The sequence below is a fragment of the Dasypus novemcinctus genome, chromosome 4 (genome assembly GCF_030445035.2).
Source record: "Dasypus novemcinctus isolate mDasNov1 chromosome 4, mDasNov1.1.hap2, whole genome shotgun sequence".
NCBI classification, from domain to species: domain Eukaryota; kingdom Metazoa; phylum Chordata; class Mammalia; order Cingulata; family Dasypodidae; genus Dasypus; species Dasypus novemcinctus.
Window position 1 is genome coordinate 25,907,712 of NC_080676.1, and position 136,257 is coordinate 26,043,968.

At 38.4% G+C, this 136,257-nt stretch overlaps 2 protein-coding genes and 2 pseudogenes across 5 annotated transcripts; 1 reads left to right on the forward strand and 3 right to left on the reverse strand.

The window, feature by feature from the left end:
- Positions 1–488: 488 nt before the first annotated feature.
- Positions 489–90,117, forward strand: GMPS (guanine monophosphate synthase). 4 transcript variants are annotated; one of them, XM_058295188.1, is made up of 16 exons: positions 489–623; positions 37,553–37,734; positions 42,226–42,340; positions 49,416–49,513; positions 52,447–52,550; positions 55,444–55,637; positions 55,897–56,062; positions 58,915–59,066; positions 59,524–59,697; positions 60,790–60,895; positions 62,625–62,740; positions 66,168–66,293; positions 69,118–69,233; positions 82,183–82,313; positions 86,661–86,833; positions 87,946–90,117. In XM_058295188.1, the coding sequence occupies exons 1-16, from the start codon at positions 579–581 to the stop codon at positions 88,045–88,047; spliced, it is 2,100 nt and encodes a 699-aa protein (XP_058151171.1). In that variant the 5' UTR covers positions 489–578; the 3' UTR covers positions 88,048–90,117. The 4 variants fall into 4 exon arrangements, with proteins under 4 accessions (XP_058151171.1, XP_071070678.1, XP_004454500.1 ...); XM_071214577.1 differs by having other exon boundaries at positions 551–623; positions 66,168–66,281; XM_004454443.5 differs by lacking the exon at positions 489–623 and adding an exon at positions 2,091–2,434.
- Positions 717–1,178, reverse strand: LOC101440522 (small ribosomal subunit protein uS10-like). Its single transcript, XM_058295189.2, has one exon. The coding sequence runs from the start codon at positions 1,089–1,091 to the stop codon at positions 732–734; it is 360 nt and encodes a 119-aa protein (XP_058151172.1). The 5' UTR covers positions 1,092–1,178; the 3' UTR covers positions 717–731.
- Positions 90,118–96,129: 6,012 nt separating the features above from the next.
- Positions 96,130–97,360, reverse strand: LOC101445421 (zinc finger protein 384 pseudogene; annotated as a pseudogene).
- Positions 97,361–99,272: 1,912 nt separating this feature from the next.
- Positions 99,273–102,105, reverse strand: LOC101439670 (pyruvate dehydrogenase protein X component, mitochondrial pseudogene; annotated as a pseudogene).
- Between the last annotated feature and the right edge of the window lie 34,152 nt (positions 102,106–136,257).

Consider the following 136,257-nt stretch of genomic DNA (forward strand, 5'->3'; position numbering starts at 1 on the left):
GAAATCAGTTCATCAGAATAACCTGAGGGTACTTGTTAGAAATACATATTCTAGCTCTACCATAGGCCTACTTTATCAAAAGCATGGAAACCTGTAACTTTTTTAAAAAGCGAGGGAGTGGATGTAACTCAAGTGGTTGAGCAGCTGCTTCTCATGTATGAGATTCTGCGTCCAATCTCTAGTACCTCTTCAAAAAAACCGTCCTAAGAAAACACAGGCAGAGTGTGGAGTGTGAGATGAGAGAGGGTTGGGAATGGAAATACTGAAGAAACCAGCACTTAATCCTCCTTCAAAAGGATAGATACTGAAATAAGGAGTAGAGCAAGAGCAAATAGCTGAAAAGACACCTCTTATAGTACATTATCAAAGTAGCCAAGTTAATCATTATTTAATAATAAAGACTTCTAGAACATATTTAAAGTAGGCATTATCTAATACAGATGGGACTTAGCCAATCCTAAATGTCGACACATTCCATACCATTCCAGCTGGATGCTGAGGCAAGTTGAGGCTCTCCTATTGGTTATTACTATATTCTCTGGATTGTTCATACGGACTACCAAGAGAACCCAGTATCCATGGCTTTGGAGAGTTCAAGTATCAATTTTTCAGCTCAAAAAAAGGTGAGATACATTCTTTAAATCTTACTCCCATTAAGGCCTTGGGGCTTTTGTTCCTGTAACTTTTTTTTTTTTTTTTAGCAACTTACAATATTTATTAAAATAATTGACTTAAGCATCTGCAATGGTGACTTCAATCTCTACTCCTGGCTCAATACTGATGGAAGTAATCTGCTTGACAATCTCAGACGGACTGTGCAGGTCAATGAGTCGCTTGTGGATCCTCATCTGGAAACGATCCCAAGTCTTTGAACCTTCACCACAAGGAGTTTTCCTTGTAGTGATTCTTAGAGTCTTGGTAGGCATCCGAACCGGTCCCTTCACTTTGAGGTTCTTTTCCTTAGCGCCTCTAATCAAGTCAGCACACACCTTCTCCAGAGACTTCACGTTGCGGCTGGTCAGGGTGATTCTAGTACGGTGAATAGCCACCTCTGCTTCCACGGGGGTCTTTTCAGTGTCCTTAAAAGCCATGGCTGCGGCGTGGCTTCCTGACCGACTTGTTCCTCGGCGAGAGTGAACAGCGGCGAGTCAGGAGGACCGGGGAGCCGAAAGGCGACTGCTACAGAGACCGCATTTTCCTCGAAAAGCTGTAACTATTTTATTAATAAGCTATTTATCCTTTCTCAGATTTGGTACCTCTTTGGTATCTCCTGTATCATGGGGACACATCTCACTGAATCTCAATTTCCTCGTTTGTAAAAAAGAGGCTAAAAGACATCAGTACTACCTCACTACTTTCGCGGGATGGTTAGAATGAGTTTTTTGAAGGCAGGCTTCTCACTCTGACTCCTTAATATCTTGTCCAAAGCTTGATGCATACAACACGAGTGCAGCAAATGGTAGCATCCATAACTAAGTATTTGTTGACAGGTTTATTAACTGAAAGCCGTTTTAAGTGCTATTTACAAACACAATTTCCACTTTCCTTTCCCAACCCCGATTGAGACCCCTAGGGAGCCAAATTTAAAGTTAGCACTTCTTGGCCGGGTGCTATGCCGTGGCTGGGGGATTGCAGCCCTTTCCCACATACAACCTAAGTAAAAACGTTGCTGCGCAAACAGCTTCATGACCACTCCCCTGGCTCAGCTTCCTACCAAACTGCCGCTCCTAAACCTACTATTTTTGGAAATTCTGAAGGAGCTGTAGGACTTTCGAGAGACCTAAGAAATCAAATCCCCCGCTGACTTCCCTTGAGATGGGCCCACCAAACTCTTAAAAGTTGCCTTGGCCTTCCCCGTGCGGAACCTATGGTGAGACTGAGCCGCCAGCTAACAGTTCTCTCGGGACTCGGCTCTCTGCAGAGCTCCTCTGCACTGCCAGCGAAGGAAGCAACCGGCTGGGTCACCGCTAACTGGCTCCGGCCTCTGCTCCAGACGCCGACGAGGCGGCGGCGCCGCGGGGCAGGGCAGTTTCTCGGCCGGGGGCGGGGCCTCGGCGGCGGGGGCGGGCCTGGTGGGCGGGACCGGCCTAGGGCGGGCGGGATCCGCGGCGGTGGCGGTGGGCTGTCCGCCGCTCCGCCGCGAAGCCGAGCGGACTCGGGCTCCTCCCAGTGGCCGGCCGGGGCGGAAGCAGGAGGTGGGGGCAGCGCGCGCTGCTGGTTTCTCCCGCGGCGCTGGGGCCCGCGTTCCGCCGCCGCTGCTCGACTCGGCTCTTCGCAGGCGGCCGGCTCTCTTCCGCGCCCGCTGGCTCCTCGACCAGGCCTGCCTCCCAGCCCGCGGCCCCGACTGCGCCGGCCCACTCCCGCCCCGTCTCATACTCTCGCCGCCACCGCCGCGGCCCCGGCCCCGATGGCTCTGTGCAACGGAGACTCCAAGGTCAGTCTCCGGTTGGGGGGTACCTGTCTCGCCGCCTCCGGGCGGGGGCCAGGCTCCAGGACGGGAAGCCACAGCGCGGGGCCCTCTCGACCCCTTCCCCCAGCCCGTCAGTGCAGCCCTGCGGCTCGGGCAGCGGCGCGTCGGAGAGTCCCCGGTTGGGGCCTGTGGCATGTTTTCTTCCCGGGGGTGGGTGCTTTGTTGATTTTGTCTGCGTGTCGGGGTTCTTGCGCCCGCCGAACTCCGGGCGTCGGGGAGGGCGCCCTGTCCCCGCGGCCGCGGCGCGGGCCCCCGCCACCCCCGCGCCTCAGTCGGACGCAGAGCCGGCGGTGCGTGGCGGGAGGATGGGGGTAGGGAGGCGAACGGGTTTGTCCCTGGGTGAGGGGGATTTCCCCGTCGCTCCTGGAAGCGGGGGCCTTTTGTGGAGACCGCGTAGCCGGGGGCAGGGTCGTGGGCCTCGCGTGGGGCGCTCCAGCGGTGCCCGGCTCTCGCCTTCCCGCCACCTTGTTTCCCGCCTGCCCTCAAGGAGGCCCGCTCGGTTCTCCCTTGCGCCGGCCTTGGGGGCGGCGGACGCAGGGCCGGCCCACCGCGGAGGGCGGCCTGGCTCGGCCCACCCCCGGACCAAGCCTCCAGCCAGGACTTGTGTCCCGAGGGTCCTCATTCCGGGGCCCCCTGGCTGTCCTGTGTCTGAGCCGAAGGCTTAAGTAAAAGTGTATCCAGGCCCGCCCCCTTCCAGCTTGCTCCCTGTTTCCTGTCTGGGACCCTCTCCGGGACGCGCGCCGCTGCCACCTCGCCCGCAGGCTTGGAAGTCGGGAGTCCCAGGGTGCTGGAAAAGTTGCTAACTTCCTGTGCACACCCGGGAGAGCATATTTGGGCCACTGCTGCAGTTTTTGTCGCCTCCAACTTACTTTTTGTCTCTAGACCCTTCTCCTTTCCTCGTCCGGCTTCTAAATTAAACTCCTTCGCTTTCACTTCTATGTTAAAAATTTCTTTGGACTGGTGTGCCTTCAGCCCCTCATAAGGACAGTGTCAGCGGGAATCTGCACAGTTTTGAATTGTGATTTACTAGAGCAAGGTGTATTTCTTCCAGTATGCTGCTTATGGCCTGGCTTTAGGACATCACTTCATTAAATTTAATTCGGGTGTGTGGAGTTTAAATTTCCGGTGGGAATTGATGTTATGAGTTAGGTAGTGCTTCATTCAGGCAGATTTTAATATTCTTTTGCAAAGGTGGTGTAACATCTAATGGGTCCTCTCTGCGAACGATTGCTTAGTACGTGGTAAACATTCAAAACAGTTTGTTGAACAAATGAGGAAAGTTTATAAAAAAGCTCTTTTAAACCCAGTAAATTGTTGCTTAGACCAGTTGGAGCTCATTCTTAGTATGAAGATAATCAAACCTTTAACTGCTGACCTCAGAAACTAATATACACCTCAGTGTTCAGTCCATCTTTTTCCTGTACATTACTTGACTTGCAAAGCATTTTTCTTGTCCCTCATCTTGATGCTTTCCAGGTAGCCTTAGAGGTGCTTTCCAGGTACCCTTAGAGGAAACTATGATATTAGAAGCACTCAAATCTAATTTTCAGACTTTGAAAAATGAGTAATGTATTTGAGATATTTCCATAAATTTAAATGACAGCAGAAAATTCACGATTCAATTTCCAAACTACTTTGTCTCAGGATTATATAACGTGTAATTTTTTCCCTAACTGGGTGTTTCTTTGGAAATTTTAAAGGGAATTTTGATCAATTTGATATATTTGAGCCTAAGGTGGATTGCAATTGATTTCTTTTTCTTTCAAGGTCCTTTATGTTTTGTAGAATAATTAGGCATAGATGTGGATCAAATCAAGCATTTTCCAGAGAAACAATCCAGGAAATAAACATTTCATATCTGTGATTTTATGTACCAATGAGGTTAAAAAAAATCCTTGACAATTAAACCCTGACATGCTGTCGATCATAAGGAATGTTTCAAGTAAAGAGATGTTTAAATATGGGGAAATGTATTAAAATACATGAAATAAGATATTTTGAAGAAATCCACCTGGAAATTTGAGTGTCTATTTTCCATAGTCCCAGGAGTAAAATACAAGTACTTTACCCAAACTTGTACTTTACCTTTGAATAAAATACAAGTACTTTATTCAAACTTATATTTACATTGATTGTGCCTTGACAGTTGTGTGTAAATTCTCATTCATAAATTAAAGTGAAAAAAGAGCTGGTTTTGATTACTATTTCTGGTGCATTTCAGTTTGACAGGATTTTCTGAAGCATCATTTTTGCATGATAAAAATTAGAGAGATCTAAAAGATTTAAAAGCATTCAGGCTATTTTCATTAGTTTTATACACAGAATAACATTTTAGACTTGGAAAGTAATTTTTTTGTGTTCTAGCTTCCTAAACTAAAAAAAATGTAGCTGGGATTAGAACCTACCTTTTCTTTTTCTTCCAGATTACTTTGGTCATGGATTCAAGGCAGAGATTTGTTTCCTTAAGGAACTCATTTAAGGTTTTTTAGATAAAGGTCTTATTTAATATAAAACCCAGAGCACAGATGAATAGCTTGTCTTTAAAAATGTCTTAAAACCTATGTCAAAGTTGTATTTGAGGGGAGCAGATGCAGATCAAGTGGTTGAGTGCTTCCTTCCCATATATGAGATTCTGAGTTTGATCCCTGGTTCCTCCTGAAACAAACAAACAAAAAACAGCTTTCATTGGGGAGTAGATATAGCTCTGCTGCATGAGTGGATGAATGCCTGCTTCCCATCTAGGACTTCCTGGGTTCAATCCCCTGTACCTTCTAAAAAAATGTTGTATTTGACATAGTAACTTTTTTTGATTTAATTAAGGCAGCATTATCAGAGAGGTGTTCTTTAGGTGATTTGTCATGGTTCCCACTGTTTGCTCCTATCAAAGCCTCAGACATAAAAAAAATTATTATTGTTATTATTTTTAATTTTCAGCCACAGTATCTTTGAGCCCAGAGCACTTAACTTTTAAAAACGACGTGATACTGTCTCCAAAGAAAGCAAGTTAGAATGACAAGGTGTTTTTTCTTAAAAATTTTTTTTCTTTATTAGAGAAGTAAGCATATTAAACAAGCATGCATTATGTGCAGAATTCCCATACACCGCTCCTCCATGACCACCTTTGTTGTGGAACATTTGTTACAGATTATGAAAGAACATGATCAGACTAAGACCGCTGCTAACTGTGGTCCATAGCATGCACTTGGTATATTTTTTCCATATACTATTATTAACACTATGTATTAGTATTGTACATTTGTGAGAACACAGTCATGTTTGTTCTGTTAACTACAGTCCATCTTCCACCACATGGTTCACTCTGTTATACAGTCCCATGCCTTGTACATTCTATCCAAAGGGTATAGTCTGGCCCTCAGTTCCATCACAGAATTGTGCTGTCATCATCCCCGTAAATGTTTAAATGTTTTCTTAGACCAAGAGAAAAAAAATCCCATACCCCCTTTTATTGACCCTTAAGTCGATGTATAATACGTTCTTTGACATTGATGCAAGAATTTTCAGTATTGCTGTTATCTATAGTCCATAAGTTACATAAATTGTATTTTTCCCATGTATCACTATAGTCTTTTTTTTTTAGATTTTTATTTTATTTATTTATCTCCCCTCCCTCCTTCCCCTGTTGTCTGCTCTCTGTGTCCATTTGCTGTATCACTATATTCTTACCACCTTGTAATAGTGTCTTATATTTGTTCTAGTTCATAGAAGAATATTCTTATATTTGTATTAACCACAATCCTTATCCACTTTCGGGTTATTCTCTAGATTTCTTTCAGTTGACATTTACATCCCTAGACTACTCCTTTCAGCCACAATCCCATTTATAAACCAGCCGTGTTCTACTTGTTAAAGTATATTACCATCAACTCTATCCATTTCTACACTTCTACAGTCAAGCTAACTGAAAATTCTACACACATTAACTATCAGTACCCCTTCTCAGTCCTAATCCCATCTCCTAGTAATTTATATTCTACGTTTCAACTCCATGTGTTTATTCTTTGTATTTAGTTTATAGTAGTGAGACCATATCATATTTGTCTTTTTGTGTCTGGCTTATTTCACTTAGCATAATGCCCTCAAGGTTCATCTATGTTGTCCTAATTTCGTTTCTTCTTACTGCAGTGTACTATTCCATCATTTGTATATACTACACTTTGTTTATCCATTCATTGGTTGATGAACATTTGGGTTGTTTCCATCTTTGGTATTGGGAATAATGCTTCTATGAACATCGGTGTGCAAACGTATGGTCGTGTCACTGTTTTCAATTCGTCTGGATGTATTCCTAGTAGAGGGATTGCTGGATCATATGGCAGTTCTATGTTTATCTTCCCGAAGAACTGCCAAACTGTCTTCTGTACTATTCTGCATTCCCACCATCAGTGAAGGAGTGTTTGTATTTCTCCACATCCTCTCAGCTTGTTTTCTGTGGTTTTTTTTTTTTTTTTTTTTTTTTTTTTAGTAATCGCCATTCTGTGAGGTGTGAGAGGACATCTCACTGTCGTTTTGGTTTGCCTTTCCCTAATAGCTTGTGATATTTAACATTTTTTTCATGTGCTCTTTTGCCATTTGTATTTCCTCTTGGGAGGAATGTCTTATTTAAGTCCTTTGCCCATTTTTAAATTGTATTCCTTGCTCTTTTATGGTTGAGTTGTATGATTTCTTTATAAAGCATTGAAACCAAACCCTTAACCAGATAATGTGGTTTCCAAATATTTTCTCCCATTGAGTGGGTTGCCTTTTCACCTTCTTAACAAAGTCCTTTGAAGCACAAAAGTATTTAAGTTTGAGGAGATTCCATTTATCCATTTTTCCTTTTGTTGCTTGTGTTTTTGGTGTAAGACTTAAGAAACCACCCCCTACCGCCAGGTCTCCAAGATGTTTCTCTACATTTGTTTTAGTTTTATGGTTCTTGTTTTTTATATTTAGGTCGTTGATCCATTTTGAGTTAATTTTATTTTTTTTAAAGATTTATTATATTTCTCCCCCCTTCCCCCTCCCCCGCCCCGGTTGTCTGTTCTCTGTGTCCATTTGCTGCGTGTTCTGTCTGCTTCTGTTGTTGTCAGCGGCACGGGAATCTGTGTCTCTTTTTTTGTTGTTGTTGCATCATCTTGTTGTGTCAGCTCTCCGTGCATGCGGCACCATTCCTGGGCAGGCTGAACTTTCTTTTGCACTGGGTGGCTCTCCTTACGGGGTGCAGTCCTTGCACGTGGGGCTCCTCTGAAGGGGGCACCCCTGTGTGGGGTGGCACTCTGCGCGTATCAGCACTGCGCATGGGCCAGCTCCACACGGGTCAAGGAGGCCCAGGCTTTGAACCGTGGACCTCCCATGTGGTAGAGGGACGCTCTATCCACTGGGCCAAGTCCACTTCCTTGAGTTAATTTTTGTTTAAGGTATGAGGAGGGGTCCTCTTTCTTTCTTTTGGATATGGATATCCAGTTCTCCCAGCCATTTGTTGAATAGACTGTTCTGTCTCAGGTGGGTGGGTTTGACAGCGTTGTCAAAAATTACTTGACAATAGTTGTCAGGGCTTGTTTCTGAACCATCAGTTAGGTTCCATTGGTTTACATGTCTAGCTTTATGCTAGTACCATGCTGTTTTTACCACTGTAGCTATGTAATATGATTTAAAGTCATATTAAAGTCAGAGTCCTCCACCTTTGTTCTTCTTTTTTAAGATGTTTCTGACAAAATGATGATGATGGACAACCCCAGTTCTAAAAACAGTATCTATTACTGCAAGCAAAACACTTCCTTCTATCTGCCCCATAAGATCTAAGTTCCCTCACAGTCCGAGGCAGAGCAGACATCACCTTCCCAAAATCCTCAGGGTTGAGGAATGAGCAAACATTAGGGAGGAAATACAACCATGGACAAAGTAGACTTACTAATATTGTACTAATGGAAGAACATGTAACATTGTTATAAAGATAATGGTTGCCAGAGGTTCTGAGGGGAAGGGGAGGGAATAATAGGTGGAACATCGGATATTGGAATTAACTGTAAACCACATTGTAAACTATAGACCTTGGTTAGTAGCAGTGCTTATTGATGATATTTATTCATCAATTGTAACAAATATACCACACTACTGTAAGGTGTTATTAATAGGGAAATATGTGGGAGGAGGTGGGGGATACATGGAAATCCCTAATACTTTTGATGTAACTTATGTAATCTAAAACCTCTTTAAAAATAAAATTTATTGTACATACACACATATATAAAGATGTTTCTGGCTATTCGGGGCCCCTTACCCTTACAAATAAATTTGATAATTGAGTTTTCCATTTTTTTAAAAAAAAGTCTGTTGGAATTATTATTGGGATTGAATTGAATCTGTATATGAATTTGGGTAGAATTGACATCTTAACAATATTTAGTTTTCTCATCCATGAACATGTAAAGTTCTTCCATTTATTTAGGTCTTATTTGATTTCTTTTAGCAATGCATTTTAATTTTTGGAATCTAATCTTTATGTCCTTGTTTAAGTTTATCCCTAAATATTTGATTTTTTTTGTCGTTATTATAAATGGAATTTTTTTCCTGTCCTCCTCCTCAGATTGCTCATTGCTAGTATGCAGAAACATTACTGATTTTTGTGTATTATTGTATCTTGCCACTCTCCTGAATTTGTATGTTAGCTCTTGTAGCTTTGTTTTAGATACTTTGGAATTTTTTAGGTATAAGATAATATCATCTGTGAACAGCAAGAGTGTTACTTCTTCCTTTCCAATTTGGATGCCTTTTATTTCTTTTTCTTGCCTGATTGCTCTAGCTAGAACCTCTAGCACTGTATTGAACAGTGGTGGTGACGGTGGGCATATTTGTCTTATTCGCATTCTCAGCGAGAAATCTTTCATTCTTTCACCACTGAGTACAGTGTTACCTGTGGGTTTTTCATATATGCCCTTTATCATGTTGAGAAAGTTTCCTTTGATGCCTATCTTTTGGATTGTTTTTATCAAGAAAGAATGTTGGATTTTGTCAAGTGCCTTTTCTGCATCAATTGAGATGTTTATGTGATTTTTCTTCTTTGATTTATTAACGTGGTATATTGCACTGATTGATTTCCTTGTGTTGAACCACCCTTGCATGGCTGGGATAAAACCTACTTGATCATGATGAATAAATCTTTTAATGTGCTTTTGTATTCAGTTAGCGAGTATTTTGGTGAGGATCTTCTATCTGTATTCATTAGGGAAATGTATTCTTTTTCATAATATCTTTATCTGGCTTTGGTGTTAGGGTGATATTGGCTTCATAGAATGAGCTTAGTAGCATTCCTTCCTGTTCAATTTTTTTGGAAGAGTTTGAGTATTGGTATTAAATCTCATTTGAATGCTTGGTAGAATTCACCTGTGAAGCCAGCTGGTCCTGGACTTTTTCATTTTGAGGAGCTGTTTAATGACTATTTCAATCTCTGCTTGTAATTTGGTTTGATGAGGTCTTCTCTTCTAGGGTCAGGGTAGGTTTTGTTCGTATTTTCTAGGAATTTTTCCATTTTTAGGAATTTTTCCATTTCATTTATACTGTCTACTTTGTTGGTGTACAGTTGTTCTTAGTATTCTCTTTTGATCTCTTTTATTCCTGTGAGATCTGTTGTTATGTCCCTGTTTTTGTTTCTGATTTTATTTGCATCTTCTCTCTCTTTCTTTTTTTTGTCAGTCTAGCTAAGGGTTTGTCAATTTCGTTGATCTTGAAGAAATAACTTTTTGTTTTAATTTCCTTTGCTTTTTTTGTTGTTGTTCTCATTTTAATTTATTTCTGTTTTGATCTTTCTTTTTGCTTGCTTTGGGCTTGTTTGCTGTTCTTTTTCTAGTTCCTCTAGGTGTGCAGTTAGTTTCTTGATTTTAGCTCTTCTTTTTTTTAGGGTTGGCAAGGGAATATAGTGTTTATTGAGAAATGAGAGAAAAGAAAAAAGGTACACACCTCAGACACAGGAGTGGACTTGCTACAGGGTGAGATGTGTGTGGGGCCACAGGTTAGGCCTTTTTAAGACCTTTTCTCTTTCCCTTTTCTAATGTTGGGGAGGGGCCCTATCTGTTTGTTATTTGATTGAAGGCAACCAGTCATTATTCTTTAATGTAAGCAGTGAGGGCTATAAATGTTCCTTTTAGCACTGCTTTCACTGCATCCCATAGGTTTTGATCTATTATGTTCTCATTTTCATTCATCATTCTTATTGATTTATCTTGCAATTTCTTCTTTGATCCGATTATATAAAGTGTGTTGTTTAATTTCCTTGTATTTGTGAATTTTCCCTTTTTCTGCCTGTTGTTGATTTCCAGCTTTATTCTGTTACGATCAGAGAAAGTGCTTTGTATAATTTTTTTTAAAAGATTTATTTTTATTTCTTTCCCCTCCCCCCCACCCAGTTTTCTGCTCTCTGTGTACTCTTCTGTGTCCTCTTGTATTCTTATCAGCAGCACGGGGAATCTGTGTCTCTTTTTGTTGCGTCATCTTGTTGCGTCAGCTCTTCGTTTGTGCAGTGCCACTCCTGGGCAGGCTGGACTTCCTTTTGCGTGGGGTGGCTATCCTTACAGGGTGCGCTTCTTGCGCGTGGGGCTCCCTTATGCGGGGGACACCTCTGCGTAGCACTGCACTCCTTGTGCGCATCAGCACTGCGCGTGGGCCAGCTCACCACATGGGTCAGGAGGCCCTGGGTTTGAACCCTGGACCTCCCATGTGGTAGGTGGATGCTCTCTCCGTTGAGCCAAGTCTGTTTCCTACTTTGTATAATTTTGATCTTTTAAAATTTTTAGGATCTGCTTTGTGACCCAACATATGGTCTATCCTAGAGAAAGATCCATAAGCACTTGAGAAGAATGTGTACCCTGCTATTTGGGGTGCACTGTTCTGTATGTTTATTAAGCTTAGTACATTTATTATATTTTTCAAGCTGTTTCTTTATTGATCGTCTGCCCACTTGATCTGACCAGTGATGAGAGTGGTGTATTGAAGCCTCCAACTATTATTATATAGATCTGTTTCTCTCCTCAGTTTTTAAAAATGGTTTTATTGAGATATCTTCATATACCATACAATATATCCAAAGCATACAATCAGTGGCTTTTAGTATAATCACAGTGTTGTGCATTTATCTCCACAAGAGATATCTTCATATACCATACAATATATCCAAAGCGTACAATCAGTGGCTTATAGTATAATCACAGTGTTGTGCATTTATCTCCACAAAAAATTCTAGAACAATTTTATTCCCTAAAAAGAAAACCTCCATATCCCTTGGTCATCACCTCTCAATCCCTCTATCCTTTTCCAGCCCTACATAATCACTAATCTAATTCCATTTTTATAAGTTGATTTACACTTACATTTTATGTAAATGGAATCATATGATATGCAGTACTTTGTGTCTGGTTTCTTTCACTTAACATAATGGCTTTTCTTTTTCTTGCCTGATATTAATGTCTTGTAACATTAACATGTATTTGTTCAGTTTCAAAGAAAAACAGTCTTGTATATACAATATTACCCATATATTTTACATGAGGTTTTACTATGCTATACAGTCTTATGTTATATTTTTTAGCTTTCCTTTTAGTAAAGGACTTTCCCTTTTAATCACTGTTATACCCATGTAATAGCAGTGCTAGTTACAGACACTATGTTGTGATTTCACCTTTTCTATTCATTTCCAAATATTAACACACAGCTTTTTTACCAACTCTACACAAGTCAACTCTAAGTTTTCCATTCTTTAACCATATTCTCTTTTCTGGTGACCCATATTCAAATTGTATTATTCAAGCTCTCTGTTCCTTTATTGATCCTTTGCCCAGATGGTCCATCTTATGATGAGAGTGGTATATTGAAGTCTCCAACTATTACTATAGATCTGTTCCTACTTTAGTTTTGCCAGTGTTTGTCTTGTGTAGTTCTTATATAATTTGGGGCATCCTGGTTAGGTGTATATATGCTTTTTTTTTTTTTTAATTTATAATATTTTAGGAGGTACTGGTGGTTGAACCTGGGATCTTGTACATGGGAAGCCAGAGCTCAGCCACTGATCTACACCCATTGCTCTGGTGCATAAACATTTATGATTGTTTTTTCTTTCTGGTGAATTGCCCTTTTTATTAATATATAATGTCCTTTCTTGTCTTTAATAACAGTTTGATTTTAAAGACTACTTCATCTGATTTAAGTAAAGCTACTCCAGCTTTCTTTTGGTTACCACATGCATGGAATATCTTTTTCTAGCCTTTTACTTTCATTCTGTTTGTATCCTTGGGTCTGAGGTGAGTGTCTTGTAGACAGCATATGGATGGCTTATATATTCTTATCCATTCTACCAGTCTGTCTTTTGATTAATCCATTAACCTTCAATATTATTACTGTAAAGACATTTCTTACTTTACCCCTTTTTATCTTTGGGTTTTATATGTCATATCTTGTTTCCACTACTCTTTTACATTTTTAGTTGTAATTATATCACTTTTAGTGATATTATTTTCATTTCTAGACTCTCTCCAAGCCTCTCTCTCCTGTCTTTTCAGACTGTAGCACTCCCTTTAGTGTTTCCTGCAAAGCTGGTCCCTCTCTTACAAACTCCCTCAGTTTCCGTTTATCTGTGAATATTCTAAACTTGCCCTCATTTTTGAAAGACAGTCTTGCCAGATGTAAGATTCTTGGCTGGCAGTTTTTCTCTTTCAGTATCTTGACTATATCATGTTGCTGCCTTCCATGGTTTCTGATGAGAAATCTGCACTTAGTCTTATTGAGTATCCCTTGTATGTGACAAATCTCTTTTCTCTTGCTGCTCTCAGGATTCTCTCTTTATCTTTGGCATTTGACATTCTGATTAGTATGTCTCAGAGTAGATCTGTTTAGATTTATTCAAGTGGTAATATGTTGTGCTTCTTGGACACAGATATCTATGTCCTTTAAAAGATTTGGGAAATTTTCTACCATTATTTCCTCAGATATTCCTTTTGCTCTTTTTCCCTTCTCTTCTCCTTTTGGGACATCCATAACACATAGGTTTGCTTGTCTCTGGCTGTCATTTATTTCCCTGAGTCCCTTTTCAATTTTTTCCTTTCTTTATCTGTTCTTTTGTATGTTTGTTTTAGAGGTCCTGCCATCAAACTCACTGATCTTTTCTTCTTTCTCTTCAAATCTGCTGGTATATGTTTCTGGTGAATTTTAAAAAATTTTTTACATTTGAAAATTTTTCATTTTCTAATTTTTCTTTATCTTTCCAGTGTTTTTAATTTCATTTACTGTACCTTTCATTCCCATAAGATCTGCTATTCATCTGTGTATGTCTTCAAATTCTTATTTGTATGCACTCAATGACTTCTTGATGTCCTTAATCTCTTTAGCCACCTCATTGAATTTATTATGGAGGTTTGTTTGAACTTCTGTAATTAGTTGTCTCGACTTCTTTATGTTACCTGGAAGCTTAGTTTATTCCTTTGACTGGGCCATATCTTCTGGTTTCTTGATATGGATTGTGATTTTTTTTGTTGATGTCTTGGCATCTGATTTACTAGATTTATTTATTCTTGGCCCCTTTCCTGTTTTTAATCTAGAGCTTTCTATTTGATTGGCTCTGTGTTACAGCCCCTCTTCTTCTGGTCTTTTTCATCTGTTTCTTGCCCTTTCTTCCTTGCTGGTTATAGAATATGAGCCAAGGATGTGCTTGGTACTGTAAGCCATGGAGACTGAAGCTGCCCATATTGTCCCAGGAACCAGTGAAGCTTCTCCCACCTTTTTCTCCTGTCAGGGGTAGGGATGGCGCTGCAGCTGTGTGCAGTAATCCAAGCTGTGCAGGCCAAGACCTTTTGTAGTTGCCTGTAGAAACTGATAAAGTTCCATGCTCCTTCCTTCCCTGCCTGGGACAGGGATGGAGCTGCAGCTGTGAGCAGCACATTAATCCATGTAAGTCAAAACCTACTGCAGTTGTCCAGATAGACTGATGAAGCAGTGGCCCTCCTCTTCCCTTCTCAGGTGTGCCCAGCAGTCTAGTCCGTGTATGCGAAAGCGACTGGGGTTGCCCAGAGAGGTTGAGGGAGCATTGTTCCTCCTCCTGCTCTGTCAGGGATGGGGATACACTATAGATGTATCTAATAATCTAGTTAGTGCCAACTGAAAGTGGCTGCACTTGCCCTGGGAGGCTGACTGAGGGCACACTATACCTCCTCCTATCCTGTCAGGAGCGGGGATGGAGCCACAAGAGTGCCCAATACTCTAGTCCAAGGAGGCTGAAAATGCTTGCAGTTGCCTGGGGAGGTTGAGGAAACACTGCCCCTTCCTATGGGGAGTACAGGTGTATTCACGGGTTTGCCCACCAAACTAGTGGGTGCAGGCCTGTAACAGTTTGGCATTGTTCATGAATTCCAAAAATAGATATTAGATTATGTTTGTAAACTGGTCTGTATCTGGGCATGATTAAATTATGATTAGGGCTTTGATTCTATGTTAGTAGGGCATTGAGTCCCTCCTGGGTGGGAACTCACAGGTAAAAGACATGGCAAAGTACAGAATTGGAGTTTTGAGCTGAGCCCAGGAAGTAAGCACACAGAGAAGCAGAGCAGCTGAGTCCAGACAGAACCAAGCCACAGGGAGAGAGACAGAGATGGTCACCTGATGGTGTACAGCTGGCCTTGTGGAGAGAGGCAAAGCCTAGATAGCCTCATAATCTATGGCTGACCTTGTGGAAAAAACAGAGGAGCTGAGCCAGGAGAGAAATGAGCCCTGGGAAGAGAGGAGCCCAAGAACCCTGAACCCTTTTGCAGATGCCAGCAGCCATCTTGCTCCAACATGTGGCAATAGACTTTGATGAGGAAAGTAACTTATGCTTTATAGTATAACTGGTAACTGTAAGCTTCTACCCCAAATAAATACCATTATAAAAACCAACCAATTCCTGGTATTTTGCTTCACCACCCTTTGACTGATTAATACAAGGCCCAACTAGTTTCCTCCCTGCTGGAGGTGGGCTGGAGCCTAGGCTATTGCTACAGTCCAACCTAAGTGGAAAGAAGCCGGTCTCTACTGTCACTGTAATATTCAGTCAGCCCTGTTTCCATCATGCTGGGGGCAGAGTTAAAATGGCTGCTGCTGACCTCTTTCCAGCTTGGGCAAGTTAAAACTTTAGCTGTTTTTTTTTTTTTTTTAAAGATTTATTTTTATTTATTCCCCCCAGCTGTCCACTGTCTGCGTCCGTTTGCTGTGTGCTCCTCTGTGACCGTTTTCATCCTTATCAGGGCACTGGGAATCTGTGCTTCCCCTTGTTGCGTCAGCTCTCCACGTGAGCAGTGCCATTCCCAGGCAGTCCGCACCTTCCCTTGCGCTGGGCGGCTCTCCCTATAGGGCGCACCCCATGTGCATGGGGCTCCCCCATGTGGGGGACACCCCTGCGTGGCAGGGCACTCCCCATGTGCATCAGCACCGTGCATGGGCCAGCCCCACACGGGTCAAGGAGACCCTGGGCTTGAACCGCGGACCTCCCATGTGGCAGGCAGACGCCCTATCCATTGGGCCAAGTCGACTTCCCTTTAGCTGTTCTTAATGTTGGACTGTAGCCAGCTGAATTTACTAATCAGTTGCTGAAATCAGTGCCTCACTCTCTCTTCCTCCCTGTTTTTGGGAATTAAAATTTACAACTCCAGCCAGGGATTAACTCCTAGGTGGCTTGCACCACCAGGGAGGGATGGGTACCATCCTCCAATGTGTGAAGTCCTATACTCCCAGATCTTCACTGCAGATGGACAGTCTCCTTTTCTTCCAAGGTTGTTGTAGGATATTCTTCCTCGTCTCCTGGGCCTCCCAAACAGTTGATTTAGATAGTTCTGGCTGATGACTCCTTACTCTGCCACCATCTTACCCTTCTTCTCCAGCAAGGCATCTCTTAAATTAATCTTCTGGAAATTATCCCAAATATTAGGGAAGAAAAGCAGTAAGTTTGTAGTAGGTTGAATTATGTATCCCAACAAATACGTATTCTTAATTTTAATCTGCCGATTTTTTTTTCCCTTTAATTTTTATTATAACATATACATTTTTCCATTTTAGCCACTTACATGCGTACAGTTCAGTGGTGATTATATTATATTTATGATGTCACGACTATTTTCATTACCCCAGACAGAAACTCCACACCCACTAAACACGAATTTTACTTTCTATCTCTATGAATTTGCCTGTTCTAGTTATTTCATATCACTGAAATTATATAGAATCTGTTGTTCTGTTTTGGCTTGTTTCGTAAAACATGTCTTCAGGTTTCATCCATATTGTAGCATGTATCAGAACTTCATTCTTTTTTACTGCTAAATATTCCATTGTATGTATATACCACATTTTATTAATTCAGTTGGTGATGGACACTTGAGTTGCTTCTACCTACTGTCTATTGTGAATAATGCTGCTATGAACCATGTGCAAATATCTGTTCTAGTCTCTGCTTTCAGTTCTTTTGGGTATATACTTAGAAGTGAGATTGCTGAGTCATATGGTAATTTTTCTAAGGAACTGCTCAACTATTTTACACAGTAACTGCACCATTTTACATTCTTACCAACAATGTATACAGTTCCTATGTCTCTGAATCCTTGCAAACAAAAGTTAACTTTCCATTGTTTTAATAAGGGCCATTCTGGTTGGTGTGAAGTGGTATCCATTGTGGTTTTGATATGCATGTCCCTCATGGCTAATGATGTTGAGTATCTTTTCATGCATTTTTTGGCTATTGATCTTCTTTGGAGAAGGTCTTTTACCCATTTTATTTATTTATTTATTTTTTTAATTTTTTTTATTTTTTTTTTATTGACTTTGTAATAATATTACATTAAAAATATATATGTGAGGTCCCATTCAACCCCACCCCCCCACCCCCCCTCTTCCCCCCCCAACAACACTCGTTCCCATCATCATGACACATCCATTGGATTTGGTAAGTACATCTTTGGGCACCTCTGCACCTCATAGACAATGGTTCACATCATGGCCCATACTCTCCTCCATTCTATCCAGTGGGCCCTGTGAGGATTTACAATGTCCGGTGATTACCTCTGAAGCACCATCCAGGGCAGCTCCATGTCCCAAAGACGTCTCCACCTCTCATCTCTTCCTGCCTTTCCCCATACCCATCGTCCACCATGTCCACTTTTCCCAATCCAATGCCACCTCTTCTATGTGGACATTGGATTGGTTGTGTCCATTGCACCTCTATGTCAAGAGGAGGCTCAGATTCCACATGGATGCTGGATGCAATCCTCCCATTTTCAGTTGTAATCACTCTAGGCTCCATGGTGTGGTGGTTGTCCTTCTTCAACTCCATCTTAGCTGAGTGTGGTAAGTCCAATAGATCAGATTGTAGGTGCTGGAGTCTGTTGAGGCTCAGGACCTGGCTATCACATTATCAGTCCAGAGATTCAAATCCCCTAAATATATCTTAAACCCCAACATTAACTGCACCTCCAGCACATTAGCATGAAAGTCTTATGAAGGGAGATCCCATTTGAGTCCAGATTCATCACACATAAACACCATTTCCAAAGAGGGGCCATCTGCCCTGGTAGTTAACCCCATCGGCCATGACCATAACTCCCATGGGTCTCTTTAGCCCTCAAAGGAACCAATATCTGGGGGTTGTATCTGCTTTATCTGTCTCTCTGACTCTGCTCAGTTGTGCATGAGGGCAATCCTTCTGCCAGCCTCCAGACTCTTTTTTAGAAACTCGTAGCCATATAAACTCATTTCTCCTTTCCATTTCCCCCTTACTTTAGGTCAAACAGCATTTTAAAGTCATGGTATTTTATGTAGACATGGATATTCTGCTGATCCGCATTGAACCTTCCGTATAAGGTCATTTTCCAGTTGCATCATCTGTTGGTAGTTGATAGTGGTCCCTCGTTGCCAGGGAGGCTCATCCCCGGGTGTCATGTCCCACGCTGGGGGGAAGGCATTGCATTTACATGCTGAGTTTGGCTTCGAGACTGGCCACATTTGAGTAACATGAAGGCTGACAGGAGGAAATTCTTTTTTACCCATTTTAAAAATTAGGTAGTTGTTTTTTTGATCTTGAATTGTAGGAATTCTTTATATATTGCAGAGACAAGTCTCTTATCAGATATATGAATTGCAAATACTTTCCCCATTTTGTGGATTTTCTTTCACTTTCTTAGTGGTGTTCTGTGAAGTAAAAAGGCTTTTAATTTTAATGAAGTACAATTTATCTATTTTTTTTTTTTGTCATTTGTGCTTTTGGTTTTGTATCTAAGAAGTCATTGTTTAATCCAAGGTCACGAAGTTTTGCATAATTGCCTAAGGTTACATCTAAGAATTTTATAATTTTAGCTCTTTTATTTAGGTGTCTGATCCATTTTGAGTTCATTTTTGTATATGGTGTGAGGTAGGGATCTGACTTAATTCTTTTTCCATGTGACTGTCTACTTGTCCCAGTAGTACTTATTGAAAAGACCATTCTTTACCCATTTAATGGTCTCGGCATCCTCATTGAAAATCATTTGAGGATAAATTTGAGTGTTTACTTATGTACTGGCAGTTACATTGGTCTATATGTCTATCCTTATGTTATTACATAGTCCTCACTATTATAGCTTTGTAGCTTGTCCTCCAACTCTGTTTTTCAAAGATTATTTTGTCTGTCCTTTTACCAGAATATGCTTATCAATTTCTGCAAAGCATCCGGTGGAATTTTTTTTTTTTAGGTACCAGGGACCAGGGATTGAATCCAGGACCTCATATATGGGGAGCTGATGCCCAGCCTCTGAGCCATATCAGCTCCTGAGTTGGTTTTTTCATTTGTTTTGCTTGTTGTTGTTGTTGTTGTTGTTTTACAGATTTTTAATTTATTTCTGTCCCTTCCTCCCTCCCCTCCCCACCATTGTCTGCATACTGCGTGTGTTCTTCTGTGTCCGCTTGGATTCTTGTCAGTGGCACTGGGAATCTGTGTTTCTTTTTGTTGTGTTATCTTGCTGCGTCAGCTCTCCGTGCATGCAGTGCCCCTTCTGGGCTTGCTGTGCTTTTTTCACGTGGGGTGCCTCTCCTTATGGGGTGCACTCCTTGCCCATGGGGCTCTCCACACAGGGGACATCAGCACTGTGTGTACCTCAGCACTGTGCGTGGACCTTGCATGCATCAGCACTATGCGTGGGCCAGCTCACCACATGGGTCAGGAGGCCCTGGGTTTGAACCCTGGACCCGCCATGTGGTAGGCGGACGCTCTATTGGTTGAGCCAAATCCACTTCCCTTTTTTTTTTTTTTAGGAGGCACTGGGAACCAAACCCAGGATATCTCATGTGGAAGCAAGCACTCAACCACTTGAGCCACATCCACTCCCCAGGTGGAATAATGATAGTAGGGAAGTAGTGTCATCTTAACCATATTAAACATGGGAAGTCTTTTCATTTAAGTCTTTAATTTCTTTCAACAGTGTTACCTAGCTTTTCAAGTATGTTTTATACTTACACAAATCCCAAAATATTTATTTTAAAGATGACTTTTAAAATATACCTATCACAATTCTATTATAATGTCTTAAATTTTATTATATCTTAAAAATGAGTAATTCCATAATATCATTAAATATCTAACCAGTGTTCAGTTTTTCCCAATTTTTATAAAATATTTTTACAATTGACTTGTTCAAGTCAGGGACCAACCAATGTTTACCCATTATATTTGGTTTATATTCGAGTCTCTCTTAACTTTGGATTTCCTACCTTTTCTCCCCTGTTTCTTTGTTGAGGAAATCTAATAATTTGCCCTATAAACATTTCCAAAGTCTACATTTTTCTGATTTCTTTCCCATGGTGTCATTTAACACATTCTTCTGACCTCTATTTCCTATAAACTGGAAGTTTAGATGGAGGCTTGATCAGATTTTTTTTTTGGTCAAAAATAATTTGTAGGTCGTTGTTTACTAAGTGCATCACATTAAAGTTACATATGCTGGAGTCTCTATCTTTGCATGTGAAGATTGACCCTTTAATTCTGGTGTTGCCAATTTATATATTTCTTTTCATGTTTCTCATCAGCCTTTCACCTGATGGTTTTAACAGCCAGTGCCTAGTTCAGTTCTTCTCAAACCTCTATAATGAAGAACCAATCTTGTGTTTTAAAAAATTTTCTAATACATCAGGAACTATTACTTTTGTAAAATATGATAAATTACTGGACAAATGAGATTAGAAAAATCAAAGACGTACGAAATGCAAATCCCAAATTTTTATCGTAGATTCAACAGAAATAAAATGACTCTGTCAATTTGTTATACAAATTTAAAATGTTTACTTAAAATTTATGTACTTTTTCTTATCCTGCCTGGTAACAGTTTGCAGACTAGCGCTGTGTTTCTTTTGTGGATCGTAGTAACTTAGATCCATTATTTCATTAGGAATTTGCACTATAGTGATATTCTACTTTTACTCTTCATTCTGAAATTCTTTTTTAAGGAACTTCCTCTCATCAACTGTATGATTATCTTGAGGTGGAATTCATATTGAAAGGGCAGAATAAATTATTCCTTTGCATTGTTTTTAAAAACAATTTTTTTTATAGTTTTTTATTTCAGTTCAATAATTATTTCCTACAAAGTGTAGTTCAAGTAGTGGACTACTATAGAAAGGGCCACATGTAAAAAGGACCCTGGGTTTGCGAAGTATAATAGCATCCTAAAAAATAAACCATACACTAAATACCTATGAAATTGTGACATTCTGCCTAAATTTTACATTTTTAAAGGAAAAAAGTGTATAGATCCCTTCTAAGCTAAAATTGTTTTACAAGTATTTAGAAATAGTGATATGAGGGCGCAAAATCAATACTGTTCACAAAATCATTATGTTAAGGAAGAGATAGATAGTCCTTTTGATTATCTTTCATCTCTACATGAAAATTGTCTTGTCATCGTGAGATCATCTTGAGTACACTAGTAGTATGGGGAGGTGAACTTAAGAGAGGAGTGAAAATGTGTGTATAAATCTGTATTGTTTCCATATTCATAGTATTTTGATAATTTGCTTCTCTGCAAAGCACATTTTGTCCTTGTTCATGTGACCAGGCTACCCACATGGGCGCACTCTTGAAATCACTTTAAAAGAACTTTTTTGTTTGTTTGTTAATACTAAAACTCAATGCAAAGTCTGTCAGGACAATTAAAAGTCAATATAAAAAAGCTGAGGAGTTTAATTGAACAGAACTTACCAGACAGAAAAGAGTTCAGAACTTTTCTTTGTGGTTTATTTTTTTAATCCATTTTATTTATGCATATTAATAAAGCAATCATCTGAAGTGTACAGTCTGGTATTTTGTGTAATCACATGGTTGCACAGTCATCACTTCAATCACTGTTAGAGGATTTTCATTATTTCAATAATAATAATAGATACATTGCTGTGGTCTAGGACTCCTGTGAAGAAAAGCTGAATAATTGGGGGGGGGGGGGGGGGGGGGAAAAGAAAAAAAGAAAAAAATAGGATGTGGAATTTTTTCAAGTCAACATTCTTTATCTAAGTTCTTTATCTAACTTTATCCAAGTTCTTTATCTATCCTTTAAACTCATCGCTATATGCCATTCCCTAGTAAGGGACCATGACATTATATTGGGCTTCAAATTTCGGGGAGTTCTGGATCACAGAGTGTTTCAACAATGGCAATGGAGGGATACTGGTATGGGATACCAATGACAGGTGATATATGACTGACAGGGAGCTGTACAGAACATATGTCCAGGGTGCATGGTAATGTTTGGATATACTCATAGTGGCAACAATTAAAAACCACAGTAGGGGGGGTACTGGGTTCCTGGCCAGTGGTGCTCTGTCGTGGTCCCTAGGGGAGCAGCGACAGTCTCCCAGGTACAGTGGTGGGGACCGGGAGGGAGTGAGGGTTCAACAGTGAGCCCCTGATACTAATGACTATGCTTGTGAGCTGATAAACCCAAAATAATAACAAGGCCTAGAGCAACTTTGTGCCTGGGAATTTCCTTCTGTCTGCCTTCATGTTACTCAAATGTGGCCAGTCTCGAAGCCAAACTCAGCATGTAAATGCAATGCCTTCCCCCCAGCGTGGGACATGACACCCGGGGATGAGCCTCCCTGGCAACGAGGGACCACTATCAACTACCAACTGATGATGCAACTGGAAAATGACCTTATACGGAAGGTTCAATGCGGATCAGCAGAATATCCATGTCTACATAAAATACCATGACTTTAAAATGCTGTTTGACCTAAAGTAAGGGGGAAATGGAAAGGAGAAATGAGTTTATATGGCTACGAGTTTCTAAAAAAGAGTCTGGAGGCTGGCAGAAGGTTTGCCCTCATGCACAACTGAGCAGAGTCAGAGAGACAGATAAAGCAGATACAACCCCCAGATATTGGTTCCTTTGAGGGCTAAAGAGACCCATGGGAGTTATGGTCATGGCCGATGGGGTTAACTACCAGGGCAGATGGCCCCTCTTTGGAAATGGTGTTTATGTGTGATGAATCTGGACTCAGATGGGATCTCCCTTCATAAGACTTTCATGCTAATGTGCTGGAGGTGCAGTTAATGTTGGGGTTTAAGATATATTTAGGGGATTTGAATCTCTGGACTGACAATGTGATAGCCAGATCCTGAGCCTCAACAGACTCCAGCACCTACAATCTGATTTATTGGACTTACCACACTCAGCTAAGATGGAGGTGAAGAAGGACAACCACCACACCATGGAGCCTAGAGTGATTACAACTGAAAATGGGAGGATTGCATCCAGCATCCAGGTGGAATCTGACCCTCCTCTTGACATAGAGGTGCAATGGACACAACCAATCCAGTGTCCACATAGAAGAGGTGGCATTGGATTGGGAAAAGTGGACATAATGGACAAAGGGTATGGGGAAAGGCAGGAAGAGATGAGAGGAGGAGGCGTCTTCGGGACATGGAGCTGCCCTGGATGGTGCTTCAGAGGTAATCACCGGACATTGTAAATCCTCACAGGGCCTACATGATGGAATAGAGGAGAGTATGGGCCATGATGTGAACCAATGTATATGAGGTGCAGAGGTGCCCAAAGATGTACTTACCAAATCCAATGGATGTGTCATGATGATGGGAACGAGTGTTGTTGTGGGGGGGGGAGAGGGGGGGTGGGGGGTGGGGTTGAATGGGACCTCACATATATATTTTTAATGTAATATTATTACAAAGTTAATAAAAAATAAAAAAATTTAAAAAAAAAATAATAATAATAGTAAAGAACAAAATTCTTCACCTCTCAATATTTTAATAGTATGTTAAGAGTTGTTACTGAATGTTCAGTCTTTGTATGTGCATACGCTGCCAACTTTTAAAACAAGCAGGTCAATTTGGGCTGATTGATATTGGTTTAAATTTATTCAGAGATACCTTGTTTCTCACTTGGTTAATGGTTATCATATAATGGAAAAACTAGTTATGATAAAGCTTTTAGGGATTTAAAAATCATAAGGTAAAAGAACATTGTACTTTGTTTTTAGGTAACAGTGCCAAATATTCTTAGTTTTTTAAATTTAGAACTGGCTACATAAGTAATAGGTCATTGTGTTGTCCAAATAAAATTGCCTTAACTTTCTGGAAAGACCTGTCTAAGGATAATTGAAACCCAAGGGGAAAATAGGTTATTGGTTTAAATAGGCTTAAAATTTGGTGTTAGATATTGTAACCCTGGGCTAAATTTGATTTGCCTTTAAGTCAAGAGAAAGATTGTATTTAATTTAAATGTGTGGTTTTAAAATCTTACCCAGAGTTCTTGATGTATAGATTTAACTGCATTTAGTTTACCTGAGAAGATGAACTCACTCCTCAACCAATTTTATGTTAGGGTTTGTGTGGAGAGAATGTGATTCTCTCTCTCTCTCTTTTTTTTTTCCCATTCTGTCAGCCTGTGTCTTTTGATTGGGGAGTTTAATCCATTCACATTCAATGATATTACTGTAAAGGCACTATCTACTTCATTTTATTCTTTGGTTTTCATGTCATATCTTATTTTTGTCTCTCTTTTTACTCTCTTGGTTATCCTTTCTGCTATTCTTCTATGCTCTGCTCCAATCCTGTCTCCTGTTTTTCTTTCAGCTTCTAAGGCTTCTTTAAATATTTCCTGCAAAGGTGGATTCTTTTTTGCAAACTCTTTTAGTTTCTGTTTGTGAATATTTTATACTCACCTTCATATTTGAAGGACAGTTTTGCTGAATAAAGAATTTTCTGCTGGCAGTTTTTCTCTTCCAGTATCCTAATTGTATCATACCACTGTCACTTCGTGGTTTCTGAAAAGAAATCTGCAATAAGTCTTACTGGACATCCCTTGTACATGATGGTTTGCTTCTCCCTTGCTGCTCTGAGAATTTTCTCTTTATCTTTGAAATTTGACATTCTGAGTAGTATGTATCTTGGAGTAGGTCTATTTGGATTTATTCTGATTAGGGTACAGTGTGCTTCTTGGACTTGTAAGTTAATTTCTTTTGTGAGAGTTGGGAAATTTTCGGCTCTGATTTCCTCAAATACTCTTTCTGCCCCTTTTCCCATCTCTTCTCCTTCTGGAACTCCCATGACATGTATGTTGTTGTGTTTTGTGTTGTCATTCAGCTCTCTGAGCCCCTGCTCAATTTTTTTCCATTCTTTTCTCTCTTTAATTTTAGCTCTTCTGTCTTTGGCATCATTCTTCCTTCTGTAATTTTGAGCCTGCTGTTATATGCCTCAAATGTGTGTTTTTTAAAAAAATTTCTGTATTTATTTTTTTAATGTTACATTAAAAAAATATGAGGTCCCATTCCTCCCATAACAACAACTCAAATGTGTTTTTGATCTCATCTCTTGTGTTTTTCATTCCCATGAGCTTTGTTACTTTTCTGTTCAGGATTTCTTTTTTTTTAAAGATTTATTTATTTATTTCTCTCCCCTTCCCCCCACCCCAGTTTTCTGTTCTCTGCATGTATTTGCTGCGTCGTCTTTGTCCGCTTCTGTTGTCGTCAGCGGCACGAGAATCTGTTTCTTTTTGCTGCCTCATCTTGTTGTGTCATTTTTCCGTGTGGGCGGCACCATTCTTAGGCAGGCTGCACTTTCTTTTGTGCTGGGCGGCTCTCCTTACGGGGCGCACTCCTTGTGCATGGGGCTCCCCTACGTGGTGACACCCCTGCATGGCAGGGCACTCCTTGCGTGCATCAGCACTGTGCATGGGCCAGCTCCACACGGGTCAAGGAGGCCCGGGGTTTGAACTGCGGACCTCCCATGTGGTAGACGGACACTCTAACCTCTGGGCCAAGTCCGTTTCCCTGTTCAGGATTTCAAATTCTTCTTTGCACTGTCTTTTTGATGTCATTTATCTCTTTGACCATATTGCCTTTCATCTCATTAATTTGAATTTGGAAATTTGTGCACACCTTGCTGATTAATTCTTTCAAATTCTGCATCTCTTCTGGGGCTTTGATATATTCCTTCTCTTGGGTTATGTCTGTATTTTCTTAGTATGCCCCATAATTTTTTGTGATATCTAGGCATCTGATTAGGATGTAGTTTACTCGGATGCTCAATTTCTTTCTCTTCTGTAGGGATTTAGTGGCAGGAGGCTGTTGTGTTACCACTACTCTTTGATTCTTGGTTTGAACTGGATTGTTAGGATTGTCCTGCTGATTGTTAAAAACTGGCACTGGTCCCAGTAATTGATTGTAGAGTCACTTCCAAGGGCCTTGGGGAAGGAAGCTATAGAGGCTGGAAAATGCCTCTCCTGCTTATTTTTAATTTTCTTGTATGCACTTCCTTGGTCTGCTAGCAGATGGCACTGTCTGGCAGCTCTCAGGTCATTGGCTGGTTGGAGTGTATTTGTTGTAACCCAGACTGGATCAATGTGATAGAGCTTCCTGTCTGGATGCTATGAGCCGTGTAATTCACTTTCCCTGAGACAGTTCTCCATCTTTCTCTGGCAGTCCTCTGCCTTTTCCCCTCTGAGTCCTCAACAATCAGTCCCTGTTAGCAGAGGAGGAATTGGGAGGGTTGTATATCTTTAGTCCCTTGCTGGCTCCAAGGCAGACAATGGCGCAGCCCCACCTGGCCTGGAAGGGCTCCTGGAACACAGCAGCCCAAAATTGAGAGTCAAAAGCTGATTCAGCTGTAGACTGTGTCCCTCTCTATCCCCTTTCCTGGGGCTCCCTCCACAATTAGTCCCAGCTAGAAGAGAGGGAGGTTGCGAGGGTCAGACTTCTCCAGTCCTTCCAGGCTCCCAGGGCAAACCAATGTATGGTCCCACCTGGCCTGGAAGATCAGAAGCTGAGTCAGCCTTAGGCTGTGCCTCTCTCTCCCCTTTCCTGGGGTAGTAGATCCCTGGAGCCCCTTTGTCTGTAGTCACAGACCAGAGACAGGAGAATTCAAAGTGTCTTTAGTGTGGGGGAGGGTGCTGGCAGCAGCAGCCGCTGGTTTCAACTCACAGTTCTGTGGGTGCAATTCCCCTCCTTTGTCCCTCTCTCCTCTGGGCTGTGTCCAGCCTTTGCCTGGTGTGCCAAACCCTAGAAGATCTTTTTCTATGCTGTTTCAGCCTGTCCTCTAGCTATTTTTCTGGAAAAGAGAGCCCCATGTCGTTCTGGTCTGCCACCCTGTTCTGTTCTTTTTAAATGATACATTTTTTTTAGAGAGAAGTTGTAGGTTTACAGAAAATCATTGAGGAAATACAGAGATTCCATATATCCCACCTCCCATTATTAATATCTTAATAGTGTGGCATATTAGTTTTAATTGATAAAAAATTAATTATTATAATTGTACTATTACTGTAGCCCCATGGTTTTCGTTAGGGTTCAGTGTGTTGTACAGTCCTATGTTTTTTTTTAATTTAAGTTTTTATTCTAGAAATATATATACAACCTAAAATTTCCTTTTTTAACCACATTCAGATATATGGTTCTGGTTCTCTGTAAGTGTATGCTAGAAGTAGTATTCAAGTCCTGAGTCCACACTAAATTGCTTTTTAATTTATTGCTTTATATAGTACATTAAGACTGTTCATTATGATTAGGAATTGTGCTCATATGAACTTGAAAGGAGTTGTTGGCACCTTGTAGATAGGATAGAACAGGGTTTAGGTTAGCTTGAAGAACTAAGAGACATGGTTGATTAGTCAAAAGAAGATGAAGCTCTCATCAGAAGTACAAATTGGGCAGTTAAAGAGGAAAAATTATTGCATTGGTTAACAATATGGAGATTGCTGGATTCATCCCACGTAACATTAGAAACTAAGGAGGAGTCTTTAATAAATGTTTGCTAGCTTGTAATCTCATTAGGGGAAAGAGTTTTCTCAGTGTACAAAGTCATTAACAAAACAAGAACAGTTAAAGGCTAAGACAACGCTCTATATTACTAGGAAATTATCTTTCCAAAACCTTTGGAACACTGAAAACTTGAAGGAATTCCAATAGAGGCCTCTGTGTGGCATACTTGGATTAAAGAAGATAGAGAAAGATGCACTCAGATGAATTAAGTGGTCCAAACTTGTTTCTATTGCTTAATGTATATAAATGTGCTGAAACAAATGGAACAAAAGTTTGCTGTCATAATTTAAGCAACACAAAACAGTTGATTGCTAACCCTTAATTGAATAACTAAATGTAGATTTAATATATTGTGTATTCTTATATCAGGGGATGTCTCATGACTTAGCTATAACACCAGTTTCTAAAGAAATTTTATGTATTTGTTACATAAAATCAACAACTGTGTAATTGTTACCTATATTCAATGATTGTACCTAGAAAGTTTTATATATATGTGTATAAAGTTTATGTATATGAGAGATTTATAAAGTCTTAAAAAGTCATATACCATTTACCAAAAAAATTTAAAAAGTGTAATAAATTTGTTTTGGTATTGCTAAACCTTCACATTCAGTCTGACTCTTTTGAATCACTTTTTAATTAAATTGTCCAGGTCCTTGTTCTGCCACTCATCTTCTATGTCAGGGATTCTTAACAAGGGGTCCATGAGCTTGAATTGAAAATTTTAAAAAAATTATTCTTTTGGGGACATGTTGGTATGGTGCGATATATTTATTAAATAATACATAGTATAGTGTGGACTTAGTCAGAGGTTCATAGTTTTTCACCTGATCAGCAAAAGGGTCCATGGAAGAAAAAAGTTAAGAACCCCTGTTCTAAGTCATCAAGAATTTTGGTGATTCACCATTTCTTGAGAGTGCTCAGCTGCCTATGGGAATATTTTCCAGGCCACTGACAACTCATTCTGCAAGGTTTGGTGCTTCCTTTATCTTACCAGAAGGTGTCATCTGAAGCTTTTAGATAGTAACTAGAACTTAGATCTTCTTGAAATAGTTTTTAAATGTTTGCTGACTGACAGGTTAAGGGCATTGCACTTGTCCAGTCATACCACTAGAAATAACAAGACCCTGCACTTTACAGGGGTCTTAACTGTTCACAGAATGCACAGAGAAATGACACACTTGGTAAGTTACATATGGCTTCAGCATGTCTATTCTACATGACTTGGTCAAGCTCACCTATATCTCCTCTGGAAACTGGAGGGCATCTTTCTGCTCTAAGGGAAATTACCTTGAGAGACTCAGGGAATCCTTTCCTCTTACACAGAAGCTCTTGCCAGACCACACATTCAACTCAGTATGAGCAGCCCTGACCAAGCTCATGCGTTTATGGTCTGAGACAACTATGTTATTGGGCTGATGAAATTTTAAGATAAATTACAGTTTCAGAGATGTCTGATTTCTTTCACTTGGCATGTTTGAAAGTGATTCAGCCATGCCACGTTTGAGATTTTTCAGGTGGAGAGGGCAGCATACTCATGGCTCTATGGAATCACAGAGAGTTTAAAGAACAGTTTAGGTTAAAGAGTAGGCTAGAGGGAGCAGATGTGGCTCAAGTGGTTGGGTGCCTGCCTCCCACATGGGAGGCCCTGGGTTCAGTTCCTGGTGCATTCTAAAGAAGATGAGCAGACAAGTAGATACAGAAAGTGTGACACAGAGAGCAGACACAGTGAGGAGATACAGTGCACAGCTAGCCAACTTAGCTAGCAGACAATGAGCAGACAGATGAGGGAGCCATCTCAGGGAGGGGGTAAAAAAAAGTATAGGCCAGGGTCTGCAAAGTGTTTTGGATTTTATTGGACTTTTTTCTGTGAGACAGTCATTGTAGGGCTATAAGTTATAGCAGGGGAAAAAATTATTTTTTAAAAGCACACTAGCATGTTAACCAAGTGATCAACCTTAGCGTCACCAGTAGTAGAGTGAAATGAGATATCCTTCCTCTTGCATCACATCAGGAGGAGGCATAATAACATAACCTGTATAAAATTGTTGCTGAAAAATGTTAACCTAGAATAATCATGAGGCAACCCACAGATCCTGGTTGATGGGAATTCTACAAAAAACTAGCCTGAATCTTCTGTTTAAACATTTTTATTGAGGTATAATTCACATAGCATACAATTTACCAATTTAAAGTGTCCAATTCATTGGTCTTTCATATATTCACAGAGTGTTGCCACCATTACCACAATATATTTTAGAATATTTTTATCATTGTGAAATGAAATTGAAACCCATTAACAGTTACTCCCCATCCCCAATCCTAGGCAACTACTAATCTACTTTCTGTACAGATTTGCCTAATCTGGACATATCATAAAATGGAATCATATAATATATTGTCTTTTGTGACTGGCTTCTTTCACTTAACATAATATTTTCAGGGTTTATCCATCTTCTAGCATGTATCAATATTTCATTTTATGGATATATCACATTTCATTTATCCATGGGGGACGTCTCCATTTTATTATTTTAAACAGTGCTGTTATGAACATTTGCATACAAGTTTATGGACATATATCTTTATTTCTCTCACTTATGAGGCATAAAGTTGCTGACTCATATGGTAACTCTCCATGTAACTTTTGAGGAATTGTCAGACTGTTTTCCAAAATAGCTGACTACACCATTTTGCATTCCCACCAGCAATGTGTGAGAGTTACATTTTCTCCACATCTTTGCCAACACTTAACACTTACTTTTTACCTTTGTTATGTGAAATAATTTTATACTTACAGGCAGTTTAAAAAATAATACAGACCCCATACAGAGAAACTCCCAGATACCCAGATCCACAGATTTTAACTTTTTGCCACATTTACCGGCCTCCCTTCCCTTCCCTCCCCTTCCCTCCCCTTCCCTCCCCTTCCCTCCCCTCCCCACCCCTCCCCACCTTCTCTTCTTCCTGGGTCTGTCTGTCTCTTTCTGTTTCTATCTATGTGTCATTTTCTGCACATTTGAGAACAGTTTGTACACATCATGTTCCTTAAACACAGTACTTCCATGTACATTTCTTTCACTGTAAGTGTACTTATCAAGTTCAAGAAACATAATATTGATATGAACTTGCATTCTGTATTTCAATTTTTCTTATGTCCTTTAGAATCTTCTCTGGTATCATGTATTGCATTATCATTATCTCATTAGTTTCTTTTTCTGTCTTTTCTTTTTTAAATTGTGGAAGCATATATATAATATAGATCTTCCCATCCCAACCCTTCCCAACCATAGCATTCACTGGGATTATGTTCTCAGTGTACACTCACCACCATCCATTACTATAGCTTTCCCTTCACCCCAAGCAAACCCTACTCTCATTCCCCTTTGCGCCTGCCACCCACACCTGATGACCTCTCCTTTTTATGTTTATGGAGTTTGCATATTCTCTAATATTTTCTTTGTGATTACCATGGGGCTTAATTTTAACACCCTACATCTATAACAACTTTGTTGGCTTTGATATCAACTTATCAATTTCAGTAGAATACATAAATTATGTTCCTGTAACCCTTCATCACCCTCCATTATGTAGTTCTTGTCACAAATTATTTATTTATACACTCTGAGTCTAAAACCTTTGCTTTATCATTACATTTTATACATTTGCCTTTTAGATCCTTTAGGAATTAAAAGGTGGAGTTACAAAATACAAAAATACAACAGTACTTATATTTATCCACATCATTATATTTACTGGAGATATTTGTTTCTTCATGTGGCTTTAGTTGATTATCTATTGTTGATTATCTAGTGTCTTTTCTTTTTAGGCTGCAGAACTCCCTTTAGCATTTCTTTTTTTTTTTTTTTTTTGTACATATTAAGAGATTTATTATAGAAGTTGATTCATACAACCATGAGAATTGGCAAATCTGAATTCCATAAGGCAGGCTGTAAGTTAGATACTCTGATAAAGGTGATGTTGAATTTCCCAGGAGAAGCTCACTGGCTGAAGTAGAGAGATATAAATTCTTTCTGACTGCTGAAATCCTCAATTCTCTCTTCCAGCTGATTGGACGAGGAGATTCTTCGCCTCCTCGAAGGTAATCTAGTTTGTTGACTGCAGATGTAATCACCAAGATGCAATCAACTGACTAATGAATTAAATTCATCTACAAAATACTCTCACGGTAACAATCAGTCCAGTGCTTGCTTTATCAAACAATTTTTTAAAATTATTTATTATTATTTTTTTAAATTACATTATGAAAAATATGAGGTCCCATTCAACCCCACCACCCCCGCCCCCCCTTTAGCATTTCTTGTAAGGCTGCTCTAATGGTGATGAAGTCCCTCAGCTTTTGTTTATCTGGGAATGTCTTAATTTCTCCCTCATTTTTGAAAGTCAGTTTTGCTGGATGTAGAATTTTTGGTTGGCAAGTTTTTTTGTTTTTTTAAAGATTTATTTATTTAATTCTCCCCCTTCCCCCGGTTGTCCGTTTTCTGTGTCTATTTGCTGCGTCTTGTTTCTTTGTCTGCTTCTGTTGTCGTCAGCAGCACGGGAAGTGTGGGCAGCGCCATTCCTGGGCAGGCTGCACTTTCTTTCGAGCTGGGTGGCTCTCCTTAGGGGGCGTGTGGGGCTCCCCTACGCAGGGAACACCCCTGCGTGGCAGGGCACTCCTTGCACGCATCAGCACCACGCATGGGCCAGCTCCACACGGGTCAAGGAGGCCCGGTGTTTGAACTGCGGACCTCTCGTGGTAGACAGACGCCCTAACAACTGGGCCAACTCCGTTTCCCGGTTGGCAAGTTTTTGCTTTCAGTGCTTTAAATGTCTTTCCATTACTTTCTTCATTTTAAAAATTAATTAATTAATTAATTTTATTTTATTTCTTTCTATCCCATGCCCCCGCCCCCCTGCCCCAGTTGTCTGTTCTCTGTGTCTGTTTGCAGTGTGTTCTTCGTCTGCTTCTGTTGTTGTCAGCGGCACAGGAATCTATTTCTTTTTGTTGCATCATCTTGTGTCAGCTCTCCGTGTGGGCGGTGCCATTCTTAGGCAGGCTGCACTTTCTTTCGCGCTAGGTGGTTCTCCTTACAGGGCGCTCTCCTTGCGCGTGGGGCTCCCCTACGCGGGGGACACCCCTGCGTGGCAGGGCACTCCTTGCGTGCACCAGCATTGCGCATGGGCCAGCTCCACACGGGTCAAGGAGACCCAGGGTTTGAACTGCGGACCTCCCATGTGGTAGACGGACGCCCACCACTGGGTGAAGTCCGCTTCTCCCCGTTACTTTCTTGACTCCATGGTTTCCAGAGAGAAATCAGCACTGAATTATTGAGGCTTCCTTGTATGGGACGTGTTGTTTTTTCCTTGCATCTCTTAGAATTCTCTATCTTTGGTATTTGACAGTTTGATTATAACATGGTGTGATATAAGTCTTTGGGTTTATTCTGTTTGGAGTTCATTCAGCATCTTGTATGTATGTATTTATGACTTTCATTAAATTTGCAAAGTTTTCAGCTGTTATTTCTTTAAATATTCTCTCTATCCCTTTTACTCTTCTCTTTTAGGAACTGCTGCAGTGTGTATATTTGTATGCTTGATGATGTCCCACAGGTTCCTCAGGCTCTGTTCACTTTTCTTCTCTTCCTCAGACTGGATATTTTCAGTTGTCTTACCTCAAGTTCATTGGTTCTTCTGCCAGCTTCAATCTGCGTTGAACCCCTCTAGGGAATTTTTAATTTCTGTTACTTTGTTTTTCAACTCTGTTTGATTCCTTTTCTTAATTTCCCTCTCTTTATTGATATTCTCTTTCTCTTTTTTTAAAGATTTATTTTATTTCTCTTCTCCCTCCTCTCTGCCCCCCATTGTCTATTTGCTCCCTTGCGTCCATTTGCTGTGTGTTCTTCTGTGTCTGCTTGCATTCTCGGTGGCACTGGGAATCTGTGTCTCTCTTTTTGTTGTGTCATCTTGCTGCATCAACTCTGTGTGTGCAGCACCACTCCTGGGCGGGCTGCGCTTTTTTTGCTTGGGGCGGCTCTCCTTGCAGGGCGCACTCCTTGCGCACGGGCTCCCCTATGCAGGGGATACCTCTGCGTGGCAGGGCACTCCTTGCGCACATCAGCACTGCACATGAGCCAGCTCACCACACATGAACCTTGGACCTCCTATATGGTATGCGGACACTCTGTCAGCTGAGCCACATCCACTTCCCAATTAATATTCTCTTTGTGTTTATCATTTTCCTGATTTTCTTTAGTTTTTTGGTCCATGTTTTCCTTGGGCTCTTTGAGCATATTTAGGACCATTTTTTAATAAAAGTCTTTGCGTGGAATGCCCCAGACATTGATGGTTTCTTATGCTTTTAATCTTCTCCTTTGCCTGGGCCATCATTTTCCGTTTCTTTGTATGTTTTGTAGTCTTTTGTTGAAACCTGGACATTTTGATACTTTAATGTGGTTATTGCTGGAATTTAGACACTGAGTCATCTCTTCATTAAGCTTTATCCAGCTAGTATTGGGTCTGAACTTTTAAAAAATGCCATTGTCATGAAAGATAGTAGGGAGGTGGGGAGGCAAATAACTAGATTAAATGAGACAATGACATGACAGTGTGTTTGCAAAGTGTGTGATGCTCGATAGGATTCTGTATTCTTTTAAAAGCTGTAAAAAACATTGGGTAAATTTGTATGTAGATATTGTCAGTGTTAAATTTCTTGGGTGTTATAATGGTATTGTAGTTATGTAGAAGGATGTACCTTTTTATAGGAGGTCATGCTGAAAAGCTTCTTTTGGGGTGAAATGTCTAAAGTTTACATTCCAATAGTTAGGGGAAAGAAGTTTGTGTAGATAGAAATGAAACAAATGCGGCACAATGTTACTAATTCTTGAACTTAGGTGAAGGGTGGTAACCATTGTACCATTTGCTGTACCAACTTTTCTGTAGGTTTAAAAATTTTCAAATTAAGAAAAAGGAGGAGGGTAGAACAAGTATATCGTAAGGTCACAGAGGTAGAGTCTATATGATAGACATATGATAGTGTGATATGCAGGATAATGGTCTCTTATGAAAACCTTCAGTGAAGTTGAGATCAGCATTTCTAAAGCAGCTGAATGTTGAATAATTTTGTGCTGGAAATACCCTATTTTTCTAGAGTTGTTGTGGTGAGATAAATGAATATGGTAAAACTTCCAGTGAGCCCTCTTGTAATTAAAGGATTATTCTGGGTAGTTGAGTGTCCTAGATCACTAACAGTGTGTGTGGGTGGGTGTTTTAAAAACTTTCAATTTTATTTTGACAATTGAAAATTTCTAAACTGAAAGGATTTTTTAAAGGACAATTACCTAAGTTTAGTAGTGCTTGAATTTAATGTCCATAATCATTTTTATGGCATAATACTACTTTTCTTAGACTTTAATGGGATATTTTACTCAAGTAAGCAATCTTTCTTAATAAAGCTTACCCCTTTTAAGTATCAAAATATTAGAAAATTAAATAACTTTGAAGGCAGTACCCAAGATATGTTGCATATTTGCCCAATTTCTTTTTGTAATGTTCACTATTTGGGGGTTTGAAAAGACTTTAAGTTTACATCCTGCTTTTGCCAGCATGTCCTTAGGAAAGTGACATAACATCTGAGCCTCATTTCCCTCATCTGTAAAATAGATATACTTGTTGCAGCCAATAAAATATGTGAAGCACTGAAATAATAGGTGTGAAATAAATGTTAATTCTGTTCTCTTGCCCTATTTTAAAAATCTTTTTATTGTAAAGTAAGACGGAAAGCTATGTAGAAAAATGTATAGTTTAGTGAGTTATGTCATGTGTTCTTTTTTTATCCTAAATGTCCAAAGGTTTTCGTAAAGTCCAATAATTTTGTTTGATAATATCTTATGAAGTTGGTCATCTGAGTTCATGATCTAATTTTGATTCATGTTCTTCATGCCATGTGTAATTTTCTTAATATCTTAAGATTGCTCTGTTAGAAATAGTATATTCCAGTTTCAATGTTTGAATGTGCCTTCTGGTTTGCTCATGTGTAGGGATGTTACTCTTTTTTCTTTTAGTGACTTTGTGTAGAATTTCACTGCTTTATTTTTGTTTCTCTTTTAATGTGACTTTTGTTTTCCTGAAGTTTTAGAAAAAAGCTTAGTTCAGATAGCTTTATAGGACCATCTCTTTTGTAAATTTATGAGGCTCTCTCTCCTGTTGTTAAAACATGGCAGCTTGTTTTCTGAGGTTTTCTTGTTCAGTTTTTTCCTCTCACTTTAGTCTGGCTCTTCTTTTTGTTTTTCCATTGTCCCTGTCTTGCCTATTTTTTTTTTTTTTTTTTAAGGAGATTTCAGGGATTTAACCTGGGTCCTCATACGTGGCAAGCAGGTGCTCAGCCACTGAGCTACACCTGCTCCCTGTTTAATTTTGATTGTGCTCCCAGTAGTTGCTTCTCATTGTGGGGACTGTCCTCAAAGGGAGCCCCAGTGGGCTAAAGAGTTCATGGGGACCAAAACCACACCAGCCCCTTCAGGCCTCACTCATTGTGGTGGCTGCTATTCTAAAATTGGCTGCCAAGCTTTCTCTTGAGTACCTGTTGTCTATTTTGGAATTCTTTTGTACTCAGGTCCCTCAGTGAGGCCCAGCTGTTTGCCTCTGGTTTCTTATACATCAGGTTTTGTAACTGTGGTGGTTTGTTCCCACTCATTTGTGTTTTGAGGTTCTTGGGGGGGGGAATAACTTGCCATCCAAATGTAGTACATGTTCTTGGATTTTGGTTTCGCTGTTGTTGAGTGATTATGTGGAATTTCAGGAAGATCCAGAAACAATGCCATTGCCATCTTCCCAGAATCTGCCATATAACCATTCAACAACTAGATATCTGTCACATCCTCTTGACCTATTCTTAAATTGGGTGCTGAATATGATTTAATTTTTTAATATTCTTTTTTGATATCTCAAGAGATATCTTTGTGAACATCATTTACTTTATTTTGATAACCTCAGGGCAGTTGAAGGGTATTACCCTTAAACTTTTAGACTTTCCTTAACTTTTTATTAGATTTTATAAGTAGCTTTTCTGTCTTGTGAGGTTGACTTTTTAATTTGTCACTACTACTGATGTAACTCTCATGTTCCTCTGGTAATGTGAAAGAGCCTAATAAAATGAATTTGGAAGTGCTTACACTCCAGCAGCAAACCTTTCTGTTTCCTCATAAGAATGCTGTGACTGTTAGATAAGGTGACCATATCATTTAGTGAGTGTCCCAAATGGGACACTTCTGAGATTGAAAGGGGCCACTACTACTAACAAAGCCAGAATGATAGGTGCAAACTAGGACTATATATGTATTTTTTCATCTTTGCCCCCCTCCCCCAATGGCTCCCTTGTCTGTCTGCTCATCTTCTTTAGGAGGCATTAGGAGCTGAACCTGCGACCTTCCATGTAGGAGGCAGGCATCCAACTACTTGAGCCATATCTGCTCCCTAGGACTATATTTTGACAAAAGTGGGTTGTATGTGCTACCTACCATTGGCTAATGCACAAAATTCATTACACATAAAGTGATTATATCATGTGGTCAGTGAACAGCAGTTTTTTATTAAGGTGTGTAGGTGTGCCTCTGTTTGGATTTGTACTGAATTTTTCCCTTTAAAAAGTGTTTTGAATTGGTAACTCAGAAAGTTCTAAGTTAACCATTTCATTTCTGTGCGTTTCAGGAGCTAACAGTGATTCACTATTTTTTTAACTAGTGTGAATTTTCATAATTAAGAAGGAATTTGTCTTAATATTTGCAGCTGGAGAATGCTGGAGGAGACCTTAAGGATGGCCACCATCACTATGAAGGAGCTGTTGTCATTTTGGATGCTGGTGCTCAATATGGAAAAGTCATAGACAGAAGAGTGAGGGAACTGTTTGTACAATCTGAAATCTTCCCCTTGGAAACACCGGCATTTGCCATCAAAGAGCAAGGATTCCGGTAGGCTTTTCACTAATTTTTTACTGAGGTGCCTGAGTTTAGATTGTGGAGTATTTTATTAGTAATTTGCTTGGACACTGAATTTTTCTGTGAAGAGATATGGATTGATTTTATGAGAACTTTTTCTGTGGCTTTCATTTAAAAAATAAAGGAAAAATTTAAGCTTCTCAGTTTAAAAGATTACTTGCATTTTAGTTGCACATTTATAAGAACTTAATATTTGAATATTTTATGTTTAATAAGATTTGTGCCTCAGAGATTTAGTTACTGTGGCCATTCATTTGCTCATTCATCCCAAAGCATTTACTCAAAAGAAAATACACAGGAACTTGGCTAGACTACCCAAAAGAAAAGAATTCTGTATAAGATGAGTTTCTCTTGCTTACTTTCCAAAGAGACTTCAGTTTTTAAACTATGAAAAAAATTTCTTGAGTCATAAGGGTTACTTTCACAGCCTGTACCCTTAGAACTAGTTGAAACAATAACTAGCTTATAGTTTCTTCCTTTAACAGCTATTTTTAGTTAATCCTGTGCCTTTCCTCATGAAATCGATTAATATTCTTTCTTTATTAAAAGCGTTTTCTAGAAGCAAACAAACAGCAGTTTATCCTTATTTGGCTCTTTTTTTCCTTAAGATTTTATCCCCCCCCCCCCCCCCCCCAGTTTTCTGCTCTCTGTGTCCATTTGCTGTGTGTTCTTCTGTGTCCGTTTGTATTCTTGTCAGCAGCACTAGGAATCTGTGTCTCTTTCTGTATGTCATCTTGCTGTGTCAGCTCTCCGTGTGTGTGGCACCACTTCTGGGCAGGCTACACTTTTTTCGCGTGGGGCGGCTCTCTTTATGGGGAACACTCCTGCGCGTGGGGCTCCCCTATGTGGGGGACACCCCTGTGTGGCATGGCACTCCTTGTGTTCATCAGCACTGTGCATAGCCCAGCTCACCACACGGGTCAGGAGGCCCTGGGTTTAAACCCTGGGCCTCCCATGTGGTAGGCAGACACTCTTATCAGTTGAGCCAAATCCACTTCCCTTAATTGGCTCTTAAACCTTAATATTGTACATGTTGTGTTTCTCCAAAAATATAATACTTTCTTTTTCTTAAAACACAATTTTTTCCCCAATGGGAAATGAGTAAAAAGACTTTAAAAGACTTCGTAGACCTGTGTATGTTAACTTGTGATTTCTTGGCTTTTAAATAGAGTCAGTTTGGAAATCAGAAAAGGAAACTCACCTGGACTAAATGCTTTAGAATGGGGTAACCAAATATGTGGCAATACAAGTCTAATTGCTTTTCCTTTCTCCTCATCATAGTTTCTTTTCCTAGGCTCTGTTTGTGCCTAGAACTTCTCTTTAATAGGGAAATAGGGGAAGCGGATGTGGCTCAAGTGATAAGGCCTCCGCCTACCATATGGGAGGTTCCAGGTTTGATTTTTGGGGCCTCCTAATGAAAAAGAAGAAGAGAAAGTATGCCTGCGTGGTGAGCCAGTTGCCCATGTGGCGAGCTGGGTGCCCACGTGGTGAGCCGAGTGCTCACATGGTGAATTGAGTGCCCACGCGAGTGTCTGTGTGGTGAGCTGAGTGCCTGCACGGTGAGCCGAGTGCCCGTGTGAGTGCCTGGGTGGTGAGGCAATACCCCGTGGCATGTGCCCGTCCCGTGCAGTGAGCCAGTGCCTGTGTAAGTGATGATGCAACAAAAGAGAGATGAAAGGGGAGAGTCAAGGTGAAGTGCAGCAGAGACCAGGAACTGAGGTGGTGCAAATTGACAGGGAACCTCTCTCCACATCAGAGGTTCCCAGGATTGAATCCTGGTGACTCCTAGAGGAGAAAGACGAGAAGAGAAGACAAAAAGAAATAGATACAGAAGATCACGCAGTGAATGGACACAGACAGCAAAAACAGCAGGGTGGGGTGGGGGTGGGTGCGGGGCGAGAAAAAAATAATAGGGGAATAGGAAATTTTATTACTATAATCCTTTCTGCCCAGATATCCATTTGACTACCCTTTTTCTAGAATAATTATTAGTTTTGTGACATGAGAGAAAGCTTAACTTACCTGTTTCTAGAACCTTATCTTCCTGATATGTAAAATTGGTACCTGGAATAATTTGTGGCTTATTTGGGCCTTGTAATTGCAAGTTAGTGGCAAAAAAGCAATGTGGAAATTGAGGACTTAGAAAGAGTGATTACCTCTTCTCAAGATTTGTTGCATTAAGGATTTTCATAATTGGTTTAAGTACTGTTTGAGTTTTATTGTTGACTAAGTCTGTCACATTTTCTTATTAATCGTAGTAAGAGTCTTAAAGCCTTGGCTTATGTAGTAGATTAATGAAGGGTGCTGGACAGTCTCCCCATGGTGATTAACCTTTAGAAAGCTAAATATAACATTCTGAAAGTCCACAGGTTTTGGTATTAAGTTTGCTTTATAGAATATCAGCTTCTGCAATTTTGAGGAGCTAGGTTACAGATTATTCTTAGTGCTAGCTTCATACCCCTTTATAATTATCTTAAAATTGCTACATTGTCCATTTGAGTATGTTGTCTTTAGTCTTTCTTTTGTAGGAAATAGGCTAACAAATATATTGTAGCACGTCTTGTGTTACTTATACAAATTTCAAAGGGTGACATTTTGGAACTCTCTAAAATTGTTATTTTTTTAATACCTTAGCTTGCCATGTAATTTTTATGAATTTGAATTTTTTAATATTGTTATTATTATAAGCTAGCAATATACTTTATTTTTACATGGTAAGCAGCTACTAATTAAAAAGTGATTTGTATTCCAAATTTGTAGATTTGACTAGATCTTGGAATGCATTTTCTTTTAGAACAGGGGTTCCTAACCCTTTTTGTTCCATAGAACCCTTTGCCAATCAGGTGAAAACCCTGGACCCCTTACTAAGTCCACACTATACCATATAGTATTTAATAAATATATCACACCTGTACCAGCACATCCCCACAAAAATAATGTTTTTTTTACATTTCAATTCAAGCTCACAGACCCCTTGTTAAGAACCCCTGTTTTAGAAATACAGTACAATATCAGTCTGGAGTCCTGCAAACTCAAACTTAAATTGCGTTTGAGGGTATCTTAAATTGAGTAAAGGGTTTAAGTAGACCTGCATTGTGTGAGTGGAGATGTGTGGCAAACTGGAGAGCATGTGCAGTCTGAACAAGCCTCTACAGTTCCACCTGTTTGTAAAGGCTCAGCGTTGCCAGATTTTGTTTTCCTAAAAAATTTCCAGAAATCTGAATTTTTATGTGAAATTCCTTATATTAAAATGTTTTAAAATATTTTGAGTGAATGCTGAGGTCTAAATAAGATAAACCAATATACCAGGTGAGTAACATAGGGTCAAATTTGCAGCAGCTTTTATAGTAGTCCTTGTACTCCCAAGTTAATCCATGGAATACTCTATAAATTGTAATGTAGCTAAGTTATATTACTGACTTGAGTTCTAAGAGCAGGGTAAAAGACAAAACTGATGTTAGCTCCTTTTTCTAGGACTCTGGGAAAACTGTTGGTGGTGTTGGACAGGTTTTAAACAAAGTTAGTTATTCTGTGCTTCACATTCTTTCATCCTTTGTTGTAGATGTTTTTTCCCTGAGTCATTGCAAGCCTCCATAATACATTCATTCATCTTTTTGTGCCCTGCTTTACTTCACAAAGCATCCTAGGTTCCTAAAAGATCTATAATTTCTCCATTTTCCTTCAGAATTCCTACTTACTTCTTCCACTGATAAAGAAAACTATGAAAACAAATCATGCTAAACCTCACAGATAGAAACGTTGCTGTTTTTATTTATTTGGAAGGTTGCCCTTATTATCAAGTGATTGTTAAAACTGATGGACTTCCAAACATTATAATAGGGTTGGGAAGTGGATTTGGCCCAATGGATAGGGCATCTGCCTACCACATGGGAGGTCCAAAGTTCAAAGCCAGGGCCTCCTGATCTGTCTGATGAGCTGGCCCATGCACAGTGCTGATGCACGCTAGGAGTGTCATGCCACACAAGGGTGTCCCCTGTGTAGGGGAGCCCCATGCGCAAGGAGTGTCCCCTGTAAGGAGAGCCACCCAGCACAAAAAAGTGCAGCCTGCCCAGGAGTGGTGCCACACACACGGAGAGCTGACGCAGCAAGATGATGCGACAAAAAGAGACACAGATTCCCGGTGCTGCTGACAAGAATACAAGCGGACACAGAAGAACACACAGCAAATGGACACAGAGAGCAGACAACTGGGGGGTGGGGAAAGGGGAGAGAAATTAAAAAAAAAATCTTAAAAAAACAAAAACAATAGGATAAAAATTATTTGTGTAGGGGGATATTAATTAGTTGCATAGAATCTGGATCTGCTAAAATGTACTGAAAGTATAACAAAATCTCTAAATCTTTATTGAGTGTCCTTCAGTAGTACAAGGGAGAGAGGGCTGGATTTTGTATAAAAGTTAGAAGTTAGAGATTCTTCATTGATCCTATTCCTTAAATCCACAGTGCAATTATCATCTCTGGAGGACCTAATTCTGTCTATGCAGAAGATGCGCCTTGGTTTGATCCAGCAATATTCACTATTGGCAAGCCTGTCTTTGGAATTTGCTATGGCATGCAGGTACTTCCATGAATTTTCTTTGAAAGTTGACATACATTTTATTCTGTTTATGACTCATACTGTATTAGTATTTTCTGTGTTTAGCATATTTAGGATGTTTAATTGGATGAGATAATTTGTGGATATTACCACTGATTATGAATTATAGTACACTATGGCATAATTGACTTGATGGGAATCTGTTCTCAGAAAAATAACAGTACTACTCATACAACAAAACACTGTCCATCTTTTTAAAAACTTGGACAATCAAATTTACATATAAGTTATAGAAATAGTACACAGCGCTGCTGAATACCTTTTCCTGATTCCTGAGTTATGAATATTTTTGATCCATTTGAGAGTAAGTGGAAGATGTGATGCTCTGTTTGTTACTCATTGTATTTCCTAAGTCCTAAGACAGTCTCCTATATAGCCACAGTACAAGCATTCAGAATCAGGAAGTTAATATTGATTTCTTGTTAGCATCTAATTCATAAGACTCCATTCAGATTTCACCATTTGTCTTACTAATGTCTTTTGTAGGTCCAGGATCCAGTCCAGGACTGTGTTGCATTTAGTTGACAATTTAGTTTTCTTCAGTCTGGAACATTTCATCAGTCTTTCCTTTTCTTCATACTTCGACAGTTTTTTAAAAAGTACAAGTCAGTTACTTTGTAGAATGTCCCTCAACTTTGGTTTGTCTGATATTTCCTCAGTGTTAGATTCAGGTTATGTGTTTTTGGCAGGAGTACCATAGAAATGACTCTGTGTTCTTCTCAGAGCATCTTATGACGAGGCACACATTGTCGATTAATGTCCTTACTGGTAATCTTAACTTTGATCATTTAGTTAAGAGTATGTCTACATGGTTTTTCTACTGTAATGGTAATCAATAAGTATGTATACCTTGGAGTTTTATCAAAAGCAAGACTAAATAGAAATTAATTGAATTCTTTAGATGAGGTTCTTTTCTATGAACTAAGTATTTAGAAAATTATATTGTCTGCCTCAATGCCTTTTCTGGCTGCTTTATATTTAAGTAGTATGGATTCACCTAACAAGTAGATATGAAGAATACTACTGAGCTGGTGTCATGGTAGATTCTAACTTGTCAAAGAATGAGTTTATTCAGTAAAATCTATTTACTGAGGAGGTAGAAATGTAAATAAATAAATTTAAGATGAGTTGTCACTGATGGTTATAAGCAAAATGATTTTCTAGTTAAGACATACTTTTTAACAGTTTATCTTATTTATCACATCATCTGAAAATTGAACTAGCTGGGAAAGTATTTCCTGAATTATAGTTGAAATGTTGTGGGATTTTTTAGTACCAGAAACAAGCTTGCTTGCTTATTTATCTATTTATATATTAATTTATCTTAGTATTTTCTACTGTGGTAGAATAGCCCAATAAATATAGATTTGTTCACTTTGTGAATTGTATTGACCTTCTTCCTTTTGCACACCTTTTGGCTTTAGCATAAACTAAATTGAAAGGGAGGACAGGGTCAGAATAGAGACCCTAATTTGCCAAAATGGAATTGGTGTTAATTAAAATACCAAGTTTTAAATTTTCTCATGATATTCTGGTCTTCCCTGATTATTGAGACTTACCTGTTAATTTTTATTTCTCACATTTAAGTCCTTAATAATAAAGATGTTGTGTTCATTTCTCCCAATGATTGAGTTGCTTTAAGTCCTTTGAGTAAGGATAGTTTTAGTAAGTGGGCAAAGTTGAGTGAGTTTTTTTTTTTTTTTAAACAAGCTGGCTGAAACTGTTGTGCTTTAAAATGAATATTACAAAAGGAAAGGAATGCTATTTAACAAGTAACAAGTCAACAGAGCAATGTATTTTCATCTTGTAGCTGTCTATGAAGCTTTTGGTGAAGGAAGAAAATACAAATTAATGTTCACATAAGAATGTTTTTATTATTCCTATTCTTGATACAAGAGCAGAATATTGGAAATAATTGATCTCTAACAGCCATACCAGATTTGATTTCTTTCTGATTTTTCGCTGTGGTTTTCCACTTTAATTTAGAGTAAATATTGATCACTAAAAATATGTAAAGTACAAAGTAGAAAAATGAGAATTGATATTTTCTTCTCTAGGCAAGAAGCGTTTTAACGAGTAAAGGCTTTTTTTCCCCCTATGAAAAGTCTACGTGGTGACTATGAATTTGACTTGGATAAAAACTTCATGGGAATATTTATTTTTAGATTTCCCACTCAGTATCTTAACGACTGTATTTTCTTAGGGTCCCATTGAGTTGAATGTTGTGAACTGGCTGACCTCCCCCCTTTCCATGAGGGATATAATGTATTTACATAATTAATTAATTTTGCAATACTGGGGCTGGGTATTGCACCTGGGTCTCCTATGTGGGAAGCCAGCGCCCAACCACTGAACCACATCGGCTTCCCCCAGTTGGGTTTTTAATTTGTTTTGCTTGTTCTTTGTTTTTGTTTTTTTCAGGAGGCACTGGGAACCAAACGTGGTACCTCTCATGTGGGAAGCAGGAATTCAACCACTTGAGCCACATCTACTCCCCCATAATTTATTCATCTCCCTTACCAGAGCAGTCAATGTTAAGTCATATAGCACATTGATAATTAAGTTAAATGGTTTTTAGTATAATAAGAGGTATTATAACATTCTGTAAGGAAGAGTCTCACAAGATATTTCCTTAGGACCCATTTATAATGTGAAATAATTCTGGAAAATGCCCCCTTAATTAAATTAAAATGATAGTGGCTGAGTGTGTCCCCATTATGCCAGCCCCCCCCCCATGTAAGACTGTATTTTTCTGTCATTCAAAAGGTAGCAAAAGCCAGGCTTCCTCATATTAAATGCATAAAAATTTTGCCTTTATATAACATCTGAACTTTCATAGTAGGTTAATAGAAAAGGCTGATCTTGAACCTTTGGCAAAAATTGTTCTCCTTCCCTGAATTATTGATGGAAGATGGTGCCATCTAGCTAATATGCTGTTTGTAAAGGACTACCACTCCTTAGTGACTATTAGATGGGTAATATTAACACCAAAGGTCTAATTCTAATGTGTACGCCTTTCGCTGCATGGTGCTCTTCAATATTAGTAGTCTTCAGTGTGTTATGTACCTCTTTTTCCCTTTCAGTGGACTCTGCTCTCAGGGAGCCTTTCTCATTGCTTCCTGGTAATTCTTTGCTGAGAATGTTTATCCTGCTCATTGCTCCCTTTATTTCTATTACCCATTTACTCCCTTACCCCAGCATAAGAAATACTAGCAGAATTTTTGAAACTCTCTTTATACCTTTTCTGTTCACATTTTTCTCTCTTCCCATCAGAGGTTACCACTTTTCTTGAATTTCGTTATTCATTCTCCTTTCTTTAAAGCTTTATACACATATTTATGTCCGTAAATAATATGTTAGTTTTGCCATTGGCCTTTATATAATTGAAGTCATACCGCATGTATTATTTTTATTAAACATCTTTTTTGAGATTGACTCATTAATAAATTAAATTTTAAGTTATTTTTCTCATTATTTAATTTGTTGTTTGATTATAACAAATTAATTATCCATTCCACTGCTAGCGTTGCTAGTCTTTCTCCAGGTTTTGCTACTACAGATAATACTGCCATGAACTTTTTTGTACTTGTCTCCTAGTGTAAACACACACAGTTTTCTCAAGGGTAGCCAGGAGTGGAAATGCTGTATCATTATGTGCATCTTCAGGTTCACTAGTTTCCCCCAATTTGCATTCCCAAGACAGTATATAAAAAGTCCTTCTGCTCTATATCCCTGCCAACCCTTCACCTAGTCACATTTTTTGTATGTGCTTGCCTATCTGGGAAGATATTAAATGGGGTCACATTGTAGTTTTAATTCTCATTTTCCTCATTGTAAGAGTCATATTTTTATTTACCATTCATGTCTGCTTTATGTAAAAGCCTGTTGATGGCTTTGCCCATTTTTCTATTGAATTTTTAAAATAGTGTTGTGAGAGTTCTTTTTATATGTTGGCACTAAACTTTTGCCAATTACATATTTTGCAGATACCTTCTAGTTTGTGACTTGACTTGTTTTTCACTCTTTATGATTTCACTTGGCTTCTTTATACATCCCTACAAGCTTTTGTCAGATTCTCTTTATTAGCAGAATTTCTTCCCATTTCCCTCCCCAATCCAAATCTTGTTGTAAAAAAACCTTGGCACATTGTCTTATAAAAAAGGAGCCGATCTAGTAGGGTGATGGACCTAACGTGCTACCTGGGTTTCTTTGAGCCACTTAGGACATTGGGGTCACCAGGAATCTATAGTGAAAACCATTTCCTTAAGCCAAAATAGAATATCAAGCCAAAAATTTAACAAGAGTAGTAATCCAAAAATTTAACAAGAAAGTAAATTGTCTTTTTATACATAAAGTTATCTCCTCCTTCCCCAAACCTACACTTAACTGGGAACTAATTCCTTGCCTCTGCAACCTTAAGAAACATAGTATATTAGGCAGCCAAAGGGGTGCTGATGCAAAGTACCAGAAATCTGTTGGCTTTTATAAAGTGTATTTATTTGGGGTAAAAGCTTACTGTTACAAAGCCCTAAAGAGTCCAATTCAAGGTTACTTACTTATCATACTGTGTTGTCCTGTGTTAAAGCAAAATGGTGGGTGATGTCTGCTAGGGTTCATGGGTTACACCTTCTTCCTATCTCAGCTGTAGGCTGGCATAGGGCTTGTCTCTCTTTCTGGGGCTCCTTTCTTTCCTGGCTCAGCTGCTCTGTTCTTTTTACAAAGTCACCTGTAAACTATCAGGCAAACAGCTCATCTCTCTTCCTGAGGCCTTTGCTGTGTCTAGGGAACTCTCTCCTCTGTGCATTTTCTCTGTGTATCTATTTCTTTGTGTCTCCTTGACTGAGTGTCCATTTATATAGCCCTCAGACGGGGTGGGGACTCAAACTGAGTCGCCCTAATGACATGGTCGACTCAAAGCCCTAATCTTAATTTGATCAGTCATATCAGCTGAATCTAATACAATCAAAGGTTATTGTGCCCAGAGGAGCTAGTTTACAAGCATAATCATTATTTCTTTTTGTGATTTTTCATAAATAATATCAAACTGCCAGAGTCAGGAACCAAAAATAAGCACAAAAGCATTCTAAGAAGTTTGAGATAGCTTTGTAGAGCCTTCATTTAGATTTTTTTTTTTTTACTTTTACTTTTAGAGTTCCAGCAACTTTGTTTATGGCGATCTTTCAACTGTCTTCTTAATTAAGAACTGCAGATTAGGGGAGGCAATGTGTACTAGATTATTAAAGAAAAAGAAGAAAGCATTCATTTCTTATTCAGCATATTTAAATGACTGGTCAGGCCACATAACTTACTCGGCCCCTGGGACTGTGAACAGATCTCGAAACCACAGGGAGGGGAAGAAAAAGTGGTTTTTTTCTGTAATCACACTAGTTTGGAGTGGCTGGAGTAGAGAACAAGAGGAAAGGTGAGAGGTGAAACAAAAAATTAAGACAGGGGCCACATAGTGAAAAGTCTTCTGTCTGATATGAGGAACTTGGGCTTTATCCTGTATACTAGAGTTCAGCAAACTATGCCCTATGGCCAAATTTGGCCTGCTGCCTGTTTTTGTATGACTTGGACCTAAGAATGGTTCTTATAATTTTAAATGGTTGGGGAAAATTTTTTTAAATGTTAATTGGTGGCATGTGAAAATTATACGAAATTCAAATTTCAGTGTCCATAAATAAAGTTATTTTGGAACACAACCATGCCCATTTCTTTAAGTATTGTTTATGGTTGCTTTCCTGTTATAATGGCAGAGCCGAACGATTGCCACAGAGGCAGTAGGACCTTCAAAGGCTGAAATGTTTACTCCTTGGCCCTTTACAGAACATGTTTGCCAACCCTTGCTGTAGGTGGTAGAGAGCCATTGGAGAAATTAATCATGGACTATATAATCTTATTTTACTACAGCTAACATTGGTAGGTCTCTAGAATATAGATTGGAAGGTGGGCAAGACTAGAGACAAGGGGATTGTTAGACAGCAACAATGTTTCCTGAACTCTGTGTTACTAGATTTGCTGCAGAAAATGTCTCAGTCTTAGTTTGGGAAATACTGGATTAAACAAAGGTTAGCAAATTTCTTTACTGCTATACTTATCCAAACCTTTATTGATAGTAAATGTCTAAAAGGAGAATGCAGAGGGCAGCATTTGCTGATGGTTTTGAACAATATGCTGCTATTGACTATAAGAATGAATAATTATTAATTATCTAGCCTGTTCTCTGTCTGCTTTTCTGCTGGGTGCGCCTGGTCAACCTGCATGATGCATTGTTATAGCAGACATCTCATAACACATTGTGTGACGTGGCTGTGCTTACTGAGTTGAAGTGACTGTCAGTGTAGATTTTAAGTTTGCCAAAAATTGTGTGTGTATTTATTTGGCGTGGGGGTTTTGGGGCATATGTAAATGACGAATAAGAAAAGAAATTTAATTGACACAGAGGGACAGAATGAAGAGAGTGTTTGAAATATAAGAGTCTGTAGGAGTATTGGATTTGAACAAATGAGTTTAGTTGAAAGAACAGATTTTCTTGCTTATCTTGTCTCTACAGCACAGCCTCCTGCAGGCTTTCATATTGTTCCTTTGGGGCCAAAGATTAAATAGCTTGGAGGAATTTATACCTGTCTATTATTGGTATCCTAGCTCTTATTGTTTACTCCAGCTTTTTTCAGGTTTTAGTAGCTCAAAATGCATTTTAAAATGATTTTAAATTAAGCTCAGACCTAAGTATTAAAGACATTTCTAGTTTTAACAGACAGATTATATTAAGTGTAAAGTCTGCCAGTGGTTATCAGAAATTAATCTCAGGTCATATTTCTAATCCATTTTTGTTTACAACCATGTCTCCTAATAACTATATAATTATTTTTAATAATACTAAGTTATTTACATTTATTAAACTTTAGGTTTTGGGGCACAAACATCACAGTTATCCTGGAAACAAGAAATATAACTTTTTAAATCAGCCTTTGATAATGATTTATGTATTTTCTTTTGACTTATTTTAACATCAGTTTATTCTCTCTTTGAACAGATGATGAATAAGGTTTTTGGAGGTACTGTGCACAAAAAGAGTGTTAGAGAAGATGGAGTCTTCAACATTAGTGTGGATAACACTTGCTCTTTATTCAGGTATTGTAGGTATTTTTAGATGAACAAGAACATTAGTGGATTAACATCCTGTTTAAAGTTGGTACTATTATTCTTTGTAGTATTTAGGTATATATGTATTTTGATGAATAAGAACATTAGTGGATTAACTGTTTTAAAGTTGGTATTATTATTCTTCATACTTGAAGGTTCTATAATTTGACAAAATTAAGGCCACAGTAGGGGATAAAGGTGTAATGATCATATTTGCCTTCCACTTGACTGTCAAGAAGGTGGAGGATGGTGGTGATGTTAATTAGGAATAAGGAAAACACCTAGGAAATAACTTGAAAGTCCCTCTGCAGTATCAGAGCCTGTTTGGGATTGCATATTGTGATGCCAGCAACTTTAGTTTTCCCTTTTCACTCTTTGGTGCCGAATGTGATTCTATATATTAGTGTGCCAGAGGTGACAAATAATGCCTTAAACTGTCCACTCTATATTTATGTGCTGACTCTCCTCCCTTGTGACCCCTTGCTTGCTGAGTACTTATAGAGCCACCCATTTACTGGACTCATCACTAAGCATGTATTATATTTGCCTCTTCTTAATCTTTGTTTTGAGGCAGAAGTGCACCTTGGTGTATAATCTTTCTCATAAATGAATGTATTAAATGTTTAAGATGCTGTAGTCTAAATCTGTTTAAAAATTGATGAATGAGCTGTTCACTACATTCCTGAATCATTTATCTTTTGCTCTGCTAAAAAAAAACCAAAAAACAAACAAAATGAAACAAAACACCTGAGTGTTCATTCTTTTTTCTGAGAAGACAAGAAAACATGTTTTAGTCAATTGCTTTCTTTTTTTTTGAGTATCTCCATGCTAGTGTACTTTTGGAAAAATTACTCTCTTTTTTTAACATAAATTTCATTTTTATTTTAAAATCATATTTTCCCCTACCTGCATTAAATTTACAAAATGCTTAATGCAGGCTGATGTCAATTAGTGAGCAAATTGAGTTACTTTTTATTATCACTCTTTTAACTGTGGTATTTTTTGTTATAGGTTTATTTTATTACCATTTTTAAAAAAAGATTATTTATTTATTTCTCTCCCTTCCCCCCCTCCACCCCGGTTGTCTGTTCTCTGTGTCTGTTTTGCTGTGTGTTCTTCTTTGTCTGCTTCTGTTGTCAGTGGCACGGGAATCTGTGTTTCTTTTTGCTGCGTCATCTTGCTGTGTCAGCTCTCTGTGTGTGTAGCACCATTCCTGGGCAGGCTGCCCTTTCTTTTGCGCTGGGAGACTCTCCTTACTGGGTCAGTCCTTGCATGTGGGGCTCCCCTACACGAGGCACACCCCTGCATGGCAGGGCACTCCTTGAGCGCATCACCACTGCGCGTGGGCCAGCTCCACACGGGTCAAGGAGGTCGGGGTTTGAACCGTGGACCTCCCATGTGGTAGACGGACACCCTAACCACTGGGCCAAGTCCACTTCCCAGCATATTTTCTTAAAGGTTTCATTGACTTGTGCCCAGATTAATTCTTTCATAAATAGTTTGTTCCAAATTGGACAGATCAGAAACTTAATAATTCAAATCTTAAACTTATTTTTTATCGAAAATGGAGATATAACCCATTTACCCAGAACTGGCAGGGTTAGGCTCTTGGTTCTTGAGGAAGGGCAGAAATAAATTCATCTATTTTTAAATATTATCTTTTGGAAGATCAATTAAAAAAATATCTAAGGCTGCTAGAAATAATTTAACCTACTGAAGCTACTCATTACCAATATTTATTTGAAATCCAATGCTTATTTCACTTCATGGTGGAAAGGTGTTACTGACATTCATCCTTATGTCCAGTGACTGTTTTTGAGAATTGCTCAGGAATCTTGGTCGTGGTTGAGAAAGGTATTGATACTACATAAGGCTTGAAAAGTAAAGATCTGGTTAAAATATGAAATTTCTGTCTATTTCTAGACCTAAAATACTAGTCATTGATTAGAGTAACAAAGTTGATAGCAACTACATACCACTAAAACATCCTTTTGGCCTTAATGTACTTTATCATCTTGCTTTATTTTTAATTTACTTTTATATTCCTTTGTATTTAATATCAAGCTCTCATTTTGATTTTCCCCTAATGTAAACAATACCTTTTTATGGTTAATTTGTTTGAATCAAGATCCAGAAAATGCCCCACATTTGCGTTTGGTTAGTGTTACTTTTGTCTCTTTTATTCTGTAATACCCTCCCTCTTTCTTTCTTAAATGCCATTACTTTGTTTAGGCATTTGAGGTTCATGTTGCTTGTTACTAGGTTGTCATTGTCATTGTCAGTGGACAGAGTTAAAAAATATGTATTCTTTTAGAAAGAAAGCAAAATTATTAGTGCATAATATTTTCAATTTAAATGAAAGATGATAGGTTTTTACACAATTCCTTTGATTTTTGACTCCTTATTCTTAAGTAAAAAATCTAGATTCCTAATTACATTATTACTTGTTTTAACCTAATATGCATATAGCTGTACTATACATAACATAGCTGCTGTATAATACTAGTATTAGTATTACTATGACTACTGTAACTACTGAGTGAAATGTAAGATAATTGAAATGCCTTCTGTTCTTAAGAAAAATCTGAGTAGAGATATAATCTTGAAATTATTATGTCAACGTCTCTTGAAATTATTTGTGTGTGTTGTGTGTTATAGTTTATGCCACCGAACTTCATATATTTATTTCAGTTTTCAATTTTTATGGATTGCCTTTTTTGAAATTTAATTTGATTTCATTTGTTTTATTATTATAATAGGCAGAATGAATTTAAATACTAGCAATATTATGCGGTTGAATACCTTTTTTTTTCTATTTTCTTGATCTGCATATATGGCATGCATGTATTTCTAAAACAAAAGAACCCAATAGCCATGACTTTAAGATCTCTGTGTCATACTTTATTTTTTTGTGTGTGTAGGGGCCTTCAGAAGGAGGAAATTGTTTTGCTTACACATGGAGATAGTGTAGACAAAGTAGCTGATGGATTCAAGGTTGTAGCACGTTCTGGAAACATCGTAGCAGGTAAGAATTCTAAAAATTTTGTGGATTGCACTTTTAAAAAATTTATCTGAGTCTAAGCATATGTTTTGGATAAAGTACTGTTTTTGATTTTTCTTATTTTTTGAAGATATTCTAAAGTAGTAGAATCAACTGTTAATTATATGAAGGGAATTTAATATTAGATTATCTAGAAGTCACTGCTTTGTTCTGAAATACTTTTAAAATATCCATCCTAATATAATTTTTTTCAAACATAAAACAAAGCTATACTTTTAAAACTCAGGAAAAATTTGAGCATCTTCCTTACATGCTGTATTCTTAGTTACCTATTTTTTTTTTTTAAAGATTTATTTTTTATTTATTTCTCTCCCCTCCCTTCCCCCACCACCAGTTGTCTGCTCTTTGTGTCCATTTGCTGTGTGTTCTTCTGTGTCCGTTTGTATTCTTGTCAGCAGCACCAGCAATCTGTGTCTCTTTTTGTTGTGTCATCTTGCTGCATCAGCTTTCTGTGTGTGTGGTGTCACTCCTGGTCAGGCTGCACTTTTTTCATGCAGGGCGGCTCTCTTGTAGGGTGCACTCCTTGTGCTTGGGGCTCTCCTATGCAGGGAACACCCCTGTGTGGCATGGCACTCCTTGCACGCATCAGCACTGTGTGTGGGCTGTCTTCACCACAGGGGTCAGGAGGCCCTGGGTTTGAATTTGGACCTCCTGTGTGGTAGGTCGCTCTATCCGATGAGCCAAATCTGCTTCTCTTAGCTGCCTATTTTTTAATTCATTAATGCATTTCTCTAAACTGGGACTTGGCAAACTGTGGCCACTTATACCCTGTTTTTGTGTGTCCAGGGACTAAGAATGGTGTTTATAAAAGAGTTTTTTTTTAAAAAAGATGGAGACTCTATGTGGTCCTCAAAGCCTAAAATATTTACTGTATTACCCTTTACAGAAAGTTTGCCAACCCCTTCTCTGAACTGTTTTGATTCTCTATTTTTTTGAGTAAGAAATTGATTTTCTGGCAGTCTGGGATTTTGGTTTGCTTACTTGAATAACTGAATATAAATAATTAGTAATAGTCCTGGGAATCAGGAAAAGAAAAATGTGGACTTACCAATAAAATCTTTTTGTTTGAGATACGTCATGTAAATAAAAAGTTGAAAAACATTTGCTGTGTCTAAACTGCATTGATAATCTGTTTGCAGTTAACAGAATTATGAAGAATGATTTTTGTATGGAAAGGTTTTTCTTTCACATAAAAGATCAAGAACAGTAGATGAGTTTATTTTTTCATTCATTCGGCAAATACCTACTATGTGCCAGGCACCATTCTAGGTGCTAAGAATAGGGTAATGAACACAATTGACAAAATCTCTGTTCAACATTCTAGTTGGGCAGGGACAGACAATATACAAACAAATACAATAGGTTAGATATCAGATAGTGTTTATGTACATTGACAAAACAAGTGGGGGAATGTATGTGTGGTAAGGGATATTACTATTTTTCATACAGGATATTCAGGGAAGGTATTTCTATAAGATGACATGAGACCTGAAGGAAGTAAGTGGCTACCCTAGTGCACTTTTGGGAAGAGTAAATAACAAGTGCAAAACTTCTAGGATGGTACCATGTTTGAGGAACAGTAAGGAGACTACTATAGTTGTAGCAGAGTAAGCAAGGGAGGAGCATGGTAGAAGATAAGGTCAGAGATGGAGTGGGGAGCCAGAATACAGGGACTTTGAGACATGTAAGAACTTTGGCTTTACTGTAGTGAAAAGAGAGAGATGATTTAATTTTAGGATTGTCCTTGCTACAGTGAGGGGAAAAAAGACCATCAAAGGTAGAAGCAGGCAGGCTAGGTAGGAATCTGTTGCAGTATACAGGAGAGAGGCAATGGTGATATCTTGGACCAGGTTGATAGAGTTGCAGGTGGTAAGGAGTGATTGGATTCTGATATATTTTAAATGGAGAAACAAGGGATTTACTGTTGCAATGATGTGGAGTGGGGAAGAGAAAGGAAAATCAAGTTTTAATTAGCAACTTTTTAGCCTAAGCAACCAGAAGGATGAAATTTCTTTTTACCTGAAGGAAAAGACTATAGGAGTTTGGGTTTGCATATTAAAATTGAGGTTCTTTAGTAAATGTTGAAACATAGATGTAAAGTAGGCAATTGTATGTATAAATCTGGACTTCAGAGAAGGAAACTATACCAGAGGTCTAAATTTGGGTTTTTAACAGCCTGTGAGTGGAATTTAAGGCTATAAGGGTATGAAATAATTTATAGTGACTAGATTTAAGGGCTGAATACTGCCCACTTCCATGTGTAGAGGTGGGCAAGATAAGGAAGAACCAGCAAAGAAGATTCAGAAGGAGCAGCCAGTGAAATAAGTGAACCAAGAGAGAATGGTATCCTGGAATGCCAAGTAATGGTATCCTGGTTAATAATTTGCCAGAAACTCAAGTCCGTGGAAGTAACCAAGAAATAAACACTTGGAATATTCTGACAGGTGTGATGCATGAGATTCTTCTAATATATAAAATTGATAGCCTAAAAAGCTATGCGTTGTATACGAAAGCCATGTGGGACTTGAGAACCAAAATTGGATTATCATTGCAGTAAATTGACAAGATAATTGAAACAACCTGGATGGAGAATTGGTGGGTACTGTGAAATAGTCTCTGTGCAGCATTTATTATGCTGTCTTAAAGCTCTTTTAAGTGCTACATAAAGAAAGACTTTTATAAAGAAAGAGTGTGACAATGTAGTTTTTATTTTATTGCATATTTTTTTTCCCTGTGATCAGAACTCTTTCAAGTTCTGTCAGTTTTAATAGGGGAAGGAAATTGTGAGGAATTGAGGGTATTTACTGAGTTTCTCAACATGCAAAAAATTTAATTTGTGATTATTTTCTTTCTAAAGGTATAGCAAATGAATCTAAAAAATTATATGGAGCACAGTTCCACCCTGAAGTTGGCCTTACAGAAAATGGAAAAGTAATACTGAAGAATTTCCTCTATGATATAGCTGGGTGTAGTGGAACCTTCACTGTGCAAAATAGAGAACTTGAATGCATTCGAGAGATCAAAGAGAGTGTAGGCACATCAAAAGTTTTGGTAAGTAATTTTCATCTAGAACTTTATAGAGATTTATGTCAATAATGTTAGCACCCAGAGTTGGGTTCCTTAGCACAGCCCTTAAATGTTGTCTGAGTTAACATATCCTTTGTGAGTTGTACTGTTTCAGAGTGTTTTTACAGAAACTAGATGTAGCTTTGATAAAAACAATGCTTTTGGGAAACAGTTTAATCTGACAGTTTTTACTCTTTTTGCTCATTCTGCTTAATTTGGTTTCTCTTTGCATTTCACTCTGTAGGTTTTACTCAGTGGTGGAGTAGACTCAACAGTTTGCACAGCCTTGCTGAATCGTGCTCTGAGCCAAGATCAAGTCATTGCTGTGCACATTGATAATGGCTTTATGAGAAAACGAGAAAGCCAGTCGGTAGAAGAGGCCCTTAAAAAACTTGGAATTCAGGTCAAAGGTACTGATAATTCCAAAAGAGTTCATTTACATTTCAGGACTTGTTTAATCAAAGCTAGCCTTATAGTTTAAGTGAGCACATTGCCTTAACCAATTATAGTTTTCCCAAAAGGTCAGAGTTGAAGGTGCTTTTTATTTTTACATTATAATTGCTTTTAGTTCAGGAGGGTTCCAGTATAAATTTTAAAGCTCTTGTTTACTTGTTTCCATTTTCTAGCTACCATTTTGTTCTCTTTTTTTTTTTTTTTTTTTAATCCCCCTTTTTGCGTTGCTGTCTGCTCTCTGTATCCATTTCGCTGTACGTTCTTCTTTGTATTTATTTATTTTCTCCTCCCCCCTTGTGGCTTGCTTGCTGTCTACTCTCTGTGTTCATTTGCTTCTGGCTCTTCTGTGTTCTTGCTTGTCTCCCTTCTTTTGTTGCGTCACCTTTGGTGAGTCAGCTCTCCTTGGCGCCTGGGGGCTAGACGGTGCTCTGCAGCGCCTGCAGGCCTTGGGGCACTCTCCTTTGGGGCACTCTCCTTTGGGGCACTCTCTGGCGTATGAGCGATCCTGCCTTCACAAGGAGGTTCCGGGACATAAACGCCTCCCATATGGTAGACAGGAGCGCATCTGATTGAGCCACAGCTGCTTCCCCATTTTGTTCTCTTCTAGTTATTCTTTCTTTTCTTATTACCTTTTCCCTCCCAGCTCCCTAGTATTATTTATAAGTGAGAATACCTAAGTCTTCTATTACAGGTATGGATATAAAGATTATTTTGCAAACAGAAAAGTTTATACAAAGAAGTGGGGAAAAGAATGTATAGTCACTTTTTTTTAATTATACCCCCCCTTCACCCCGTGGCTTTTAGCGTACTGTCTGCTCTCTGTGTCCATTTGCTGTGCATTCTTCTGTGTCTGTATTTATTTATTTTATTTCCCCTCCCCCCTTGCGCTTGCTTGCTGTCTGCTCTCTGTGTCCATTCACTGCACATTCTTCTGTATTTTTGCTTGTCTCCCTTGTTTTGTTGCATCACCTTTCTGAGTTGGCTTTCCGCAGTGCTTGCAGGCCGGGCGGAGCTCTGCGGTGCCTGCGGGCCAGGCAGCACACCCAACGAGCCTGCCTTCACAGGGCTCCCAGGGCCTCCCTTATGGTAGATGGGAAACCAACTGATTATGCCTTAATCACATTTATATTTGTGGATATCTTTTATACTTTTAAAAACATAACATGTAATTGGTAGTTATAGTGAAAAGAGGCCAGTAGTTTAATGATATAAATTGTACATATTATTGAAATTGGAATTGATGCCAAAAGGCTTATAAAGAATATAGGTATGAAGATTACAGTTAAACATGAAGTGAACATGAATCTATTCCTTTTCTTGAAACCTTACTTAGATAACAGTAAAGGGGTAAAACAGATATAATGCCACAATGATAAGGAATAGAGTAGATAATAGCAAACTAATGGTTTCAACAAAATGGAAGGAAGAGGGAAGCGGATGTGGTTCAAGCGATTGGGCTTCCACCTACCACATGGGAGGTCCTGTATTCAGTTCCTGGCGCCTCCTAGAGAAGGCGAGCTGGAGCAGCAGGCAGGCGCAGAGAGCTGATCCAACAAGATAACACAACAAAAGAGATGAAAAGAGGAAGGATGATGAGAGACACAAACCAGGGAGCTGAGGTGGCTCAGGTGATTGAGCGCCTCTCTTTCCCGTGGGAGGTCTTGGGTTTGTTTCCTGGTACCTCCTAAAGAAGACAAGCAGACACAGACTGCACACAGCAAATGGACATAGGATACAGCAACTGTAGACACTGGGGGGGAGAGGTATAAATAAATAAAATAATTTTTTTTTAAAAAAGGAAGAAGGCAGGTGGATAAAGTGGACTTCTTTGATGAGCTAATGAAGCTTAAGTTTCAGAGCCCATCATTGGCCAACACTCTTCCTTCCCAAGTCTTGGGAGGGTCCCTAGCAGTGTGTTCATATAGTTATATGTTTTTGTGATATTTACAAGTAAGTTATTTTACCACTGGGCCAAGTCCGTTTCCCCAAGTTATTTTAATTTGAGTTTGAATAAGACCACTATTTCTTTCTACTCTAACTTGTTCTTTGCTGGGTAGTGGTGGAGTTGCTGTGGGCCTTTTCTGGATCAGGCTGAGAAAAGTTGAGTTGGGGATACATTTAGTTTGGGTTTAGTGACATATATGTGATTTGCAGTCATTTCTGTGTATAGCTAAATTATTGTTATCCTAGTATAACATGCCTTTTTTTTGAGGTACTGGGGACTGAACCCGGGACCTTGTATGTCTGAAGCCAACTCCACATCACCTTCCCTGAGGTGGTTTTTTCATTTGTTTTGCTTGTTGTTTGCTTCTGTTTATTCAGGAAGCCCACCAGTTGTTATGCTTTACTACCAAAGAGAAATCTTAGTTCAGTTTTTTAGTACCTTGCTCTAAAATATAAAAGACCAGTCAAGGATTGCTAGATATATGTTCATAAACATCAGTACTTCAAGAGACTAGTCACTTTGCTATTTTGAGAATTTTGATTCCCTGTATACAACCAGTGCTTTTGACTTTCTTGGGGCCATGCTTCTTGGCTGTGACTTTTGCTTGTTGCTCTGTTGGAGCACTGAACAGAAGAAAAGCAGCACATAGAATTTGTAATATCATGGCCCTAAATCATAGATCTAGGATTTTCAAAAGAATGCCTCAAGTCTGAACTCTGTTAAATCATGGCTTAGTGGTAGTTCTGGAATATGTTGGCAGATTTACGGGAGATCAAAGGATCTATTTAGGTTTTCTTTCTGTAGTTTGACTTAACGATTTTAAAAAATCTATTAATTTAAAATGTATACTCCCCTTTCCCCCAGTGATAAATGCTGCTCATTCTTTCTACAATGGAACAACAACTCTACCAATATCAGATGAAGATAGGACCCCACGAAAAAGGATTAGCAAAACATTAAATATGACCACAAGTCCTGAGGAGAAAAGAAAAATCATTGGGGATACTTTTGTTAAGGTAGCTTTCTTTCTAATATCCTTAATGTGTTATTTTTCATGTGAATTTTAGTATTTGGTTTTCCTTGTCATTGTATTGTTACCAAATTTTCTGACTAATTTTGATTCTTTTTTTGGCTAAGAGTTTTACTGTATCTTGCTATTGTACTGACCATTATAAACCACTTTTAAGTTTTAAAAAAGTGCTTATACTTATGTTGCCAAGGTACTATTTGTTTAAAAATAGAGATTTGCAGTTGATTTTGGACTTTAATTCTTTGGGTATCTCTGGCTGCATTTCACGTTCTTGAAGGGAAAGTTCATACATGTTCTTAAAGGAATTTATTTTGGGGGTTGGCAGATACCATCTTCTGATCAGTATTGCAAAAGAGCTCTGAGAAATTTAGCTGACAGTATAAAATGTTGCTGTCTTATAAGATTCTTCTGTTAAGAGGCTTTTTTATTCCCCTTCGTGATAGATTGCCAATGAAGTAATTGGAGAAATGAACCTGAAACCAGAGGAGGTTTTCCTTGCCCAGGGTACTTTACGGCCTGATCTTATTGAAAGTGCATCCCTTGTTGCAAGTGGCAAAGCTGACCTCATCAAAACCCATCACAATGACACAGAGCTTATCAGAAAATTGAGAGAAGAGGTAAAAACTTATGAGAACTTTCCCATATTAGTGGATACACAGAGTAATTCCCTCCCTCCCTTCTAACAGCTTTATACTTAGAATATTCAGTTTACCCATTTAAAGCATGCAATTCAGTGGTTTTTATTATGTTTATAAAGTTGTGCAACTATCACCACAATCTAAATTAGAGCATTTTTATCACCCTAAAAGGAAAAAAAAACTCATACCCATTATCAGTCATTCTACAAAGCCCTCTACTTTCTGTTCTAAACATTGTATACTAATGGAACCATATGATATGTGCATTTTTGTTACTAGCTTCATTCATTAAGCGTAATGTTTTCAAAGTTCATTCATTTTGTAGCATGTATCATTGCTTCATTTTTAGGGCAGAATGATATTCTTTGTATGGCTACACCACATTTTATTTATCTGTTCATCAGTTGATGGATATTTGGTTTGTAACTTCTTTTTGACTATTACTAGTAATGCTGCTATGAACATTCATTGCAAGTTTTTGGATGTATGTTCTCATTTCTTTTGGTTATATAGGGAGGAATGAAATTGCTGGGCCATGTGGTAACTATATGTTGAACATTTTGATGAACTGCTAAACTGCAAAATAGCTAACCATTTTACATTGCTGTCAGCAGTGTATGAGGGTTTTGATTTCTCCACATCCTTGTCAACATTTGTTATTATCTTCCTTTTAGATTTTAACTATTGTAGCAGGTATATCTTCTTTGGAGAAATGTTTCTTCAAATCCTTTGCCCATTTTTAAATGGGCTTAATTATTTTTAATTGATTTGCAAAGCCTCTATTCTGGTTTCAAATCCCTTATCAGATAAATGATATGCAAATATTTCTTCCATTCTGTGGCTTATCTTTTTACTTTCTCCATGGTATCATTTGGAGAGTTTTAATTTCTAAACACCATTATAATGTTTTCTAATTGCCTGGTATTCTAATGGTAACTAGACCAGAGGTGGTGGATAGATTTACCCTCATCTATTTATTTTTAAAGTTTATATTTAAATTGTAATATTATTCTAACTTTGTGTGTTTTCCATGTTATGTTGGTTGATTGGCTTTTGTTTTTTACCCCATAGGGAAAAGTAATAGAACCTTTGAAAGATTTTCATAAAGATGAAGTGAGAATTCTAGGCAGAGAACTTGGACTTCCAGAAGAGTTAGTTTCTAGGCATCCATTTCCAGGTAAAGAACAGAATTGAATTCACTTTGACTTGTCATTAATTCTTCCAGTTGAGGAAAAATCAGTTCAGACAGTTTTGAAACAATTTGTCATCTCAGAGAATATGTCATATGAGAGAAAGAAAAGGATGGTTGAGGAATTAGCAAATTCTTTTGAGTTCCTTCTGTATGTAATTTATTTTATTAAATGCTCATTTTCCATAGTATTCGTAATTAAATATTACACTGTCTCTGGGTTCTGGTATGTAGTGTTGCCATCAGATGAGAAAACTAAGGCATAGAGATATTTTAATACTATTGCCACATAATTCTTAATGATAGAGCTAAGATTTTTATGTTCTTTCTACTGTACCATGATTTATTCTGTGGAAGAAGTAGGTATGAAAACGTTATTCTCTTAACTCCTTATCCTATGGCTCTGTCATCTAAATGGATGAATCACTTTCTTGAATGAAAATACTCAAATAGTTACTGTCATATGGAAAAAATTAGAGATTATATTTAAAGTTAGGACCAACTAAAAAAAAAGTAATATGTTTTTATTACTAAATCTTAAGCTTGAACATGTCTTATACCTCACTTTCTAGCTCTCTGAATTAGTGATTAGGTGGCAAGTTGAGAGAATGGTCTGATTAAACTAAAAAAGCATAGGAATGGGTAATATTTCTTCAGTACTTGTTGTGTTCGACCACTCTGCTAAATACATATATTGTCCTCTTGATCTTTACAGTAGAAACTACTATTCTATTTTACATATGAGAAAACTTAGGCACAGCAACTAATTTGCCAGAATTAAGCAGCTTAAAAGGTGGGGAATGTATAACCAATCTAGTGTTTACCAGTTGTCTTATTAAAAAAATTTCAAGTGTAGCATTTTAAGATGTTCATTCCCTAACCTTTGTGCTGCCAAAGGATGGGCTGTGAATATACTGGAGGGAGGCCAAGTGGTTCTGGGTCCTTGATCATAATCTCAACTAGATTCACTTAATTTTATTTTATATGTAAGGTTTTCGTCATGTAAGATTTCATTGGTGAAGAGGATTTTGTTGCTTTAAAAAAGAGGCAAACTATATTAAATAAGCTAAAGATTAGGAATGAGAGTAAGGAATTACTGGACATTTCTTAAGGTTTTGCCTATCACCTAGGCATCTCAAATGTTACCTTTAATTGTATCTTTTCTGTTTTTCTTCAGTCTACTCATACCTTGTATTATCCTTTTAAGTATTTGTTAAAATAGAAATACAAGTTCACATGTTTTGAAATTAAAACACCCTTTCATTCTTTCTTTTTTAAATAGCTTATTGCTTTTCCTAAAATTTGATTGGTAGTTAAAGCTGATTGATGGCTATAAGGTGGTTCATTATACTCTCCTCCTTTTGTGTATGTTTGAAATTTTCGTAAATAAAATTTTGAAAATAGATTGGCACATATATTGTGAATTAAAAATATTTACTGGAAAATTCTGTGACACTTAGTATATAGATTATCAAAATAGGAGATGGAAATTATTGGTATAGAGAAAATTGATGCATTCTGAAGGAGATGATAAATTGTACAGAAAACTAATAGCTACATTTAAAATTAAATACTTTCTAAGAAACTTAACTATGATGACAGATGGATTTTAATTTTTGGAAGAGTTTTATATTTTGAAAATGTCAGGGTTTTAATATTAGATTTTTATACTAAATATAAGATTTACATTAAATACCATTGTTATTCTTATCTTTAGGCCCTGGCCTGGCAATCAGAGTAATATGTGCTGAAGAGCCTTATATTTGTAAGGACTTTCCTGAAACCAACAATATTTTGAAAATAGTAGCTGATTTTTCTGCAAGTGTTAAGAAGGTAATAATTTGCATTGAACTTATACATCATGGGAGCTTTAAGTAGACATAGCTCATCATTCCAAGGAATTGAATGGGTTCTTGTTTTACTCCGGTATTCATAGGAAATTTATTAGAATTTCATTATTGGAAATCTCAGAATAATTTACCTTGAACATACTATGAAGAAAGTGTTTTATGGAGATTCTTAAATGAAAGCATCTCTTTCCATTCATAAAATTGATGGGATATCCTGAATTCCTAAAAATACTATGTAAAGTACTTTTAAAAGTACTTTCATTTATTAGGAAGTTAGGGAAATCCTTTGAGCCAGCAATGAATTGGAAGCTTTAGTTTAATAAGCTAAAGCTGTCTGCTGCCATGGGAGCAGCTACTAATCCAATGCGATCTAGAATTTTGGTTTTTAACAATTCTATCATACCTAACTATCTGAATATGAGATCTCGGATCCACGAAGGCCTGGGAATATGGATCAGAGATTTTCACATTCAGCAACACCTTGGCTAAAAATTGATGATAAATGGAAAAGTCCCTCTGTCCTTCTGTATATTTGGGCCTAAATATATAATATGTGTGGTCTGAAAATCTGCAAGCTAAACATTTAAATTTTAAGTGGATCTGGGTTGGTATAACATCCATGAGTCAGGCAGGAAGTAATTAAATCTCTCTGAAGTATCTCCATTTAGACCTCAGTGAATTCTCATGGAGTTCCAACAAATACTACCTACAATAAAAAATTACAAAACAAGTATAGAGTGAAGGTACCATGAATGAGAGTTAGTGGAAACAACTAGCAGAATCAGACCTTCAAAGACTTAATACCAAAGTACTGGTATTAGCAGATAAAAAATATGAAGTAAATAGGAATAAAGGAGCTTTTGATAGTAAGAATGAGGTATAAGAAACTTTAAAAAATGATGAGGCAGATTTGGAAAAAACAAGTTCTAGAAATGAAAATAATAATTGAAATGAAATAACCAAAGAGAACTAGTGAACTTGAAGACAGATATAAAGCAATTATTTAAAAACTGGGGCAAAACATCAAAGCAAAAATGTGAATAGAAGAGGTTAAGTGATGTGGGTAGAATGAGGTCTACTCTAAATGTCTAGAAGGAGGCAGTAAACAAAATATCTCATTTTATCCAAACTGGTTAAGGAATTCAGGAAACATAACACATCCCAAGCAGGCTAAAAGAAAAGAATTCAGCACCTAGTATATATATCTTAGTGAAACTACAGACTGCCAAAGACAAAGCAGCCACAGAGAAAAGATTGATTACCTACAAAGGAAAGACTATTATATTGAAAACATCAGTTGCAAAAACAAGAAGACTTGAAGTGCAAGAGAAAATTATTATCAAGTATAATTACATGTCTGGATTAGCTGTCATTTAAGAACTAGGGCAATTTTACGATAAAAAAAAATTTACTAAGCAACAGTCACTTACTTAAGTAACTAAAAGCGGTGTACCTAAACCCTGGCTGTGTATTAGAATCATCGGGGAAATTTTTGAAGTTTATTCTGCTTGGGCACCATTTCCCCAGAAATTCTTATTTTATTGGTCTGGAATTGGACCTGAGCATCTCAAGTAATTCATGTGTGTGGCTAGGGTTGAGAATTATTGTTCTAAAGGATTGACTTTAGGAGATGCAAAAGAATCCCAGGAGGAAGATCTAAGAAACAAAAATAAATGATAAGCAAAGAAAAAGGTAGATGGGTAAAATTGAAGCAAACATGGGCTATATAAAACAATAAAAATAATCATTTCTGGGAAGCGGACTTGGCCCAGTGTTTAGGGCATCCGTCTACCACATGAGAGGTCCGCAGTTCAAACCCCGGGCCTCCTTGACCTGTGTGGAGCTGGCTCACGCGCATTGCTGATGCGTGCAAGGAGTGCCCTGCCATGCAGGGGTGTCCCCTGACTAGGGGAGCCCCACACGCAAGGAGTGCACCCCATGAGGAGAGCCTCCCAGCGCGAAAGAAAGTTCAACCTGCCCAGGAATGGCGCCACACACACAGAGAGCTGATGCAACAAGATGACACAACAAAAAGAAACGCAGATTCCCGTGCCGCTGACAATAACAGAAGCGGACAAAGAAGAACACACAGCAAATAGACACACAGGATAGACAACTGGGGCGGCGGGGGAAGGGGAAAGAAATGAAAAAAAAAATGACTTCTAATTTTGGGTATTTGTTAAAAATAACAAGACAGAGCTAGAATATCATAGGAAGTACTGGTTTTGTTTCCCAGCTCCTGAAACAAATGCCATATAATGGGTTTGCTTAAACAATGGGAATTTATTGGCTCACAGTTTCATGGCTAGAAGTCCAAAAATGAGGTGTCAACACGGTATTCCTTTTTTCCAAAGATTCTGGCCTTCTGGGGTTGGCTGCTGGTGATCCTTAGTCTTTGGCTTTTCTGTCATGTCACTGCACATGGCGGCCTCTTCTGGCTCTACTCTCTGACTTTCATGCTGACTATAAAGGACTCCAGTAATCTGGATTAAAGCCTAGCCTGATTTCAGTGGGGCCATACCTTAACTAAAGTAACATTTTGTAGAGATTTTATTTATAGCTGTATAGCTATATCCACCAGAATGCAGACCAAGACCAAGAACAGTCCAATCTGGAGTACACATTTCAGTCCACCACAGTCACAGAGGGGCTTGATTGGAGTTAAAGCATTCAGAAATACTCCTATTGTTTGCTAGGAGGACAGAGAGATTGGTTTTCTTTTGTTAAGTAGGGACATGTTAACACAAAAGAATAGAAATAAAGGGTAACTTAAAAAACAGTCAAGGGGAGGATATGAGCTGGGGGAAATTGTCAATTCAAAAGAAGTCAAGAAAGGAGAAAGAAATATAAAAAGTGGGACAAATAAAAGTACAGAAAATACAGAATAAAATGGTAGAATGAAATTTACTCTTATCACTAAGCCACAATTAATTAAAAGAGCTAACTTCTCCAGTTAAGAGATTGTCAAACTCGAGTAAGCATTAAATCTAGCCATAGTCTGTTTACCAGAAACCATCCTAATACCTAGGGATAGATAGAGTGAAAGTAAAAAAGTGGAAAAATATATACCAGGTATATAACAAACTAAAAAAGGTGGTGCTGTATTTCAGATAAAGTTGACTTTACAGCAAACAAAAAGTATTGTTAGATATAAGGGGAAGATTTGATCAGGTAAGGTGACACTGGTGACAGGGTGTTAAGTCCCTGATATATGTAAATCTCATCTGTATTTCTTACCTTGAGGTTTTATAAGTTTTTCAGAGCCCTAGCCCTCATGAATGAATTTCAGATACACTACATAGTGCACACAAATCAACTGTATATCATATATGATCTGCTATAAACCAGTAGGTAATAGAATGAATAGCTCTTTTATTTTACCTTGAGAAATGTCTCTCATTTTTTTTCAGCCACATACACTTTTACAGAGAGTCAAAGCCTGCACGACAGAGGAGGATCAGGAGAAGCTAATGCAAATTACGAGTCTTCATTCATTGAATGCCTTCTTGCTGCCAATTAAAACTGTAGGTGTGCAGGTGGGTTGTTTGGCTTCGTTGACCTGTAACGTAGCTTTCAGCAATTTGTTCTTTCTAGCAATAGTGAAATAGGAATGACTGGTATAGAAGTGGTTCATGAAGGGAAGTGAAATATGAAGGCAAAAACACCAAGCCTAGAAAGGTAAAAAAGGTAATATTTTCTAGGTTGTTTCTCAAGTGAATAGATAAGGTTATAGGAAATAAATATTCAGACTGAGCTTTTGTAGTTTTGCAACATCTGTCTGCTTTAACCAAAAGTGAAAATTAAAGGAACCATTTACCGAAGGGTTGAATTGCTTGCATCTGCTTTGAGGGCAGGTACCAACAGATCATGCCCTCATTTATCTCAAGTTGTGAAATATACTGTGGTTTTAGAAGTCTTTAACTGTAAGAACGTCCCCAGATGAATATTTTTGGTCTTGTTCTTAGCTTGTGTATTTCCTACACCAGTGTTCTGTGCCTCTTTAACATGTCCTCACTCTCTTTTAGCTGTGATGATAGAGAATTCAGCACCTAGTATGTATATCTTAGCTTAATTTTTTTTGTATTTATTGTGCTCTTCTAATTATAAAAGCATGTGAGAGTAATATAGTTCTCACTTCTAAAATACTATTCATAAAATGATTACTTAAGCTCTGTTTTATTTGTATGATCTTCAAATGAGTTCCTGGAGAAGAAAGCTTAGGAGGGTAGGGAGGCGGAAGGTTTCTTTTCTGATGTTTAGAGCTTGTAGTTAAGTGGACTAGAAATTCCAACTCAAATGGTATGAGTTCCATTTATTGGGGTGATGTCCTGCATGGAAAGAAATGAACTCTACTTCTTCAGAGTTTGTTCATCTAAAATTTAATAAGCATATTCTTTTTCCTAAATATGTTAATGTGTTTTTCAGTTTAAAGTCCTCCTCCTGAATCATGTAGATCTGTCTGTAAATAAAAACAAGATAAAAATCTTTTGCTACTTTAAAATTTAAAAATAGTTCATGGAAATGATGGAATTGTAGAAGTAATTTTCTTTCAGTGGTTTATTGATCATTTTATTTATTATATGCAGAGTCTTTTTTTTAGGAGGTACTGGGGATCAAAACCAGGACCTTGTACATGGGAAGCGGGCATTCAACCACTGAGAGTTGGTTTATCGTTTGTTTGCTTTTAGGAGGTACCAGGGATCAAACCCAGGACCACCTTGTAAATGGGAAGCAGCTGCTCAGTCACTTGTTCTACATCTGCTCCCTGCAGATTCTTTTTGAGATTTGCTATGGTATTTATAAGCTGATATTACCCTATTACATAAAAATATAAATACAGACAGGTTATTTGATTCATAACAGTTTTCCCAGCCGTAAGTAGATCTCTAGAGAGCTACCAACTCTGTTTGCTAATTCAAGCATGGAATTGAATTGAACTAGTTTCCCACCTCCCTTTTTCATGAAGTGTTATAGTTAATGACTCTCATAGATGTCTGAGTTAATATAATTTGTTGGATAAGTAATTTAATATCTTTTTAAAAAATGAAACTTATTCAGGCTCCACACTTCTTACCAGAATAAAAGTTTTTTATTAGATACCTAATAAAAGTTAGATACCTAACTTACCTCTAGATACTTAGGTCTTTGAAGCTGAGACCAGTCCAAGCCTAGATAAAAATCCTAAGTAATAGTTAATATAGCAGTGAGGTTTATTTACTTAATAAAAAAGTAAACCACACTTGTAAAATAAAAATAAAATGTACTACACTTAAAAAAGTAATTTGTGGGAAGCGGACGTGGCCCAATGGATAGGGCATCTGCTTACCACATGGGAGGTCCATGGTTCAAGCCCCGGGCCTCTTTGACCCGTGTGGAGCTGGCCCATGCTCAGTGCTGATGCACGCAAGGAGTGCCGTGCCACGCAGGGGTGTCCCTTGCGTAGGGGAGCCCCACATGTAAGTAGTACGCCCCGTAAGGAAAGCTGCCCAGTGCGAAAGAAAGTGCAGCCTGCCCAAGAATGGTGCCGTACATGGAGAGCTGACAACTAGATGATGCAAGACACAATGAAAAGAAACATAGATTCCTGGTGCCACTGATAAGGATAGAAGTAGTCACAGAAGAACACATAGCAAATGGACACAGAGAGCAGACAAATGGGGGGGCTGGAGGGGGGAAGGGGAGAGAAATTAAAAAAAAAAAAGTAATTTGCTGTATCACTACTCTTCAGTTAGATTTTGTGTATGTCCTTCCAGGAACGGTTATTTTGAAAAGAAAAAAGGGAGAAGGGGAATTTTGAAACACATAGGAGTTAATATGGGATTTTAATTTGGGATGTATTTAAATCATTAGAGAAATATCCAGTGAATACTTTTTTTTTTTAAAGGAGGTACTGGGAACTTAACCTAGGACCTCATACATGCAAAGCAGGTGCTTAATCACTGAACTATACCCATAGCCCTCCAGTGAGGTGTCTTATTCAAACACTTAGGGTCCTGTTGAAAAACAAAAACAAAAAAATTACTCTTAATGGCATAAAATGTTTTCCAGCCTGCCTTTTGCCCTCTATGAAGCCATTAGAAGGCATTGGATGTGGCTCAAGTGGTTGAACTCCTATCTCCCACATGTGAGGTTCCAAGTTCAGTTTCCAGTGCGTCCTGAAAAAACAAACAAAAAAATGTGAACAACAAGCCAAAAAAGAAAATGGAAAAAAGCCCACAAACCCAACTCAGGGAAGCCTGTGTAGCTCAGTGGTCAAGTGGTGGCTTCCCACATAGGAGGTCCTGGGTTCAATCCCTGGCCCCTGGTACTTCAAAAAAAGAAAAAACACACAAAAAAACTTGTTTGTATTTCTATTTTCAGGGTGACTGTCGTTCCTACAGTTATGTGTGCGGAATATCCAGTAAAGATGAGCCTGACTGGGAATCTCTTATTTTTCTGGCTAGACTTATCCCTCGAATGTGTCACAACATTAACAGGTACGTTAATGGTAGGGGGTGAGGTGTAATGGAAGAAGATGTGTTTTTTAAGGTCTTCTCTTTAACGAAAGACCAAAAAGCTAAGCTATAGATACAGATAGGTAATAGTAAATAGGAGGGAAGGGCTCCGTTTGCAGCTCACATTTGTATATAGGTCACAGTTGGGAAGATATTTAGTATATTGTTTTTTGCTGTTTCTTCACAATGCAGATATCCATTTATTTAAATAGAAACATTTTGTTTAAAGGAGAAATAGAAAAGATTTTTATTTTAGTACAAAATACTAAACTCATCTTTAAACATATCTTCTAAATCTATTGGTTTTATGGTAATATGTTTTATTCTAGAAGAGGAATTGAAAAAAAAGTTGTATATAGATTTATAGAAAAGTTACAGAATTATCAATAATGATTTGGTTAATTTAAGCAGAATCCCAAGGAAAATCAAAGAAATAGGCATATGCCAGATATTTTAAAAATTGTATTAAATGTATAATTTACATTGAATTTTTCAGATTCAGTTTTTCTTTGAATTTGCACATTCATTTCTTGTGGTAGATGTATCAACAACTGATTTATAATCTATTTATAATATTTAATTGTATTTTGCCATATACAGTTATAAAATTTCACTTGTTTAGTACCAGATTGCCAAATGAATGTTCTTATTTTACAGTTGATCACTTTCTTCTTTTTCTCGATGTACATTAGGCAATCAACAAAACGAATTAAAGTTTCAGTTCACTAAAATCTGTTGCAAAAATTAGAAACCCACCTGTTACACAGCAGGGTATATATAGTTCTGTATCTGCCTGTGGGTGTGATTTTAGAGATGAGATGTCACAGGGAAGTCAAGTGTTTTACTGATGACCATTAAAAGGCTTCTATTCAGGTGAACCTAAGGCCCCAAAATATAGAAGCATCTTTAATACACTGAAAAAAAGTGAATTATTATGTATTAACTAATGACAAATTTGTAATTGCCTGTATTGAATGGTGATAATTGCCTTGGTTAAAACAGTGGTTCATAATTTATCTTTTGTAGAATGATAATACCTAAATAAACTTTATAGGTCATACAGAAAATTTCCTTTCCTGAATTTTGATTCTACTGCTTTTACCTTGTAACTAGTATGTTTTTCATTTCACAACATTCTTATAGTTCATCTCCCCCTTCCCCCCCCTTCCCTCTCTCCGATTTTTTTTCCTTCCATCCCTTCCTTCTTCAACAGAAAAGAAAAGAAAAATCATGTATCTAACAACCAACAAAGAGAAAATACTAGTAATATAATTCTAGGTGTTAATATGAACCTAGTAAGCCCTTAGAAGAGTCTTGGTATACTCTAGATTTCTTTGCCAGGGTCTTTTTGGGAGTTAAAAGAATATAATTTTTTTTTAACCAGTTTTTCCCCTAATTTGGATCACAGAATCATTATATAGGGAGGGACTGTTGCAGTTTTACTATTTTATACAATGTGGAGGACTACTCCTCCTGTACTCTAGTGATCACTCCTGTTTGTAAAAATAATAGGACAAAAAGAAAAGGTTCATGACATCCTCTTACCTAATTACTTTTCTCCTTTAAGCATTGTTTTATTTATTTATTTTTAAAATGATAACTAGGAAGTATGTTGTTTAAGAGAAGTATGACTTCCTTTCTGTGTCTGGGATTAAAACCTTCTTCCTGCTGTATTATGTTTGTTTTTGTTTTTGTTTTTATTTTTGAGGTACCATGGCTGGGGATTGAACCCAGGACCTCATATATGGGAAGCTGGCACTCAACCACTGAGCCACATCAGCTCCCTTTCTGCTCTATTATGTTTGGAGGGAGGCGATGAAATAGTTGGTGATGGTGGTTTTGATCTGATATTGCTTTCTTTTGTATGTTTTGCCCTAAAGTAAATATTAAGCAAAAAAGGAAAAAACATTCTTAAACTTCACCATTGCTATGTACTTGCATATATGCATGCATATTCTTTAATTGTTTTGTTTGTGAACTTTGAAATAGTAGTGGCCAGGGGAAATTTATTTTCTTTCCTAAAGACAGATAGACCTTCTAAAAGGGACACTTGCCTGCTGCTGGAGTAGGGGTTGGGACAGCTTATATTTGTACCCTAACCATCTCTTCTTTTCTTGTGAGAGTTGTAGAACATGTTTCTCCAAACCAGTGGCAAGATATGCCCTGAGTTAGATTTTTTTTTTAAGATTTATTTATTTTATTTTATTTCTCTCCCCTTCCTCCCCCCTCCCCAGTTGTCTGTTCTCTGTGTCTATTTGCTGCGTGTTCTTCTTTGTCTGCTTCTGTTGTTGTCAGCGGCACGGGAATCTGTGTTTCTTTTTGTTGCGTCATCTTGTTATGTCAGCTCTCTGTGTGTGCGGTGCCATTCCTGGGCAGGCTGAACTTTCTTTCGTGCTGGGCGGCTCTCCTTAAGGGCCACACTCCCTGTGCGTGGGGCTCCCCTACACGGGGCCACCCCTGCGTGGCACGGCATTTCTTGTACGCATCAGCACCACATGTGGGCCAACTCCACACAGGTCAAGGAGGCCCAGGGTTTGAACCGTGGACCTCCCATGTGGTAGACAGATGCCCTAACCACTGGGCCAAGTCTGCTTCCCCTGAGTTCGATTTGTTTTACTTTTCTGATCCTAATTTCTTTAATCTAGTTTCCAAACTCTGTTTTAGCGATACTTTGCCATGTATCTTCATGTCTTTCAGACAAACATACTTAAAGCCATAGTGAATCGTGCCTTTTGGAAGGAAGTAGTGGTATACCAAGTCCTATTTCAGGAATATTTATTTTTATTTTATTTTAATTAAAAACTTTTTTTTTGTTAGTGAAGTTGTAGGTTTACAGAAATACCATGAATAAAATATATGAAATACAGAGTTCCCATATATCACCTTATTATTTTTTTAAATTTAAATTATTTTATTTATTTCTCTCCCATCCCCCCACCCCCCTGAGTTGTCTGCTTTCTGTGTCCATTCACTGTGTGTTCTTCTGTGTTTGATTGCATTCTTTTCAGTGGCACTGGGAATCTTTTTGTTGCATCATCTTGCTGCATCAGCTTTCCATGTGTGCACTCTCACTCCTTGGGCAGGCTGCAGTTTTTTTGTGTGGGGCAGCTCTCCTTATGGGGTGCACTCCTTGCACATGGGGCTCCCTTACGCGGGGACACCCCTGTATGGCAGGGCATTCCTTGCGCGCATCAGCACTGCGTGTGGGTCAGCTTCACCATAGGAGGCCCTGGGTTTGAACCTTGGACCTCACATGTGATAGGTGGATGCTCTATCCATTGAGCCAAATCCACTTCCTATCACCCTATTATTAACATCTTGCATTTAGTGTGGTACAATTGTTACAGTTCATGAAAGAACATTTTTATAATTGTACTATTTTAACTATAGCCTCTCGTTTACAATAGGGTTCATTGTGTTTTACAGCCCTATGTTTTTTTTTCTTTTTTTAAAAAGATTTATTTATTTATTTATTTCCCTCCCCTTACCCCCCCACCCTGGTTGTCTATTCTGTGTTTCCATTTGCTGCATCTTCTTTGTCCGCTTCTGTTGTTGTCAGTGGCACTGGAATCTGTGTTTCTTTTTGTTGCATCATCTTGTTGTGCCAGTTCTCCCTGTGTGCGGCACCATTCCTGGGCAGGCTACACTTTCTTTCACGCTGGGTGGCTCTCCTTACAGGGTGCTCTCCTTGCGCATGGGGCTCCCCTCCACGGGGCCACCCCTGCGTGGCACGGCACTCCTTGCGCACATCAGCACTGCACATGGGTCAACTCCACACGGGTCAAGGAGGCCCACGGTTTGAACCGCAGACCTCCCATGTGGTAGACAGACGCCCTAACCACTGGGCCAAGTCTGCCACCCTGTTTTTTTATTTTAATTTTTATTCATGTAACGTATATATTCCCTAAAATGGCTACTTTTAATCACATTCATATCTATAATTCAGTGCTGTTAATTATATTCATAATGTTGTTCTGCCATCACCATCATCCATTACCAAAATCTTATAGTCAACCCAAGTAGAAATTCTGTACAATTTACACATCAACTCTCCATTCCCTACCTCCAAACCAACCTCTATATTCTGGCTCTATGAGTTAGCTTATTCTGATTATTTCATATCAGTGAGATACACAATATTTGTCCTTTTGTGTCTGGCTTATTTCACGCAACATGATGTATTCAAGGTTCAGTCATGTTTTCACATGAATACTTCATTACTTTTTAATGTCAAGTAATATTCCATTGTATGAATATATCACATTTTGTTTATTCATCAGTTGTTGGACATTTGGGTTGCTTCCAGTCTTTTGGCAATTGTGAATAATGCCATAGGAACAGAAACTATTCCCAATTGAATGGACTTGGCAGCCTTCTAAAGAATTAATTGGCGATAGATGTGAGGGTCTAATTCTGAACTCTCAGTTCGATTCCATTTGTCTATGTATCTATCCTTGAGTCAGTACCATGCTGTTTTGACCATAGTAGCTTTGTAATATGTTTTAAAGTCAGATAATATGGGTCCTCCAACTTTGTTCTTTTTGAAGATGATTTTTGCTATTTGGGGTCGCATACCCTTCCAAATAAATGTGATGATTGACTCTTCCCTTTCTACAAAGTGGGCTGTTGGGAATTTTTATTGGGATTGCATTGAATTTGTGAATGATTTAGAGTAGAATCGACACCTTAACAATATTTAGTATTCCAGGCCTCGGGCATGGAATGTCCTTCCATTTATTTAGACTTTCTTTGATTTTTTTTTTTTTTAAGATTTATTTTTATGTATTTCCCCACCCCCTCTCATTTGTGCTTGTTTGTTGTGTGCTCTTCTTTTTGGAGGCACTGGGAATGGAACCCAGGACCTTTCATGTGGGAGGGAGGTGTTGAATGGCTTGAGCGACCTCCACTCCTTCTTATTGTTTCTTATTGTGTCTCCTCATTGTGTCTCTTCATTCCATCATCTCATTGTGTCATCTTGTTGGTGTCAGTTAGCCATGTGAGCCCGTTGTGTCAGTTCACTGTTTTGCTTGTATCCTTTAGGAGGCATCAAGAACTGAACCTGGGACCGCCTGTGTGGTAGGTGGGTGCCCAGCTGCTTGAGCTACATCTCCTTCCCCTTTGATTCTTTTAGTTGCTATTGTAAATGAAATTTTTTTCTTGATTTCCTTCTCAGATTGCTTATTACTAGTGTATAGAAACACTACTAATTTTTGCATGTTGATCTTGTACTCCACCACATTGCTGAATTCATTTATTAGCTCTAGTAGCTTTGCTGTTGATTTTTCAGGACATTCTGTATATAGGATCGTGTCATCTGTGAATTGTGAGTTTTATTTCTTCCTTTCCAGTTTGGATGTCTTCTATTTTTTGCCTAATTGCTCTTGCTAGGACTTCTAGTTGGTGAATAATGGTGGTGACAGTGGACATCCTTGTCTTGTTCCAGATCTTAGAGGGGGAGCTTTCAGTCTTTTGCCATTGAGTATGATGATAGCAGTAGATTTTTCATGTATGCTCTTTATTGTTTTGAGGAAGTTTCTTTCTATTCCTATTTTTATACGTGTTTTAATCAAGAAATGATGCTGGATTTTGTCAAATGTCATTTCTGCATGAATTGAGATGATCATTTTTTTGCTTTTGTTTTTTAAAAAGATTTATTTATTTATTTATTTTCCCCCTTCCCCTCTTCCCACCCTGCTGTTTTTGCTGTGTTGTCTTCTCTTCTCATTTTCTCTCCTCTAGGATTCACCGGGATTCGATCTTGGAAACCTTTGATGGGGAGAGAGATTCCCTGTCAGTTGTGCCACTTCAGTTCCTGGTTTCTATGCTTCACCTTGACTCTCCCCTTGTCTCTCTTTTGATGTGTCATCATCTTGCTGTGTGACTCACTTGCGTGGGGCACTGGCTCACTGTGTGGGCACTCATGTGGACACTGGCTCACCACACAGGCATCTGTGTGGGCACTGGCTTACTCCATGGGCACACTTTCTCTTCTTTATTTTTTACCAGGAGGCACCAGGGATTGAACCTAGGTCCTCCCATGTGGTAAGCGGAAGCTCTTATCACTTGATCGCTTCCTGATCATGTGTTTTTATTTCTCTTTTTTTGTTAATGTGATGTATTCATTAATTGATTTTCTTATATTGAATCATCCTTGCATACCTGGGATAAATCCCACTTGATCACAGTGTGTAATTCTTTTAATGTACTGTTGGATGTGATTTGTTAGTATTTTGTGGGGATTTTTGCATCTATATTCATAAGGGAAATTGATCTGAAATTTTCTTTTCTTGTGGTATCTTTATATGGCTTTGGTTTTAGGGTTATGTTGGTCTCATAGAATGAATTAGGTAATGTTACTCTCTCTAGTTTTTGAGAAGACTTTGAGCAGTATTGGTATTATTTTTTGGAATATTTATAAAATTCACCTGTGAAGCCATCTAGTCTTGGGTTTTTCTTTGTTCAGAGGAGTTTGATGATTGATGTCAGTATCTTTGGTCTGTTGAGGTCTTCTGTTTCTTCTAGAGTCAGTATAAGTAGTTTGAGTATTTCTAGATATTTGTCCATTTCATCTAAGTTGTCTAATTTGTTAGTGTACAGTTCATAATATCTTCTGTAATCCTTTTTATTTCTATGCAGTCAGTGGTAATGTTCCCTCTCATTTCTAATTTTATTTGTTTGCATCTTCTCTCTTTTTCTCTTTGCTAGTCTAGCTAAAGGTTTGCCAGTTATATTGATCTTTTAAAAGAACCAACTTTTGGTTTTATTAATGCCCTCTTATATTTTTATTCTCAATTTCATTTATTTCTGTTCTAATATTTGGTATTTCCTTCTGCTTTGGATTAGTTTGCTGTTTCTTTTCTAATTCTTCCATGTGTGCTGTTATGTCTTTGATTTTAGCTTTTTAAAACTTTTTTATTTTTAAAGATGCTTTAAATTACATAAGCATTACATTAAAAATACAGGAGATTCCCATATAATCCTCTCCCTCCTCCTCCCACGCTTGCCCACATTAACAACAACTTTCATTACTGTGGTACATTTATTACAATTGATGAACACATAGTTTACACTGTAATTTACACTTTGCCCCGGACAGTTTTATAGGTTTTGACAAAATGTGTCAAGGCTTGTATCCATTATTGCAGTATCATGCCAGACAATTCCAGTGTCCAAAAAACTGCCCACACATTGCACCTGTTCTTACATTTCCTTCCCCTCAGAGCCTCTGTTGGCCACTGCCTTTATATTAATGATATCAGTTCTTCCATTGCTAGAATAATAATAAGTCTACTTCATTCCATAGTTAGCATTCCCCACTTACGAGAATTTTGGCATGGCAATGCCCACTCTTTCTGATTGAGAAAGGGCTTAGATCCCATGGGGCAGATGGATAGAACTGTCTTGCTTGCAGTTGTAGATACTCTGTTTTTTGGGATGGGCATTGTCCATCATCATTTTTTTTTTAGTTGTCCTCTATGAGTCCAGTGAACTGAAGAGTAGGTATTGCAACTCTGCTGAGATTCAGGGCTCAACTGGCATATAAACAGACCGAAGATTTGTTTCTGGGACATACATTTAATGAGTATAGTACTAATGATAGGTTCAAGTAAAGGGGCAAAATAACCAAGTGTAGCGAAGTTATAAATAAGTCTAACTCTGTTACATTGGGGCGCATAAATTCCAAAATAAGGCCCACTGTCAGGGTGCTGAATTCCTGAGATTGTCTCCCCTGCTTATAGTGTATAGATGTCTCTAGAGCCACAGGACCCATTGTTTGAGAGGCACTGTTTACTGTGGCAGTCAGTGAGATCATGCTGAGATGTGCATAAGTGTAACCTCTGGAATGACATCCCAACTTACTTTTGAAATCTTAGCCCTAAAAACTCATTTGTATTGAATATTTCCCCCTTTTGGTCAAGGTTTTTTTCCCGATGCATTGCTAGTTGGTGCTTGGTAATAATCCCTTTGGGAGGCTCATCCCTGGGAATCCTGTCCCATTCTGAGGGGAAGGTAGTAGGTTTATATGCTGAGTTTGGCTTAGAAAGAGGCCACATTTGAGCAACAAGGAGGCTTTCAGGAGGTAACTCTTAGGCAATATATAATACTAGGCTAAGTTCAATTTCCGAAGAAAAGGTTCATAAGAAAAACCATCAGTATGAAGGGCTTGGTGTAATGGTATATCTTCCTTCACTAGGCACTGCCCATGTGCTCTGATGATTCTATTAGAGAATGTAGCAGGACTTCCCAGGATTGGAATTCAGTATTCTTTCCATTATTGTGTGGGTCTCCACTCACCAAAACAACCCACGACTACTTGAACATATTCATCTGCCTTATAGGCATGCCCAGGTACATCCATCCACACAATTTTCCCCATTACTGACATTCCACATCAGTGAGCTTCCTCTGCCACAGTTGTGAGCCTCCCTCACAACAAAGCCAAAAAAATAAATAAAAATTATAAGAAAATAACAATAATAATAGAAATAAGAAATAAAATACAAAAATAATAAAATTTAAAAAATTTTAAAATTCACTATCTTTCATCACCATAAAATCTGTTATCTTTTATGACAGTTTCTTCTGTATGTTTCACCAGTATCTTTTTTTTTTTTTTGCTTTATCTGCAAAGAAACTTTAGGTTATAGAAAAGCCACATAGAAAATATACGCAATTCCCATATACTCAACCCTTCCCCCTATCTCAGTCTCCCCAATTAATACCTTTTTACAAGTGTATGGTATATTTGTCACAACTGATGTACACATATTGAAGCATTGCTACTAACCATGGTCAGCAGTTTACATTATGGTTTATATTTTGCACCGTACACTTTTATAGGTTTCATAAAATTTAAAATGACCTGTATCTATTACTGCAAGATCGTACAGAACAATTCCAATGCCATAAAAATGCCCTATGTTCCATCTATTCTATTCTTCCTCCCCGTCCCTTTCCCCCTCAGAACCTATAGTAATCACTAAATTTCAATTTTTTAAGAATAAGATGCTATAATATTGAGAGCTTGACATACTGATCTGTTTTCTTTTATTAGGCACTGCCTATGTTCTCCAGAGATTCTTGCCCCCTCTAATTGAGAACATAACCAGATTCCCCAGGATGGGAGTTTAATGTTTTCTTGTAGGGCTATAAATTTCTTTTTCAGTTCTTCCTTCCCTGCAACTCATAGTTTTGATGTGTTGTGTTCTTATTTTCATTTGTCTCAAGATATTACTGATTTCCCTAGTGTATTAGTTAGCAAAAGGGGTGATAATGCAAAGTACCAGAAATCTGTTAGCTATTATAAAGCGTGTTTATTTGGGGTAAAAGCTTCCAGTTACAAGGCCCTGAAGAGTCTGACTCAAGGTTACTTCCTTACCAAACTCTATTTTATTGTGTTGAAGCAAGATGGCAGGGCAACGTCTGTGAAGGTTCAGCCTTTCTCTTCTCTCTTAAGTCTCTTTGGGCCTAGCTTTTTCTGATGTCAGCTTGTTCTGCTAGATAAAATGCTTTGCTAATGCATCACTGTATATATATATATATATAGAGAGAGAGAGAGAGAGAGAGAGAGAGGAGATTGATATAATAACTCAAGCATAAGAAAGCAATGCACATATATTTTTATTTTATTAAATTTCTGTTAATTGGGAGAATATAAAATAAGCAAAAGATTGTCTACAAATAGGGGTCCAAATACTGCATCATAATCCTTTACGATATATATACTATAGATATAATCTCACCAAAGTGGGAACACACCAACCTACCTGACCCATCTCCGGCCAGAGTCCTGATTGGATGCAATATAAATATATAAATACTTAGTATAACTTGTTAATTGAAAGAATACAGAATAAGTGAAGGATTGTCTATAAACAGGGGTCCAGCTGCTATATCTCAGTCCCTCATGATATGCATATATACATTCACAGGCTCACCAAACTGGGGAATATACTGACTTACCTGGCCAACCTCCGGCCAGAGTCCTGATTGGATGCAAAATAAGTATGTTTATGCATATCTAGTTTAATAAGTCTATCCTGACAATTAGAGTGAGAAATAAGAATAATATAACCAGTCAAAAGATTAAATCAATATTGATCAGAGTCACAAAATAACAGGAAAAATATAACAGTCTTATATAAAAACTCATCAGCCATCTAGCTCACAGCTGCAAAGCCCTGAATCAGCAGATGATATCCCAATCTTGATTGAAAACAACACTTGTGCAGAGCACCCTCTTCCAGGGTGGGACTTCAACTGGCCTGACCCAGGGACTGTCCCTTTCATTGAGCTCATAATCAATGAACTTGATACTATAGATGCCAGCCTGCGCACTCTGCATCAGTTCCTGAGGAAGTGGCCAGCTTTCCCAGAAAGAAATACAACACTTCCCGGGAAATACTTTGCAAGGTTTTGTATCAATCCTTGAGAAAGTGGCCAGCCTTCCCAGGGAGGAACATAGTACTCCCCGGAATGTACCCTATCTGTTCTTATTTGTTACAAAACGTCCCCAATATGCCCACTGTTCTAGTTCTCATCACTCCTTCTGAAATATAAAAAGTGCTGACCTGTAAGGCATTGGTTTGTTGGTTAACAAAGTTTCCTGCATAATATTTCACTTTTAGATTTGAACAATACTCACTAATTTTTTCCCAATACACAGCTGTAGGCTGGCATGGGGTTCATCTCTCTTCCTGGGACTCATTTCTTTCCAGGCTCAGCTACTCGGTTATTTTCACAAGGGCAGCTGTAAACTCTCAGGTGAATGGCTCCACTCTCCCTGGAGCTCTAGGGTCAAAACCAAGTTTTCTCCTCTGCTGTGTCTTTGTGTCTTTTTCTGTTACCTACTTCCATGTAAGAGTCTGTTTTATCAGCCCACCAAGGGAGAGGGGGCTCAACCCTGCACTCTCTAATGAGGTTGTTGAATCAAAGCCCTATTCTTGATGTAATTTAATCAAAGTCATCTCAGCTGAATCTAATATAGTCAAAGGGTATCACATCCAGAGGAGCAGACTAGTTTACAAACATAATCTCTCTTTTTGGAATTCATAAATAATATCAAACTGCCACACCTTGTAATTTCCTCTTTGACCCGCTCATTGTTTAAAATGTGTTAATTTTTCTGTATTTGTGGACTTTACAGTCTTTTCTTTTGTATGATTTCAGTTGTCCAGTCTTTTAGTTTGCTCTTCTTTCTTCGGCTGTGTATGCCTCTACTGTGCCTGTCACCTCTATAATTTCTTTGTGTTATGTTTCTTTTTAAATTTTTGAATTTTTCTTTATCCTCATACATTGCCTTCTTAAAATCCTTTAGCTTTGTATCCACCATTAGTTTATTTCTATCCATATTTTCCTTCATCTTCTTGGATTAAGAGATTTGTTTGAACTTCTTGAAAAGTTGTTGGAAATTCTCTGTCTCTTTTGAAGTTTTAATTTGTGCCCTTAACTGAGTCATATATTTCTGTTTCTTAATATTGCTTGTAATTTTTTGCTGATGTCTGGGTGGCTGATTATTTTGATGTGTTAACCGTGAAAGTCAATTTCTCCCTTTTACTTAGGGTTTTATTGTTGATTGGCTTTGTATTAAGGAGCTTCTTTGACTCTTGGTTTGACTTATTCTCCACAATTAGAATAGCCCATATTTAACTGTTCATATATTCTCAGCTCTTCTGTACTTATTTCTTTCCCTTGATAAACGATAAAATTTTAAAGATAGCCCTTCGTGTGCAGTTGTTTCATCTCCATGATAAAGCTTACTTTCCTCTGTTCCTTCTCTTGGAATCTTGATCTGTTCTGTTTTTGTGAAGAATTTTCTCCCCAGCTTCTGTGATTTGTTTAACTCCTCTCCTTCCTTCAGTGTCCCGTTTCATTATTCTTTTCAGTCTGGTACCTTTGCTGTCTTACAGCAGTTCAGTTTTGCCTCCTTCCCCGCCCCCCCCACCCTTTTTTTCCCATGAGACTTTTCTGCCTCTGCTTTCTTCCTCATTAAGGTATCCCTGTCTGCCCCAGAGAGCCAAATCTGGTCAACACAGAAAGGTTCATTTTGTGTTTGGTTGGTCTAGGAAACAGAGACTGGATTTATTGTATGTGCCACTAGCTGACAGTTCTGCCTAGTTCTTTTTCCCCCCCTGGGGTCACTTTTGTATGTGGCAACCCCTCATCCACTTGTGTTCTCTGCTGGGTCCCTATGGACTTGAGTCTCTGTGCATGGATATGCATGGGGTTCTAGCTGGCTGCCATGAGTAGCTCTATGGTCTGCATTTGTGGCAGGAGGGACCGGGCTATACTACCTTTGTGTGACACCAAAGCTGGGTGGGACCATGTGAGGGGGTGAGGTCTGAACTGGTGGGTCTAGGATGTAAATGCCCTGCCTGATTTTGGTGTTTTTATTTCCTTTTTTTTGTTTCAGCATTTTTGGGGTCATTCTCCAGTCTCTGTTGTATTCTAGAGATCTAAGCAAGTGGGATTTGTCTTATGTCGCCAAGTTTATGACCTCACTTCTCAGTTGCATTTTTAATTAAGTGGAAATGAGAATCTCTCTTGGTATAAGTTTTTCTCAAAAAACTATTGAGTGATCAGAGTCATTTGGGTAATTCACTGTAGTCCCATCTTGGAGATTTCCAGTGCATATTAGCATACTACAGTTTCTGAAATATTATTGTAAAGAAACCCATTTATTTAACTATTACTCCAAGATAGTGTGAAAAGAGGGTTATGATAATCACATGTATGTTTGCACATTCTGAAATACTAGTATTCCAGAGGACAACACTTTGAGGAATATTCATACAATATAGATCCTCTTAAATCCTGTCCTACCCATTTGAACTCTGAAAAGGGCCCAGGAGTAAGTGAAACAATGTTATTCTGTGTGCTTTGCTTCTTATATTAAAATGTAACTTCTCTTTAATTTTCATCTCCTTTCTAGAGTTGTCTATATATTTGGTCCACCAGTTAAAGAACCTCCCACAGATGTTACTCCCACTTTCTTGACAACAGGAGTGCTCAGTACTTTACGCCAAGCTGATTTTGAAGCCCATAACATTCTCAGGGAGTCAGGTAAGTTGCTCATTTTGTTTGTCACTGCATCCTGTAACTAGGTTTGGAAAGCTTGGCATTATGATTTCAAGCAGAGATGCAGGTTTTAATTTATTAACCCCCTTTTAAAGACTTGATTCCTTTTTTGAAGGTTTATGTTAATATATGTTGAACATACTTTGGGAAGTTTGATTCTGGTTCTGTGAATGTGGTGTATTCGCATATATACAAACACTATATTCAAGCATATATAGGTATTCCTTGATCTGCATCCCCTCCTCTGCCACATTCAGTGCCTCTCATTGCACTCTACACCCCGCCCCCCCCCCCCCCCACTATACCTTGTAAGCTAAGCTATACCTGTGAAAGGCTATCCAGAACATAGTTGCTTTTGTCTATTGCTTTTGTGTTTCTGAGTATGGAACTATCTTGAGGCAGGTAGCTTTATATTTTATTTTTATCAATTTGGGGTTGATGCTACCATATTCTTTTCCTTCTGGGCCCAATATAGAACAGCATATTATTATTATGTTTTTAAATGACCGAAACAACAAACACTGAATTCTATTGGAATCTTTGGGTAAAGTGAGGAGGTTATAAAATGTGGTGCTTTAGATCAGGAAAACTGCTTCTCCACCCTCCCCTCCCCTGTTCATTTTTTGGCAGCCCTGAAAGTGGAGAGACAACTCCAGCTTGTCTCTGCTCTTGAGTTTTGGGAGAATGGCTAGGAAGTAAGCTACCCAAACAGGAAAATCTGGTGAAAGAGCTGGTTGATTTCATTGACCTATCATCTTTATATGCCCTCCTTTGGTCAGGGATGCTAGTACTTGCCTACAGAAAATTCAGACAAATTCCCTCCCCTTTTTGTTTTATTTTATTCTATCCTGTAAGCCACTAGGGTCTTTATTTTCCCTTGATCTCCTCCTACCCACCCTTTATCTCATTAAAGACCAATCTGTTAGTTGTAGATTTATGTTTCAATGTTTCTCTGTCCTCTTACCTCCCCTATTCCCCATCTCCCCTCCTTCTACTAATAGTGTCTTTTATATATTGCATTTTGATGTTGAGCATGCTTTGATGTATGCTTATTTAATATAGTCATAGCTTAAAATTTTTTGAAGACATCGTTTTTCTTCTCTTCCACTTTGGTCATCAAGTTTGGTCTCATGCTGGCAACTTATAGCCTGGTACATAAGGAAATTGTCAGAAAACACACCCATCTTTTTTCACTTTTGAGGTGAAAAATGAGTTTATAAGGCATTGATTTCTTTTTTTTTTTAAACAAGTCAATTTTATTGATACATGTTACTAAAGCATATAGTCCATCCAAAGTGTACTGTCAGTGGTATTTGGTATAATCACATAGTTGTGTGAATTGATCACTTCAGTAATTATTATAGCATTTTCATTATTTCAATAATAATAAATACAAAGAAACAATTCAGAAAGGCATTGCTTTCTAAGTGGCATATTTTTTTTTGGTTTTTTAAAAATATTTTTTTAATATTACATTAAAAAAATTTTGAGGTCCCCATATACCCCCCACCCCCCTCTCCCACTTCTCCCCCCTTAACAACAATCTCCTCCATCATCATGAGACATTCATTGCATTTGGTGAATACATCTCTGAGCACCGCTGCACCTCATGGTCAGTGGTCCACATCGTAGCCCACACTCTCCCACAGTCCACCAGTCACAGTGGGCCATGGGAAGACATACAGTGTCTGGTAACTGTCCCTGCAGCACCGCCCAGGACAACTCCAAGTCCCGAAAACGCCCCCACATCACATCTCTTCCTCCCATTCCCTACCCCCAGCAGCCACCATGACCACTTTCTCCACACCAATGCCACATTTTCTTTAATTACTAATCACAATAGTTCATGAATAGAATATCAGTAAGTCCACTCTAATCCATACTCTATTCCTCCATCCTGTGGACCTTGGAATGGTTGTGTCCACTCCACATCTATATCAAGAGGGGCCTTAGATTCCACATGGATGCTGGATGCAATCCTCCTGCTTTCAGTTGTAGGCACTCTTGGCTCCCTGGTGTGGTGGTTGACCTTCTTCACCTCCATGTTAGCTGAGTGGGGTAAGTCCAATAAACCAGAGTGTAGGAGCTGAAGTCTGTTGAGGTTCAGGGCCTGGCTATCACATGGTCAGTCCAGAGATTCAGGTCCCCTGGGTATATAGTAAACCCCAGTACCAACTACAGTTCTGGTGAAAGTAACAGGAGAGGCTTGTGAACAAAGATCACATCTGAGTCCAGCTCCATCACACAGAAACACAAACTCCAAAGTAGGGCCAGCTCACATGGCACTGAACTCCATCTGCCATGACCAAAGAACCTGTGGGTCTCTGTAGCCCTCAGAAGAACCAGTACCCAGGGTTGTAGCTACTTTATCTGTCTCTGGGACTCTGCTGAGGTGTGCATAAGGGCAACCCCTCTGATAACCTTCCAGCTCTTTTTGGAGACTCATAGCCATAATAACTCATTTGTCCTTTCCATTTCCCCCTTTGATTCAGGTCAAAAAGCATTTTTAACTCCTGGAATTATCTGTAGATTGAGATATTCTGCTGGTCCGAGTTGACCCTTTTATTCAAGGTCATTTTCTAGTTACATCATCAGCTGGTACTTGGTAGTAATTCCTCAGCGCCAGGGAGGCTCATCCCTGGGAGTCATGTCCCACGCTGGGGGGAAGGCAACACATTTACATGCTGAGTTAGGCTTCGAGACTGGCCCTAAGTGGCATATTAAGAGTATAAACAGACCATCATCTCACCCTCTTAGAGCCTATCTGTAAAGATCAAAGAGGACACTCTGCACTTCACAGAACTTGTAAAAAATTTCCTCTGTTTTATACAGGAGCACTCTTCATTTCTTTACTCCCCTTCTTCACTTTTCAACCCCCATCCTACACAAATACATACAAAAACTAGTTATCAAAAACTGCCTGTATGTTGTTGAAAAATATTTTAATGCATAATCTGTGTAATATGTCATTAATTATTTTATTATGAGACATATTACAACAAGATAGACTGTAAGGTAGTGAGAACTACTTGACAGTATCGTGAACTTCCTCTCTTAGTGTTTCAGAAGATATTTATATGTAGTTGTCATGATTATAATTTCCTCTCTATCATACGGTAATGTTTATTGAATCGTAAGGTATCTAGGAGAGCTGACTTTTTAAAAGCACAGCAATCAAGCAGTTTCTTTTTTCTTCTTTTAAAACTATAATGGTTTTCCCATAGAATTATTTGTTAAAATTTCCAACAGAATCCTGTTACGGCTTGAGGTGTAATAAAGGCATAACTCTTACAATTTTAGTAGCTCTTAGTGAACCACTCCAGACCTGTGACTGAGAATTTGGTTGTAGTAGTGACTATGTATCTATCTGAATATCTGTCTATATCACAGTACTGTAATATGTCACTGTAGTGATCAAATTATTTTACTTATATTTGTGATAGTCTCCTTATAATGCTGGAATAGCTGAATCAATGTATGATAATGATCGTGTATGTGTATGTGCACATGCATGGGCACGTGATAGTGTAGGTATTGTCTAGGCACATGTAATTGAATTGGTTAGAATGCTTTTCCATGGTGTGGCGATTGGTGTTTTAGTTTGCCAAAGCTGCCAAAGCAAAAGTACCAGAAATGGGTTGGCTTTTATAATGGGAATTTATTAGGGTAAAAGCTTACAGTTTTGAAGTTATGAAAATTTCCAAATCAAAGTGTCATCAGAGATGCTTTCTCACCAAAAATTGGCTGCTGATTGGATCCTGGGCTCCTGCCACATGGCAAGGCAAAATGGTGGCTCTCCATCTGGGTCCCTTCCTTCTCCTCCAGGCTGCTTTCTCTTGTAGCTCAACTGTGGGTGATCAAACGCATGACAGGGCTCATCTCTTCAGCGTTGAGTTCTTCATAGGCCTCTTTCCATGCCTCTGTGCTCTGCTGATTTAGAGCATACACAGCCTCTGGGACCTCTCTCAGCCTCTTGGGACATGTTTGTCTTTTTGCGAGTGCAGGCACTCCTCTCACATGGCAGGGTCAGAATGACAGCTGTCTTTCTCTGTGCGTTTCTGCTTTCAGTTCTCTGCTTTTGTAAGATCCCAGCAAGAGAGCAGAGACCTAATCTGGCTCATGTCTCACTGACATAGTCCTATCAGAGGCCCTAAAGTGATTTAATCAAAAGTGATCTAATTAAAGGTCCTGTAACTGAATCTAATAAAAAAGACCCCATCTACATTGTATTTACAGGTACAGGAATGGGTGAGCTTAAGAATGTAGTTTACTGGGGTCTACAAAAGACAGACCAGGATAATTGGTATTTACATGTTAATTTCCTTTCTCTAGGGTATGCTGGGAAAATCAGCCAGATGCCAGTGATTTTGACACCCTTACATTTTGATCGGGACCCACTTCAAAAACAGCCTTCATGCCAGAGATCTGTGGTTATTCGAACCTTTATTACCAGTGACTTCATGACTGGCATACCTGCAACACCTGGCAATGAGATCCCTGTAGAGGTAATTTATATATATTTTTCCTAATGTATATTTTTAAGACCTCATACATTTTTAAATACAGTTAGTGGATTAGGCTGTGATAATGTTGATATTTATTAGTTTTCTCTTTTTAAGATAGGTTTTTATTTTGTATCTCCACATATTTGTTTATTAACTGCAGCAGAAAAAGGCCTAGATAAACTCCTTCAAATATTTTATTACTCTTTGGAGAGTAACCAACAATAATGTATATTTTTATCAAATCCTGCTAACCTCTTACTTTATAAATAATAAAGAAGAAAACCCTAGGTGTAAAGAAGAGTTTATTAGAAATAAGGATGAAATTTGATATTGTTATGGCCAAACACTCATGAATTGCTGAATGTTCTGCCTACTGCTAATTTCATTTCTGACCACTGTCTCCCCCTCCTTCTGTCTTCCCATCAGAGTGTTCCAAAGGAGCTATTTCCATAATGGCAAATAAAAATCAAAATCAGAATTTATTAGTTGGTTGACTGCTCTCATGGATGTACTCTGATGGAGGTACTCTGATGGATGATGCAAGGCTCTAGTTATAGCCGGTTTGGAGACCGCAACTTAGAGTCTGTTTTTCCTTTGGCTCAAATTTCCGAATCTCTGACCAGTCAAGTGAATAGTACTTCTTCTCCACTAATATACTTGACAATGATTATTATGATAGTGCACTGTGTGCCACCTTGGTGGCTTAAAGTTGTATGTTTCAGCCATGGATAATTTGAGAAGCATTGGTTTAAATGCATAAAATCATGTTCTTGGATGGCACAGCAATGTCAGATTACTGTGAAAGTTATAAACATTTACTCTCATTTTCCCATGTGCAACTTGTGGGCCAATAATAAGCACAACTCACAGAATGGTACTTGTTTGTGGACCGTACTTTGAGTAATATACTGAGGTGAAGTTACCAATATCTGTTATAGAGGGAAGTAGGTTCACTACATAAGATAATCAAAGACCATGTTACATTTATAGAGGACAGTTGTGAAAATATATCACATTTTAATTTTAAACTGCAAATGTAAGCCCAGTAAGACTGTTTGATTGACATGCAGTGGTTTCTAGCTCTTCTATTTATAATCTTTGTTTTACAACAGGTGGTGTTAAAGATGGTCACTGAAATTAAGAAGATTCCTGGTATTTCTCGAATTATGTATGACTTAACATCAAAGCCCCCAGGAACTACTGAGTGGGAGTAATAAATTTCTCATTCTATCTATTAAAGTACCGTGTGAAGTTTAAATTGATTAGAAACCATTCCCAGTATTGACATGCAGTACTGTGAAAAGAGTTACTGGAGCTGCTACATCACATCTGAGTTCTCTACAGGAAAAAAATCTGCTTAAGAGCTGAGTTGGGGATTTCTAAAAGGGACTGAAGAGTTGTATGGATAAATAAGGCACCATTGCCTACGCTGAGACAGATTGAACTGCTTTTGCCTTTGCCTCACTGTTCTTTATGTATCGATTCACCCTTGCTATTGATGTCTCAATTCTATGAAGATGTGTGAAGGTGGATAAATTTGGCAGTGGTAATGGGCTTCCATTCCCTTGCCAGTTCCTGAGAGTTGTTAGAAACATCCACTATAAATCAGTATGACTTAGTGTGTATACCTTTTAGAGAATAGGAGTTTCCCTGTAAGTAACTTTATTCCTCCGAAAGGTGGGGAGGGATGAACATGTCAGATAAAGGTATTGGTGGGCTGTTTCAGCTAATTTTGCAGGACACTGGGGCTATGAAATATAAGCTACCTTAAGATGGAAAATCACCAAGAATTTGTACTTTAGTATTTAATGATATCACAGCTGTGTAAGGAAGAAACTCTGAATGGCCTCAGTTTAAAATGTTTTCAAACCATGTTCCACATAGATGCCATGTTGCTTACTCTTAACGTGTTTGTCAGTAAGGAATTTTATCTTCCCAGCCTTATGTTACCAGCTTCCACAGCCTTGCAGAGACAGTTTCTGTTTTCTCTCCAGGAATGAGAAACCATTTAGATAATGTAGCTGGTTTAGTAGACATAAACTTAAAGAGAGTTTTAATCTCTTGTTTGACTGGTCAGAGGAGCAGCTCTGAGAAATAGAAGCCATCATGCATACCCATGGCTTATAAATGGGAGAGGGAAAGTGCTAATAGCATCTAATAAAGACTTCTAAAATGGACCCTTAAATCTAATCTTTAGAAGACTTACTACCCACTGCTCACAAGACAGTGAACAGTCTTGGTACATGCAAGATATTTGCCAAACCTTGAAATCGTTTTAACCGACTGTAAGATAAGATACAAAAACAGGAGCAGGACTCATTGCCATTGCCATCAGTTTCTAACAAAGTTTCTAATATTCATATAAGCATTATAAAAAGAAATAGTATTAGACTTAAATTTTACAGCCATTCTTCTCTCAGTATTTTAGCCAAGTTAAGAACATTACTGTTTTTTTTTTTTTTTACCAATTACATTTGTTAATCAGGTACAGAATTTCATTGGGGATCCAGTGTTAGATAAATAAGAAAATGATGCGTTACAGAATTCTTTTTTAAAAAGTTTTTTTTAAAGGAGGTAGTGGGGATTGAACCCAGGACCTCGTATGTGGGAAGCAGGCATCCAAACATGGAACTACACTTGCTCCCACAGAACTCTTTTCATTCTGGCTGACCCAGAGAACAAGAAAACTGCGCAGCTGGACTAGCAAGGGAGAGTTTCTATTGTAATAATTGTCTGTACCCAAGACAAAGGAATATTTGACTTGTACAAAGCTTGAGGGGCTTGTTCTTTATTCTCATGAGAACTTATTCATAATGGCTTTTTTTTTTTGTTATTGTTTTTGTTTTTCTCTTTTTGTTTTGTTGTTTTTTTCTGTCTTTTTTTTTCCCCCCGTAATGGCTTTTTGGAAAGAGGAAGTTAGTGCTCTAGTAACAGACTTAGAGTCATGTTATTTTAGAGTTGCATTAGACAACTTTTAAAGGCTTACAAATTAGAAACGTTTGTCAGTTCATATATGTGTTTATTTGAAAAACATTCCTCTTCTAGCCAAAGTAGCTTATGGGGATTTTTATTCAAGCAAATAATAGGAATCTAGGGAGAATATATAGGAAGAATGTCTTTGTTCCTGAAGTATGTCCTATGGAACACTGTTCCATTGAGATGGTCCATATAAAAAGAGTTAAGTGGTCTAAACTTTCCCATATAAGTTTGGGAAGTACTGCACATATGTCCTTTAATCTTGGAGATTTATGGTATACGTTACATTAAAAACTCTGAATGCTTAACCTAGTGTTTTCTTGAAATTTGTCCATTAAAATTCCATTTTTACATAATTCTTAATACTGTGAAGATAGGTTTGCTGAAATTCACTGACATTCTAGAGTAAAAAATCTAGACTTTTTGGAATTAAGAAATTTCCTGATATTTAATGCCCTCTCTTCCTTTTGCAAAGCACATTCTGCTTTGCACTGTACACTATTCATTCTGTATCTTCACAGTATTTTATCTGAGCAGCTGAGAAAAGTTAAGGTTGCAATCCTATTTTATAGTTAAGGAAACACAAGCAGATTAGTAATGGTTGGTTAACCTAATAAATTTCAGACTTAAAGTTAAGTTTCCTTAGTCACAATTGTTTTTTTTTTTTTCATTAAATGTGTTCTAGCACCTAAAATTATATAAATTTATGGGATGATTATTTTTAACCAAGGCTATTAGGGTGGCTACTTGGCTAATAACCTTCAGCATTGGTTGTCCTTGGCAGATCATGACCTCATTCCCATTGCTCACCACTTACCTGGAATACCTCTGTAGCTAATTAGGTTTGTTTCTTTGTACCTGTTAGAAAGACTGAGGAAGGCAGATTAGTGAAAACATTCATTATTCCTAAGATTAACAGGCACAAAAGAATTCCCAAGAACTAAATGCTTGGTCCCTCCTTAAATGCCCCATGTATAGTTGTCAGCTCTGTTACAAATAGCATAATTTCCTGGCATAATTTCTGGGGGCAGACCTTTATATTTGTCTGGGAGATAGTATTACACTGTTTACCAATCTTTTGTCCTCTTTTAATCTTGAGATAGCTTGCATGCACAGCCAAACAAGCAACATAAAAGTTTGTTTCCTGGCTTTGTTTGGGCTTTTCTCCTGATGGCCTGTTTTGCTGAATAACTTGACTTTTTTTCAAAGTTGATCCCCCCCCCCCTTTTTATTATTATCTTTTTTTTAAAAGGTACATAGATCACACAAAATGTTAAAAAATGTAAGAGGTTCCCAAATACCCAATTGTCATGTCCCCCACTCCTACCACATCAACAACTTCTTTCATTAGTGTGATATAACTTGACTTTTAATGTCTAGAGAATAAGGACATTCAGATAAAGTAGATGGGACTGTCCATTTTTAGTGATTTGCACTGCCATTAACCAGTTGTGTGAACTTGATCAAATCATTTTTTTTTTCTCTCCCCTTACCCCCGGCTCCCCATTGTCTGCTTTCTGTGTCCATTCGCTTTGTATTCTTCTGTGTCCACTTGTATTCTTGTCAGTGGCACAGGGAATCTGTGTCTCTTTTTGTTGCATCATCTTGCTGCATCAGCTCTCAGTGTGTGCAGCGCCACTCCTGGACAGGCTGCGCTTTTTTTGCGCGGGGCAGCTCTCCTTTCGGGGCACACTCCTTGCATGTGGGGCTCCCCTATGCAGGGGATACCCCTGCGTGGCACGGCATTCCTTGCACGCATCAACACTACACATGGGCCAGCTCATCACAGGGTCAGGAGGCCCTGGGTTTGAACCCTGGACCTCCCATGTGGTGGGCAGACGCTCTATACGTTGAGCCAAATCTACTTCCATTGATCAAGTCATTTGAACTCTGGTTCTGTTTCTTTATCAGTAGGAGAAGGCAATTGGATTGTATTTCCAACATCAAATCCAGACCTAGGTTCTTATTTTGTAAATAAGAATGTGAAGCATTGCAGGAGACCTAATGTAGTAACCCAATAGTTATTTTTTTAAGTTCTTTTAGCATCAGATATGAACCAGTCAAAGGTAAACATCAAAATACATCCTAAAATCAAATATTAATTACCTTTTTAAAAAAGTTGATCAACCAAGGTTTGACCACTTGAGAATTTCTTCTGGTGTGACTATGACACTTGCTTATACCCATCAGAGTACTCCTGGTGGCAGTCTCTTTACTATGTGTATTTAGAAAAGCTGACAGAATATGCTTTGGCTTTTAGACTAATGAAAGGTCTGGCATCATCTGCTTTATACAGTTAATTGTTGGCAGAGCTGGAGCTATTATCAAGGCCTTCTGATTCCTCACACTAAATATATAATGCTCCAAGGCCCTTTATGGCAAGGGTAGAAGGAAATCCTCTATATAACTGACATCAGAGATAAATGTACTTCCAAAATTTAATCATGTTCTTACAGTGAATGAGTGATTAGTTTCTGGATATTACATTATCTTTCAGAAATTCTCTGGCACTTTTATGCCCAATGTTATACCCCATTTCTTCTCACCTTTTCCCACTACTTACCTTTCTCCTACCCTTCTACCATGAGCACATGCCTTAACTTTTTAAAAAATACGTATTTTTAAAAAGTTGTGAGCTTACAAAGCAGTCATGCATCATGTGCAGAATTCCCATACTTTGCCCCTCCACCAACATTCTGCATTCTTGTAGAACATTTGTAACAGATTATGAAAGAATATCACCAGATTTACCACTAACCGTGGTCCATAGCTTACATTTGGTATATTTTTTCTTATTCTCTCTATTATTAACACTGTATTAGTATTATGCATTTGTTACAGTTCATGAGAGAACACTCATAATTGTACTATTAATCACTGTCTATTTTCTACCACCTCATTCACTGTGTTATATAGTCCCATGCCTTGTACTGTCAATCCAAAGCACATACCTTAACTCTTATTTCAGTGGATGCCCCTATCATTACCCCAAACCAGGAAAAATGGGGGAACTGAATACAGATCAGGTATTTCCAATTTTTGTCCTTGCTAAGGTAGTTTAACCACTCAGGCAACAGAGGGAACCAGGCTGTCTTTTGTACCACTGTTGAACTTGGACACCAGTAATGATAGCAGCATTGGCTCTTATTTTCCTGAATATTTTATTTAACGGCAAGTGAAGATATTTGGAATCCCTCAAAGAGTGCCAAGATGCTAACTCCCAACACCAGTCTTATATATTGGAGAGACCCAGATGTTCATTCAACCTTTATCTTTTTGTCAGTGGTTATCAATTCTGGATGCCTAGTAGTATAACCTGAGGAGTAAAAAGATACAATGCCCAGGCCCAACAAATCAGAATCTGGGGGTGAGACACAAGTACAGACAGTTTTAAATGTTGCCCAGATAATTTTGTTGTACAGTGAGGGTTGAGAGCACTTGTTTAATATCCTCAGCTGGGAAAAATTGTTATCAAAGACATACCTGGCCTATTTAGCTATCACTTAAAATCTTAATGAGATTTATAGATGAGAGAAGCAGGCTGTAGAGGTCTTGACAAAGGTTTTAGAGCTAAATTAGTTCAGAATCAGGTACCAGACTCTGAAACTGATCTATGTTTCAGGTTAGATACTCCAAGGTCATTGTATTTAGGACAGTTGACATAAAGTTATCCCTTTTGAGATAAGTGTAATAACTGCACATGCTTCACTCTCAACCTGTTTTCCTCCTACTCCTTTTGTTTTTTATTTGTTGTTGTTTACCTTTTTATTTCAAATTTAAAAGACAGTTACAAAATAATACAAACCCCATACAGAGAATTCGAACATGCCCAACCTCCAGATACCACCCAGATCCATCAGTTTTAACATTTTGCCATATTTGTCATTCTGTCTGGCATTCCATCTTCCATATTCATTATACTTGATTAGGTCTTTTCGTTCTAAAATTTTTTCTAGACGTAACTTAGCTTTATTAATCTTATCCAAAGTTGGATACTTTTTATTGTTTCGAACTATGTTATCAGAGTTTACCAACATCAAAGCAATGAAGACTAGAGTAATTTAACCATGTTCAGAATGAATTCAGGAATTACTCTCAGGTGCCCATAATGCTCTGGTGTGTTTCCTTCCCTGTATCAGTGATTTGGTTTCCTTATTGATCTTCTGCCTAGATATTCTTTCTATTGATGTGACTGGTGTATTGATGTCTCCAACTATTGTTGTACTGGTGTCTATTTCTCCCTTCACGTTTGCCTCTGTTTGCCTCATGTGTTTTGGGGCACCCTGATTAGGTGTATAGATATTTATGATTGTTACTACTTCTTGGTGGATTGCCCTTTTTAATAATAAGTAATGTCCTTCTTTGTCTCCTATAACAGCTTTGCTTTCAAAGTTGGTTTTGTTTGATGTTAGTATAGCTACTGCAGCTTTTTTTTTTTTTTTTTTTTTTAACTGTGTGCATGAAATATCTTTTTCCAGCCTTTCACTTTCAACTTATTTGTATCCTTGGGCCAAAGATGAGTCTCTTATAAACAGCATGTGGATGGCTCATATTTTTTTATCCATTTTGCCAGTTTGTGTCTTTTGATTGGGGAGTTTAGTCCATTAACATTCAACATTATTACTGTAAAGGCAATACTTCACCCATTTTGTCCTTTGGCTTTTATGTGTCATATCTTATTTTCATCACTCTTTTTACACTTTTAGTTTCTTTTCCTGATAATCTGATAATCTTAATCTCTAGATCCTCCTCCAAACCTCTCCCTGCTGTCTTTTTCCTTTCAGGCTGCAGCACTCCCTTTAGTATTTCTTGTAAGACTGGAATCAGGTACTGGACTCTGAAACTGATCTACTCTTGATGATGAACTCTCAGTTTCTGTTTATCTGTGAATACTATAAATGTATGTTCAATTTTGAAGGACAGTTTTGCTGGGTATAGAATTCTTGGCTAGTACTTTTTCCCTTTCAGTATCTTAAATATTTTACACCACTGTCTTTTTGCTTCCATGGTTTCTGATGAGAAATCAGTTAATCTTATTGGGCTGCCCTTGTAGTGATGTGTTGCTTTTCTCTTGCTGCTTTCAGAATTCTCTTTTTCTTTGGTATTTGTCATTCTGACTAGTATGTACTTGGTGTAGGTCTATTTGATTTATTCAGATTGTAATATGTTGCTCTTCTGGGACATGGCTGTGTCCAAATGAGTTGGGAAATTTTATATCTTTGTTTCCTCAAATATTCCTTCTCTCCCTTTTCCCTTCTCTTTGCCTTCTGGGACACCCATGATGTTGTATGTTTGAGCACCCTTGTGTTTTCATTCAGTCTCCTGGGACCTTGTTCAATTTTTCCATTCTTTTCTCCTTCTTTTCTTTGAGTGTTTGATTTAGGAGCCCCTGACTTCTAGCTCACTGATCCAATTCTTCTGTATCTTCAAATCTGCTGTTGTATGCCTCCAGTATATATATTTTTTCCTTTTTACTTCTTCTTTAATGATAATGCATTTATAAATACAGAAATGGTTACAACAGAGATGGCCATGATACATATCTCAGTCTGGCAACTGACCATGGCACTTAAGGAGCTAAGTCCAGTCCTTTTGTTTGCCCTGAACTCTCCCTTCTCTGCACCACCCTTTGTTTTGGGATTTCATAGAGAATACAGAACCCTCACAGCTCCTTGGGGCTCAGGGTGGCGAGAATAAGAGTACAACACCTTGGTTGATAGAGAAGGAGGAGAAAGACTCCAAAGAAAACCACACTGATTCTGAACTAATTTAGCTTTTAATCTGTTCTTGACCATCTCAGGAATCTCTGGCCTACTCTGACCACATCTTGCCCCTTATAAGTAAAGGGAAGTCTAATCCCCACTCAAATTTCCTTCCATCACTATTAGTTAGGAAGTGAAGTGAGACCATTCAGAGGAAGAAAAATGTTTCTGGGGTTGGAGCATTTGAGAATCTGTTCTTTTGCAGGCAAGAGAACAGTAGGCTGGTTGCATGTAGGGCTCTCTTCTGTGATGTCTGCGAGGGCCATCCTCTTAGCCTTCTATCAACCCAAACTTTGAGGATGGAGGAGGCAAGGAGAGGATAAATACCCACATTGAACAAGTTTCTATGAGGTCGTAGCAAAACCCTCCCTTGAGCACCAACACCCAATTTGAAAAAGTTGTTTTTGGGAGGGGAGGCTGCTGGAGGCTGCTGGATTGCACTACCTGCTTAGTATTCCTCTGCCAATCAGGAGAACTGTTGTTCCTTTTGAAGTAGAGTTGGGAATAAGGATGGTATCCTGTGAAGGAAGGCCATGCCTGAGGCACCAGGAGATAGAGCTAAGGCCTGTCAAAGAAGAAGAGAACTTTTCCCACCAGGAAGAAATGGAGAAAAGGGACCAGAACGTCTTTCTTCTCTTCCCAGTAGGTGGCAGCACAGGTTAGATGCTCCACCTGGATGGTGCTGGTGCTGACAGTGAGGCAGATGTCCTTATCTATATAATGTTCCGTCTTGTAGAGGATCAGGTCAAAGGAACACTGGGGTGGAAGATTGGGGTTGTTCTCCCTGCCACCCCTACGCTGGGGATGCTGCTTCAGGGGATTGGAAGTGTAGCTGTAGCTGCAGCTGCTGTAATGCTTGGGAGGTCCAGATCTGCCTTAGGCTTGGGCTTGGACTTAAGCTTCAGATGACCCTGAGCCTGAGCTTGGACCTGGGCCTTGGCCACTGCTGCTGCCTGAACTTGCTACTGGAGGTCAGGAGGGTTGTGTTTGTACATATGTTTCATATGGTATATTTCCAGTGTATGAGCCTGACTACAGACAGTACAGATGTACATCTTGGTATGCTTCACTGTATGTGTAGGGTGCACCTCAGCTGAAGTTGTGTCTGTATGCCTGATGACATTTATGGAATTAGTGGGGTTAATCTTTATTGTATTGCTGTCTGGGACAGCAGTTTGGAGAGTTGTATAAAGGTTTTCTCACATCCTCAGGGAAAAGGACATAAGGGTCATTCATCTCAGGCAGCCCTGATTCCAGCATCTACTGCTTCTTCCCACCCTGGGAGAACTTAGGAGCCACAGTGCCACCTCCACTATCACCTCCACCTCCTTCCTCTGTCAGCTACCTTCTTGGAGAGGTCAGGTACTGCCTGCAGGGTTTGTAAGCCAGGGGAAGGAGCTGAGATAATCATGGGGCCAAAATGGGGATGGTATTAGCTGATAAGACTGTAGTCACAAGAGAGCCTGAGAAGGATGTGAATACCAAACCTGGACCAGCAGTCATCAGCCCTATAGACGGCTCAGGCAACACTGATATTTTGAGTAATGGATGCTGGGCTGTGTGGTTTCAGCTGATCTTGCTTGGACTCTGTGTCTATGCTGATGCCTGAGGGCAAGGACAGTGAGGCAGGCACTATCAGCAAGGTTGGGGTAGTGAGGTGGAGCGAACCCACAGCCACTTCTCTGGCAGTAGCTAGTCCTTCATGTTGTTGAGCAACACTCTTCTCTCCGTGACAAGGTGGGATAGAAGGCCAGAAGTATGGGTTAGAATTGAAGTGAGATTCCTCCATTCTGCCTACTCTCTGTCTTCTTCCTGGCATCTTATTCCTTTTGCTTTCCAGGATTCCTGAACTTTCTGGAAATGGTGCTGCAGCTTGTGCTTCTGAGAACCCCAATTCATCCATTTCCCCTTTCTCTCCTTCCCCCTTTTCTATAGGCTCAGAGAAGAGATGCAGCAGAGAGAAGCCTGGAGTGCTGGAAAATAAAAGGGGGAGGGACAGAAATAGCAATGTAGGGGGAGCAGTAATGGGGAAGGAAGGGGGAGAGTTGCAAAGACTGAGTCACTTCTCTCCAGTGTATTTTTTTACACCCCCCCCGCTTTTCGGCTCGCTTGCTGTCTGCTCTCTCTGTCCATTCGCTGTGCATTCTTCTGTGTATCTGTATTTATCTTTATTTATTCCCCGCCCCCCCCCACCTTGCAGCTTGAATGTTGTCCATTTTCTGAGTGCTCTTCTGTGTTTTTACTTGTCTCTTTTTTTGTTGCATCACCTTGCTGAGTTGGCTCTCTGCAGTGCTTGCAGGCCTGTGGCTCTCCATGGCATGCGGGCGAGGCTGCCTTCACAAGGAGGCCCCAGGATGCAAACCAAAGGCCTCCCATGTGGTAGACGGGCGCCCAACTGATTGAGCCACAGCCACTTGCCCCTCCGGTGTATTTTTTTTTAGAAAAAATTTTTCTCATTTTTATTGCACAATACAAACTTGATTAAAATTCACTAAGAAACACCTTTTTGTATTTAAATCAATACTAAGTTAAAATGTTTATAATGCAACACATTAAAGTATAGTCCAACTCAGCATGAAGGTGAAGAATTTCTATCTGAAAGTTCAGATATTTTAACTATAGGTTTCCATACATAACAACTTTTTTGGTCTCTTCATTTTTGTTTTTTTTTTCTCTTTGGAAGTTCACAGTGTTATAGAAGTGAAAAATATGACTAACAGAAACCGCTCTAGATTATATGGCTTTATATACATAAAAATTCCATGAAGTTGCCATAACTCCTAATATGAAGTAATCCTTATTATTTCCAGAATAAAGTTATTTACATATTAAGTTTTTCAAGTATATCTAGAGCAGTTCTTGTAAAAGTGAGATTCTGCTGCTAGATTAGTGGACATCTCTTTGAAGACCACCTCTAACTTCACCACAACTTAGAATTCTAACAATATTTTGATTTTACAATTTACATTCTCAAATAGTCTAAAACTCTCAAGTGAACGAAAAAGATTTGATTTAAAGTTACCCTTTTGTATAGCACTAGAGGTTAAAAATTGGTCTAACCAAATGTTCTCTTTATTCGTTACATTGTATATCATTTATTTCTATAACACTAAACCCAAATTGAAAACAAAGACAACTTGGACCAAACTCTTACCTTAAATAAGTATTCATACTTAAATATCCTAATTATTTTCCTATAGTATATGTTTCTTGGTAACACTGTGTATTAGGGTTCTCTAGGGAAACAAAATCAACAGGAGGTATCTGTCAGTACTATGTGATTTTATAAGAGTCTCTCACGTGACTATGGGGATGCACAAATTCAGGTTCTACAGGCAGGCTGCAAACCAGGGGGTCCAATGAAAGTCCAGTGAAGGTCCTTGATGAGTTTCTGGGAGATGTTGGCTGTCCAAAGATGAGCTGGGAAATTCTCTCTGAATGCTGAAATCACTTCCCCTTTTCAGGCATTCAACTGATTTGATAAAGCGTCACTTTTTGCTGACAGCAGTCTCCCTGGATTGATGTAGATGTAATCAGCTATTTATGCAGTAAACTCAGTGGTGACTGAAGCCCATAAATGCCCAGTGCTTGCTTGACCAAACAACTGGGCACAATTACCTGGCTGAGTTGACACATTAACCTAACCTTCACACACTTAAAACAATTAACTGAACCGAAGACCAACTTCTTATCTTAGAGGACTAGGCAAATTGGATGGGATTCTCTAGGCTTGCTTTAAAACTTTCAAGAATCCTGGTAGTCAGTTCATCATCTACCACTCTGCTGTCACTGGACATTGTGATGGTGATGAGTTGGTGCTGCTGCAGTTTGGCATTCCCTCTTCATCCTGAGGGAGCTTCAGCACAGGTTGGAATCTCCCAACAGCCAAAACGAAGGCCTGGGGTGGGTTGATCACTTCAGTTAAATTCATTGATGCCAAATACCCCAAGTTGGAAATACTAAAAGATCCTCCTTAATATTCTTCAGGTAACAATTTTCTGTCTCTTGCTTTCTTTGATAGGCCTTTTACAGAGTCAGCAATTTCTTGAATACCCTTGGCAGCAGCATCTTATGAGTGGTGTAATTAAACCTTTATCTGTTGCCACAGTCACTGAAATGTCAATAAAGGGCAGTTGCTTTGGGCCCTCTCCATCCCAGCTTACATTAATACCTGGTATTTGTTTAAGGGTAACAGCTGCTGCTTTGAAGATAAAATTGTTTACTGATACTTTAATGTCATCTTTGACCAGATCTTGTCTTACTTTTAAAACAGCTCCAAGGTCACAGCCATGGCATATGCATGAGTACAGTACTTTGAGATTAACCCTTTGGCAATAAATCTTCCAATATTACTAGCAGGGATTTCAGTGAATATGCCAATGCATTAGTTTGTCCAGGAGTTAATATCAGTGGGATCAGAGGCCAGGTATAAAATGGCCCAGCTGTGACCTGTGGGGGCAAAGGTGCTGCTGGAATGACTGGAAGAGCTTGGGGTGGACTGGATTCAGAGACCTTGCCCATCTGTTACCAGTTCCAGAGCGTCTTTATAGAATATTCCTCGAGGACCAGTGGCTGTGCCCTAGCTGGCATCAAGTGCATGTTTATCCAAGATATTATGAGCAGCTGGACTTAAATGGAACTGTAGTTTTTCTAGTCTGTGTTCCTGTGGTTCTGGTGATGGGAGAGGCACTGATGGTTCTGAAGCTGGTGAGGGAGGACCTACATCTTTGGGAATTTCAACATGCTCCAAATCTCCTCCTCCAACCATCAAACTAATTAGTGAATATAGCTGTATGTTTTCAGATCCTTCTTCCACTACTATTTTGGCATGTCATCATTGAAACCATAGTTTTGTCAGTCTCAATTTCATATAATGCATCTCCAGAACTCACCTATTCTCTCTTCAGCCATTTCACAATGCTCCTTTCTTCCATTGTAGGAATCAGTGATGAATTATTATCTTAATAGGATCATCTTGCATCCATTGTGTACTGTGAAATCATCTCCAACTAGTTCCACAGCTGACAGACCCCTGGCATTCCCTTTAGCCAGCGCTGGGCTTCACCTGCACGGAAGTCCAGTTCAATGGATTTTTAATTTTGTTTATTGTGCCTTTTCATTCCTATAAGATCTCTTAATTTTCTTTGCATGCTTTTAAATTCTTTGTATACATCTAGTGTCACATTAACATCCTTAATCCCTTTAGCCATCTCATTGAATTTATTAAGCAAGTTTGTTTTAACATCTGTGATTAGTTGCCTCAAATCCTGTATGTCATCTAGAATTTTAATTTGTTTCTTTGGGCCATATTGTTCTGTTTCTTAATATGGCTTGTAAATTTTTGCTGGTGTTTTGGCATCAGATTTTCTTGATGTATTTATTCTTGGTTCAGATTCTTGCTGTAGCCTAGGGGTTTCTTGTTGATTGGCTTTGTGCTAAAGTTCCTCTTTGACACTTAGTTCAACTTATTTTGGAACTTTATAATAGCTTGTGTTTAACCAATCAGATTTTTCAGCTTTTATCTGTTTCTTGCTCTTTCTACTCTGACAGGGACGGTAGTCTGAGCCATGCAGGCTGAAACTACTCATGTTTGCTCCAGAAACTGAAGCTTTGCCTGCCTTTCTCCTCTGCCAGGAGCAGGGACAGAGCTGCAGGTGTGGGCAATAATCTAAGCCATGTATGTGGGCAGGAGCTGACTAGTTGCCTGGAGAGGCTGATGCAACTCCACCCACCCTCCCAGGGGTGGGTAGGTGGGTATGGTGTTGGTTGGAGGCCAGGCCTGGGTGGTAAGCTAATCTAGGTAGAAAGAAGTCTATCCCTACTGTCCAGAAAGTCACTGTGATTTTCAGTCTGCTTTACTTGCACTCCTGGCAGGGGCAGAGTTAAAAATGAAGGCGACTGTTTTCACTACAGATGCAAGAAAAAGAAAGTCCTTGTGCTTTCTGTCTGTCTGGTTGTGGCAGCCAAATCGAATGGGGGAATATAGGAAATTCTAAAAACACAGGGAAGGGGAAATAATCTTTGCAACTCAGAAATAGACTTGTAAATAGCGAATAGCCTTTTTACATCACAAAAGGAATCTTTTTGAAGTTTGTATTTATTTGAGAAGTGTTGGAAGACTATGTCCCCTACACTTCTGCTTTCTGCTTGATTCCTTCTGGTTAAAACCTTTAACAATTTTGAAAGGTTAAAAAAAGAAAACCTGATTAAAAGCAAGCCAATGGTTCTTAAAAAAAAAAAAAAAAAAGCAGGCCACTGACTTCTTTCTGACTTGGAGGAGTTCAAACCTTAGCTGTAATTGTGACTGGGCTCTAGCCAGCTGAATTGTTAATCAGTAGCCCGGCCCCTCCTCCTCCTTCTCCTGCCCTGTTCTTAGGTAGTGGAGCTTCCAACTCAGCCAGGTCGTGGCTCCCTAGGCTTCCTGCCCCTCAAGTGGGGGATAGGAACCGGCCTCCGCAGTGTGGAGGGCTGTACTCACAAATCTTCACCCCAGATGGCCACCGTCTTCCTTTCTTTCATTCTAGGATGGTGCATGGTGTTATTCTGGTCTTCTGAGCCCCCCAAACAGGTGATTTAGATCCTGGCTGATTACTAACTTTACTGCAGTATGAGCTGACTCAGAGCTCTACTCTGCCACCTTTCCTGTCTCTTCTTGAATGTTTTTTTAGAGTTCTGAGTGTAGTTCAGTAAGGCAGAGAAAGGAAATCAGCAGTGCTCACATGAGTTTGGGAATAAATTGAACTTAAAGTTTATTAAAGTAACATGGCTATGCTTTATATACTTTTACCTTTGTGTGATTTCTTTACCCTGGGAATAGAGAACCAAATCTTAGATGAGAACCATTGTAGAAAATATAAAAATTTTCTTTCTGAAAAACAGGATTAAGAGTCTATCATGAAATATTAGGGTATCAGTGACAAGGAGTAAGATTCCTAGTTCCATTGTAAGGTATAATTTTGGGGCCCTATTTTATAAATAATATTTATTCCTAATCCTGTTGATGCAAGGATTGGCCTGAAATCTGATAAACGTGACTTACTTCTGACTCTCCCTCCATGTAGCTATATATAACCTTGAGCAAAGCACCAAATCTTGTGGCATCAGTTAACTCACAAAAGAATAATAATCACTGATTTGAGTTGAGTGAAATATGTATAAGAAATATATATGAGAAAATGCTTTATTGTAAAATGTTGGTATAAATATTATCTTATTTAAAATGGAAGGGTTTAATAATCCCATTGTGCTTAATTAGCTGGGATAAATCAGATAAATTTATACCATGCCAGATCCCTAGATTTTGAGAGTGGAATGGAATAACTTCCTTTGAACTATAAGGGGCAGATAAGTACATGAATCTTTATGAAATGTATGCCACATGATATTACACAAAGACTCCTGTCCTCTAATCACCAACCTTTGAAAACTGCAAAAATTGGATGTCCACTTTCATCTCTGTTCTCTATCTAGTGGTTTGCGCAATAATAAAACATTTGTCCTCTCTATCAATCTCATAATTGGGAAAAGAGAAGTTTGTGGCAATAATAGAGGTAATTAGTTAGCACGTGAGTGATTGCAGAATAAAATATTCAGGCAATGATTTCTATAAAATAGGTGGGGAGAACACCTCAAGCTGACATAATGTTTAAGCACTTTATGTTGCCCCTGGAATTAGAGCTGAATTTTGGAAGTAGGCTACATAGAGGTGAAAAATATTCTAGGTGGGTGGAGGCCAGAAGGAACCAGGAGTAAACTTTGATCAGCCTGGGTCATTTAGGTAGGATTAGAGAGTTCTGGCAAAATTGTGGAGAGCTGTGATTCAGCTAAAGGAATGAATTGTGTCCATTTGGAGGCTCTGTACTGGAAGAGCCAAAAGAGGTGGAAGATGTCTGTTTTGTGGTAGAAACAGCTACTCTGTAAGGAAGTGGCACTAGCCACTAGTCCGTCCTCATGACTGTAGAATTTACTCCTTTCTGAGTTCACACTACTCATTGAGGAATATTGTGACTTTAGTTCAATTATTTGTATTTCTTCACCCAGAATGCAAACTTCTTGAAGACAGGGTCAGTGGTTTACTCTTCTTGGAACTCCCAAAGTCTCATTCATAACATGTAAAATGGGAATGAATGAACAAGCTTATTTACAATGAGGTATTAGTGATCAAATTCATTATCTCTTCAAGGAGTTTTTGCTTTTTTTTTTTTTTTAAATAGAACCTATAAGAAGAGGAAAAAGCTTACTTCAAAGGAATAAATGTCTAGGGAAGAGGACTTAGCCCAGTGGTTAGGACGTCCATCTACCACATGGGAGGTCCGTGGTTCAAACCCCGGGCCTCCTTGACCCGTGTAGAGCTGGCCCATGCGCAGTGCTGATGCGCACAAGGAGTGCCACGCATCACAGGGGTATCCCTGCAGAGGGAGCCCCACGTGCAAGGAGTGCTCCCCATAAGAAGAACCACCCAGCGCGAAAGAAAGTGCAGCCTGCCTAAGAATGGTGCCACACACACGGCGAGCTGACAAACCAACAAAAACAGATGCAACAAAAACAGATTCCCGTGCTGCTTACAACAACAGAAGCAGACAAAGAAGACGACGCAGCAAATAGACACAGAGAACAGACCACCAGGGCGGGGTTGGGGGGGGGGGGGCGGAGAAATAAATAAATTTTTTTAAAAAACAACAAAGGAATAAATGTCTAACAGAATTTCAGGTATCAAGACACAGAAACTAATCTTGGACAGGTAACCCAGCCAGCACCCATGCCTTCACATCACAAATCACCAAATAGGAAACCAGTTCTATTTTTCCCTGTGTGTAGTTTCAGCCTTTTGTGTGTGTGTGTTTTTGTTTTTGTTTTTTAACTCTAGACCTTTTTTTTTTTTTTTTTTTTAACTGTTCAGATTGTAAATTAAAATATGATTGCTTGGAGAATAGCATGCAATTATTGGAGATTTGTTCAGTCTTATCTTTTAATGAGGTTGGGTGGTTAAAGGCCTCTGGTTAAGCAGACAAACAGAATTCAAAGAAGTGGGATGATAGTACTGACTTCAGGCAGTTGAAAAAATTTCTATAGTGCTTATGTTTAGACTGGTTAATGGGTGTTTCAGGTTTCATTTTGAAACTTTTTAATTCTCTGGATATATTGAAAATAAACTCACAAAGAAGCAAAAATTTCAAAAGTAAGGCAATTAAATATCAAGTTTTCAGTGTTTTTTTCCTGCCTTTGTTGCAGCAAGGGAACCCTAATTAGTTCATAACACACAAAAGTTTATTTTATGAGGTTTCTGAGTACTGATATGGTGCTTAGTGACCTGGTATATGTGAGACCGGCAGCATGTATTTTGTGGATTAATAGTAAAAACAAGAGAAATTTATTTTTCATCGTAATTGCTTAAAACATTTTGCTATTCAATAAGAGGCAAGTATATGTAACTCATCATCTTCCAGATTAATATGACTTTGTTCATGGCAGAAACCTTTGAGTACCTGTTCTGTGCCTGGCACAGTGCTAGACCCCATAGAGAACAAGGATTTGAGCTTGGAGAAGGTCATATTATGTTTGATTCCTCTGGCTCTCTCACAATCCCCAACCTTGCACATGCATGTCCACTTAAAAAATAATAAAAAAAAAAATTAGAGCAGTAGTAGGTTTACAGAAAAATCATGCAGAAAGTACAGAGTTTCCAAATACCCATCTCTCAAAAACATGGTATTCTCTATTAACATTTTGCATTAGTGTAGGACCTTTGTTATAATTGATGAAGTATATTAACTGTAACCCATGGTTTACAGTTCACTCATGTTGTACAGTTTTATGGTTTCAAAAATTTTATTCTAATGACTTAAATACAGCCTAAAATTTCCCATTTTATCTACTTTCAAATACAGAATTCAGTGGTGGTAATTAAATTCCCAAAGTTGTATCTCTATCACCACCATTCATTGCCAAAACTTCATTATCATCCCAAACAGAAATTCCTTACTCATTACGCATTAACTCCCCATTCTCCAACCCCATTTAGCCTTCAGTAACCTATATTGTTTTTTTAAATATAAAACTTTATTTTAAAAAAGGGTTTAAATTATGGAAAAGTTACATAGAAAGGATGTAACATATATGTATAATGTATATATATACATATATCAATATAAGGGATTCTCATATATTCCACCCCTTTCCTCTCCCACATCTTCCCCATTAACATCTTTCAATAATATGATACATTGGTTATAATTGATAAATAGTAAAGCGTTGGTACTAACCAAGGTCTCTAGTTTATATTACGGTTTAAACTTAATTCCAATGTCCTAAAAATGCCTCAAGTTCCACCTGTTATTCCCTCCCTCTCTCCTCAGAACCTCTGGAAACCACTATCTTTATATTAATGTTATATTTTCTTCCATTACTACAGTAATAATAAGTTTACTGACCTTTGCTTAATAGGAGCTGGCACAGGTGTAGTAGACAAGTGTAACGTACATTCCAAAGTATTTTGTAACAATATACTACAATTAGGGGGCTGCTAGAGAAGGATATTCTATGAAATATAACCTCTGGTTCCTGTAATTTGTGAATCCATTTTCAGTAGTACGCAGAGTTAATTTTTTTTCCATTGAAAATTAGGAAAATAGGGTATCTGAGGAATGTTTTTGCTTCCATATTTTAAGTAGCAATTTTTACCTTTGGGAAATTTAACAATATTTTTGAAATTTCAAAAGCTAAGATGATTTATTTTAGAAATGTATTGGTAAGTGTTTTATTAGTACTAAACCCATTTAGCTTTAGGAAGCAATGCAATTTAACCTGCTCTTTTTTCTCCCTCATACTCTTCTCAATTTTCCTTTCCTAAACTGTCTTCACTACGCATACTAGAGAAATATCTATTTTTAAAATTATTCTTGTGTATTTATAGAAAAATATGGCTTTTTTTTTTTATCCTTCTTGAGCAAGTGGTATTTATTCCAGGATGCATGAGTGCTTAAAATAAGAAAATCAATCAATTCAATAGATCAAATTAACAGAATGTATGAAGTTTCAGAAAATGCATTTGACAGAATCCAATCCCCTTTCATGATATAAAAACCCAGAAAAATAAGAATACAAGGTAACTTCCTCAATACTATAAAAGTTGTATATATGTATACACACATACAGGCAATGAAGTACTCGATGAAAAATGTTTCTCTTCGTCCTAATTTGACTGGGACATTTCACAACTGTCTTTGTAATGAAGGAAAACGTTATTAAGTTGACTTTAAGTAATTACACATCCCTTTTTGAAGCTTATGTAATGACTCACAGACACATAAATCTTTGAATTACTTAAAGATGATCATGATAGAAATGTTTATAATACAAGATACCAAAAAACTTCATGTTCCATCCATAGGTAAAATGGTCACATAAAACAGGTTCATGGCTAATGCATTTTACTTGAAGCTTTTCAAAAGAATGAAGAACTCTGTGGTGATATGGAAAATTCTTATATATAGCATAATCATAATTATATTTGAAAAATACATATATAAAATACATCATGTAAATGCATAGAAAAAAACTAAAATATCTAAAGTAGTTACCTTTTGAGTTATAGGTAGGTCAGTGGAGAAGGGAGGGGAATTGGAATGTCAACATTTTACTGTGTTCTTCCATATGCTAGAACCTTTCAAGAGAATAAATTATTGTATTTATATTTCTGTATTACTATTTTTAAGTCCATACAACATATAAAATGTTCTTTACATTTTATGTAGATGGGTAGAGTATAGCAAAACTCTGAGTAGAAGTCTGCCTTCCTTTTGAAATCCTTTTTCCCACTCTTCTTTCTGACTGGTGTTCTAGGACATATCCTGTTTTTCTCTGGTGCCTTGTAGTTTTTGAAGATCATCCATTGTGATGTTCTGTCTTGAAGAGAGCACTGTTAATATTTTTTCAGAAGTCTTTTGGAAGCTGAATATCCATCAATAATATATTTATTAAAGAATGTATTTACATAGCTGGTAATTTTAAGAAATTTGAACTTCCTTCAGTCCATTTTCAAATTCCATGTAAAAGAGTGTTTGCTTGAGGTTGCTCTAGGTTGGAGCTTGGTGATGCTCTGACCAGCCCAGTTCAACCCAAAACACAAGTACAGGTATGTAATCTCTTCTCTTTCTTCTACACTTTGCAGTATTTGAGAATTCCTCTTAAGCTTCCCTGTGTCTAAAGGCATTTGGACAGCAGCATCTTTCTGAGGTAGCATGCATGTGGGATGATGAAAGACATTTGATCTTGAGATAACTGAAAGGTTGGTGGCCAGGTTTCTGACTGCAGGCATTTCAGTGTTTTTACTTGGGGGTTGGTGGGGGGGAGCGGGGGGGACGACGATGGACAACCACTGGCAAGTTAACTGCAAGTGTAGACTGGTGGCCAAGTCTCTAAGTTCTGTGAAGTGGCTCTCATCACTGTCCACCTGCCCTGCTCACTGTTCTCCACAGCAGGCTCACTTTCCCATCTTTCATAGATGGAATCCTTGGTAGCCCCCTCACTCTTCCTGTCCTTTATCCCTCTTCAAATCTTGGTTTCTTATGTTACTAGCAGTTTACTGTTTCACCTTTTCAAGTGTTAGCCCCAAGTAATGACCACGGAGCAGAGAGCTAGTCTTCTTTAAAAATTTCTCTCCCCTTCCCTTCCCCCCCTGCCACCGCTGTCTGCTCTGTGTGTCCATTTGCTGTGTGTTCTTCTCTGTCTGCTTGCATTCTTGTCAGCGGCACCGGGAATCTGTGTTTCTTTTTGTTGCTTGCATCATCTTGCTGCGTCACCTCTCCGTGTGTGTGGCACCACTACTGGGCAGGCTGCGGTTTTTTTGCATGGGGCAGCTCTCCTTGCGGGGCGCACTCGTTGCACATGGGACTCCCCTATGCGGGGGCTACCCACACAGCACTCCTTGCTCACTTCAGCACTGCCCATTGGCTAGCTCACCACATGGGTCAAGAGGCCCTGGGTTTGAGCCCTGGACCTCTTATATGGTAGGCAGAGGCTCTATCAGATGAGCCAAATCTGTTTCCTGGAGCTAGTCTTATTTATACTTTACCTTTAGTACTTGGGTTGGCACATAGTAGATACTATGTGAGGAAGGAGAGAATGAGTAAGAAGGAAAGGTTTTATTGAGATATATTCACAATATATATGTGAATACATTTCATGACATTTTTGATACAACTAATTTTTATACAAGTCTGCCATTTTTCTTCTCTCTCCCTATATCTACTTTTAACATTCTCAGTGTCTACATCAGTTCTATTTTTGTTGAGCTTCCTCTTTCTGTGTGACAAATTGTTGGTCTGTCTTACCCTATTATCTGTTCTTTTTTTAAACTATAACATCAGACCTCATGGGAAATTGTATCATTTGACCACCCAGTGGGTGAGTTTTTCGTTTTTAAGAAATGAGTTCTTTCCTAGCCTTGTCCTTTTGAATCTAAATTGATTGTTCAGGTTTTGTCCTAATAGTTTTTCTCTAGGCTCCTTGATAGTCACCTAGAGTTTTTCCAATTACTATCAACAAAGAAACCAGTATTTTCAGTGGTTCAGTTCCTTACCTAGTATGGACACTAGCTAGCTGGTCCCTATGAATAATAAACCATTCAAATTTTGCCCTGTTTGACTCCAGTCTCCTCAATAGTTGCCCTAAAGCTCTTCTAATTACTATCACTGGTTCCTCACCCAATGTGGACACTACCCAGATTAACAAAGATTGGTCAACCAAGCTTTGTCCTACCACAGTTTCACTCTAGACCCTGCCATAGTCTATTTTATACTCCTCTAATTATGAGCAGCAGGAGGGGTAACATTTGATGGCGTCCAGTTCTCGATACTGTGGGCTCTACCTAGCTCCCTGGATTCAAGCATTCTGTTGTGATAAAGCAGCAACTCTATAACCCAATTCTTAGGCCTAATTAAGATCCCAATTTTCTAAAGGCTTTGTCTAATGCCACAACCTCAGTCCTTATATTCCTACCTGTTCCATGTTCAGAAATCAACCCATAGTTGACCCTTGTCAGTTCAATGTTCCCTCATCTTGTTTAGGGTCCAGACTCTGGACACTCTCCCAATAGATCTAGTGGTGATACTCAGTAAAGGGTAGAACTATGTACCCTTTGTCTAGCAGCTTCTCCTTTTTCTTGTTCTCTATCTTATTGCATTTCAACACTCCCATCTCTTTCATTTCCTTTGTCTCCATCAGTTTCAGAAATGACACCAGAGAATCTCTCCCCTTAGAGTAAAACAAGTGCAGGTCACCTCACATTCAACAGAACAGTTCCTGATGTTTTGATTTCAGCTTTAGAGAGAAGATCAGCTCTCTGAAAATTAGTCTTGGGCAACTTCATGCTTCATTGGTTGCTTATAATTGTCTGACTGCCACACGTCTTATTTCATCCCCTTGCTCTTTATCATGACCAGATAAAGAACTCAGACACTCCATCCCCTGGTCCTCAACTCAGCCTACAGTTACTGAGTATGCAATTCTATGGCCCTTCCATTCCCCAAATCTACCTCAGGTGCTTGAGAAACTCTGACTTTTGTAAAGAGAAAACTAAATAAAGATTCTGGAGCACCTATTCCTTGTACCCCATTCTAAGACTGACAGTACTTTTCCTCCAGGAAAATGGGGAGCTCCATAACTATACCATGGGCAGTGTCTCATTTTCTTTATCTTTAATACCCGGCTTAGCCTTAAGTTTTTCTCCTTGCACAGAGAAGAGCCACCTAGAAATCTCAGATCTCAAAGGTAAATGTTTTCTACAGTAATCAGAGCCAAAGCAGCTGATTAAGGAACTGCTGTACACCCTACCCCCACCTCCCCCACGATTGTGAAGTGAATTATTAGAATATTTTGCAATAAATTCAATATTTGCCACAAATCCCCTTCCCTCTAGAAGTGTTTCCACATTCTGGACATCTGGATCAGCCATGCTGCATCTGGTTCCAACCATAGTTTTCATCCAAACTCTATAACATTTCTTAGTAGGATATGCTCCTTTCTTTCTATTCCCCCTACCTACCAATTTTTAAAAAATCAACAGTAATCTCTGACCTGTCCATTATCCCAATAGGAAATGTCACTGGGAAGTGTACTAAAGATACCGAGACCTGCTTTTTTCAGCCTCAAAACTTGGAGTGTCCCTCCTGTCCATGTTTCACTAGGTCTGAGCAGGAGCCTAAGTGTTTCCTGTCAGGATTTTCAGAACTTCCACGCAGGGATTCTAAGACTTCCTGTTAAAGATTTCAGAGCTCCAGGCAGGGCCTCTAGTGAATTCTTACAGGGGATGCTGGGGAGTAGGAGCTTATTCATCAGGGAAGCTTTTAGCAGTTGCAGTCCTCAGCCCATTGGCTCAGTTAATTCATTCAGCAAACATTTAAGGGGACCCTACCAAACACCATTTCAGGTGATGATGTATGAGACATATTATCAGTCCCCAAACCCTTCACAGTACCTCCTGGGAGAGAAGTACCCTTGAAAATTTGTTTCCTACACATAGGACTGTCTCCAGTTCCACAGGTACATTATTCTGTCTCCCAGCTTCCAGCAGAACCCACAGATATGTGTTCCACTTTTACCTTTGCATGATCAGAGGCAGCTCCTAGCAGGTTCCCTGGAAGTAGTGGTGCTAACAAGCTGAGGTCAATTACTCAGGATCAGTTTTCCTGGTACACTCTTTTTCTAGCAAAATGAAGCTGTAGTCCTGCCTGAAATCTCTCCCTCTGTTCCCAGCCAGACTGTAAGCCCCATAAGTAGGAACTGTCTTGTTCATTCTTACAACCCTAGAACTCAGCATGGTGCCTAGGTACTCAATAAATACCTGTACAATTGGAGGGGGATAGCCATATATTATTTCCATTTAGGGTGATTGGGCCTGAGGCAGAAATGCAACTGCTCTGGATGGGTTTGAGATAGGCATGTACCTCCTCCTGTTTGGAGAACCATCTTTGCTCTCTCAGGGTAAGAAGGGGCATACTATTTAGGTAGAAAACGGTGGTTAGGTCTGTGGGTGGTGCTGTGGCTAGCGGCAGTGCCACTAGTGCCTGGGATAGTGACATAATAGCAACATTGAGAGGGGCAGCAAGGAGGAAATGGTGTCCACCTGGCCCTGGAGAGGCAGTCTATAAACCATAGTTTCATGGCTGGAAGCCAGATGACTCCAATGCAGACTCAGAGTCACAGGTATTGTTTTAGTTTCCTAGGCTACTTAAAGCAAATGCCACGAAATGGTTTGACATCAACAATGGAAATTTATTAGCTTACAGTTTGAGCCTGAGAAAAATCCAAATCAAGGCATCACCAAGGCGATGCTTTCTTCCTGAAGACTGGCCACCAGTGATCCTGGGCTTCTCTGCCACAGGGCAAGGCACATGGTGGCATCTGCTGGTCTCTTCTTTCTCTTCCAGGTTTTGTTGCTTGCAGCTTCTTGCTTTTATGGCTTTCTCTCTGTATTCACTCTATTTATGAAAAATTCCAGTAATAGAATTAGGACAGATCTTGAATGAGTTTTGGGTCACACCTTAACTGAAGTGGTTTCATCAAAAGGTCCTATATACAATGGGTTTGCACTCACAGAAATGGATTCGATTTAAGAACACCATAGACTTGCAGCTCCTACACTCTGGTTTGTTGGACTTACCCTGGCCAGCTGACAGGGAAGTGAAGAGGGTCAACCACCACACCAGGGAGCCAAGAGTGCCTACAGCTGCAAGCAGGAGAATTGCATCCATCATCCATGTGGAATCTAAACCCCCTCTTGATGTAGAGGGGGACTGGACATAGCCATCCTAGGTCCACAAGATGGAGGAATTGAGTATGGACTTGAGTGGACTTACTGGTGTTCTGCTGGGGAACTATTGTGATTAGTAAGGGAAGAAATTGTAGTAATGATGTGGAGAGGGTGGCCACGGTGGCTACTCATGGTCGGGAGAGGGAAGAAGAGATATGATGTAGGGGCGTTTTCAGGATTTGGAGTTGTCCTGGGTGGTGCTACAGAGATGGATGCTGGACGTTGTGTGTCCTGCCTTGGCCCACTGGGTGGACTGGGGGAGAGTGTGGACTACAGTGTGGACCACTATCCATGTGCTGCAGTGGTTCTCCAGAATGTATTCGCCGGGTGCAGTAGATGTGCCACAATGATGGAAGAGGTTGTTGATGTGGGGGGGTAATGTGGGTAGGATGGGGACCTCATATTTTTTTAATGTAACATTTAAAAGAAAAGAAAATAAATAATAATAAAAAAAGAACATCATGCTTTCCTAGGGTAAATACATCTTCAAACTACCACAGGTACTAAGAGCTGAAGCAATAAGTGGCAAGAGTCCCCCATTAGTTAACAGAAAAGCCTTGGGTGTGCAGCAGCATTCAAGGTAGGAGGGCCAGCCAAAGGTTATGGATTTAGTTGCCATGTCTTAATTATACCACTTGGATTGTCATTCATCAGGCTAGTGATGACAAAGACCCCACTATATGAATAATGTGCATCAGAACCAAACTTTACTAGGATCCTCCCTGTGACAAACTGCAAATTCCTCAGGCATCACTGCTGGGAGAGGTAAGCTGGTGAAGGTATGCATTATTCTAGTCCCTGACTCTCCAACTTTTCCTTCCTCCCTCTCTCCCTCCCTCCCTTCTTCCCTCCCTCCCTTTCCTTTCCATCCAGCTCACGGGTGTACTGGAGCTGGCTCTTACTGGCCAGCAAGAGGTGATTGTATATCTCTTGCTAACTCCTTGTTCAGTGATATCGTTACTTGATAGCTTGAAAATGGCCATAGTAGACGTATTTACACCATGGAAATGGAAAAATGCTATAAATCAGGGCCTCCACCCTCACTCCAAGGAGAACTGGTTGTTAGTCATTTACCAGCAAACCACTGGGTAGAGATGTAAGGGTAATGGGAATGCAGTGTAGAGTATGAATCCCAGAGCCAGGCTGCCTCAGCTGGCTTTATCACTGCTAGCTTTGTTATGTTGAGCAAGTTATTTAACCCTTCTTTGCCTCAATTCTTCACCTGTTAAATAGGAATAATAATACCTATCTCAATGGGGAGTTTTGATGAATAAATGAGTTAATGTAAGGTGCGTGGAAGAGGGCATGGCACATAGTAAGTATAAATACCATTGTAGGTACTGTGGGAGCTAGTGCTTTGCTAGTAGTCATTTCAGTTTCTAAGTGAATGCATTTCAGCTGGGAGCCTAGTCCCAAGAATGGCTGGAGATTAAGGGTTCTGCTTGAGTGTGTGCCTTCTTTCCCCTGGCTGCTCCTTGATCTACTATATTACCCACCCCCTTCAGTCCTGACAGTTCATGGCATGCATTTCTGAGCCCTGCCTCTGGTCTGTGTATCCTGTAATTGCCTGGGAACCCTGAGGCATACTGTCTTGGCCTGCATTGCTATTATAATAGAAAGGGACACATAGCTGGCAACGTGTATAAACTTGCCATATTTTGCTTCCTGCTTTCAATACAACAAGTTAAGATATATTTAGAACTAGCTGTTATTTTAAAAAGAGGGAGCCTGTACTCTATTTAGAAGGGTAAGTTAAGCATCCAGAGTGACTATATTTAATAGTGGAGCCCAATTATTTTTATTATTATGAAGTCACAAGAATTGAATGATATAGAGGAAAAAGCACTGTACCAAAAGCCAAGTGTTTAATACTTTAGTCCTGGTTTGTCACTCCTTGTGTCCTCTTCCTCCACCTTCTAAAACTTCTTTATAGTAACATATATACAACACAAAATTTCCCATTTTAACCACTTTCATGTGTATAATTCATTGATATTAATTAAATTTATTGTGCCATCATCCATTACCAACTTTTTCAACATCCTAAACAGAAACTCTCTAAGTGAAAACTCATCCCCTTTTCCCTCTTCCCTCTCTCTCCAGCTCTTGGTAACCTATAATATACATTTGTTGTCTGAATTTACTCATTCTAGGTATTTCGCAGAAGTGAAATCATGCAGTATTTGTCTTTTTGTGTCAGGTTTATTTTGCTCATCATGATGTCTTCAAGGTTCATCTATATTATAGCATGTGTTAGAACTCCATTCCTTTTTATGTCTCAATAATATTCTATCTGTTTATATATATGTGTGTATGTATATATATATTATATATATACCCCACTTTGTTTATCCATTCATCCATTGATGGACACTTGGGTTGCTTCCATCTTTTGACTGCTGTGAAAATGCTGCTATGAACATTGGTGGACAAATATCTGTTCAAATACCTGTTTTCAGTTCTTTTGGGTATATAGCCAGACGTGGAATTATTGGGACATATAATAATTCCATGTTTAACTTTCTGAGGAGCTGCTTAACTGTTTTCCACAGTGGCTACTCTATTTTACACTCCCATAAACATTGTATGAGGGTTCCTCTCTCTGAATCCTCTCTAAGACTTTTTTCCCCCATTTTTCAAATGATGGCTATCCTAATAGTTGTGAAGTGGTATCTCATTGATTTCCCTTTCCCTAATGTCTAAAATTTTGAGCATCCTTTGATCATGTGCTTATTGGTCATTTGTATATCTTTTTTGGAGAAATGTCTGTTGAAGTCCTTTGCCTTTTCATTGTTAAGTTGTCGTTCCTTATGTAATCTTGATATTAAACCTTTATCAGATATATGGTTTCTAAATATTTTCTTCCATTCTATAAGTTGTCTTTCACTTTCTTGATAATTTTGCTGAACTCCAATTTATCTGTTTTTTTCTTTTGTTGCTCATGATTTTGTTGTCATATCTAAGAATCCATTGTCTAATACCAGGTCCTGAAGATTTTTCCCTGTTTTCTTTTGAGAGTCTTATGGTTGAGTTAACTTTTTTATATGGTCTGAAGTTGGGGTCCAATTTCATTCTTTTTTTTTTTTTAAAAAGATTTATTTATTTATTTATTTCCCCCCCGCCATTGTCTGCTCTCTGTGTCCATTTGCTGTGTGTTCTTCTGTGTCCACTTGCATTCTTGTCAGGCAGCACCAAGAATCTGGGTCTCTTTTTGTTGCATAATCTTGCTGCGTCAGCTCTCTGTGTGTGCAGTGCCACTCCTGGGCGGGCTGCATTTTCGTGTGGGGCAGTTCTCCTTGCAGGGTGCACTCCTTGTGCGTGGGGCACTCCTACGCAGGGGGGAACCCCTGCATGGCATAATGCTCCTTGTGCGGCAGCAGCAGTGCGCGTGGGCCAGCTCACCACACAGGCCAGGAGCCCCTGGGTATCAAACCGTGGATCAACTATATAGTAGGTATACAATCTTATTAGTTGAGCCACATCTGCTTCCCTCAATTTCAATCTTTTTTCATGTGGATAACCAGTTTTCCTCTCACCATTTGTTGAAGAGATTTTTCTTTCCCCATTGGGTGGACTTGGCACCCTTGTCAAAAATCAATTAGTCACTGATGTGTAGGTTCATTTCTGGACTCTCAATTCTATTCTGTTAATCTATATGCTTTCCTTTATGATAGTTCCACACATTTTAGATTATTGTAGCTTTGTACTGAGGTTTGAGATCAGGAAGTGTGAGACTTTCAACTTTTTCAAGATTGCTGTGGCTATTCAAGGCACCTTGCAATTTTATTAGTTAGAGGATCAGCTTTTCCATTTCTGCAAAAAAAAGATGCTGAGATTTTGATAGGGATCACATTGAATCTTTAGATAACTTTGGGTAGTATTGATATTGTAACAATATTAAGTCTTGTAATCCATGAATGTGAGATGTCTTTTCATTTATTTAGGTCTTAATTTTTTTCAACAATGTATTGTAGTTTTCTATATACCCATCTGTATTAGTCAGCCAAAGGAGTGCTGATGCAAAATACCAGAAATTGGTTGGTTTTTATACAGGATATTTATTTGGGGTAGGCACTTAGAGATACCAGGCCATAAAGCATAAGTTATTTCCCTCACTGTAAAGCATAAGTTCATGTGTTGGAGCAAGATGAATGCCGATGTCTGTGAGGGTTCAGACTTCCTGGTTCCTCCCTTCCAGGGTCTTGCTTCTCTCTAGTTTCAGGGTTTCTCACTTCCCAGGGCTTGCTTCTTCTTGGGGCTTGTTTCTCTTTCCTCTGTGCATTTACTTTCCAGGGCTCCAGTTTAAGGCTTCAGCATCAGACTCCAACATCAAAACTCCAACATCAAAAACCCCTCCACTCTGTCCTTTGCCATGTCTTTTATCTGTGAGTCCCCACTCACCAATAGGCGGGGGACTCAATGCCCTGATGACGTGACCCAATCAAAGCCCTAATCATAATTTAATCATGCCCAGGTACAGACCAGATTACAAACATAATCCAATATCTATTTTTGGAATTCTTAACCATATCAAGCTGCTACACCATCTTTCACCTCCTTGATTAAACTTATTCCTACGCATTTTATTCATTTAGATGCCATTGTGAATGGAATTATATTCTTCATTCCTTTTCAGATTGCCCATTGCTGGTGCATAGCAACACAATAGACGTTTGCATGTTGATTTTGTATCCTGCAACTTTGTTGAATTCATTTTATTAGCGCAATAGTTTTCTAGTGGAGTCATGTGGATTCTTTGGGTATTTTTATATATAGGATAATGTCATCTGTTAATAGAGACAATTTTACTTTTTTTCTAATTTGGATGGCTTTTTTTCATTTTTCTTGCCCAGTTGCACAGACTAGAACTTCCAGTACAATGCTGAATAGCAGCAGTGAAAGCAGCATCTTTGTCTTGTCCCTGATTTTATAGGGAACGTTTTCAGTCTTTCACCATTCAATAAAGGCATACCTTAGTGATATTGTGGGTTTGGTTCCAGACCACTGCAATAAAGCAAATATTGCAATGAAGCAAGTCACACAAGTTTTTTGGTTTCCCAATGCATATTTTTTTAAAGCTATAGTGTAGTCTATTAAGTGTGCAATTGCATTATATCTGCAAAACAAAGTACATACCTTAATTAAAAATATTTCATTGCTAAAAATGCTAACCATCATATGAGCCTTCAGTGAGTCATAATCTTTTTGCTGGTGGAGCATCTTGCCTTGATGTTGATGGCTGCTTATTGAGGGTGGTGGTTGCCAAAACATGGGTTGGCTGTGGCAATTTTTGAAAATAAGACAACAGTGAAGTCTGCCACATTGATTGACTCTACTTTTCATGAAAAATTTCATGTAGCATGTGATGCTGTTTGATAGCATTTTGCCAATCTTTTAGATTGGAGTCAAGCCTGTCAAATCCTGCGACTGCTTTGTCAACTGTTTATGTAATATTCTAAATCCTTTGTTGTCATTTCAACAGTGTTCATGAATCTTCACCAGGAGTAGATTCCATCTCAAGAAACCACTTTCATTGCTAATCCAAAAGAAGGAGCAACCCACTCATTAAAGATTTATCATGAGATTACAGCAATTCAATCGCATCTTCAGACTCCACTTCTAATTCTAGTTCGCTTGCTCTTTCCACCACATCTGCAGTTACTTCCTCCATGGAAGACTTTAACCCCTGAATGTCATTCATGAGGGCTGGAATCAATGTCTTCCATGTTGCTCTTTTGACACCCCTCTTGTGAATTATGGATGTTTGTAGTGGCATTTTAGAAAGGTGAATCGTTTTCAGATTTTCAGTTTGCTTTTCTCATATTCATCAGGGGAATCACTAGCTATGGCAACTAAAGCCTTATGAAATATAGTTCTTCAATAAGACTTGAAAGTCAATATGACTCCTTGATCCATGAGCTGCAGAATGGATGTTGTGTTAGCAGACAGGAAAACAATATTAATCTTGTTGTACATTTCCATCAGAGCTCTTGGGTGACCAGGTACATTGTCAATGAGCAGTAATATTTTGAAAGGAATCATTTTTTTGAACAGTATGTCTCAACAGTGAACTTAGAATATTCAGTAAACTTTGATGTAAATGGATGTGCTCTCATCCAGACTCTGTTGTTCCATTTGTAGAGCACAGGCAGAATAGAGTTAGCATAATTCTTAAGGGCCCTAGGATTCAGGACTGGAGATTGAACCTGGAACCCCATATATGGGAGGCTGGTGCTCAACCACTGAGCCACATTGGCTCCCCTGAGTTGACTCCCTTGTCTGTTTGCTCATTGTTTGCTTTTTGTTTTGCTTGTTGTTTGCTTGTTGTTTTGCTCACTGTTTGTTTGCTTTTCTTTAGGAGGCACCGGGAACTGAACCCGGGACCTCCCATGTGGGAAGCAGGCACTCATCTCCTTGAGCTACATCTGCTACCTGTCCTTTGAAGCTTTACAGCAATGTATTTACTTCTCCTCTCTAGCTATGAACGTCCTAGATAGCTGCTTCTTACAAAAGAAGACTATTTCATCTACATAGAAATTTGTTGCTTAGTATGGCAGTTTAAAATTCTTTTTTGAGCGGGAGTTCCAGGAAGATGGTGTCAGGGTAGGCAAACAGGGCTCAACTCTCTCACAGAAACAAAAGAGAAAGGGCCTAAAGATGTCTGAGGGACCTGCTTTAGTGGTCAGCAGACCAGGACAGTGCTGCATAACCTGCAGGAGGGCAAGGGACAGAGACAACTCAAAACAATAAATGTGAGTTACTAAATCCCCCAGGTGGCTGGGAATGGCCCCCACCCCCACTCTTCAAGACATTAATCCTGGATAATACTGCTGGCTCACTGCAGCTGCCTGAGAAAGGAACAGATGTCTTCTTCCTGATCAGGGCTGTTACAAGGGAAGAGGGGAGTGAGGGAGGAGAGTGATTTCTCTTAAGTGAATTTGGCCAGCAGGGCCTGCTTTGAATCTCAGCTCTGATCAGAGAAGAAAGACTAAAAATTGGAATTGAAAGAAACACGTCCCTGAAAAGGTTTGCCATTGAGGGCCATCTGCTGACTCGCCAGGAAATTGCAAGGAGAAAAACTGCCTTTAGGTCTCTCTTTAGCCCCAAGCCCTGGCAGAAAATCTCCTCATGAGTACCTCATGAGTGAGTCCCTGGCCCAATTTTGATAACTTAAGCTGGACAATTTTAAAGAATTATAATAAGTTGAACCAAATATCAAATAAAAGCTTTGAAAAAGAAAAAACTAGGCAAAAGAGAGAAATTGACCATCAGAGTAAATTTACCAACATATTCAGATTCTGAGACAGAAAAAAATTACAAACCATTCTAGGGAACAGGAAGTGATGCCCCAGCCAAAGGAACAAACCAAATATCCTAGTGATAAACAGGATTTAAAACACCTGATCAGTGATAATCACACAAATCTAAATCCAAAGAATTGAAAGAAAATGTTACTAGAGATAAACGATATTAAGAAGACACTGGGTGAGCATAAAAAACAATTTGAAAGTCTAAAAAGAAAAGTAACAGAGCTTATGGGAATGAAAGACACAATGGATGAAAACAACACATTAGGGAAAAAAACTAAAAAAGAGAAAGAAAAAGTAATAATAAAAACAAACAACAAAAGAGAATACATTAGAGGGGAGCTGATGTGGCTCAAATGGTTGAGTGCCTGCTTCCCAGAATGGGAGGTCCCAGATTTGGTTCCTGGTCCCAGTACCTCAAAACAAAACAAAACAAAACCAAAACAGTAGAGGCACATAGTAGCAGATGTGAATTGATTGATAGAAGACAGAAATTAATGAATTGGAAGACAGAGCATCTGAACGTGAAAAAACAGGAAAACAAAGAGAAAAGAATGGAAAAAATGGAACATGGGAATTGGATGACAAAACGAAGTGCACAGAAGGAACAGAGAATGGAAAGGGGACAGAAAGAATATTTGAGGAAATAATGACTGAAAACTTTCCAACCCTTTATGAAAGACATAAATATCAATATCCGAGAAGGACAACACACCCCAAATAGAATTAATCCAAATAGACCTACTTCAAGACACCAACTATTTCAGAATGACAAATATCAGAGATAAAGAGAGGATTCTGAAAGCAGCAAGAGAAGCAAGGCATCACATACAAGGGGACCTCAATAAGATTAAGTGCTGACCTCTCATCAGAAACCTTGGAGATAAGAAGTAAGTGGTATGATGTATTTAAGGTAATGAAAGAGAAAAACTACCAGGCAAGCCTTCTGTATCCAGCAAAATTGTCCTTCAAAAATGACGGTAAGTTTAAAGTCTTCACAGACAAAATCTGATGGAGTATGTTACCAAAAGGCCAGAATTACAAGAGATACTAAAGGGAGTGCTGCAACCTGACAGGAAAAAAACAAGGGTGAGAGACTTGGAGAAGAGTGTAGAAATGAAGGTTATTGGGAAGGGTAAATTAGAGTGAACAGACAATAGTAAGTTATGACAATGGAAAGCCAAAAGATAAAATGAGAAGTAACTATACTAATTATTTATGCACCTAACCTGGGTGTCCCCAGATATAATAGGCACACACTGGCAAAACTGAAAGGAGAAATAGATATCTCTACAATAATAGTTGGAGATTTCAATACACCACTCTTGTTATTGGATAGAACATCTGGAAAAAGGATAAATAAACAGAAATCTTGACTAACGTAATAAATGAATTAGTCCTAACATATCTGTAGAGCATTGTACCCCCAAAAAGCAGGATAAACATTCATTTCAAGCACTCGTGTATCCTTCTCCAAGATAGATCAAATGTTGGGTCACAAGACAAATCTCAAGAAATTTAAAAAGATTAAAATTATACAAAACACATTTTCTTATCATAATGAAATGAAGCTGGAAATCAATAATGGACAGAAAAAGGGAAAATTCATAAATATATGGAAATTAAACAACACTTTTAAAAATCAGTGGGTCAAAGAAGAAATTGCAAGGGAAATCAGCAAATATCTTGAGTCTAATGAAAAGGAGAACACAACATATTAAAACCTTTGGGTCACCACAAAGGCAGTGCTGAGAGGGAAATTTATAACCCTCAATGCTTACATTAAAAAAGAAGAAAAAGCTAAAATTGAAGCTCTAACTGCACACCTGGAGGAATTAGAAGGCAAACAGCAAACTAATCCCAAACCACGCTGAAGGAAAGAAATTGTAAAGATCAGAACATAAATAAGTGAAATTGAAAACAAAAACAAAACAAAACAAAAAAACAATAGAATCAACAAAACCAAAAGTTGGTTCTTTGAGAAAATCAACAAAATCGACAAACTTTTAGCTAGACTGACAAAGAAAAAAAGCGAGAAGACACAAATAAAATCAGAAATGAGCAGGGGGACATTACCACTACCCCACAGAAATAGTAGAGGTCATAAGAGGATACCACGAACAACTGTATGCCAAAAAACTAGATAATGTAGACAAGATGGACAAATTTCTAGAGATACACAGACCATCTACACTGACCCTAGAAGAAATAGAAAATCTCAATAAACCCGTCAGAAGTGAAGAGATTGAAACAGTCATCGAAAACCTCTGAAAGATGAAAAGTCTGGGATCAGACAGATGGCTTCATGGGTGAGTTCTACCAACCATTCACAGACAATCTAAAACCAATCTTGCTCAAGTTCTTCCAAAAAAACTGAACAGGCAAGAGGGCTACCAAACTCATTCTATGAAGCCAACATCACCCCAATACCAAAACCAGGTAAAGATACTACCAAAAAAAGAAAATTATAGACCAATATCTCTAATGAATATAGATGAACAAATCCTCAACAAAATTCTTGCAAACCAAATCCAAAAGCACATTTAAAGTATTATACAGTACAGTCAAGTAGGTTTTAGCCCAGGTATGAAAGGGTAGTTCAACACAAGAAAATCAATTAGTGTAAAAAACCACATTGATAATTTGAAGAAGAAAAATCACGTGAGCCTCTTGATTGAAGCAGAAAAGGCGTTTGGACAAAATACAGCACCCTTTCTTGATAAAAACCCTCCAAAAGATAGGAATAGAAGGAAACTTTCTCAATATGGCAAAGTGCATGTATGAAAAAGCCTACATCTCGTATTGTACTCAATGCAAAAAATGAAAGCTTTCCTGCTGAGGTCAGGAATAAGAAAAGGATGCCCACTGTCACCACTGTTATTCAATATTGTGCTAGAAGTCCTAGCTAGAGCACTTAGGCTAGATAAAGAAATAAAAGCCACCCAAAAAGGAAAGGAAGAAGTAAAACTTTCACTATTTGTTGATGTTATGATCCTGTGTCTGGAAAACCCTAAAAAATCCACAACAAAGCTACTAGAACTAATAGACAAATTGAGCAAAGTGGCAGGATACAAGGTTAATATGCAAAAATCAATAGCATTTCTAAATAATACTAATGTTCAAACTGAGGAAGAAAACAGAAAAAAATTTCCATTTATAATAGTTCCTTAAAAATATCAAATATTTAGGAATAAACTTAACCAAGACCATAAAGGATCCGTATTCAAAAAACCGTAAGCATTACTAAAAGACACTGAAGAACACTTAAATAAATGGAGGAACATTCCATGTTCATGAATTGGAAGACTAAATATCATTAAGATACCAATTCTACCCAAACTGATTTACAGATTGAATGCATTCCCAATAAAAATCCTTTTTTTTTTTTTTTTTTTGCAGAAATGGAAAAGCCAATTATTAAATTTATGTGGAAAGGTAAGGGGCCCCAAATGGCCAAAAATGTCTTTAAAAAGAAGAATGAAGTTGGAGGACTCTTACTTCCTGACTTCAAAGCATATTACTTAACTACAGTGTTAAAAGCTTGCTCTGGCATAAAGACAGACAGAGTGATCAAAGGAACTGAGTAGAGAACTCAGAAATAGATCCTCACATATCCAGTCAAGTCATTTTTGACAAGGCTGTCAAGACCTCCCAACTGGGTCAGAACGGTCTGTTCAACAAATGGTGCTGGGAGAACTGGCTATCCATATCCAAAAGAAAGAAAGAGAACCCTTATCCCATACCTTATACAAAAATTAACTCAAAATGGATCAAGGACCTAAATATAAAAGATAAAACCATCGATCTCCTAGAAAAAAATGTAGGGAAATATCTTTTAGATCTTTGGTAGGTGGTAGTTTCTTAAATCTTACACCCAAAGCACAAGCTGGAGAAGAAAAAATGGACAAATGGGACCTTCTTAAAATTAAACACTTTTGCACCTCAAAGGACTTTGTCAAAAGGGTGAAAAGGCAGCAGATCAGTGGGAGAAAATTATTTGGCAATAACAAGGTTTAAGGTTTTAATATCCATATATATAAAGAAATCATACAACTCAACAATAAAAAGACGAACTACCCAATTTAGAAATTTAAAAAAATACTTGAAAAGACAACTGCCAAAAGAGAAATACAAATGGCAAAACAAAACAAAACAAAAAACCAAACACATGAAAAAATGTTCAACATCACTAGTGATAAGGGAAATGTGAAAGAAAACTACAATGAGATTTCGTATCACACCTATTAGACTGGTCACTATTAACAAAACAATCACAAGTGTTGGAGAGGATGTGGAAAGATAGGAATGCTTAGTTACTGTGGGTGTGAATGCAGAATGGTACAGCCACTGTGGAGGACTGTTGGGCAGTTCCTAATGAAGTTGAATATAGATTTGCCATGTGACCTGCAATACATTAATAGGTATGTACTCAGAAGAACTGAGGGCAGAGACACGAACAGACATCTGCACACTGATGTTCGTAGCAACGTTTTTCACAATTGTCAAAAGATGGAATCAGGCCAGGTGTCCATCAACCAATGAATGGGTAAGCAAATTGTGGTGTATACACACGATGCAATACTAGGCAACTGTAAGAAGAAATGAAGTTGTGAAACATATGACAACATGGATGAACCTGAACATTATGTTGAATGAAGGAAGCCCGACACAAAAGGACAAATACTGTACGATTCTGCTATTATAAACTAAATACATTGTGTAAATTCATGGAGTTCATATTACAATATACATAACCAGAAAATAGAATGAGGGTAGAGAATGGAAAGCTGAGGATTAATCTGTACAGAATTGGTAAAAAGTTTGTGTGTGAATCTTTGGAAATAAATAGAAATTTCGAAGCACATCATAGTGTTTGTATAACTAGCAGAGCTATTATATGGGTTTGATGGTGGTTGAAAGGAAAAGTGTAAGATCATGCATATTACTAGAAGGAAATCCAAAAAATGTAACATGAGCTTGTATAACAATGAATCCCCATATAAAATATGAATATGAGCAATATTGTGTATATAAGACTATTTGCAAAATATATATACAAATAAACTAGAGAGATAGAAACAGAATAGCAGTTATGTAAGGCAGGGGAAGCATATAGAGATTGAGAGGTGATGCATATTCTTATTTGTCTGATTTTTTATTATTGGAAGAATGAAAATATTCTAATAATTGACATGATGAATGTACAACTATTTGATTATACTAAATACTATTAAAAGTGCACTTTGGGTGGATTTATGCTGTATTAATATGTATCAAAATATTTTTTAAAAAATTATGAATCTCAAAAAGAGAAAAATTGTATTTATGAAATAATCCATCCCAGTGGGTATGAGATCATTTCCATCAGACTGTATCAGTGAGGCTAAGGTTGAGTCTCCACCCTCTTGCTGGACCTGAAATAAATGGAAACACACACACAGGAAAAGATTTCATGGGGTCTGTGAGCTTGAATTGAAAAAAAAATAAACTTATTATCTTTATTTGCTCTGACCTCCAATGTTGAGTGTCATAAATCTCTCTGCCACTACATTCTGAGAAGGGGTTTGTGGTTTTCACCTGACTGGCAAAGGGGTCGGTCCGTGGAACAAAAAGGCTGAGAACCCCTGGCTTAAGGGAATATTGCAGCTGATTTGATCTTCTATCCAGACCACTAAAACTTTCTCCATGCCACAATAAGGCTGTTTTGGTTTCTTATTCTTTTTTTTTTTTTTTAAGATTTATTTATTCTCCCCCTTGTGTGTTCCACTCTTCGCTATCTCTTCTGTGTGTCCATTCTCTGTGCATTTTTTTTTTCCTTCTGTATCTGCTGTGTCATCTTGCTGTGCCAGCTCTCCACGGCACAGGAGCTGTCAGCTCTCCACGGCACATGGGCCAGCTTGCCTTCACAAGGCGGCCCGGGGACGTGAACCCAGGGCCTCCCATATGGTAGACGGGAGCCCAACTGATTGAGCCACAGCCACTTCCCTCTTACCATTCTTGTGTTTGCTTACTTAGAACCTTTAATTCCCTTTAAGAACTTTTCCTTTGCATTTACAATTTGGCTGTTTGGCACAAAGCCTAGCTTTCAGCCTATATAGGCTTTTGGCATGCCTCACTAAGCTTAATCATTTCTAACTTTTGACTTAAAGTGAGAGACATGTGCCTCTTTCTTTCACTCGAACACTTAGAGGCCATTGTAGGGTTATTAATTGACCTAATTTCAATATTATCGTATCTTAGGAAATAGGGAGGCCTGAGGAGAGGGAGAGAGATGAGTGAATATCTGGTCAGTGGGGCAGTCAGAATGGACACATTTATTGTTAAATTCACTGCCTTGTAAGGGTGGCATTTGTGGTGCCCTAAAACAATTACAATAGTACAAACTGATAATGCTGGAGTCTATATTTTAGTGATTAGTGTGTTCCTTCATTGAGAATGGCTCACTTGGCAAAAGAGATGATTTTATCTACTAATATACAATGTATTCCCTGCACTGTGGCCAGAGGGATACTCTAAATTTTTTAAAAAAGATTTATTTATATTTATTTATCCCCCCCCATTGTGTTTTTGTGCTTGCTGTCTGCTCTCTGTGTCCATTCATCATGCACTCTTCTGTGTCTGCTTGTCTTCTCTTTAGGAAGCACCAGAAACTGATCCTGGGACCTTCAATGTGGGAGAGAGGCACTCAATCACTTGAGTCACCTCAGCTCCCTAGTTCACTGCATCTCCCATTGTCCCTCCTCTGTGTCTCCTTTGTTGCATCATCTTGTTGTGCCAGTTTTCTGCATGGGCCAGCTCTCCGTGTAGGCCAGCTTGATTTCACCAGGAGGCCCCAGGAATCGAACCCAGGGCCTCCCATATAGTAGATGGGAGCCTAACTACTCGAGCCACATCCACTTCCCTCTAAAACAGCTTTGATGCTGCCACCACCAGTGGCATCCGACAGCCTTCAGAACCAAGTTGTACTTCTTGGCTGCAAGACCATTTATGATCTGGTCCCTGCCTTTGTCTCAAAAGTCAATCTCTGCCCACTCCCTGCCTTCCTCCCCAGCCTGGTCCACCCTACCCCAGCCTACTGGCATTCTGTCAAGCCCCCTACTCATCATTCTTCACCCATCAGTGCCTCCCAACCCCCACCACCATCAAGAACATACTCTGAGGCTCCCGGCTAAGTCTTGCTCATCCCTCAGGATGCAAATCAGAAGTCACTTGAGCACCCTGTCCCTGACTCCCCTATCTGGACATGAATCCCCCCTTTGTTTAGGGGCCCTGTAATTCCTTGTACTTACTTTTATCATATTTTTTTTTTCTGTTGACTATATTCTAAGCTTCTTAAAGACAGGCACCGTCTCTGATGTCAGTGTTCTCATCACAGTGACTGTGACATAGTAGGTATTCAATGAAAGCTTGAGAAGACAAGAAAACATAGAAGAGGAAAACTGCTTCTCTACCAGACTGTAAGCTCCACTGCTCATTGCGCATTTTTAAACTGTGCTGCTTAAACACAGTATCTGGCACACAAAGACACTCAATAAATATTAATCAGTGAATTAATGAATGGGAATTAATGTGAAGGCCTTCACATCTTTAAAGTAGGGGGCTTTAAGAATCTGTCACTAGATTCCTCAAGATCTTTGTTTGTTTTCCTTCTGAGGATCTGGGAACTTACAGGGAGTAAACAAGTTTCAGTCTCTCAAACAAGCCATCTCAACCATTTACCTGGAAGTTGAAAATATATATTTTGTTCTACAACAGTGATTCTCAAACTCTTTGGTCCCAGGGCCCATTTACACTTTTAAAAGTTATTGAGGGGGAGCAGATGTAGCTCAAGTGGTTGAGGGCCTGCTTCCCGTGTAATAAGGTCCTGAGTCCGCTCCCTGGTACCTCCTCGAAAAAATGTTCCTGAGGACTCCAAAGAGCTTTCAGTTATAAGGCATGTACCCAGAAATATTTATTCTATTAGGAATTAAAACTGAGAAATTATATATATATATAGCTGTTAATTCACTTAAAAATAACAATAATAAACCATTTACATGCTAACATTTTCTAATTTTAAAAATAACTATATTCTCCAAAACACAAAAGAAATTTAGTGACAAGAGTGGCATTACTTTTCATTTTTACAAGTCTCTTTCATTTCTGGAGTAATAGAACACAGCTGGATTCTCACATCTGCATGTAATCTCTTGTGCTGTATTGTTTTAGTGGAAGCATATGAAGAATATCCAGCCTCACACAAATATGTAACTGTAAAAGGGAGGAGTATTTTTAGCATTTTCAGATAATTGTGGCTATTCTTCTTTGATACTACACCAAAACTCAGCAATTGGTATTTTCTTAAAGGCTGATTGCAATGTAGATCAATGAACTTTTCTTGCTCTATTACACCCATTATCCATTAAAAAAAATCTGTTGATCTATTTTTCAATTTGAATGAACATTTTTTTGTAACATCATGCATTGGCTATTTGGAAAATATTGGTTTGTGAGGTTATGCAAGTTTTCCAAATGCAACACATCTCATTAAACAATATTTTAAAATCATATTTTTTCCATTAAAATTTTTAAATTGAAGTATGCCATCCATTCATGAACATTCAAACATATAATTTGTGAACTTACAAAACAAACATGTATATCATTGTACAGGACATCCATATATTACCCCACCACCAATACCTTACATTGTTGTGAAACATTTATTACAAACTATGAAAGAGTATTGTCAGAATATTACTACTAGCCATAGCCAATATTTTATATTTGGTATATTTCCCCCCCTAAACCACCTGATTATTAACACCCTGTATTACGTGTTTGTTATAGTTTATGACAGAACATTCTCATATGTGTTCTGTCAAACAGAGTCCATCTTCCACCATAGGATTCACTGTTATACAGTCCCATGCTTAAAATTATGTTTTAAAATATCATCACCAGTCTCATCAGAAAGCGTGTAAGTATTGAGGAGTTGTCAAACTCATGGTGATTACAGGTTTTCAAAAATTCTAATTTTATTATTAACAACAAACTCAGTTGTTTTCCTTGAAATGATAGGCTCACATTATTCATTTTTGAGAAAATGTCTACCAAATTTCCAGTTTGAACAACCATAGTTTATCTATCAACCATTCTTTGAAATGTAAATATTGTTTTATGCAAAAAAGCACTTAGATCAACTTGTACAAGTGCTTTTCCTTCAGACAAGTGTCATGCTTGGGTCTGAAGCAGAAGTGCTCTAGGTGTATTTCCCATTTTGTCCCACAGAATATTAAAGAGAAACATATTCATTGGTTAAGATATCATAAAATGTAATCATTTTTACTCTTCATCAAGGGCATTCTTAAGTGGAACTAGCTACTCCTTCCCTGCAAGTGTGTGGTACTGAAGAATACAAGGACTATTGTTATAGTTTGGTGACACTGTCCTGATTTATGCCACTATTGCTTTTGCACCATTAGTGCAAGTGTCAACAGAGTGAAAAATACAGTCTTAGTGTTATTTTAAAAGTATTTTTGCCCCCTCAAAGTCCTTGAAAGTGTGTCGGGACTCCAAGAGGTCCACAAACCACATTTTAAGAACTACTGTTAAAATGAATTAAAAAAATAAACAACAGCCATCAACAACAAAAAGAACTATTGTGGAAAAAGCAAAGACAAGAGTGAGCATATAATCAAATAATATTTTCAAACCAGTAACATATCTGAAGGGCTACCATGATATAAAAAAGTAAATATACTATTAATAAAATCCTATAAACACAGAAAACAGAGAAGAGGCCTACAAAAGTTATCCTATTATCTGTGAAAAATTTGACTGATTAAAGAATTTTTGAAGAAAAGTCAAAACTTCTTGCCTATCAACAGATCTTAAAATCCTCAGTAATCAAAATTGAGATTACAGGTAACATATGAAGTATTTAGAGTCAGGATGCCACACTTCATGAGGATCTTCCAGGATTCGAATTCAGCCTGAATTTTCCCAGGCCAATACTATTATCAATAAGAAAGATTTCATTTTTTAAAATTATATAATCTTTGATTTATATGCAAACTTATTCAATAGAGATTAAATTATGTCATCATAATAAAATGAATACTGATGGACCCACAAGACAATTTAAGAGCTAGAGCTTTGTCAGTGCCATTCAGCCCATGAGTGTTCTCCCCTATTCTATCCCTCTGTCTTCCCACCAGAGATAGCCAATATCTTAAGTTTTGTATTTTTTATCATTATGCTGTCTTTTAAAAATATAGTTTTGTCACATATATAGTATCACTAAATCATATCATTTAGTTTTATTTATGTTTTAGCTTTATAATGAATGTATATAGTCTTGTAAAGCATTTTTTGAAACTCAACTTTATACTTCTAAGATTTTTCCATGTTGTTACATATGCTGTGATCCATTCATTTTCATTGTTGTGTAGTATTCCATTGTACGATTATACCACAATTTACTTATATATATTCCCTTCTCTATGGTCATTTGGATATGCCCAGTATTTGCTATTATGAATAATGCTGATATAAAAATAATCGTAGGGTACAAAGGTGGCTCAAGTGGTTGAGCTTCCACCTAACACACGGGAGGTCCCAGGTTTGATTCATGGTGCCTCCTGAAAAAACAAAAACAAACAACAAGCAAAACAAATGAGAAAACCAACTCAGGGAAGCCTATATGTCTCAGTGGTTGAGCACTGACTTCCCACATACAAGGTCCCGGGTTCAATTCCCAGCCTCTGGTCCCTCAAAAAAAAAGATTGTACATGTCTCCTGATACACGTATTTAAGAGTTTTTCTCGAGAATATACAAAGGGTTGGAATTATTGGGTTCCAACATACACGTGCTCATCTTTACAAGTTAATGCCAAATTATCTTCCAAAATTTCTGAGCCAATTACAGTCCCATTGTAGTATAATAGGATTTTCCATTGATCTTCTTTCTTCCCAATAATTGCTGTTGCCAGTCAGTCTAGTAGGGGTAAACTGGAGTTTTGATGTGATTTTTATTTTTATTTCCTTGATTACTGGGGATATTGAGCATCATTCAATATTTGTTTTTTGTTTTGTTTTGTTTTTACCATTCTTGCTTCCTGTTCCTTGAAATACCTGTTTTTGGATTCTGGATTCATACAGTCTATTCTTGCTTAAGACACTTAACACTGTTGTGCTTCAGTTTCTTCATTTGTAAAATGGAGATATTTCTTCATAGGGATCTTGTGAAGATTGAATAAGGAAAGCTATATGTAATTGCTTAGAAAAGTGCCTGGCACATAATGATGCAATATTTGATAGTGTTAGCTGCTATTATTATTGTTCTTGTTATTGTTATAAAACTCCAATGATAATTGAAAGTTTGGTTAAACTTGTCAACTAGGCCTGATGTTTTCTTTGTGGAAAGATATTTAACAACTGATTCAATTCCATTAGTGGTTATATGTGGCCGTTCAGGCTTTTTCTTGAGTAAGTTTTGTTGCTATATTTTTCAGGTATTTGTAAATTTTGTCAAAATATTCAAATTTACTTTTATTATTTTTCATTCTGTGTGTTTTTAGTTATATCCCTCTTCTTAAAAAATTTCTCACTTTGCTTTTTGTGCCTTCTTTCTTTGTTTTCCTGTTGATTAATCTCCCCAAAGTTTTATCAATTTTATCTTTCTTTCCAAAGAACTTTTATTTTGTTGATTGATTTCTGTTGTATCTCTGTTTTCTATGTCATTCCCCCCCTATTCTTTCTTTGTCTTTATTTGGATTTGTTCTACTTTTCCTTTTTTGTTAAACTAAGTTGTAGTTTAACATATGAATTTTCATTAATGTAATGATCATTTTATCCCTAATAAATAGTTTTTGTCTTAAATTTATCTTCACTGATATTTAAGCCACAGTCTAGATTTCTTTTGGCTAGTTTTTTCCAATCTTTTATTTTCCAATCTTTTATTTTCAATCTGTCTGTTTTAGTTGCTTCTCTTTTACACAGTAAGTAACTGGAATTTTTAAAAATCCAGTCTAACAGTTTCTGTCTTTTAACTGGTAAGATTACTTTATAAAAAATCAATTTTTTGGAAACATATTCATAAATCATACAATAAGTCTTTACTTTTTTTTTGGTGATTGTTGCTATCATGTTTCCCCCCTTACTTTGTGCTTGCTATTGATTCTACTTTTCCTATTCTCTGAAGAATTGCTTCATTGCTTCAAGGGTTTCTGGCTTAACGAAGGAGGGCCATGATCATTTATGCCCTTACTGGAACCCCAAACTTGTCTTCCAATGATGGTGCTGGTACAGACTTTTGTCCTTGAGGAAATTTCTCTTACTCCTCCCTTTTCCCTGCTCCAGTCTTTTTATTTTATTTTTTTACTCTTGGAGATTTCTCTACTTTCTAATGGGCCCAGCAAAGTGGTCAAAATTGTTTGTTATACTATATCCAGAATCCAGAAGTTGGGTGGAAGGGCCCTTCAGACTATCTAGTTTATCATGCCATCAAAACGAAAAAGCAAAAAGTATTGCTTCAATTTTAATTTTTGCCTAGAAGACAGAAATATACATTAAAGATATTTAAATTGTAGTAACATATATAACATAAAATTTCCTATCTTAACCATTTTTAAGTGTACAATTAAGTGGTATTATTTACAGTCACAATGTGTGCCACTAACACCAGCACTCATTTCCAAAACATTTTTATTACTCCAAGCAGAAACTCCATACCTATTAAGCAATAACCCCTTATTTCCCTATATGCCCAGCCCCTGGTAATCAGTAATGAACTTTTCTGACTGTATGAATTTCTTTATGGATATTTCATGTACAAGGAATCAAATGATATTTGTCCATTGGTGTCTGGTTTATTTCACTCAGCATGATGTTTTCAAGAATATATTCATCCATATATCTGAACTTCATTCATTCTTAGGGCTGAATAATATGTATTTTCATATACCACATTTTGTTTATGCATTCATCTGTGATGGACATTTGGTTTGCTTTTTCTTTTGGCTATTGTGAATAATGCTGCTATGACATTGATGTGTAAGTATCTTTGAGTATATACCAGAAGTGGGATTGCAGGGTCATATAGTAATTCCATGTTTAACTTTCTGAGGTACCACCAGACTCTTACTGTTTACATTCATGCCAACAGAATATGAGGGCACCAATTTCTGTACATCCTCATCAGCACTTGTTATTTTCCCTCTACATAAAAATAGCCATCCCAGTGGGTGTGCAGTGGTATCTCCTTGTGGTTTTGATTTGTATTTCCCTAATCACTGATGATGTCAAACATCTTTTTCATGTGCTTATTGGCAATTTGTATTCTTCTTTGGAGACATGTCTATTCCAGCCTTTTACCCATTAAAAAACAAAAACAAACAAACAAAAAAACTGGGTTGTTTGTTTCTGTTACTGGTTTTAGGAGTTCCTTCTATATTCTGGATATTAAAACCTTTCAGATATATGGTTTCCAAATATCCTCTACCATTCTGTAGACTTTTTCACTTTCTTGATAATGCCCATTGATGCATATGAGTTTTTAACTTTGAAGAAGTCTAGTTTCCCTATTTTTTCTCCTGTTGCTCATGTTTTTGGAATCATATGTAGAATCTATTACCAAACTCAAGATCCTGAAAATTTTCTCCTAAGATTTCTTCTAAGAATTTTATGATTTTAGTTCTTATATTAAGGTTGATGATCCATTTTGAGTTCATTTTTGTATATGGCATGAGATAGAGTCCATCTTCAGGTTTTTGCATGTGGACATTCAGTTTTCTCAAAACCATGTGAAGACACTATTGTTTCCCACTGAATGAACTCGACACCCTTGTGAAAATCAATTGGCCATGATGCATGGGTTAATTTCTGGACTCTCAATTCTATTCTTTTAGTTTCTATACCTATTCTTATGTCAGTTCCTCACATTTTAGATTATTGTAGGTTGTAATTTTGAAATCAGAAAGTATGAGACTTCCAACTTTTTCAAGATTGCTTTGTCTGTTCAGGATCCCTTGCAATTTCATTAATTAGAGGATCAGCTTTTCCATTTCCACAAAAAAAAGATTGTAGAGGTTTTGATAGGGATCACATTGAAACTTTAGATAACTTTGGGTAGTACTGACATCTTAATGATATTAAGTCTTCCAATCTTTGAACACAGGATATACTGCCATTCATTTAGGTCTTCTTCATTTCTTTAAGCAGTGTTTCATTGTTTTCCATGTACCAGCCTTTTACCTCTAAGGTTACATTACTTCTAGATATTTTATTCTTTCAGGCACTATTATAAATGGAATTGTTTTCTTGATGTTCTTTTTAGATTGTTCTTTGCTCCTATATGGAAACGCAACTGATTTTTGTATGTTAATCGTGTACCTCACAACTTTGCTGATCTCATTATTAACTCTAATAGTTTTCTTGTAGATTCTTTGAGATTTTCTAGGTACAGGAACATGTCATCTGTGAATAGCGATAGTTTTACTTCTTCCTTTTTTTTTTAAAGAATTATTTATTTATTCATTTCTCTCCCCTTCCCCCGCCCCCCCCCCCCCCCAAATCCCTGTGTCTATTTGCTGTGTCTTCTTCTTTGTTCGCTTCTGTTGTCAGCAGCACAGGAATCTGTGTTTCTTTTTGTTGCGTCATCTTGTTGTGTTAGCTCTCCGTATGCGCAGCGCCATTCCTGGGCAGGCTGCACTTTCTTTCGCACTGGGCAGCTCTCCTTACAGGGCGCGCTCCTTGTGCGTGGGGCTCCCCTACGCGAGGGACACCCCTGCATGGCAGGGCACTCCTTGCGCGCATCAGCACTGTGCATGGGCCAGCTCCACACAGGTCAAGGAGGCCCTGGGGTTTGAACCGCGGACCTCCCATGTGGTAGACGGACACCCTAACCACTGGGCCAAGTCCGCCACCACGTCTTCCTTCCTAATCTGAATGTCTTTTATTCCTTTTTATGCCCTAATTGCTGTCTGTTTAACTTACAGTACATGTTGAATAGCAGTGGTGAAAGCAGGCATCCTTGTCTTTTTCCTGATGTTGAGGCAGAGGCTCTTGCGGTAGTTCACTGTTGACCTTGTTAATTGTGGGTTTGTCATAAATTTCCTTTATTAAGTTGAGGAAATTCCCTTATATTCCTATTTTTTCTAAGTGTTTTTATCATGAAAGTGTGTTGGATTTGTTAAATGCCTTTTTTGCATCAATTGGGGTAGGCAATCATGTGACCTTTCCCTTGATTCTATTAATGTGTTCAATTTAACCAATGAGCTCTTATTAACTGATGAGGAAGGACTTACTTCAGCCACTTGCCTTTTTTTGGTGATACTGGGGATTGAACCTTGGACCTTGTACATACAAAGCAGGTGATCAACCACTGAAATATACCAGCTCCACTGCCATTTGTTTTTTATGTGTCTTATGCCCTTTTTTGTCCCTCATTTCTTCCACTACTGCCTTCTTTTGTGTTTAGTTCAAAATTTTGATCCCCTTTTATGTATATATTTAAAAATATTTCTTTATAGTTACCATGGAGATTTCATTCAATATCTTCTATCTATAACACTCTTGTTTGCAGATGGTGCTCTTCTAATAATCTTTCCCTGGAGGAATGAAGGACTGTGTCTCTTCTATCTCCACTGGATGTTATTGGACAGTAAGAACTTTATCAGGCTGTCTAGAGTGGTGATTCAAAGCCAGGCACTGGTGTTCAAACTCTTCAAGCAGAAACCTCACACAGCCCTCTGCCACAACCTCTTTCTTCCCAGGGTGGGAAATGTCCTGTCCTGTCTCAACCAGTGACAGTGAGCCATGGGTTGTACCGAGGTTGTTTGCTTTGAGGTGTGTATGGGCCCTATTTCATGCTGTGGGGGTGATTAACTCACAATTTTTGCTTTGGTCTCTTCATCTCTTTGACCCACTCCCTCCTGGATGATGTGGAGAGCTTCTGCACTTCCTCTGTTGTTTTTGTAAGAGAGGTGAGCCCTGCTATTCCTGCTCCATCACCATCTTGTCTGCTTTTGCTCTTCCCTCATTTTTGAAAGACAGTTTTGCTGGATATGGAATTCTTTTTTTTCTTCTTCTTCTTCTTTTCAACACTATAAATATGTCCTCTCATAGCTTTTGGGCATCCATGGTTTCTGATAAGAAACCGAGTTTCCCTTGAATGTGATGAGTTCTCTCTTGCTCCTATTAGGATTTTCTTTTTGTCTTTGGTATTTGACAGTTTGACTGTAATGTGTCTTCATGTGGATCTCTTTGAATTTATACTATTTGGAGCTTGTTGAACTTCTTGGATGTGTATATTCATGCCTTCAATCAAATCTAGGAAGATTTCAGCCATTATTTCTTCACATATTCTTTATGACCCTGTCTCTTTCTCTTATCCTTCTGATACTCACAAAATTTGTGCGTATATTGGTAGGATTGATGGTGTGCCACTATAGTCCCTTAGGCTCTGTTTTCTTCATTCTATTTTCTTTCTGCACTTCAAATTGGATAATTTAAATTGCCCTATCTTCAAGTTCACTGATTCTTTCTTTTGCCTGTTGAAATTGGCTGTTGATCCCCTCTAGAGAATTT

Coding starts and splice junctions, on each gene's coding strand:
- GMPS (XM_058295188.1), top strand. CDS start 579: ATGGCTTTGGAGAGTTCAAGTATCAATTTTTCAGCTCAAAAAAAG. Junction 624..37,552: donor ATTTTTCAGCTCAAAAAAAG/GTGAGATACATT, acceptor TAATATTTGCAG/CTGGAGAATGCTGGAGGAGA. Junction 59,698..60,789: donor TCAGAAAATTGAGAGAAGAG/GTAAAAACTTAT, acceptor TTTACCCCATAG/GGAAAAGTAATAGAACCTTT.
- LOC101440522 (XM_058295189.2), bottom strand. CDS start 1,091: ATGGCTTTTAAGGACACTGAAAAGACCCCCGTGGAAGCAGAGGTGGCT.